This window comes from Channa argus, chromosome 18, assembly GCF_033026475.1.
Source record: "Channa argus isolate prfri chromosome 18, Channa argus male v1.0, whole genome shotgun sequence".
NCBI lineage: Eukaryota > Metazoa > Chordata > Actinopteri > Anabantiformes > Channidae > Channa > Channa argus.
In genome coordinates, this window is record NC_090214.1 from 11,540,060 (window position 1) to 11,681,076 (window position 141,017).

General features: G+C 37.9%; 13 protein-coding genes across 21 annotated transcripts; 8 read left to right on the plus strand and 5 right to left on the minus strand.

The window, feature by feature from the left end:
- The first annotated feature begins 3,419 nt into the window (after nt 1-3,419).
- Nucleotides 3,420-11,365, plus strand: loxa (lysyl oxidase a). Its single transcript, XM_067484794.1, has 7 exons — nt 3,420-4,244; nt 4,520-4,628; nt 5,056-5,193; nt 6,260-6,416; nt 9,697-9,792; nt 9,968-10,083; nt 10,825-11,365. Exons 1-7 carry the CDS (start codon nt 3,629-3,631, stop codon nt 10,829-10,831), a joined length of 1,239 nt encoding a protein of 412 aa, XP_067340895.1. The 5' UTR covers nt 3,420-3,628; the 3' UTR covers nt 10,832-11,365.
- A 1,524-nt stretch (nt 11,366-12,889) lies between these two features.
- snx24 (sorting nexin 24) lies at nt 12,890-19,005 on the plus strand. Its single transcript, XM_067484022.1, has 7 exons — nt 12,890-13,101; nt 14,939-15,022; nt 15,969-16,073; nt 16,353-16,447; nt 16,568-16,597; nt 16,788-16,852; nt 16,989-19,005. Exons 1-7 carry the CDS (start codon nt 13,033-13,035, stop codon nt 17,057-17,059), a joined length of 519 nt encoding a protein of 172 aa, XP_067340123.1. The 5' UTR covers nt 12,890-13,032; the 3' UTR covers nt 17,060-19,005.
- Nucleotides 19,006-25,179, minus strand: ggcx (gamma-glutamyl carboxylase). Of its 2 annotated transcripts, none has more exons than XM_067484017.1 (15): nt 24,983-25,179; nt 24,520-24,720; nt 24,258-24,416; nt 22,843-23,008; nt 22,655-22,733; nt 22,431-22,537; nt 22,175-22,338; nt 21,786-22,087; nt 21,458-21,589; nt 20,952-21,103; nt 20,642-20,811; nt 20,430-20,560; nt 20,198-20,345; nt 19,790-19,994; nt 19,006-19,695 (listed from the first exon to the last, which is right to left on the minus strand). In XM_067484017.1, exons 1-15 carry the CDS (start codon nt 25,020-25,022, stop codon nt 19,536-19,538), a joined length of 2,316 nt encoding a protein of 771 aa, XP_067340118.1. In that variant the 5' UTR covers nt 25,023-25,179; the 3' UTR covers nt 19,006-19,535. The 2 variants fall into 2 exon arrangements, with proteins under 2 accessions (XP_067340118.1, XP_067340119.1); XM_067484018.1 differs by having other exon boundaries at nt 24,998-25,178.
- A 1,043-nt stretch (nt 25,180-26,222) lies between these two features.
- Nucleotides 26,223-32,543, plus strand: gmcl1 (germ cell-less, spermatogenesis associated). Of its 2 annotated transcripts, XR_010911537.1 has the most exons (16): nt 26,223-26,708; nt 27,189-27,370; nt 27,497-27,616; nt 27,745-27,841; nt 27,935-28,032; nt 28,134-28,246; nt 28,364-28,429; nt 28,515-28,599; nt 28,687-28,777; nt 28,880-29,020; nt 29,586-29,655; nt 29,774-29,849; nt 29,937-30,082; nt 30,559-30,646; nt 30,750-30,942; nt 31,144-32,543. XR_010911537.1 is itself a non-coding variant. In XM_067484021.1 (15 exons), exons 2-15 carry the CDS (start codon nt 27,191-27,193, stop codon nt 30,888-30,890), a joined length of 1,512 nt encoding a protein of 503 aa, XP_067340122.1. In that variant the 5' UTR covers nt 26,224-26,708; nt 27,189-27,190; the 3' UTR covers nt 30,891-32,543. The 2 variants fall into 2 exon arrangements, 1 of the variants encoding a protein (XP_067340122.1); XM_067484021.1 differs by having other exon boundaries at nt 26,224-26,708; nt 30,750-32,543.
- Nucleotides 32,544-33,704: 1,161 nt separating this feature from the next.
- On the minus strand, nt 33,705-35,942 carry fam136a (family with sequence similarity 136 member A). Its single transcript, XM_067484025.1, has 3 exons — nt 35,663-35,942; nt 35,437-35,577; nt 33,705-34,517 (listed from the first exon to the last, which is right to left on the minus strand). The coding sequence occupies exons 1-3, from the start codon at nt 35,747-35,749 to the stop codon at nt 34,335-34,337; spliced, it is 411 nt and encodes a 136-aa protein (XP_067340126.1). The 5' UTR covers nt 35,750-35,942; the 3' UTR covers nt 33,705-34,334.
- Nucleotides 35,943-36,900: 958 nt separating this feature from the next.
- pcyox1 (prenylcysteine oxidase 1) lies at nt 36,901-43,499 on the plus strand. The gene is made up of 7 exons (XM_067484020.1): nt 36,901-37,114; nt 37,340-37,488; nt 39,005-39,211; nt 39,292-39,466; nt 39,856-40,067; nt 41,231-41,383; nt 41,459-43,499. The coding sequence occupies exons 2-7, from the start codon at nt 37,368-37,370 to the stop codon at nt 42,127-42,129; spliced, it is 1,539 nt and encodes a 512-aa protein (XP_067340121.1). The 5' UTR covers nt 36,901-37,114; nt 37,340-37,367; the 3' UTR covers nt 42,130-43,499.
- A 603-nt stretch (nt 43,500-44,102) lies between these two features.
- Nucleotides 44,103-48,561, plus strand: si:dkey-200l5.4 (uncharacterized protein LOC795026 homolog). Of its 2 annotated transcripts, none has more exons than XM_067484023.1 (13): nt 44,103-44,262; nt 44,480-44,533; nt 44,619-44,645; nt 44,893-44,943; nt 45,059-45,094; nt 45,182-45,202; nt 45,291-45,325; nt 45,429-45,468; nt 45,624-45,650; nt 45,753-45,767; nt 46,004-46,042; nt 46,133-46,165; nt 48,453-48,561. In XM_067484023.1, exons 1-13 carry the CDS (start codon nt 44,208-44,210, stop codon nt 48,464-48,466), a joined length of 447 nt encoding a protein of 148 aa, XP_067340124.1. In that variant the 5' UTR covers nt 44,103-44,207; the 3' UTR covers nt 48,467-48,561. The 2 variants fall into 2 exon arrangements, with proteins under 2 accessions (XP_067340124.1, XP_067340125.1); XM_067484024.1 differs by having other exon boundaries at nt 44,104-44,262; nt 45,291-45,326; nt 45,433-45,468.
- A 109-nt stretch (nt 48,562-48,670) lies between these two features.
- slc20a1b (solute carrier family 20 member 1b) lies at nt 48,671-60,060 on the minus strand. The gene is made up of 11 exons (XM_067484019.1): nt 59,771-60,060; nt 57,876-58,589; nt 57,468-57,608; nt 56,724-56,809; nt 56,385-56,481; nt 53,239-53,358; nt 51,832-52,113; nt 51,012-51,648; nt 50,585-50,770; nt 50,373-50,457; nt 48,671-50,154 (listed from the first exon to the last, which is right to left on the minus strand). Exons 2-11 carry the CDS (start codon nt 58,222-58,224, stop codon nt 49,999-50,001), a joined length of 2,139 nt encoding a protein of 712 aa, XP_067340120.1. The 5' UTR covers nt 58,225-58,589; nt 59,771-60,060; the 3' UTR covers nt 48,671-49,998.
- A 2,046-nt stretch (nt 60,061-62,106) lies between these two features.
- stard7 (StAR related lipid transfer domain containing 7) lies at nt 62,107-68,406 on the plus strand. 2 transcript variants are annotated; one of them, XM_067484603.1, is made up of 9 exons: nt 62,107-62,548; nt 64,233-64,643; nt 64,930-65,093; nt 65,262-65,311; nt 65,741-65,851; nt 66,150-66,232; nt 66,328-66,427; nt 66,532-66,616; nt 66,834-68,406. In XM_067484603.1, the coding sequence occupies exons 2-9, from the start codon at nt 64,243-64,245 to the stop codon at nt 67,010-67,012; spliced, it is 1,173 nt and encodes a 390-aa protein (XP_067340704.1). In that variant the 5' UTR covers nt 62,107-62,548; nt 64,233-64,242; the 3' UTR covers nt 67,013-68,406. The 2 variants fall into 2 exon arrangements, with proteins under 2 accessions (XP_067340704.1, XP_067340703.1); XM_067484602.1 differs by lacking the exon at nt 62,107-62,548 and adding an exon at nt 62,601-63,797.
- Nucleotides 68,407-75,134: 6,728 nt separating this feature from the next.
- Nucleotides 75,135-81,900, minus strand: drg1 (developmentally regulated GTP binding protein 1). Its single transcript, XM_067484910.1, has 9 exons — nt 81,716-81,900; nt 80,286-80,409; nt 80,007-80,182; nt 79,839-79,908; nt 78,866-79,035; nt 78,025-78,155; nt 76,771-76,938; nt 76,369-76,491; nt 75,135-75,495 (listed from the first exon to the last, which is right to left on the minus strand). Exons 1-9 carry the CDS (start codon nt 81,752-81,754, stop codon nt 75,396-75,398), a joined length of 1,101 nt encoding a protein of 366 aa, XP_067341011.1. The 5' UTR covers nt 81,755-81,900; the 3' UTR covers nt 75,135-75,395.
- A 721-nt stretch (nt 81,901-82,621) lies between these two features.
- Nucleotides 82,622-105,146, minus strand: kcnn2 (potassium calcium-activated channel subfamily N member 2). Of its 4 annotated transcripts, XM_067484922.1 has the most exons (9): nt 104,301-105,146; nt 103,843-103,938; nt 92,639-93,057; nt 92,230-92,371; nt 91,903-92,013; nt 91,701-91,828; nt 89,848-89,856; nt 86,911-86,980; nt 82,622-84,594 (listed from the first exon to the last, which is right to left on the minus strand). In XM_067484922.1, the coding sequence occupies exons 1-9, from the start codon at nt 105,072-105,074 to the stop codon at nt 84,319-84,321; spliced, it is 2,025 nt and encodes a 674-aa protein (XP_067341023.1). In that variant the 5' UTR covers nt 105,075-105,146; the 3' UTR covers nt 82,622-84,318. The 4 variants fall into 4 exon arrangements, 2 of the variants coding, with proteins under 2 accessions (XP_067341023.1, XP_067341022.1); XR_010911635.1 differs by having other exon boundaries at nt 84,458-84,594; nt 86,911-91,204; nt 103,843-103,935; XR_010911634.1 differs by having other exon boundaries at nt 84,458-84,594; nt 86,911-91,204.
- Nucleotides 105,147-116,664: 11,518 nt separating this feature from the next.
- slc2a11l (solute carrier family 2 member 11, like) lies at nt 116,665-122,645 on the plus strand. The gene is made up of 12 exons (XM_067483168.1): nt 116,665-116,746; nt 117,044-117,142; nt 117,311-117,471; nt 117,558-117,682; nt 117,763-117,892; nt 119,325-119,473; nt 119,563-119,750; nt 120,507-120,617; nt 120,833-120,934; nt 121,053-121,128; nt 121,224-121,351; nt 121,808-122,645. The coding sequence occupies exons 1-12, from the start codon at nt 116,723-116,725 to the stop codon at nt 122,021-122,023; spliced, it is 1,509 nt and encodes a 502-aa protein (XP_067339269.1). The 5' UTR covers nt 116,665-116,722; the 3' UTR covers nt 122,024-122,645.
- A 1,828-nt stretch (nt 122,646-124,473) lies between these two features.
- nt5c2l1 (5'-nucleotidase, cytosolic II, like 1) lies at nt 124,474-132,322 on the plus strand. Of its 2 annotated transcripts, XM_067484684.1 has the most exons (18): nt 124,474-124,762; nt 125,402-125,475; nt 125,578-125,695; nt 126,012-126,107; nt 126,831-126,922; nt 127,150-127,207; nt 127,322-127,415; nt 127,516-127,569; nt 127,647-127,730; nt 127,857-127,892; nt 127,978-128,085; nt 128,172-128,238; nt 128,999-129,169; nt 129,257-129,308; nt 129,708-129,768; nt 129,973-130,149; nt 130,251-130,323; nt 130,400-132,322. In XM_067484684.1, exons 1-17 carry the CDS (start codon nt 124,704-124,706, stop codon nt 130,320-130,322), a joined length of 1,473 nt encoding a protein of 490 aa, XP_067340785.1. In that variant the 5' UTR covers nt 124,474-124,703; the 3' UTR covers nt 130,323; nt 130,400-132,322. The 2 variants fall into 2 exon arrangements, with proteins under 2 accessions (XP_067340785.1, XP_067340786.1); XM_067484685.1 differs by lacking the exons at nt 127,516-127,569; nt 127,647-127,730; nt 127,857-127,892; nt 127,978-128,085 and having other exon boundaries at nt 124,476-124,762.
- The last annotated feature ends 8,695 nt before the right edge of the window (nt 132,323-141,017 follow it).

Below are 141,017 nucleotides of genomic sequence, written 5' to 3' on the forward strand. Positions count from 1 at the left end.
GAAGTGCTCCTCCTCCTGGTTAGAAAGGCTACAGTGCATGTGCAGATTGCCACGTAGTCCACTAGACTGCGCGCGTGTGTGTGTGTGTGTGTGTGTGTGTGTGTCAGTGTGTGGTAAGTGAAAGTTTGTGTGTGTGTGTGTGTGTGTGTGTGTGTGTGTGTGTGTGTGTGTGTGTGTGTGTGTGTGTGTGTGTGTGTGGTGCAAGCCCCAACTTGGTGCTAAAAGAGTAATGGAAACCCAGTATTTATGAAAGTGGAGAAAATATCTAAATTGTCTGTTTCTGTCATTGAGCTTTGAGCTGAACTTGAGCTTATTTGAATAGCCTGAGATTTGTGGACTGAAAGTCTAGTACCAAGCAAAATGTTAAGAGTGCTAATCTAAGAGTGTAAAAGCCTTAAAGGACATTAACAGAAGCAGAGATGTTATGGATTCAGAGTTATGTAATATAAGAATAGTAGATTAGAAGATGTAGACCATGGTTGTTTTCAGAGACGTGTGTGGTCCTGCTTCACTCTGGTGAAATGTCATAATAATGAAATGAAACATATTAGTTATTGGGAAACAAATGGAAACAAAAATGAAAAGTGGAGAAATTAGTATTCACTTATGTTCACAATATTTACTTCAAAAGTGATATAAAGCTGTATTTTCAAAAGGATTTTTTAAGAACTTTAGGAAAAGGAAGGAGCAGAATTGCAGCAAAGTGGATTGTATTGTGATCACTATTGCTTTAATGATAATGATACACGTAGACATTGGCAGCTGTAATTATAGGCTTTACATCCCAAGCAAAATTTTGTGTTGGATTTAGGGTAAATTTAGCATCATGTAATGATGGAGTTCTTTTTTCTTCTCTCTTTACTTAATAATGTGTCTTATGCAGGACGCCTTGTCACTGTTTTCTTTCCCCTCGTGCAACTCAGACATAGATTTATTCAAATTCTTTTAGCTCATTTGAGTGCCCAGAAAATCAGGAATGAAGGTGAGTTCCAGCAACGTGGATAAAAGCCCTCAACTAATTCCTTGCAGATGTGCCTATGAGTTGTGCTGCCCTAACTGGAGAAAAGCATTGTGCACGGAAAATGTTCAGTGACTTATGAGCCGAAAACAGTGACCAGTACAGCTGGTTCTCACTGTCTGTCTGGTGTTCCAGAGAAGAGAAAGGAGGCAACCGGGAAACACATGCACATAGTTTTCGCTCTCTGGAGTAACTGTTGGTATGCATCCTCTAAGCAAAAAACTCACATATTGGCCATGAAAACAAAGGATCCATAGCAGTTATATTTATTTTGATTAGAAACAAATTATACTAAGTTGAAAAAAAATAAAACTACTAGAGGGTTTCTCTGAGGCAAAACAGGAAACACTGCAGAGCAGAAAGATCTGGTGTTTTTTTAGCTTGGAAAACGTTTTGTGGAGTTGGGAATTTTATTTTTAAAACCGATTATTGCTTTTAAGTCTTGGTTGCACAAATGCAGCTACTTGTATGTTGAGGTTAATGAGCCAAAGGCATCGTCATTAGCTTGTGTCTGCATTTAACATTTTATCTTCATCGTTTTATCTTTGACACATTTTTGGGAACTCCCATAACTCCACTTGGTACTGAATCACTCCCACAGCTTACACAACTGAAATGTAAGCTCAGGTGAATGTGAGAGTATACTGTATGTTGCTATTCATTGTGGCAGAACAAAACATCTAGCTTAACTTTGATTTACAGTGGGATTTGATTAGTTTATGCTCCCATTAAAAAGAACCCTTGCTCAGATGTTTAAGTGTTTTAGTCTGCTTTTGTCTTGATTTCTTTCTTAGCTACTGTTTGAGCAGAATGGAACTGCCCATAAATATCCATATTCATTCATAAATTATCCTCACATTGTGATTTCTTTTCCAAAGTTAAATATTCAGTCAGACTAATCTAAGCTGATATAGCTGACTGTAGTCTTATAGTATATTTTTTTCTCATTCAGCTCTCTGCCAGAAGGTGTAAGGACAGTCCATTAAAGGGGCAGAAGCAGACTTTTGATTTATCACCAGTTCAGCCACAGGACTAACAGGGTCAATATGTGGTGCAGGAAAAGTTGAAGAGCCAAACAGATCAGAGCATAGTTAGCAGCTGGATTTAAATGTGTTGTAAAAAAACTCTTCCAAATGTTGCTATTATCATTTTTCATGTTCACAGACAATGGGAAACATCAACTCTTTGTGCTTTTCCAGTATCTGGTTCTTGACACATTTTTTTTTTTTTATCACAGAAAAAAAAAAACTCTGAAAAAAATTAGTAAGATAACGATAATCTGCCACGTCCTAACAACTCCCTCAGATACCGATAAGAAAATGAGACACATCCTTGTGATTTTATTTGCAGTCATCTGCCTCCTAGTGTCAGGATTCTGGAAACTAAAACTTGATAAATTTTTAGTTTTGTTCAGTGCTGTATCTATTAGGAATCTGTAAAGTTGAGATCTTTTTGACTTTAGTAACAGTTTTTGGCACCTTGGTTTTTTGCCTTGAAACTTTGTGATTAGAAAAACAGTAAAAATCTGTCTGACTATTTGCTGTGGTTCAGCAACATCCATCGTGTGGTCAGTTGTGCAGATGTTAGAACTTTATGGTTTCCCAGACGAAGGAAAATGAAAAACGTTGGGTATAGTCTCCCAAGCTTTGCATTATACCCCTGGTGTTAACAGCAGGGCAGTGATTTGATTGGGCAGCAGCAAATGACTTAGATTTATCGGGAGAGGAGCTTGGGGTCAGCAGCCTGCCACCAGACACAGTAATGCAGATATCAGGTATCACCACAGCCTGATTTAGTTTACAGTTCAGAACAGACTAATTATGACTCTATAGAAGGTTGCTGTGAGATGCATGTGATGAGCCTTTCACGTTTTCAGCACAGCTCCAGCAGACAGGATTGAGGCGTGGCTAGGGTGTTGCAGGAGATGGTTTCCCAGGAAAAACTAAAAATGTTACAGGGCCATCAAAGAGTCATGTTTAGGTTTGTGAGATAAATGGATGAGTGTAGACACTTCTGGCATTGTGTGCTGCAATTTAGCTGGGAGTTAATCCATCAGTCAGAAGAAAAGCTATCACGGTGTATTATTAATTTGGCAGAGAAAGAAACAATAAAGTGAATATACTGTACAAAGACTTTCAGAAAGTAGGTCATATTCTTAATGTGCTGTTATAATTGTATCTGTTACTGTGTCTGATTGTTCTTCATAAACTCCCAGAGTGGAAATGTGTTCTTTGTTGTGAAGAAAATAAGCTGCGCTGCATGTCCGAACATCAACCATCTCCCAGACAGCATGCTAATGTTAAGACATCACGTACTCAGTGATTATATGAGAAGCAACAGCAGCTACAGCAGCAGCAAACTTGTATAACGGATACAGAACCTCCAAGAGCTGAACTCCTCCTCCTCATCAACGTCGCGCTGGGCGCATCTGCAAGCTGCAGGATCAGAGCGATATGAGTTTACACGAATACTCTGAAACGTAGCGTTTCTTCTCCGCTCACTGGAAATCCTTCAAAGAGAGGTGAATGATTTCTAAGTGAGAAACAAGTAGTGACAGCAGCTTATTTGAAATAATTGCTTTGTCACCTTAAATCTCATTTAACTGGATTGATGATGGCATTACGCATACTTGGCACGCCATTTTACGCGTATGCGTGCGTCTTTTTATTTGTTTTTATCCTGCAAGCTGCCCAGTCTCAGACAAACCCGGGGACACAACAACGACATAACCCAAGAGCGGCTCTCCGCCAGACTCTACAGTGGTCACACAACGGCAAGGTTTTTAGCATTTTAAGTCAGGGCTCGGAATATCAGCCACCGAGGCGGAGAGGTGCATCTCAGGAGCAAGTGCAGGCGCGACCTGTCACCATCATCCGCGATGGGAACGTGAGACATCCGGACACCCAGAGTCAGCCGGCATCCAACCCGCAGAGCCCTGGCGCATTCCCGCCTCCACTTCAGCGGCTCGTAAGAGGGCAGCAGCATCACCAAGGCCGACCCGATGAGCGCACGGGAACGCAGAGGAGCAACAGAGTCAACGAGACCCAGGAGAGGGTCGCCGTCGATCCGTCTCTGCCAAGGACAGATGACGTGATGGTAGGCGACGATCCCTATGACCCCTACAAGTCCACTGATAGTGATAACCCATACTACAATTATTATGACGTATACGAGAGACCCAGTCCTAGATCGAGACCCGGATATGGCACAAGGTATCATCAGTACGGTAAGAGTGAGGAAAGTGTTCTCAAAATAAAATTCAAATCACTAAAGTGATGTTTATGATGGGGATGTGCTTTAAATCGGTTAATCTCTTTAACTATCTGCATGTGTGTCTTCCATCTGTTACAGGGTTTGCATTTATTTTTTCGTAATTGATGACATATTTTTTCAATTATTTAATGTATATTGTTTGACTTATGTTTACTGTAACACTTTTACTTTATGTCTTATTTAGCTAATTGCACTCTGTGCCCTCTGTGATTTTGTGTGTTACTGTAGGTCTTCCTGACCTAGTACCAGACCCATACTACATTCAAGCCTCTGCTTATGCCCAGAGAGTCCCCATGTACAACCTCAGATGTGCAGCTGAGGAAAACTGTTTGTCAAGGTACAGACTGCTGTCAGGACAAATCCACAGGGAGGAAAAAAAGAAAAGTTTACAGGCGAGTCTGAGAGAGAGCTTTAAGCCATAACAACCACCTAAAGTGTTTGTGGGTGAGGGCAGTGGAAGCATAAGATGAGGTAAAATTAACCGAATCCTGCCACTGATGGTGGTGAGAGGAGGAGTAGTGGATTTTTGTAAAGGTTTAATCATAGTTTGTCTGAGGAGAGAAAGCCCAAATGGTAAACACATTATCAAAAACTAACCCAAACAACCACGTGCCCCCAAACTATTTTCCACCCTCCATTTACACACACGCTGCCTTCACTCAGCTCCAATAAGAGGAGGGGATTTAGCAGGAAAACAATCTTAGTGATGCCATTGTGTCCATATAAGAGTTGTACTTTTTTCTGCACACATATTCTTTCTGCAGCTCAGCCTACAGATCCAGTATTAGAGACTATGACACACGTATGCTGCTAAGGTTCCCTCAGCGAGTCAAGAACCAGGGGACAGCCGACTTCCTCCCCAACAGGCCACGTTACTCCTGGGAGTGGCACAGCTGTCACCAGTGAGTATAATGTCATGTCAGTGCTGCCCACATCACCATCACACAACTTGATGCCCTTAACCCTCTGGAGTCTGATTGATTATAGTTCATTGTACCGAAGTTGTTGTTTTTTTTGTTTGACAGCTTTTAAAATGTTCTTACCCGACATGGGTGGTATAGTTTTTTCAGCACAGTACTTAATAACTAGTATTTAGTAAAGAACAAACCTGTCAGGAACCAAAAAATACTTCAGAGAAGATCACAGGGACCTATAAAATGTTCACATCACTCAGTTCACATTTTACATGCACAAATATAGACAACATTTTCAAGAAATACAACTATAACAGTCTATTTATGTGTAAAGTCATATTTTTTTATATCAGTATTTCCGCAACCATCATTACTTGTATTTAGTAAGTAGTTGTAGTATGGCAACCCCTGTAGAACCACTGCTGTGTTACTTTTGGCCATTTTAGTTCTTTGATATCATCTGAAATATTAGTGCAAGATTAGTTTGTATCATTACTCTTTCAATGATTTCTTTTGCTATTTTTTTAGCCTCAGAACAAATGCAGTAAACCCACTTTGAGTTTTTACAAAATGATGTGAATGAACTTCACATGACCCTTGAATTTAGTTTACTTACAACTGCAAAGCCAGACAGTGTAAAATAAAGTTGTGTGATGGAGGTAACAAGCCAAAGAGGAAAACTGCTGGTAAGTCTGTTGCTTTTATTGAGCTTATGGGAAAGTGCCTAGTTTTTCCTTGGCTCCACATAAACTACCTCAGCCCATAGTTATGTTGTGAAACAAGCAGCCCACTGAGCTACTTCCCAATATGGAGCACATTTGGCAGGAGTCTAATAAACTGCTGAGGTTTACTGTATAGATTTTTTGTCACTGTTTTGAAAGTCAACCGATGAAGAGAACTGTTAAAATCCAGACTGTTTTTGTCTCACTAAGCAAACACTTTTAGAGAGAGGAGTGAAACCAGATTCAGATGACTAACACTACCGGGTTGTTTTCAAAAAGACCCAGATTGATGTGGATCTGGAGCTGTTAAACACTCTGCTGCTGGTCCACAGGCACTACCACAGTATGGATGAGTTCAGCCACTATGACCTGCTGGATGCCACCACTCATCGTTCCGTGGCTGAGGGCCACAAGGCCAGCTTCTGCTTGGAGGACACTTCCTGTGACTATGGATATTACAGACGCTATGCCTGCACTGCACATACCCAGGTGTCAACTCCTAAAAACTTACCTGCAAATGTTTTTACTGGCTTTAAATATTTGTAAACACATAAGTATATTTGAATGGGATAAATCAGAGTGATAACAACACAGAGATTTATTATTCAGTCCAACAGTTCCTCTCAGCTATGTGGGACATTTTCGTGTCTTTCAGTTCATTGTGTTTGTTTTACAGCTTCACTGTTTTGGTTCACAGTTGCTACTTTCATCAGTATCACTTTCAGCTTAACACTAACTGCCCAGCAATACAGACTAAGTAAGCAACTTTACCTGGTAAATAGTGAATTTACTACAGTAGTATTTAATAGCTAAACAGTCTGGTATTTGTAGAGTTGGAGGAGAACAAAAACAGAGGTAAAGGGAGTGTTGGTATTATTGGTATAGAACTCTAAGGGTCTGGAGGTGTTAATTATACTTAATAAATCTCTTTTGTAAGGGACTACATGCAATATTAAACATGTTAAATAATTTTAAATGATAAATGTTGAATTTTATTGCATTGTCCCAAAATAATTTTAAAAGTTAATTTTTACCTGAAGTTAGTGACAGAGCAATATAGTTGGAGGGGAACAAAAACAGACACACAACAACAATTAAAATGACTTATCAATAAAAAAAGACATAATATATGGTAAATAATTACAACCCCAATTAAAAAAAGATGTAAAAAAAATAAATAAAAACAGAATGGAATGATTTGCAAATCTCATCTACCCATATTTTATTCACTGTAGAACTTAAACAACATATCAGATATTGAAACTGAGATATTTTACCATTTCATGCAAATTAGATTATTTTAACTTTGTGGGCAGAAACACATCTCAAAGAAGTTGGAAAAGGGACAACAAAACGCTGGAAAAGTAATACAAAAAAATCAAAAACAAATGGAGGAGCATTTGACGACTAATTAGGTTAACTGGCAACAGGTCAGTAACATGACTGGGTATAAAAGGTGCATAAGGTGCATAAAAGGAGGCAGAGCCTCTCAAATGTAAAGATGGGCAGAAGTTCAACAATCTGTAACAAACTGCTACAAAAAATGTGGAACAATTTCAGAAAAATGTTCCTCAACATAAAATTATGTACAGTATATAATATCATCAAAAGATTCAGAGAATCAAGAGGAATCTCCGTGGTCAAGGGACAAGGCTGGATGTGCATGATCTTTGGGCCCTCAGGTGGCACTGCACTAAAAACAGACATAATTCTCTACTGGACATCACTGCATGGGCTCAGGATCACTTCCAGAAATCACTGTCTGTAAACACAGTTCATTGTGCAATCCACACATGTTAAAACTGTATCATGCAAAGAAAATGTATATGTGAACTTGATCCATATGTGAATATGATTCAGAAATGCCACCGTGTTCTCTGGGCCGAAGCTCATTTAAAATTGTCTGAAACAAAATGGAAAACTGTTCTGTCGTCAAATTAATCAAAATGTGGAAACAATGGACGCTGTGCCCTGCAGTCTAAAGACGAGAGGGACCATCCAGTTTGTTATTAGCGGACAGTTCAAAAGCCTGCTTCTCTGATAGTATGGGGGTGCATTAGTGCCTATGGTGTGGGCAGCCTACACATCTGGAAAGACACAATCAATGCTAAAAAGTACATAGAGGATTTAGAGCAACATATGCTCCCATCCAGACAACATCTCTTTCAGGGAAGGCCTTGCATATTTCAGCAAGAGAATGCTAAACAACATACTGCATCCATCACAACAGCATGGCTTTGCAGGAGAAGAGTCTGGGTGAACTGGTCTGTCTGCAGTCCAGACCTTTCACCAATAGAAAACATTTGGCGCATCATACAACAAAAAATGCTTAGGACTGTTAACCAGCTAGAATCCTGCATCAGAGAAGAATGGGACAATATTCCCCTCCTAAAGCTCTAGAAACTGGTCTCCTCACTTCCCAGACCTTTACAGACAGCTGTTAAAATAAGAGGGGATCCTACACAATGGTTAACATCAACCTCTTCCAACTTTTTTGAGATGTGTTGCTGCCATTAAATTCAAAATGAGCTAATATTTTCCATGAAATTGTAAAATTTCTCATTTTCAACAACTGATATGTTGTGTATGTTCTATTGTGAATAAAAATATAGGTTGATTAGATTTGCAAATCATTGCATCCAGTTTTTACTTATGTTTGACATATTTTCACAATTTTCTAAAATTGGGATTGTAGCATCAGAAACAACAGTGATCAAAACCAACACTAAACACAATCAGTGGTTTCAAAATAAAGAATCTTATAATGAGTTTTCCAATTTGGCTTTAAATATATTAAAAGAATTGCAACTCTTTATGTCATCTAGTTGGGCATTGAACTGGGTTGTAGCTTTCTCAGGGAGCCCTGACTGCCCAAATGCAATGTGATAGAAAAGTACATTACAGTCTCATACAGAAGATGTTTTCAAGGATTTTACAGAGTGCTCTGAATGAAAGTTAACAAAGTCGCATTAGGGAGGATGAGCATGTGAACAATTTTCTAATGTGTTTGTCATATTAACTCTTAAAAGTTGTAATATGTGAGTGTTAATTTCTATACGTGGTCAAACAAATGCAGCAACAACGATAACACAAAATAATTCAAAATCGACCAACTATCTGCTCATGTAAATAAACTTTTTTTTGTTTATTTACAAATGTTTCATTATGCACAATACCAGGACTCAAAATTCATCATTAGTTTTATGTTTTACGCCTGTGCTTTTCTTTGTATCTCATTATATACTCTACGAAAAAAAAAAATGGTTCCTAAATTTCTGAAAGGGACAGAGGAGCTAAGATAAACAAGTGCTCTTTTACTAACACAGATGTCTTTTAGAGAACAGCTGGTTCATTTCTGCTGCCAGGATGATGGTGTTTAAATGATTTCCTGTTTTTCCTGTAAGATGATCCCACCTGTCTCAGTTTCTGATATCGGTTGTTTTGCACATTATTTCTCCTTCCATGTCGCTCCATTTCTCTCTCTTAATTATTAATTTTATTTTGATGGCTGATGTTTTCTTTTTTTCATTTACATTTTGTTGACATCCAAAAAACAATTCTGAGACTGAGCCAGAAATGTAGTTGCAATTATTATTCTTTTAATGTCCTAAATATATGGTCCTTTTCTAATCAATTAGTGTTAGACTGTAATCAGTAACAGTCATGCATACTCAGTTATAATCAGTTATGTAACTAATCAGTTATGCATAAAATATCCTTATCGGTCAAGAAGTTAATATCGTTTTTTATGATGCTGTCCAATGTGCAGGGCCTGAGCCCAGGATGTTATGATACCTACAACGCAGACATCGACTGCCAGTGGATTGACATCACAGATGTGAAACCTGGAAACTATATTCTCAAGGTTTGTTAAAAATACCAGATGTGATTTGAGTTCCTGATGATATATTAAAAACCCCTTTAACAGAGTTAAACTACTTCGAAATCAAATCAACACCTGATTAAAACCTGTGCTGTTACAAATGTATCCTTGCTGCTGTTATTCTTATACTTTAATATATTTTTGATTTTCACCACAGATCAGTGTAAATCCATACTACCAGGTCCCAGAATCAGACTACAGCAACAACAATGTGCGTTGTGAGGTTCAGTATACTGGCAACTACGCCTACGTGTCAGGTTGTCACATGTCAACGTAAGTATTGTGTCTTAGATACCAATTTTTCATTAATGGTGCGCTTGAGCAAAAAAGAATCAAGCCATGCAGTGGGTCATTTTCAGCTCTTATCAGGCCATAATTATAGTTTAGAAGGCAACCTTTGACCTCCTAGTAGGTTTAATACGTTTCTATTTGGCTATACAACTGCAAAATATACTAAGAAGGTTCAGTATGTTTTTATTACAAATTATGATGTGCCCTTACCAACAGAAGTTCACGAATTTTGTCATCTTTCCAGTTTTTGTTATCATCTTCTTACAAATGAGTGTTTTTCACCGTCAGGTATTTGTTTGCAGGATATAGACATCATCAACACACCCACTCCCTCTCTACTCTGTTCACACATGGTTAGTTGGATATTATGCAGGCTTTGTACTAGGGAGCTGGCTGGTATAAATCCACATAATGTCCGTGCCAGCTGACTCGGACGTTTGCTTTCTCACTTAGAGCCCCTTTGGATAAGATCTGGATAAACTCACGATTCCAGTGCATGTCTGAAAATGGCTTAGGTCATTCCTATTTCTGTAATACGTACTGCAGCATCTAGATGTCACCTCAATATCGTATGTCTGGAAGGTGGAAGTTCTACCTACTTAACCATAAGCTGATGAGTATTCGATGCCCCACTGAATGGTGTTATAACAGTTAGATTATCTGAATAATTACAGTATCCTATGTTAATCCTTTTAGTGTTTATATAATGTTTTTTTCCCTTAGATATTAAGAAACATTCACAACAACTCTGTAGAGACGATGAAGAATGGCAATGAAGAGGACTGCATAATAAAGCATAAAAAAATACAATGATTAAGACATACATTATTTTATTATTTTATATATTCCAAATTTTTTTAAAAATCACTCTTAAATGCAAGATAGTTTTAATTTTTCCTTTGCTTGTGTGGAAAAGTGCTTTTTCTCCTTACAAGCATATTTTTTATCTTAACTTTTCCTTGAGATTTTTCATTTTTCTTATTTCTATTGTAATTATACTGTATGTATTTTACTCCACAGTAAATTACTGAGAGACAATACTCAGAGAGTATTTTACAGTGATGTAAAATTATTACTTTTTGGGATTTAAAATAGCTAAATATAAACATAAACCAGCTTGTCCTCATAAATAAGTCAATATAAAATATATCACAATTTTAAAATGAACCAGTAAAATGAACCAAAAAATGTTTTCGTTAAAATTGTATGCAACGGAAGAAATTCTGTTTGATGAAACTTACTTGAATAAACCATTTGTAGTATTGTATCATCTTTTGTCTTGAGTGACTTCTGTGTGCCTGTTCAAACACATACAGCCACCATGCAAAAGTCTAAACAGATGGCAGATTTTTTTTTTTTTCTGTGTCAACATCATAGTAGCATAGTGTTTTTACCGTTCCATATTGGTGAGCATTGCATCTATATCCTCCACACCTGTGGTGTGTAACTGTTATAGATGTGTCATCTAAATACTGAATGACAAATATTTCAAATACTAATATGCCACCCACAGTATTTGAAATATTTGTCATTCAGTATTTAGATGACACATCTATAACAGTTACACACCACAACATAAAATAAGTATTTTTGGAGAAGAAGTGATGATTGTTGAAAACTTTTGTGCATGAATGCCTGTAAACAATAAAAAAAAAAAAATACTACCAGTTTCTGTGGATTGAGCAATCGTGGAACGGTTTCAGCACTAATTATTGGTCTATGGCACTCACTTCACTGGTTATGAAATCTTTTGAAAAACTGCATCAGTCTGCACTCGTGGAGAGTGCAGACCTTGCGTGGCTACTTTTTATCGACTTCTCTGGTTTTAACTGCATCCAGCCTCATGTTTTAGCAGACAGACTGAAAAACATTCATAACATTGAGGCTGGCCTAATTTGCTGGCTGATGTACTTTTTAACTGAAATGTTATAGCGTGTGAGGGTGAATGATATTTTATCAAACACCCTTTTTTTCTCCACTGGATCCCCTCAGGGTTGTGTCCTTTTCCCTCTTTTATTTGTTCTCTACACAAATAAATGCCAAAGCCACGATCCTGGCCTCCACATCATTAAATTTTGTGATGATACTGTTATTGTATCTCTTCTCCGCAGTGATGATTCTGATCATAATTCTCTGTGGCGAAACCAAAAGAGATGTGCATTGATTTTATGAAAACGTCAACTGACATCTCTCCTGTTGAACTGGTACAGCAGTACAGGTATCTGGGGTCTGTGGTTGACAGTAAACTGTAATTTGAGTCCCAGGTGGATGCTGTGTGTAAAAATCTGCTGGCATGGCTTATTGTCTTTTAAACAGAAAAACCGGTTACAGGGTATTGTGAAAGTGTGCAGAAAAATTGCTGGTATACCCATGAATGACCTTCTTATCCTGTATAAGGTCAGGTCCCTGAAGAAAGCCCATTAACCTTGGCTGATTTGACCCATCCCCTATGGGAAGAATTTATCATGTTACCATCCGTGCATAGATACACTTTGCATCGGTGTAAAGGGTCTTTTATTTTTGTAGCTATTAGTTTGATCAATGACAATTAAATAATTATTTGTTGTGTCCTTGTTGTTATGTTCATTTGTGTATTGTTTGATATTATTTGAGCTGCTCAAAGCTACCCTGAACCCTGAACCTTGAACTTAAGTAATATATGTTGAAACAAACCGTTCTTCGTAATACAGACAATGTGTGGACACGTATTTTCCCTATTTTCTCAACAGAAATAAACTCTTCCTCCTCCGCTCCACAAGGGCGCACCACTTAAACGCCGCTCGCCTTCTTTTTATCCACAGATTTTTATCAGGCTGCCAAAGAAACTGGAGTAACCCACCAGCAGTCAGTGTGTGTGAGCGTGTCTATGTGTGTTTGCGTGTGCCATAGTGTAAAATATCAGGTGTAAAACTGTGCGTCTGTGGAGTAAACATGCATCCGGTGAGAGTGTGCATCCCGTCGTTTCGTTCAGAAAACAACTCGGCTGAGAAAGGATACACGGTACGTAGTAAACTGCTCACAAATAACAACTGTACGTCATCTGATCTGCAGCTGTCATCAGTTTTTAATTTCAGGCCGGATTTTTGCTCCTGCAATAGTAATATATCCAGTAATATAATGTTTAACGGAGCAAGCAGCGCAAATGTCACTCTGGACGTGGTTTATGATGCCTCTGATCAGCCGATCACTTAGTCAAAGATTGATAGCTCAGATAAACCGTTTTACAATCTAACGTCGCGTTTAGACTGACTTTTGAATCTGGACCTAATTAAAGAAACACTGGAACTATAAACCAGTCCACCCAGGTCATAACGTTAAATAAGGATCCTTAGCCACCTGACATAGATAGACTGGTAAACGTTCAAGTTTGTCTTCAAACACTAGCCTGGACCCCATATGAACATTAGTAAATATTTTCTTTGCTGTAATTAGTACTCCACTCCATGCTTGCCTTTTACAATCTATTCTTATTATTTAAAAGTTCATCTGGACCTAATATGAAGCTACTAGAAACACATAGAGAGAAATGCATTTATTAAAAACGCTGATTTGTCAAACATCTCCTGTCAGCTTCATAGGAACTGTTACACAAGGACTGGCTATCATGAGGAAGACATGCTTTAAAGACCAGCATTAACAGGAAAAGTGGTTACAGCAAGAAAAATCAGTTTCGATTCAAATAAGCACTTAACTATTTAAGGCAAAACTGAAAAGTCATAAACTTGTCCTTTAAGTCTTTATATAGTAAAATCCTCCCTTAAACATTTCCTAAAAGTTTAACATCAGCAGATTTTACATCAACATTTACATTTAGTCATTTGTCAGACGTTTTTATCGATCTCAAGGGTCTCGAAAATAAATGAATTGTTTATTATACTGCTTCACAGTATTGAATATATATACACTGTTGCTAGTTTATTTTGTACACCATGATAAAACTAATACATTAACCGTCCTGAAAGAAATCTCTCCTTCATTAAAGTTAGAACAATCGGTTTTAGCTTTGCCTCACTAATATAAATGTTCAGGGCAAAAAATTAGGAAAACCTTTCAGTATATCAATCCATTACCACTGTATAAGTTTTCACACCGAGAAAGCTGTTTGTTTTCCAAAAAGTCCTCCTTTTAAAGTGAAAAAGCTTCCTTTTAACAGTGTATACCTCACTGTATGCTATTCATTTCATAGCTAGGATTTCCATTGCATTAAAAGCTCCGCTCTATTTTACAAGAAAAAAGCAACAAATGAGAGAAAAGTCAGAGGAAATGAACAGATTATTGCTTTTTTTTTTTTATTCCTTTCATCTTGCAACGTCTCAGATGAATCATGAAGCGTCTTGCTTGATAGCCAGTGTTGTAGGCTAATGTTTGTGTTTGGTGGCAATAATTTGAAGAAGGCACTTATAAGTTTTTTAAAGAGAATATCTCAGCGAGCAAAACGGGAATGACTGAAAAGGAGCAAATCCTCACAGCCAGGATTTAAACTCATGTTGCTCTGTTGGGAGATGTAGCAGCATGTGTTACATTACCTATCCAGAGTTTCATTAATAACGTTGCCGTCATCCAAGAGTGGATTTCCTACTTTACACAATGTGGATGACAGCAGTGACGTGCTGGCTGTGATTTCAGCATTTTGCGGGAAGTAGAAGACTGTCTGGTTACACTCTATTCTACAACAGCCAGATGTTTCCTGTGAGTAACTAGCACATGTCAACAATAGGTGACACCTCAACAGACTGCGGTTCACTTAGTCACTGTCCGAATGCACTTTTAGCTGATCGACACTGTTGATAAATCATAATTTCTCCAACCAAAAAACTTGTTTCTTTCTTTCTTTTAGGTATTTAAAATTGATGTGGTGGTGAATGGCAGACAACACACTGTAGAGAAGCGCTACAGAGAATTCCATGCTTTGCATAAAATGGTGAGATCAGCTGCATTCCCACAGTTTATGATAATTTTTTATGATCAATTAATGGTGTAGATTATTCAAAAAAGTCTTGTATGGATTTTCCCATATTTTATTTAAACAATGGCAATGGCAACCATTTGAGGAATTTTCTTCTTTTGCAAGGAATTGAACTGTGGAGATACTAAATATTATATAACTAGTCTGACTAGACCGTCGTTAATGCCTTTTCATGTCAGTCTTGTCAATTAATAAACTTGAATTAACACCCTTTTTAATAATATATTAGCATTATAAGTAATTTATCAAATAAAATGTAAACAACTTCCACTAACTTTTTTAGTGCGCAGATTTTCCTACATCATTTCAAACCATTTTGGCTTTTTTGTCTGGACTGGAGGTGAAATTTAGATAATTATTAAAAACCTCAATAGTTACTGCCCTAAAATAATTTATAAACATATCACAACTTCACATATCCCAAGAAATAGGAAGACTATTTTAATCAAATATTTTATTGCATCTTAGTTTTGCATGTAAGTTCATACAAAGTGTTTTACAAATGACAGTTCAAATGACAGAAAAAAAACAATAACTACAAAATGGTTTGTCAATGTCTAAATTGACTGAACAGTGTAAATTACTGAGAGAGTGTAAATTGTATTCACATTATTGTACATCCATCCATTGTGAATTGTGTAATTTGTAATATCTTTGTTTTTCCAATTGAAATGTCTGCATTTAAATATGCATATTATGGTTAACAGATGAGATACAGTTTGTTTTGTTTTTGTTTTGCCATCATAACCTGCTGCTCATTCAGTTTACAACATTCAGGTCATTACTGTACCTAAATCGACTTGCAAACAGCTGTTATTAAGGCTGTAGAATATTTAGGTCTATTTCCTTGTGTCTGTGTCTTCCATGTAAATTCTTTAACAATGTTTCCAAATACTTACAGATGAAAAAGATGATAAAGCCTCCTGAGATCCCTTCAAAACATGTTAGGAACTGGGTTCCCAAAGTCCTAGAGCAGAGGAGGCAAGGTCTGGAGCTCTACTTGCAGGTACCTTATCTTCCTTCACTCCACCTGCTGGGGCCATGTGGCCCACGTACAGCCCAGAGACAATTCTAGACAAAGTCAGAATCATGCAGTCAAAAAGACTTTCTGCCTTTACCAAATAAACATTTTGTCAAACCCAAAGTAAACACATAAACTACAGTACAAATGTAGAACAGTTAAACAAATCCTGGTGCCAAAAACAAGTCATCCAGGCCACTTCAGTTCTGTCCCACCGCTTCATGCACACGTTGCAATTTGCTTTTGTTTTTTCTCTTTTGTCAGACTATAATTATGGAAAATGAGGTTCTTCCAAAGATATTCCTGGATTTCCTGAATATCCGCCATTTTCCTTCAGTGCCAAAAACAGAAAGCTGTGGGTGAGTTTATAATACTGCAGGTTTTCTATACAATTTGTAATATTGTTTTGTATATGTGAGCGTTTGTTCCCAGGCTACAGAAAGGCTGTGTGGCTTAAACTTTTATTTTTGCTTTTTAAGGTCCTTTGATACAGAATCGGAGGAATCAACGTGAGTAGTTTTGACTCCTTTTTCACTGAATTCTATACTGTAAAACATCAAGTCAGTTTCTCATTTTGCACTTTAAACATTCAAACGTCCACCAATATTTGCTCTGCACTTGAACTTTACTCACATACTGCTAAGTCATAAACAGCAGGACCTACAGACCTTCTAACTTCCCTTTTTTTGGACTCTTCAGTAAACTTTCACATCAGCCGGTCATGCTCTTTCTGAGAGACCCCTACCTGCTGCCATCAGCACACGGTGAGTTCAGGCTGCTTTTATCCATTGAACATTATATTCCAATTTTTATGCTAAATTAACTGTAGCAGCAAATATTTGGTTAGATGAATGTCGGCATTACCCATCTTAAAAGCTCCATCTTGTCCTTCGCTTTCAGATGAATTTTCTAATGTTGTGATTGAAGGTGTGATACATGGAGTTTTCTGCCCCGATCTGCAACCAAGGTAGAGCTGCAGAGCTGAATCTCGGGAAGTTTCACTACAAACAAATGCTTCATATTTTCACACAATTTTAGGTGTACATCAGCAACTAATCACCTAACCTCATTTTTTAAAAGCTGATAACAAAACTTCACAATCTTTTTTTATGAAGACGTGCCTACTCAATACATCACTGGCACCACCATTGAAAAAATACAGACGTAATATTGTATTGACCTCACACCCATGGACTTTTACAAATTACTATAGATTGTAATAAGACGAACTTGTAAACAGTTGGTGTCAGCTATTATATGAAGCAAGTTAACTTAAGTGCTTTTATACACGATAGCACTCAGTACCTTGTAATAAATCCAATAGCAGAGGCTTCAACTTCTTCTCTAAGAGACTTTTGCCAGGACAGATTAGTGTTTTTTTGCCTGTAAGGAGAAAGCAGTGGCAGGACCGTAGAGTATGGTCTACAAACAGGGAGGTGCCACTCCCTTTGTAGCACCACCTGTGTGTGTGTGTGTGTGTGTGTGTGTGTGTGTGTGTGTGTGTGTGTGTGTGTGTGTGTGTGTGTGTGTGTGTGTGTGTGTGTGTGTGTGTGTGTGTGTGTGTGTGTGTGTGTGTGTGTGTGTGTGTGTGTGTGTGTGTGTGTGTGTGTGTGTGTGTGTGTGTGTGTGTGTGTGTGTGTGTGTGTGTGTGTCTTTTAATTTGCTTTGAGCTTCCAAATAGTGCCATTAGAGGGAGTACAGTGGGATGACGTGGATGAGTTTTGAAGAGGGTTTTTGCACAATTTTCGTGGAGTTGTCAGCTTGGTGCCACATCATAGGATTTGAGCTTCGTGAGTAGGCTGTGGCGGTGACATCAGCCTCATTTATTGAGCGTCAGCTGTTTGAGAAGGACCATTGAGGTGTTAGTGAGCTGCTAAGAGAGCAGCTGAGTGTGACCAGGTGATGTTCTGGGCACAAAGTCAATTTGAAATGTAACCACAATAGACAGAAATATGTGGCATAACCTTAGAGTGAGCAAAGACATATTGAGCAAAACATGGGTGTCTCAGAAAACATGTTGATGACAATTATAAAAGTGTTATGGGGATTTGTCTGTTGTCCTAGTGTAAATAATGGCAGTTTATATTAATTTACACACGTTCTCTTGTACTTAGACCGCAAAGAAAGAAGTAAGTGCAGCATTTGGAATATAGTATAAGTCTATGCAAAATAATGTTAACTCAAGAAAAACAATTATTCTAATTGTATGTATTTACAAAACCTAAATAATTCTTGTTACTAACCACAGCAGATATGAGCCAGTTAAACTGTCTTCACACCCTGCAATCATACAAGCAGATTTTCACAGCAAGGTTTCAGTTTAAATGTGAATGTACAGGAGTAGTAGAGACTGAGCACTTGCTAAAGGCCAAATATAACACTAATAGCAGTTTTGCATTTAATGTAGAATTTACACATATTAAAGGCCAGTTTTAGTTTTGTTCCTGTTACTCAATGGGATGAAAGTGTTTTGTATCCCAAAGCAAAAAAAGTTAAATACTGTGCAATACGAACTTAAATACAAACAGTGATTCTGTTGTTCCCTGTAAATTGATGGCTGTAAAGCTACAAACCTTCCCCTGTTTGGAACTTTAAATGACTTGTAGTGTATTGTCTGTCACTGATAGTACATGATATCATATGACATGTCCTTTACTACAGCAGTTATAACTACACAATAAATGACTCAGCTAAGCACATTGTTTTTATGTTTTAACAAAGTGAATCGATTCCTAAAGCTCAATACAATAGATTATAGGTATTTATATTGTGTAACATTGTATGTGCTCTGATTATGTGAAAAACATCTATGTGCCGTAATGTCAACCTACACTGAACACTGGAATTCTACTGCAACACTTTAGAGTTTGCGATATTTAAAATACTCATACTAATAAAATTCATTTTTTCCACTAACTTGCCAATCTAATTGATTTTTATTTGAAATATACATGTTTGACATCATACGCTGTTTATTAGAAAAGTTTTGGTTTGAAAACATTTTAAATTAGAGCTGGGCAATAAAATGAAAATGTAACAGAAGTAGTACTAATTGACCAATCTGATCCCATTCACGTCAGTATTCATAAAAACTGTCCCCTCAAAAACACAGAACCGTTCATGAATCAGTCACACTTAGCTTACCATAAATGAACTATGATCTAGTACATCACACAATGCAGACTGTTTAACACAGCAGTGACTTTTAAACAATAGCAAATATGACAGAATCTTGTTGTCAGCAAACATTTAGATTATTAACATAATGCTGTAACAAAATACAGAAAATAATCTGAAATGTCAATATTTCAGAAATATAGAAAATTTAAAACCTTTGATTTCCGGGTAATAGTGTGCCAGAATAGTAACAGTCAAGTAGTGATCACACAAACATCTGCCTGAGACTGTGTGAAATTTGAAACAGTATTTTTGGCCACAGTGATTGCTTTAAAGTTCTCCATGACCAAGTTCATCCTTTAGCCGTTCGTCTTGACTGGTTTCTGCCTGAGGTTCTTTCATGTTGGCGAAGGCAACTTCTCTTGTGAGTTGTTCCAGCGGAGGAAGACCCACCACCAAGTTTCTCAAAGCAATAACTGTCATCAAGAATCTGAAAATAAAAGGACAAATTAGTGGTTGGTTGTGCATTTTCTGTATACGTATATACAGTTCATATCAAAACATGGCAAATTCAAAATACTGACCCCCTCCGTATCGCATAGTACTTCTTCACAGCAAAGCGCTCCAGTCGCTCCAGTGCACCGGCCTCCCTGCGTTTCTTTACTTCCCTCATGCGGCGCTGCCTCTTCAGGAAAAGCTTCACGACTGGATCAGTAGCGTTGACCTCTGACCCTTCGTCATCGTCTGCAGCAATAAGTGGCTGCAGCTCAGGAGGAAGAGGCTCCGTTTCTGTAAAATAAAGTTGTCTACTGAGCATGTGATGAAATGTTTGCATCTGCATTTTATGTAGTTAAAACAGTTTACACTGAAACATGTGCCTTGATATGATAAGGCACATTACCCACACATTTTTTACTATATTTGTATAGAAGCCTTTTACTTCTTTATGCAACTCCTCATGATGTTAGCTGCCTGATGTTAACTTTTTTCACCTGTCCCATTGCGAATGCGCTCCTGGAGCTCAAACAGCTTGGTGAAATTCTCCTGTAGTGCCGCCTCTGTTGTGTTGACGTAGATGTACATGTAGCAAGATGGGGTTTCAGACAATGTGTACACCTTATGGTAGGCCCCAGCAGGTACCTACACATTTATATTCACATTATTGTAAACACCTTAATGGTTAAATAGTACAATGTTAATATTAATTCTGGCATGTAGCTGTACCTTTATCTGCTCACCAAGCTGCAGAGTATAGTTCTTTTTCTCCTCCACTATCTCAACATTCACCTTGCCCTGCAACACTTGGATGCTGGTGTTTCCCAGATCTTCACTCACAAAGTTTTCTAAATGGAGACCTAATGGGTAACATAGGTCAGTTAGCACAGTAAGCATATAAAAAACATCATGACTAGAAAAGACAAGGAGGCATTTGTTACCTGGAAAGTCAGCGATGAAGACAATCTCAGTCTGATTGTCCAAAGTGCCCTCAATTTCCTGGAATTTGGTCCTCCATGGTGAGAGGTCCACCAATAGAGGCATCAGCCATGGGTTTGGTCGGAAAGGTGACCAATCAGCCTTCACAATGTCCACACGGGGATCAAAGATCCTTAGAGAAGAGCCCACAGCAAATTTAAAACTCGCCAGTCCACAATTACTTTATAACGATACTTTACAATATTTGTCTTTTGACAAGTCAGCAGTAATTTTATGAATAGATTTTTTTTGTTCAACAAAAGAATCTCCTACCTTTGCTGGAAACGTTCATTAATGGACACCCAGATGTCAAAGTAAATTTCAGGATCTGAGATATTATAGCGAGGCAGAAGCTGACTGAGGCATGTGGCATACTGCTTCAGCATGTCTCCATGGTCTTTCCATCGACGACTTTGTGTGAAAACCTACAGTAAACACCTAGTAAATACTTCATTGTATATAGGCAAAGCTAAGCTTAAGTCAATGTTATAATTTCTAAAGTAATCAAGAAAGTGTGAATGCAAGTGAAAATGAATAAGTGAGGAAGAATGAAGAAATCATTTTCAAAGTTACAAAGCACTTTTTCCCTAATACAAAAGTAAATGGTGATATCATAATTTGCAATATAAAGGCATTTAACCACGACACTACTTGTCAAATTTACATTAGATGTTTTGCTATGTTACCATGACATATAATTATATAACAAGATAATTAAATAGTGATTTATTGTGACACTCACATACTCTGTGTCTATCAGTGTTTTCCTTGTAACTCACCCCTGGGTTCAAATATCCAATCTCACCAGTTTTCCCATCTTTGTAGGTAATCTTAACATGCTGGTGGCTGCGTGAATGAACCATCATGTCCCATGAGTAGCCATACAAGCCATTGGTCCAATTGTTGTAACCCTGGACAAATACAAAACATGAGGATGAGTCCAAATTAAAAGGAGTAACCTTTCCTTCATGCCTTTCACTCAGCTGATAACATTTATGTTCTATGGACGGTGTAATGTTGTAAAGTACCAACAGAAATGTATGTAACAATTTACTAATGGGTTTATTAATTATGTTTAGATGTAACAAAAATGGAATCCAGATATACCTGTGTGATGAAGTGGGAGTAAGGCAGGAAAAACTGTTCAATTATGTAGAGAATGGTAAATATGGCTCCCAGCTTCTGCCTTAGTCTGAGTTTGGAAGGTTTGGTGACAGGTGGGACCCCTTGGCGTTCAATGCTAGTGGTATGGACCTCGGGGTAAACACAGGAGGTGCTGGACTCAATGTTATGTTTGGTGATTGGCAGGGCTACCCTGAGACATTCTGGGAAATGGGAGAAGAATCTTCTTGGCCAGTCAGGGTAGCAGAAGAGAGGACTGGTGGCCAGCATTGTGTATGGAAACATCCCTGTGGAAGATGAGAAACTCATTGGCAGTGAAATGCAGGGTGAACAGCAACAGGAAATATGTTTTTAAAGCAAAGTGACAGACTAACCAATGCTGAAGAGCTGAGAGTTCATACAGTGGAAGTAGGAGACAAAGAAAAATGCGTAAGGTCGTGTGATGTCAAAAAACAGGAGATAACCAGCAGTCAGATCTAGAACAAGGCCGCCTCCATGCACGACCACCAGACTAACAAACTCAACAGGAAGAATCACTCTGAAAAATTATGTGTTAAAGGATTAGAAAAGTTAACAGTCAGTGATTAAAAGCCAAAATATATGTGGACTGTGCTGGTGGAAAGTACGTACTTGAAAGGATCAAAAAGCCAATGGTGTGCCAAATATGACATGGAGTATCCCTCCACCCAGTCAGCATCCAACTTTTTGATTCCAGCGATGAAGTATACAATAAGTATCTTTGAGGTGGAACAAACAAGCATTTTAGATTAGATGTACCCATGTCATGTTAAATATGTCATGAAATAATGTCTTACGTTTGACCAAAAAACAAGAGAAGTTACTGATGCACAAACCTGAACCCTCAACACAGTATAATTCCACAGCGGCACATGGGCATTTCTTATAGAAGGCCTACGTAATCCATCAATTGACCTACAAATAGACACAATCTTAAATGTCTCTCTCTGTAATGGTCACACATATCAGAGGACAGAAATCCATAATCACGCACACTGACACAGAACAACAAACATTATCTCACCAATATCTGTTCCCATCCATGAGTGTGAGCTGAAATCCAATGAGGCCATACAGGTAGGAGTGATTGTTCCAGGCCGTTTTGTCCAGAAAAAAGATGTACCAGTACGTTGAGATGAACATAAGGCAGGAGAGACGGTAACAACAGCCAAGCATGATGCCCAAGGCCCCTTTAATTAAACACATAATCGCAAATTAGTTACGATAAAATAAATTCAGTTGTTGTTACTACCTATTCATTATTTTTACATAGAAATATCTGTTAACTAGTCACTGCTGAGCCATACATATTTTGGCAAAACAATATTAAAATGTCCTCTGCGGCTCAGGCCGGCAATATAAAGGGGGTGGCAAAGAATGCCTTATGAAACTCGTTATGGAGTTTGACCTGTACTTGGGTTCTAAGGGTCGGCATATCTCAGTCTCTACTGGTTGGACTTTGACCAATAAGTCTCTGATATCTCCGGCATTATGGAAGTAAGGGCTTCTTTAAAGCTGAGCAAAAGTAACAAAGTTGCACAAAATTCTATACAACCACATAATAGAAAGTCACTGAACATCATGTATATGCATATGGAAAAGAGCAGCAGCACGCTAAGGTTCCGGGTTTAAACCAGTGGAGTTTGCATGATCTCCCTATGCCTACATGGGTTACTCCAGTTCTGCAGGTTAACTTGTAACTTGGTGACTTCAAATTGCCTCTGCTTTTTCTCTGTGAGCGTAATTGGTATCTGTCTCAGTCTGTCAGCCCTGTGATAAGCTGATGACCTCTCCAGGGTATGCCCCACCTCTTACTCAATCTCCAACTGGACTGGCTCCAACAAACCCCATGAAAGGATAAGATAAGCTAATGCATGTCTGGATGTATATGAATATTCAGTGTCTGTTGCTATGTCTGGGATTCTTATGGCCACTTTTTGTATAAGTTTGATGCACTGTAATGAACATTACAATATGTATGTTAGTATTATGTTGCATGTGACAAATACAATGTACAAAGAGGGTGGTAAACTAGAATTGTCATTTATGAACTAAAAAAACATTTGATTTTTTTGTGTAAACATATGCAATAATTTGCATTTACTAGTCTTTCGTAATAGTAAAATGTATATTCTGAGACCTTGACCTGATGGTCAAACAATCACACGAAACAAACTTTTCTGACTGTGATGTTTTGTAAATAAAATTACAAAATTGGTTGTTTCATTGTTTTCTTACATGGTATTTGTCACATGCAACATGATACTAATCATCACAGAAAATCACCCACAGACAGTTTTAAATATACTGCATTAGCTTAAACTCAAGAAAAAGTGAGGGCCACTTTCTTCTTCAAGCCTTTGGGATGTGAAATGTTCAACCTCAAATCTGTTGGAAATGAGCATTAAACATAAATAAAGGAGTCCTACCGAGACCTACCGAGAAACATTACCACATACACCAAGTACATCCAATCCAGTGGCAGTGGCTGTAAGAAATTGAAAAGGGGAAAGCGGCACACAGGGGCCCCATCTAGGTATTTGTAGTCCAAGTGACTGAGGCCACGTTCCTGTGTTATGTCGATAGCCATCAGTAAACCTGCATGAAAGGCACATGATTGAGAATAAATTTACTATTGTCCAACCTATACACTGAGCAAACACTGTAAATACACTGAGCAAATTACTACTAGCTAGATTACCAAACAAGCAGCGGAAGATGCCCAGAGATGCCGGGTCAGTGGGACGGTTCAGGAGGATCACAACACTTTGCCAGGAGGTCAGATCCTCTCTCTTGAACCCAAAGATCTGCTCCATCTTGGTTTGGGTGTTTGGTTTCTCTTTTTTAGGAGATGCCTCTTTCTTTGCAGTTTGTTCCTCTCCAGTACTGCTCACATGAGCACCTTTAGGTTTGACAACACCACGAATATAATACAATATAGTTTTATTTTATTAATGAGAGCAAGCGAATTGTGCATTAAACAAAATACAAATATATATCGTGCTTGATATAGAACACATGAAATTCCCAGAAAGATTTACGAAACATTCATATTTAACCCTCCCACCAAAACACTGCTATAGTTTACGATTACAGCTTATCCGTGGTTAAATTGTGGCACGAACTGCTTATTACAACGGCCAAACAAACAGCGCCACACTCACTTATAACAGCCTCACCTGCTGTTGCGTCTCTGGCCTCCATGTTATGAACTATTCAGATTTAAACGGGTTTTCTGTATAGGGGTGTCTCTGTGCTCTCCCTGCCCCAGGTGGAGCTGGTCAATGAAACGGACAAAGTTACGTGTCACAGCTACACAGAAACACACACAAACTGTTCCGGGAACAGCCAGCAGGAGGTGGATGGCTGCGAAGGGATTGGAATGTTGTGAAAGAGGTCCTTGTTTTTCATTGGTTGATTAATCTATTACCACGCCCACCAGCGTATGCGCGTTTAACGTCATATCCGGCTGACGGAACGTTCTGCACGGTGCCTTTTGTTTTGTTACTTAGATGTGTCAACAATTTCAGTAAACAAACAAAAAAAACTTTTCAGCAGTCATAAACGAGGGCATAACAGTCAGACCGAAAGTATTTTTTTTGTAATACAAGAAAAGTGTTATTCAGGCAAAACAAGCAAATGTAGTAAAGTTACTTTTTGTGATTATGTGTGAGAAAACTGCAATACTACAAGATATGGGATACAGGAATGCTGTACAGTGATCACGCATGACATGGGGGAATTACTCAGGATTTTATTTTATTTTCTAATTTTATTACATTTTATTACTGAAGACACATGGCAGCATCTAATTTTTTAAATTTAAATGTTATTTATTTCCATAGATTCTATTCATTGAGGTTTTATGTGGGCAAGGTGCTCAGGCTGTTGTGGGCGTATGAGAAAGGTGATAATGTGGAGAAACATGAAATACCTGTGTAGAATGATTGAAGGCAGTGGCATTGTCTCATTCAGTCAGGCAGGCATATGCAACATGAGGGGAGCATGTTGTCTACAGTCTATCAAGAGAGTTGCCATTGTACAGAATGTGCAGAAAAGACATCTCTGACCTAATTTAGGATATAGTTTAGTTTAGTCCAATCACATTTAAACTCAAAGAAAATGTACTTTTTAGGAACCAAAATAAACCATTTGTACGCAATGGTTACATTATCATTTTTTGGTTTAAATCTCAGACGTTTAAATATAATTTTGATTAAAGTGTGTATTAGGCTAAGGTTCCACAGTTATCTAAAACCATAACCATTATTGATTTGGCATTGATCTTTGGACTCAGAAAGAACCAGACTGGTCACTATGGGGGTAGCTACTGTTTATCAGAGCCCGTTGTGTAGTACTGTCACCTACTTTCGTGTTTGTTTGTTTTTTTATGTAGTGAATGAAGGCTTATGGTAAATCTGTTGTATGGTTCTAGAGTGAAGGAATTATTAAACTAGATCAGGCAGGCTGCCGTTTTTTCAGGTTTGTGTAATCTGCTTTTCTCACAGTAGATGGCGCCGGTGAGCAGAGCGGAGCTGCTGCTAAACGCCGAGAGAAGAAGAAAAACAATAGCAACCACAGATATCCAGAATACTCCACATCATCTCTTAACTCTGGCTTTATAATTGCTCTAAATTAGAAAAATGTAACTGAAAATGAGGGCAGATTTGCGGTGCGGAAGAGCAGCTTGTGAGAAGAAACGCTGTTACTGTTTTTAGACGTGTTTCTGTGTGTGAATCCGGCAGCTAACTTAGCTATCTTTGCGGTTAGCTCCTCTCCAACTGGCTCGTCAGCGTCTGTCAGACTTTCCGAGCGGAGATAATCAGCCGGTGTTTACCGTCCAAATCAACCTTGCACATTTCCTTCATCCTGCTCACAGCTAACCACCAGGTTAGGCTTAGTTCAATCGTTGTTTTTGGTAAAAGTACTATGCACTTGGATCGTTGATAAGCGGGTGATAACAGCTTCTCATTAAACGTTGTTCATAACAGTAGTTGCTGTTTTTCTTCAACATTTAACTTGATAGTTTCATTTTTGATGACGAACACCTTTTATTGATTAACAAAACAGTATCAACTATATGTGATTATGTTTTGGAACATAAGTGGTTCTTTTAAAATACCATTAATCAAAATTAAATGAAATGAATCAGTCCTTGGGGTGTATTGATGTTGACGGGATGGTTTGATCCAGGCTTATGGTGAAACCATTTGGGAAAACATCAGTGCTAACACTGCGTGGCTGCAATATGTGTGTCACTATCTATGGCTTGGAATAAGGCCCCCAATAATGCAATTACAAAAGCACAGCATAGCTGACTTCTTATTTCTGAATTCTCATTTGTTTGTTTTTTTTATCTTTGAAACACAGCGATGGGAAGTTTGGGCAGCAGGTTCCAGTCCCCCACTCAGGGACATGAGGAGGTTGCAGAGGGCACAAGTTTGAGCCACAAACACAGCTGTGAGTGTAAGAAGAGAAAGCGAAATGCTCAGTGTGATTGTGACAGTGAACAAGAGGAGGACGAAGCCATACTGGATACACCTCATAGGCAAGTCTAGCCACATCACCAACGATCCATTACATGTCAAATATATTTTAGTCACCAGTCTTTCTCCTTGGCCTTGCTTTTATCTTTCCTTATTTTGGTTGTTTTGTGATTTCCCAACTTGAGCAGGAAGAAATTGAAAAGCACATCAAGATATATTTATCAAACATTGTTCCTGAATGGGGAGAACAGTGACATCTGCATCTCTGCCCTGGGACAGGAGTGGAACCTCCACAAAGTGTACCTTTGCCAGGTGAAACAAAGACAAGACAAAACCTGTAAAACTGTCATTGATATGCTCTTACATACTGTTGGCGTTGTCCTCATAGTTTAACGCTTATTCTCTGTCTTTTTGTCTTTTCGCTTTCTTGCATTTTGCAGTCAGGGTATTTCTCCAGTATGTTTAGCGGCTCATGGAAGGAGTCTAACATGATGGAAATTAACTTGGAGATCCCAGACCAGAACATCGACACTGAAGGTAAGAAACCCTCATTTACAGAAAAAAAAAGATTTATGGAACTTTGTCACCTCTTTGTGTAATTAAAATCTGTGTACTGTTTTATGTGTCCAGCCCTACAGGTTGTATTTGGATCCTTGTACAGAGACGATGTTCTGATCAAACCTAGTAGAGTTGTCAGTATACTTGCTGCTGCTTGTATGCTACAGCTGGTCAGTACATTCAAATAAGTCAGCTATTGTATCAAGGATGTATAATTGCAGTCACGTGATATTAATTTTAATAAATCCTTTTGGTGTATTGATGTTGACAGGATGGTTTGATCCAGCAGTGTGGTGAAACTATGAAGGAAAACACCAGTGCGAAGACTGTGTGTGGTTACTATAATTGTGCCACTATCTATGGCCTGGATTCAGTCATGAAAAAGTCAGATTTAACTTCACTTCGGTTAAAAACACAAGGGTATTATTAGAGGGTAAATCTGACTTGTATCCTGTGTACTTACAATATATTGTATATCTGTTTATGAATCTTATTCTGCAGGTGTCTTGAGTGGCTTTTGAACAACATAATGACACACCAAAATGTGGAGCTAATGAAAGAACTTGGGTATGTCTGCCTGGCTCTTAATTTAGTCAAATATCTTCTGTGTGATTATACTCATATACGGTATGTCTCTGCACTGCATTTACAGAGTAGACGTGATGGAGCAGCTCATACAGTCCTCTGACCTGTTTGTCATGCAGGTCGAGATGGACGTATACACAGCTCTGAAAAAGGTACACAAAAAAGTTATCTACCTCATATCTTCCAGAAGTAGTATCAGATCTGTTTCTATGAGATATGTTATTTTTTTCTCTGTGTAGTGGATGTTTCTGCAGCTCAATCCCTCTTGGGATGGCCCCATCAAGCAGCTTCTGGCTGATGCTGATGCCTGGCTTTGCAAACGTAGGACAGGTACAGAAAGGCTACATTTTGTGAAATAGTATCTTAATGCCAAACATATTTGTAGCCACAGACCAGTGTTTGAGTGTAATTCCATTTAATTCTGGTCTATAGACCTGTGCGAGAAGGAGCCCTTTTTGAACACAGAGGAGGGTGCACCTTATTGTTCAGTGTTCAAACACGTCCGTCTCCAGTACATTATCAATGATCTGGCATCCGCACGTATCCTGGAGAGAGATAATATTTTACCCCCTGGTAAGATTTTTGTCTGACATAATACCATTGGCTGTTGTTTTGTGGTCTGTTAAAAAAAATGTTTATTGCTTTGATTTTGGACAAGAGAATTGACGCTCAATTTATTAATCGAATTTAAAGGGCAACTTCACCAATTTTCAACTTGCATGGCTTAACTGTAGGGTGTAAATATACTAAAATGCTTTTAAACTTCTCTCTGACTTCCTTATTTTAAAATATTTATCTTTTTCTGACTGAATAATGCCTCCAGACGGCATCACTTGGAGGACTTTTACATGATTAGTAGTTCAGATAATATCATCTGGGGGGAGCCCTGGCAAGGCAGGTTGACCATGACCACACTGTCATCTGGAGGCATTTATCAGGCAGAAGAAGAGAGATATTTTAATATAAGAGGTCAGAGAGAAGTTTGTTTCAGTTTGTTGAGTGATATAAAGAATTTTATACACTAGCTTATTGAACTCAAAAGCACTAAACAATTTAATTGTTAACATTATCCAGTCTATGTTTTACATCTTTCGGAACATTCTCTTCTTTGTGTTCATGTGGATACTTTATATTTTAGATTGGTTAACATCAGTGTACAAAAACCAGTGGTTTGCTATGCTCCGAACAGAATTCGACAATGATAACGGGTAAGAACCTGCAAAAATTTAAGACATTTTTATTTCAATATTGTGGCATGTAGATGTAATAAGGAAATGAAATGCAGTTATTTTAAAGTTGTGATGACAGTGGTGGGTCTATCATCAGTCCCCAGGAAGCTAACAAAGAGGAGTTTGAGCAGAACAGTATGAGATGTGGCAGGAAACTGACTAAAGATGGAGATGTGAGTTGGACAATAACTTTTGCTCCCATGCAATTAATATATTTAGAAATTTGCTACAAAAAAACAATTTCATATTTTTTGTCTAAGTACTGCTGGCGGTGGACAGGCTTTAACTTTGGGTTTGACTTGTTGGTGACCTACACAAACCGCTTCATAGTCTTCAAAAGGAATACTCTTAGTCAGCCATGTGGGGGCGCCGTGAGTCTGCAGCCTCGGAGGCATCTGGCGTACAGGTCTGTACTGCCGTCAGTTTAAAATAAGAGCCTTGGAAATTTTGCAGAATAGAGATTTCATCTGATAAGTACATATTTTACTCATCTTTAATTGGTATTTTAAAATGTACATAATATAGTATTTTATTATTATTATTGTTATTATGTATTACTGTGTCTTTTTTGGTTGGTATAAATTATTAAGCTTATGTGTTCACCTATGTGTTTAACCTTTAGTGTGACTTTAAGAAATATATTTTGTCACTTTCTTCTGACAGTTAAATCTTAGCCTTGGACAGATACACTTTAGCTACTTTCTATCTTTATGCTAAGTGAGCAAGCTGCTGGTGGTAGTTTCATATTTACATTTTTCTTTAAGTATAACTCTTGGTAAGAAAACGAACAAACATATTCTGTGATATGTAGTGTGTATTTATCTCCACCTTTCGTCTTTGGAAAAGCTTTACCTACCTGTGTCCACTTTTTCTTTTTTCCAGGTTACGTCTTGCCTCATTTGATAATCGTGGGAAGCCGGTCTGCAGTCGCTCAACAGGTTACCAGCTTCTCACCCTTGAGAAAGACCAGGTCAGTGTTAATGGGCAGATGGCTCAGTTATTACTCCTTGTCTATCATAAATAAAAAAACTGTTCTAGAATTAAAATTCATCTTTATCCTTTCAATTACTTAGGAGTATGTGGTGATGAACCTGGACAGTCGGTTGCTATCATTCCCGCTCTATGTCTGCTGCAACTTCTTGTATACTTCACCCCAGTCAGACAACCGACCAGATTCCTCAGAACAAGAATGCACTGCTCGCACTGGGTCTTGATGCCTGTTCAACTGCTACAGTTCTTGTGACATCGAGACACTGACATAAGCTTGTATGTACAATCACTGTCACACTATTTTGACATTGGACATATTTTCTGCATGCTCTGTAACTCAGCACGATGTATAGGGAAATGTTTTGTATCTGTATAATGATCAATTTGGAAGCTTCTGAGTTGGTATACATGCAGTTTAAAGTATGACAGAGACAACCTACAGTGGCTGGGAAGTATTAAACCTCCCTTTGCATTTAGAGCAACTTCACTACTCCTGGGATCTCTGTCAGGAACTGTTTGCACTGAAATTATGGAACATTCATCATGATGGAAATGCTCCAGTCAAGAAACTTGATTTCAACTTTGCACTTCAGAACACGACCTAATGACTCCATGAAATTTTGACCTGGTGATTGTGAGCATCATGGAAGAATTCAACCTTACACTTATTCATGAAACCACACTAGTATTTGGTTTGTCTCATGTATAGGGGTATGGTCATCCCGGAATTTAGAATAAGGGATCAGCACCAGAAGGTCCATCACAATCTGCAGTAATCCTTACTCCCACTCACATTTGTGAGATTGACTGAAGTACAGATCTATCGAGATCTACAGAGCATCATAATTTGTCCATTGCTCAGTTTTTAGTCTGTCAGTAAAATAACTGAACATCTGGGGTGATAAAACTCAGTTGTTGCACTGACCTGTATGACAAGTTTCAGGGCTGTTGTTTTTTTGGCCTCTGTTTTGGCCAGAGGGGTGTGTCTGATGGCTTCACTCAAAAACTTGACCAGAACAGCGCTTTTTGGAATCAGATGAACATGTTTTCCGTGTTAATTGGAAACAACGGCACCCATTATTTGTACTCGCATAAATCAACAGCTCTGTGCATAAAACAAACAAAACACCGTGTGCACCAACAGCATCATAAAGGCATCTAATATTTACATCAGGTGGCTCAATGTGGAATGTAAACATCACCAGTCCTTGAGAATTACTTGGACTTTGTAAAATATCATTTACTACAAATGTAAATGTAAACTTTACAATATGAACCTTTATAATGAACCAGCATCCTAACTACAAAGCTCTACCACTAGAATCTATGAGACATGAGTCTCCAGGCATCCAGGTTCCTCATTTATACAGTTTACAGTTAGACCTGTCACGGACACCAGCTCTCTGATGCTCTTTACTCACTGTGAAAACACAGAAATGTTCATTTCAGACGTTCTGCAGTATTTACCAGCCACACTGTCAGATATGAAATACTGCTAAGATAAGTTACCTGCTTTTCTGTGTTTCACATGTCACCATGTTAAGTACTTTTGCAGTCAGGTTGTTGTACATGTTTATACTGTTATTTTGGTCAATATTTCTTTGGCAGTTTTGGAAATTTGGTTTGTGTTTTTCTTGAAAACTAGTAAATTTGGGGATTATTAGATGTGGGAATCAGACACAGACTGGTAACTCAGTCTAGTCAGTATGACTTGCCTGTATTGCTACCAAATCTTTAAACAAGATAAACATTGTTTTTATTTGGCATTTATTTATTTTTTACATAAATTGTATTGATTTATTCTTGCAAAAGAAAATATGTATACCATTTTTGACTGCCAATAAAACTGCCCAGTGTCTTGGGCTGTGGTGCTATCACAGGATCTCTTTTCCTGAAGTAGCTCTCTACTGTAACTGGATGGTTATTGGCTGTAGCTGGTTAGTTACTGTATTTGCGTTTCAGTAGCTATTCCCCTGAATGAGTATTGCACCTTTTAACTGACCAAATTGTCTCCTGAAATTTCATGTCCTTTTAGTGCTTAGCCTAATATGTCTCCTTGGTTCAAGTCCGAATTCCTCTGGTGTTATTATAGAGACTTGTATTTTAATTGCTTATATTCATATTTCTTTATCCTGTGATCACTAACGATCAACAGTGGCTTCTTCTTAAAATCTTCGTTGTCATTCTAATCTCAGTGGAAAACATCTTTGTTAGGAAGGAAAAACTAAGAAAATAGTGTTTTTTAAACCTATTAGAAGTCCTACTTTCTAACAGTTAAGCATTGTTTCGATGATATGTAACTATCACGTAAGAAGGGTAGAGACAATTTGTATCTTGAGGAAACTTTATGAAGTCATATCAAATGTGATTTCATACATCCTGTGAGGTGCAGCGTGTAAGTGGCACAACTTTTTTATTGCCTCTGTCCGTAGTAAGTCTCTGCTGTAAAGTCCATATATGGTTGCTCAACTTATTTGGGTAAATCCTAGTTATAAGACCCTTTTTTTTCAAGCATCAAGCCTCAAAGTGCTTTGCTTATTATACAGTTAGATGATGTAAAGGATCTTAAAGAAGAATTTAGGTATATTAACTTAGAGTTGCTTCACATCTTGGTTATTACTGTTGATAGTGCTGTAGCTGTCCCTTATCAGAAAAACACGATCTTCTATCACTTATGGATGTGATTTCAGTAGATCAACTTTGTATCATCTATTGACTCTCCGATTCTCAGGCTTGTTGTAATATTTTCGGGGTTTCTCCTAATTATACATGAATTTATTTTCAATAAATAATTAAAAGTTTCACCAGCTGTAAACTGATAGCTTTCTAAATTAACATTTTGATTGTATCAGTTAAATAACTGTGTTCACTGCTTCCTGACTTTACTTTTGTGCAGTTTTTTCCTGCAGTCAAACCAACTACAACCTTACAATGTTGCCTTTGTTGTACTATTACTTGTACATATTTGAGAGTATTGCTTTGCACTTATAAAATACATAGCATAACTGGAGCCCATTTGTTTGAAATAATGGAAGAACTTGGGTCCAAATGGCAGTCTTTACTTAATTCACACACAAACACACAACCACAGTGAAAGTAAACAAGTCTGAGGGAGGTGGAAAAACTATATGGAGGGATGAGAGGGCTCCTACTGCAACTTAAATTATTAAATACAGCTGAGCAGAGCTGAATATAAAGAATATTTATAAATTCATGCATTAATAAATGCACATCTAAATTATGTTGTTAGCACTGATCTAATGTACATTTTGAAATGTGACAATTATGCTCTATGCTGAGTGAGTTTACCAGCATTTTTAGCTGCGATCCTGTCCACACACAATGATGTGACACCAGAAGCATCATTGGACAGCTTGGTCATTGCAGATGATCAAAGGAGCAAAACAACCTTTCACTCCCAGTGTCCAGGGAGGTTAATGTAGCAAGATTACACAGAGTACAATAACAAATCTTCACGTAACCTAAAATTGAGAGTCAATATAATTTTAACCATCATTCACACTGCCCTTTCACTATGATTCCAATTCCATTCCATTCTTTTGTTATTCGTTGTTTTTTGGTCAAATTGGCCGAGTTGATTAAATTTGTGTGTGTGTAATGATCCAGAGTTGTCCCAACAACTGACCACAGCCATCCACTCCTCACTATTATATAGCGTCCAAATTCTCTTTCAGTCGATGGGTCATGCTGGGGATCAGGTTAACATGGTCGTCCACACAACTGCCTACACACTGGTCCATCAGAGAGCGAACAGCTGGCTCTTTGGCACCAGAATCAAACAGATCTTTTGCCTTATCATTGCAGTGCATTGTGCATCTGGTCAGACGGTCCTGAGAGGAGAAAATATGAGAGAAAACATGGTTTAGATTTATTGGGGAAAAATCATTACCAATGGGCATATTTGAGGCATTTGCAGGTAAAAGGATCACTAGGCACTAATGTAAAAAGTAGGCTAGTAAATAAGTTGTTTTTTGTTGCAAATGCATATGGTTGTCAATGTGAGTGCTACGCTTTTGTAATGTCCATAGAACCGCAGTTGGTTGACATCTTGTTTCTTTGTTCATGTTAGTAATGTAAAACTATACCTTTATTTTACATCACTATTTAATTAGTTTGCAGTTAAAATAAAATAAAAAAATTAAAGTTATGTTAAAAAAAAAATACATATTTGGGAAAAGACTCCTTTTAAACTAAGGACCAATTTTGGCCTCAATAAGTAATACTGCAACAATAGATTTTTTCAGGAGCATCAGCATTTAAACTTTAGCCATGCTGTGCTTTGCGGGCAGCACACCTAAAGTGTATTTATTTTCAGGAAAAAGGGTCAGCATAGCCTAAACTATTCTACAGCTTGTATAGCTTAAAATACATCTTAAAAACAGCATTTTATACTTTGCCACTTTGACACTCTAATGAGCATCATTAGTATCAAGAGCTTCTGAATTCTAAAATGATATTGAAGTCTGTCTTATCCTAGAGTAGTTTTCATTTTATCCTTAACGTTTAACCTTAAAAGGTGTGTCTATTCCTAAACAAACCTATTAAATTGAGATATCTGAGTGCGGCAGGTTTCATTTTTACACAATTTTGAGATAATCTGACCATAAACCACAGCAAATTTGATAAACAGGACTATGCCACCAGTTAATACACTAAAATTAAACATTTCCATTGAAATAATCAGATGTTCTGAGAGATGTGACCAAGAAAAGACAACAGAAAACACTCAGTAGGCTTCATGTCTCTCACCTGAAACTTCTCCAGCTCTAAAGTGACCATTCCCTGAGCTCTTGACAGAGGAGTGTGACACCTGTCGATACACTGATGCACCTGGGACATGGAGTCTGCTTGGCGATCACAGCAGTCCGCACTGCACCTGAACATGCGGCCCTGCAGCAGGAAACCGCACACAAGTACAACATGTGATGCACAGAGCTGACTGGGGAACAGGAAGAGAGACGGACAGGGCCCATACCTGCATTTTACGGATATGGTCTCTCTCCAGGCTTTGGACCATTTCTTCCACCAGATTCTGCACGCGTGCCTGATGAGCCTCTGCCATCTCTGCTTGTCCGTTTCGCTCCGCAAGTCTTTAGAAATATTTAAATTTAAATTCAAGTTGTGTACCTAAACCCGAACAGGCTGCTGTTTCCACTGCAAGGCGCTTTATATTACTGACTTATGAAATCTAAGGTCACCGCCATTGAAGCATGGTTTAACTTAAGGAGACGATTTCCGTTTTTCTTCCGCGATAAGATTTAGAAAAAAAACGCCTCTTCCGTTTTTTGAGACTTCAAAATTAACTGCCAGGTTAAATTAATTATTAATATTTTGTGTCACTGGTCTGTTATATTTTATTCTCTGACATTAAGTATTCTGAATATGTGTTCCTAAATTATCATAAAACGCAGAACAGACATCACAACGTCAGCCTAGAACCAGGTCAATTTAACTTTCAAAATAAAAGATTATTTAGACGTATGCCCAAAGGCTCCCAAGGCTGGCCTAAATAAAAAAAACAACATTAGAACCACATATTCATTTTTAAAAATCTAGAAATCAGTACTAACCACAGTCTTAACTTCACATATGTAAATGTTTCAATTACTTGCATTTTGAAATTTCAGTGACATTGCTTTCACAAAAAGTGATATAGAAGCTAGGGTGCTCATCTGACCTTTTCTTAAGTAAAAGTGGAAATATTATAGTGTATAAATACTCTAATTCAAAAATTGTACTTTAGCAGGAGTCCCAATTATCAGCAAAACGTGCTTCAATTAGCTTAATGACATTAAATTTATTCCCCTATGGAAAAAACATGTAATTGCCATTGGGGTAGTAATACACTAAAATATATGTTATTTAATACATAGTTCAAAGTTGTAATAGTATTTTGTAGCAACCAGTAGGTATTTTATACATTACGAGTTGTTGGAAAGCATTGCATCAAATGTATAAGCTCCACTTATTTTGCATAGGATGGGGTTGCGTAAAAACGTTGTTGGGATCCTGAACTCACAGGATAATCCGAAAGGACAACAAAAGTTAATGGCAAGTAACAAATAGTTTAATTGTAATAATTATTTTAATTAGTAATATTTCATTAGCCAGTGTGTGTGGCACATTTGTTCTTTGTAGACTCCACCAACATTTTTCTCAGAGGGCCATTAAATGAACTTCATACACACCGCAGAGTCCATGACCTTTGTGAGGCTTTTATTGTGAAGCGCAAGTGCGGGTCAGTAGAGACGTTTACTCTGCTCCGACCTGATTTAATTATTAAACAGGTTTTGTGAGTTGTTTTCCATTTGTGATTGTTTTATAGTGGTGTGTCAGTAGACAAGACAAGAGTAGGTTGTATCGAGGTTTACTGGAGTTAATTCTGTGAAGGCTACTTCCGGATCAAACGCAGCTCTAACTACTCATTGTAAGTCTACACTGTGCACGATCACCAGACGCTTTCAAATGTGTGTTTCATGTATTAAAGATTCACATAAGATAGCGCCGGCGTCAGCTTAGTGTTCATACATGTTCACTTGTTTATTGTGTGCTTGAGGCTGAAGTCTTCTGTCGTTAACCTTTAACCCAAACTTGACTAGCTAACCTACATTAGCTGAACTGATCATGGCTCATGTTTGTTTCTCATGTGCAGATGCTCCTTAGTTAGTGCACGACTTTAAATGCCCACAATGACTCTACAAACTATGTCACTGAGAACTCTGCTGTTACTGGGGCTTTGGCACACTGGGAAGAGGAGTCTAGCCTCAGCTCCAGAGCTGCAAGATCCGCCCAAAAAGATTGGTAAGCATATCTCGTGCTGCACCGATGAATAAATAAAATTATGCTTTTATTTCTTCTATCTCAGCAATAGATGACCTTCTGGCCAACTGTTTCACGTAGCTTTTTCAGAATTGCAATATGCATCAAACTGACAGATCAGAAGAGCGATTCCTCATTACATAAGGGACATGGGACACTAATTTCCATGCATACTCTGAGTCACAAACACAAAAGAAGCTAGCACAAACATTAGCAATGAGTTCAAGGTTTTTTAATATTTCTTCTCCACATCCTCATATACTTCCCTCCAAAAGTATTGGAACAGTGGCTTCAAACAAAAGGTGCGATCTTCCAAGTTGTGTACCAGATCCAGATGTAAACACCTGGAGATAAAAGCTGAAATGTTGATCTCTTGTCTCATATTCATCTTTTGATGTCAAACCCAAATGTTTTCAGTCTAAAGCAAAAATAAAGGAAGTGGCCTCACTGTCCTAATATGTTTGGAGGGGATTGTACAAGGAACTCTTTTTATATTTCTGTTATGACAAAACTGGGTAGGTTTTTTTTTTTTAAAGATTTCCTATGTAAAACTTTATTGTCAGACCTCTCATTTTGCATACATTGCATTAGCTCTGCAACAATTAGCTGATTAAGAGATTATGTAATTTAAAAAATAGAGCAGGTAATCTAGTTTAATAATCACTGTCACTCTCAAAAAGATTTTATGCTTTTCTCATTTTCTTTACTTCTCAATTTTAAACTCAACATTTTTGGTTTCTGACTTGGAACACAAAAACATTTTTAGCACATCAACTTTTTTGAGTTTGAGTTTGAGAAGGAGAATGCATATTTTTGATTATTTTCTGGTATGTTATAAACTAAACATTAAACAAAAACAATAACAGCAGATCAATCAATGAAGTGATTGTTATCTGCAGCCCTAAATTACATAATTGTATACTTATTAAAAAATACTGTACTCAATAATGTGTGGGTTAGTGCTGGCAGATTTAGTTTGGGTGAATAATTTTGATTGTGAATATAATTTGAATATCCCTTTGGTTGTGAACTGTTGCTCACACCTTTAAAGACAGATTGAAAACGACACATTGAATTTTTAATATTTTGTAGACACAATTTAAAAAAATCATTTACCAGTTTATTCAAAATGTGAATTGGCAGAATATTAAACAATAAAAAAAATTATCAGTTATAACTATAGTACAGATATATAAAAAAGAAGGCTAAGTGGAATTCATTATGCACTTGCAAGTGTCAAATCAGCTCCAACAATATACAATACAGTATAATCAGTGTGATCAATAAGAAACATTTATTTTACACTGGACACATTAAAATTGAATTTTTTTTTGTCATGACAAAAACCACTGTTTCCATTATATATGTCCAGAACCTTAAACCTCTATATGGGCTTTAGTCACCATTCTAAGACATGGAACATGATGTATTGGATGTGAACATGATGTATTGGATGTATTGAGTAGTTGACTTATACTCTGTCATTGCTCCTTTAAAGCGGTGGTTGGTGCAGGCATTGGTGGCACAGCAGCAGCATACTACCTGAGGCAGGAATTTGGCACTGGGGTGAAAATTGACGTATTTGAACCTGGCATTGTTGGTGGGAGACTAGCTACAGTAAAGATCGCAGACCATGAGTATGAGATGGGAGGCACAGTGATTCATCCCCTGAACCTACACATGAAGCACTTTGTTGAAAGATTAGGTGATATCAGCATTTCAAAAATTAAACAGACTCATGACAAATGAATTGAGTCCATTTAAAAATAGTTTCTGTGTTTTTAGGTCTTCTTCCAAAGAAAGACGTCCCCTCAAAAATGGCAATATTTGATGGAAAGGAGCTCACATTTGAAGAGAGTGACTGGTTTATAATTAATTTTTTTCGCATGCTGTGGCGATATGGGTTCAGCTTCCTTCGATTGCAGTTGTGGGTGGAGAGTGTTTTGGACAAATTTATGAGGTAAAGAGAAAAAGCTGTTAAATGGTCTGCACTTATATAGCGCTTTTCTACCTATTGGCAATCAAAGTGCTTTACACTGCTTCTCATTCACCCATTCACACTCACAATCACACACACCGATTGGGGAGCTGCTATGCAGCTGGCAAGCACTCACCGGGAGCAACTAAGTTGGGGTACAGTGTCTTGCTCAAGGACACTTCGACATGTGATTGAACCAACCAGGGATTGAACCAACAACTGTGAGATTGGTTGACAACTGCCCTACCTTCCTGCGCCACAGTCGCACAGTTACCATTGCCTCTTAAATCCAAGAACATTAATGACAATTTACTTTTCCTTGTTATGTTTTAATTGTATTTTAATCTTCTTGTAAACATTATCATTTACAGGATCTACCAATATCAGCAGTACGGTTACTCCTTCTCCAGCGTAGATAGGCTCTTGCACGCCATGGGTGGTGATAATTTTCTTACCCTGATGAATCAAACTCTGGAGGAAACTATGATGGGAGAAGGATTTTCACAGATCTTCATCAATGATATTGTTGCACCTATCACTCGCGTCAACTATGGGCAAAGTGTCCGCATCAACGGCTTTGTGGGTATGTTTTAGAATGTGCTTTAAGAGTTTGTCACATGTGGTATGAAATTACAGTTCAGCTAAAAAAAAAATCTTCATCCCCTTAAATCAAGTGGCAAAAAGAGAGAAACTATCTATTTAAATGAATTAATTTAATAAAACAACTACATAGTACAAAAATTCCTTCATCAGAAGAAAAAGGCTGTGTTGAAATCACCCTCTACTGACTCACTTACTACTTGTTGTATAATGTACACTAAGTACTTCACTCAATAGTGACATTTCAGACACTTACTAACCTGACTAATATTTTCTTCATCTCTGAAATGTGGAGCGTAGCATTGTGGAATTATTAACAAAAGTGTAGATGCCATATACACTACTTTTAGTGGTGCATCGTGGGATAATTTGTGTGCACTACATATTGGATAGATTTCCACATTTAGCATTCAGACACACCTACAAAATGGCAAACATACTATATAGTGCACTACATAGTGAGTAGGGGGGATTTCAGACACAGCCTAAGACCTAAGAGATGAAGTGGAAGAGCAAAACAAATAACTGAAGGAGGGGCTAAGAACCTAAGTATAAGGAAACATTTCATAAAGGAGGCTTTTGCAATGTTTCATTTTATATATAATGACATAATTTTCATTATTTTACTTTCTTTTATACACTCTTGGCCAGTTTTGTTACTGAATTTGTAATTAAATATTATGAGAAAAAATTCTTCTTTTTGCTATTTCAAAGTAATGCAGAAGGGATGCAGAGTCGTGCACTCAACAGTGAATACAGCAGCACTAACCACTCCACCAGCATGCTGCAGCCTCACAGCTAGAAGGTCTCGGGTTGTAAGCTACCTATCGGCTCTGGCCTTTCTCTGTTGAGTTTGCATATTCTCCCTGTTTTGCATGTGTCTCCTCAGGGTACTCCAGTTTCCTCCCACAGTCCCAAGACATGTATGTTAGGATAACTTGTTAGTCTAAATGCCCATAGGTGTGAATATGAGTGTGAATGGTTGTCCATGTGTGTCTCTCTGACCCTGAGATAGGCTGGTGACCTGTCCAGGGCTCCACCCTATCTGTGAGCCTTACCAGGATATGCTAGTTGGGATGATGGATACAAGGTTTTTGTTGAAAGTTGTGAACTTCTAAAATTTAAGTTGACGTTTATGTGCTCTAGGAGCTGTGTCAGTGGCAGGAGCGGATTCAGGACTGTGGTCAGTGGATGGAGGCAATAAGAGAGTTTGCTCAGGACTATTGTACTACAGTAAAAGCGAGCTCATCCCTGCCAAGGTGACTTCCATTTCAGTCAAGGTTCGACCTTCCAAGACAGGTAGACCATTTTTCTCTCAGCAGTAAATTTATCTTACAGATGTTGCCAACTTAAAATATTTCATCTGTTTTTCAGGCACCACAAACAGTTTCTATGAAGTCAGTTATGTTGGAGAATCAGGCTCGGCTTATTCTCTGTATGATATTGTGATAATAGCAACACCACTTCACCAGGGAAAGTCTGACATAACCTTTTCAGGGTTCTCTCCTCCAATCCCATCCCACTACCCTGGGCACTACCACCTAACTGTGTCCACACTGGTCCATGGGTTGCTGAACATGTCTTACCTTGGGACAGCAGAACCAGCCTCTAAATTCACGGTGTCTGACATCCTCACCACAGACTCAAATGGTTCTGTCATCAATAGCCTCTCCTCTATTGATCCCATACACATCCCAGAGGGTTACAAACGACCCCCTGCCAGCAAGACCAAAGTTTGGAAGGTGTTCTCTCCAAAGGCCCTGTCTCAGGAGCAGCTGCAGAACATATTTATTTCCTGGGATTCAGTGTCTGAGACTCGCTGGCTAGCATATCCCTTGTATGGCCTGTCACATCGTAAGACCCCTCCCTTCATCCTGCACAACAGGCTGTATTACCTCAATAGTCTTGAGTGGGCAGCTAGTGCCATGGAGATGAGTGCCATCTCTGCCAGGAATGTGGCCCTGCTGGCACACCACCGCTGGCACGGACAGGTTGGGAAGATCGACCAGGAAGACCTGCAGACTCGACTAAGAGGAGAACTCTGAAAAGTGAAAAAGATGTGATAATGTGGAATGTTCACCATGCTCGTGTAGTCATTCATATTTTAGTTTCAGCTGCCCACATGGGTTCCATTTAATACTTAGTCTAGATTATAGTAAATTAGGCTTTAATATGTTGGTTGGAGAAAAGACATAAATCATCTACATCTCTAGAAAATTGTTATAACAGTGATTATGCTACATTTATTCATTTTTATAGATCATTTTAATTTGTCAACAAAAATCTGATTAAACAATAATGAATTAGTTGAAAGCTCAGGTGACATATAACGTGTGACAGTTGTTGGTCTTGTCTTCCAGATTACTTTGGCTAAGGCAGGAGCTTGTTTAAACCTGTCTGCTTGTCTGGTTCCTTGTGTTTCTTGTCCCGTCTAACTTCTTATTAGTAAAGTGTCTGCATTCCCAGATCTCAGCAGTTCACAAAGTCAGGGCAGTATTACTATTACAGAGAGTGGTATTTGATCACAGCTAAGAAAAAAATAGCAGTATAATAAACTAGAATAATCTCTAAATGGCTTTAACAACAGCCACATAATTTTGGAATGACTGTGAACCATCCTGTGCTGCCAGGTTTACACATAAGGGCTCCTCTTTCCACGTGATGTCTGTAACGATTTCAGATATTTAGATATGTTTTGCTTTCATACAAGGCTGCTGTTATGAATACAACACAACCAGCGTCTGATAAATAAGCTTGTTGATGCCATGCAAACTAGCCATCACTACCGTCATCAGTTTTTGCAGATTTCCATTTTTTGCTGGCTTCACATTATGTCACAGGTTTTCTCAGTTTTTCTACCACTTTAGAAGACTACTGCAAATGGTAGTGAGTACACGCCATTATGACATTTTCCTGGTCAATTGTACTGAAATTTATGTAAAATTATTAGCAAATTAATATATTTTCTTTCTATTTTAGTAGACTGATAATTCTTTTGTAATGTAATTAGTGAGTCCAAACACACTGACTGGCTTTTTAAAAATATTGTGCCTTATCAAACAACTTACCTAATCAGTTTTCACTTAATTTTAGAAATAATTTGCCTTCTGGACTCTTGTATCACATAATGATGTGGACAGTTCCACCAGCGACAAATGGGTAAATGTACTTCTATATTTTGTTGTAATGAATAGAGATTCTGTATCTGCTATTAATACTGATGTGTTTCTTAAAGATCGTGCACCCACGTAGACCACTCTCATGTATAGTTTGTGAACCATTTTATAAACAGAAATAGAGATGTATTTTTCTAGATTTTCGTGTCCTCTGGTTGTAAGCTTTTGTAAAAATATAAGGCTGCAAAAATATTGATAGTGCTCTTTATTAAAATAAAATGTTTCTTTATACACTGAAATCATTTTGCAAATGCCAAAAAACTATAAAGTATTTAGAATCTGGCTGAAATTCTCAAATAAATTCTTCCCCCTTCTTTTACAGATTTTAAAATCAAAAACACAGCTAAATCTTCTTAGAACATAGTATATTTTCTAACTGTCACAGTAAAAATGATAAGACTATATCTGCTTTTTGCTGATATTTGGTTTCTTGCTTCAAAACCTTCAGTTACAAAGTAAAAGTCTAATTAAATATTTTTGGAATGTGTATGGGTATATGTAAATCAAACATGCAGGTCTCACTTTCTGTGTGACAATTTGCAAACTTCATTTATACATAAAGGTTGCATTTTATATAACAGCATGTCTTGCCACGGGTGCACAATGAAATCACCATTACAAGTGCAAAAAGGAAATGTATATTGTTTTCAGCTCAGATGCAAGGACTCCCTTTTTTAAACGGACACAATAACATCCAAAATAAAGGCCCATGTGACTGAGAAGCCAACAATAGGTGGCATTGATGGCCTAAATAATGATGCATCTGTGTAGTGACGTTCCAAACAGATGTTCTCTCAGGTAGGGAGGGACAATGGTCCCAGAGCCGCCTGTCCATGGAGAACATGTGATGACAACGAAGATATAAGAGGCTGTGCGGTGACAATGAGAAAAGATACTATTTAGAGTGAAACCCATAATCTTCCAAGACCAAGAGATCAGCAGCCAAAATGAAATTTCATGTGCCTGTGTTTGTCTTCATTGCTGTGGCATCATTTCACACTGGTAAGAAGAATAAATACATTCATGATTTAAAGTAAATTAGTACACCACTAGAGTTTAAACCATGTTGATCTCCATTGTGATGGGAACATCATTTATTGTTTTGGTTACAATTTTACAGCTGCAGTTAACAAATGTGTTGATTTTCTATGAATTACATTAGATTTCAACAGTGCATATGTATTTGCAGTGTAACTAATGGGTTTGTTATGGCTTCTAGCCATTTCAGCATCTCTGGAATCTGCAGAGAAAGAAGAAAGTGTTGTGCATTATGGTGAGGAATATTATCAGTGAAAATCGTGAAGGTGCTGATACTTGCATGAAGTAACTCAAACCAAATGTCTTGTATTTTCATGCAGATGGACTAAGTGAACTACAGAAGATAGGTACAGTACAGCAGTCTAACTAAAAGACAGCTGAATTTAAAACTGACTTTCAATATGCTACATATGCTTTTTCTTCTATGATTTTTTTTGTTCAAGAACATTTGTTTCAATGCACATCATTTAATGTTATAACACCAAAGGGAGGATGATTAAGTCCAGACTGACTGACACTGGTTGTGTGTTATATTTGTATTAATATAACTTTCTATAAAAACTCTTCACGATCATCATGCCTTTGTCTTTCTAGACCAGATGGAGTTTGAAGCAGCTCAAAAGGCTGAGGCTGCTCAGATGAATGGTAGGTTTAAATCAAATTGTGGTGACTTCATGAGCAAATATTGATTCAGTAGGGTTAGTTAAGTACACTATGTAAAATAGCAATAAGTTATAATTTTCTACATTTTCCTGTCAAGTTACAGAGCAACAGAATGAGGACATCCGCTACCTTGGTGAGAGACACACCATAGGATCTTTGACTAAGAATGACAGATCCAGGTTCAGTTGGTAAAACAGTCTTTCAAACCCTTAATTCACAGAGGCTGGTCAGAATGAATCTGGTAAGTTAGATCTAATCACATGATGAACATCCAAACACACAGATCATGGGTTAAACGTAACCATCACTTGTTAAAATGTTTCTAACAGGGGAGTTGCATGATGTAGCTTATGATGACATCTCAGGTGTGTAAAAAAAAATCTATATATATCTTCCTTGGTTTGGCAAAAACACGCAATGTTACCATGTTTGTTTACTTAAGGATGAATAACTGTAATCCTTCTCCGGTAGAGGGAGTTGTCGCCTCTCAGCCTACAACCCAAGAGGGTAAGAAAGGTTTTACTGTTCAGATATCTGCCTGTAGGTGGCAATAAGCTTAAAGGTCTGGAAAGAACTGGATTGCACAGGTTCTCACAGTACATTGACATACAGTATAAAGTGACACACTGTTGTGAATGGTTTTCTTCCTCTTTTAACCACAGAGTCTGAGTCCTCAGAGGAAGCAAATGGTGAGATTTTGAATTAAAAAAAAAAATAAAACAAATATTGTGACTATATTTGAGCTTTATTGAAAATTAAGCCATTTATAATTTATGTTTTGTTTTTAACAGGGAGACAGAGACTCGGTAAGTGTAGTATATCTTCCATTACTATCTTAATTAAAGCACTACAATAATTATCCTGAGTAAAAACAACAAATAAATGACTACACCTTGAACTTGGAATTAGACAATAGTATGTGAATTTACTGAAAAATATTATATAAAATAAATTAAGTAAACTGCATGTTCTAGGATTTAAGCTGTTTTAACTGTAAACTGTTTAGAAAAACATTGAGACATTTTTCTTAATGTCCTCTCAGACGACCCTGAGGCAGTGACAGAAACTGTGAGCACCTTGGGTAAGATCAATAAGAAAAGCTACTGAAAGCTCACTGACACCCACACTGTGAACTGCTGTAATTCCCCATTGACTAATGTCTCTTTTGCAGATGAAGTCAAACAGGATTCAACCAAGGAACAAGGTGAAAACCTCTAAATGCTACACACACACACATATCAGTGATATTTACCATATAGTAAGAATCCACATAAACAGTGCCTATAAAATGTACAGTATTTAGCTCCTTTGGAAGTTTCATCTCTTATTTTAACACTGAATTCTAATTGATTTATTTTATTTATTTATTTTAATGGTCATCATTTAACAGCTCAGTAATAGCAGGGCAATAGTGGGGTGTGATTTTGGAAATAATAAGGTAATATGCAGCAATATCTAGGGAATAGCATAGTAAAAATTGGGGTAATATCTCAGTAAGAAGGTAAAAGGGTCGTAATATTTTTGTAAGTTGCTTTGGATAAAAGCATCTGCCGAATGACTAAATGTAATATTTTTGAAAAAAGACTGTAACAGTGTTATAATATTACAAATAAATATAGTTATGTTATCATAATAATTACTAAAGAAAAACCAGGTAAAATTTTAGTATGAGCAATAGATGCATCTAAGAAATAGGAGGCCTCAGACACTTTGGTGATTATGTGCAAACTAAACACAAAGAGGCACAGAAATCACCTGATTACACACCTGGTAGTTACTGTGTAATAACTATAAATCAAAGCTGCAAAATGCGTAACACCCTATGGCTACTTAATTTTATGGAAATATCTGTAGTGATAAGTATGGACCACATGACAGCCCCCTAGAAGTGAAGCTATCTTAGGCCAAAGCTTTGGTATAGTTCACAAATCAACAGATATATCTATCCGTCATCTCAAGCTCTGACTTGGTTATTACTTTTTAATTACAGTTACAATTTTAATTCTCAATTACCGTGTTATAGCAATTTTACAGGAATATTATCTCTTTCACTGAGATATTAGAGAAATGATGCCCCTATAACCTTGTTTTTACCAACATATAGTTACCTAGAGATTACCCCTATTGTACTTCATTTCTTGAATATAACCGCACTATTACCATTGATATAACAGAGTTATATAGTCTCAATAAAATAATCAATTAGAAATTGTAATTAGGAATTTAGAAATTATAGCCATAATAACATGTCAGAAGGCCTGTGGGAGACTGAAGTCAGATAAAAGAAGTTTCTCTATTTTGATGAAACCAAAAATTAGCCTTTTGGTCATCAGATAGGTGCAATATTTAATGGAAAACAACCACTATCGCTACTGTGCAGCACAAGGTTAATCTATGAATTGAACTGGCCGAAGCAGAACAAATGGACTTCAATCCAACTGGGAATTCGTGTCTGACCTTGAAATGGGCTGTTCACTCATTGATCCCCATGCTACCTGACAGAGGTTGGGCAGTCTAGACCAAGAGTGGAGAAACATTGTAGCGTCCTGATATAGACATGTCCAAACAGGTTCAGTGCCATAATTGCTACCAAAGGTCCATCTACTAAATCCTAATTTGAGCGGGGTAAACATCTATGCAATTACTTATTTTAATTTTAAGTTGTTGACAGAAATTTTTTTATTAGGATTCACTGTTGTTTAAAAAAAACTTCCAAATTTGACAGGCCCTAGAATGTTGAGTTATCTCTTTATTGCATTATTTAGATAGCTACTGATCAGAGACAGAGGTTAACATTTTTGAGGCTAATTCCAAAGTACCTTCTGAGACAACATGTGGTAGGCTGTTTTAATAAACTTAGTGAAAGTAAAATAGCAAGTTATGCAAGAAACCAGAGCCTGTCAGATCCAGTCTCAGCTAGATTTAAACAGTGTTGAAACATTTATAGGCTGGCTTCTAACTCAAGTAAACAATAAAATTCAGCAAGACCAATTACAAATTTACAACAGATTGTAAAAAAACTTTTTAATGATGTTTTTTTCCTGTTTTATTTATACAAAAATCATTTTATCTCTTAAGATTATTTATTTAACACAATCCTTGTATATGAGTAAATGTAGGACAAGAATCCAGGGCACTCTAAAATCTGTTCCCAGGTGCTCATTGTGCTTGATTTATACTGTATGATCTGTTCCTGGTTATTTTAGAACCAAGGATGCACTGTCCCTGTCCTTAGATGTTAAAATCTTAAAAGATAAACACATAAATAGTAAATATTTTGGACACCACTTTGTGCTTAATAGCAATGAAGTCACACGGGTGCCGTTATCCTTTATCACATGCAGGGGAAGTGAGGTAGATTAGAAAAAACTAGGAGATGTGATTAATAGAGTTAATAGACTGGCATAGACCGCTCTGGAAAACTACTGGATTGCATTGTATTTAATGTAAAGCTAGCGTAAAGGAATCCTGTGTCTGTCCCTGCATCACAGATGTACTGGAGTGAGAAAGCACAGCAGCACGTGGATCCCAGAGCTCAGTCATCACCCACTGCCTGAGCTACACTAAGCTTACCTTCAATAAAAAGAGGGAACAATCCCACCTATCTGTACAACTTGTGATTTTTATGTGTTTATGCTATGAGAGTATTACACAAGATTGCAGTACTTCAATAGAATTCTCAAGTAAGTAAGTAAGTTCAACACCAGGATTTATTTTTCCATTTTTTTTTTATTTTATGTTGATGTGCATTACAAAAAATTCTTTGGTACCTAAGGGAAAATAAAATAAGGCAACTACAGCATATAGGTCACAAATGCATTTGGAACTTCAGCCAAATGACCACACATACTGGTCGCATGCAACATGTGTTTGCCCTCATTTAAACAAAGACCAGCTTGATTACTTCCAGTTTTTAGGTTCCTGTTCCTCTTTACTTAACCTAAAATAAATTGGATTAAATAAATTCAGAACCAGAAAGCCAGATCAACTTTGTCTAGGTCTCAATTTGAAAATAGAAACTCACCTTAAAGTAGCCATTACAAGATGAATATTAAAAAAATATTGGAGCAGGCCTAAAGCACTCAACCATAAATATTGATGCAATCAAGTTTTAACAGGACACTTCAGGTCTTGTTTGAGAGCAAGTTTTTGCATTAGCTGACATTCTGTTGTAACATTGCTCAAATTCAAGTAACGAAGATATGTCAGGCAGTCATCTGTCCTGATTACAAATGTGGACCCTCAGGTTATGATAAAATAAGTGGATAACAGAATTCACTGACTTTTAGGAATTCAGGCTTTTTCATAATGATACAGCATCCCTCATGCTTCTGCAGTTACAATTACTGCTTCGGCCACAGTCAATTATTCAGATAATTGTGTCAGACAAACTGGAGTACTGTCAATGTGACATGTCTTAGTATGATAGAAAGCTGTTGATGTTTACAAACCTCTGGAAAGTATGTTTTATCCTAAGCCAGAGAGGAAGACCATAACTCCAGTTTACTGATGCACTTAAACATACTTATAGGGAAAAACACATACATACACACCAATAACCTAAAAATACTGCTTTTGCATCTATGTTACTTTCAGCAGGTGTTATGACTGGAGTTATTCTGCAAAAGGCTAATACTGCATTTTAATTGTTCTGTTTTTCTAACATGTAACAATATGAAAACGATGTTTGTATACACAATTGCAAAGTAAAAAAAAATTACGAAAACAATCATTTTATAATTTCAGATTACCTTTTTACAGAATTAGATATGAAAATGCAAGACTGAACAAAGAAATGCAAGCATCCCATTAAAAGTATCATGGCCCAAATGGAACAAATAGCATATTCTAGGTTGAAAATGGTGCAGACAAGAACCTCAGGCCCATATTGCAAATCATTTCAAACAAATCTATTTTTTCCCCACCAAGTTGTTTGAGGTAAGCGATATATTTTGGCCTTCTGATTTCTCTCCTTTTCTCCTGGCGCACACCGGAGCGGTATCTTTCTCATCCCCTGCTTGGGGTTCAGCAAAATGCTCACAGGATGCCATAAATGAAAACAGCCATGACTGCAGCACTGATCAAGCCAGAGATTGGGACCGTCACAAACCAAGCCATGAAGATGTTTCTGAATAGGCGCCAATCTACAGCTTTCTTTGAACGCAGCCATCCTACTGCAACCACAGAGCCCACCTGGGAACACAGCAATTGTCAAATAAAATCCCATCATCTTCTGTAAGTTTGTGACTTTAAATTATCTGTGTATACATAAAATACACATTTTCATAATGAAGAAAGTTGCTCCACATTTGGACCATCTACCATACTGTTTACTAAAACCTCCATCACACTAAATAGTTTCTTCCCACATGTCTCAGTCTAGCTCCCAGACCAGTGTTTGTCCAATTTACCTTGCAGTGGGTGGTGGACACAGGCAGGCCAATGTTGGAGGCTACCACGACAGTTAAGGCTGACGCCAGTTCAATGCTGAAACCACTGTAAGGAAATAAAAAACAACACTAATGGCTTTGAACATTTCTGCTAAAGGAGTGGTCATGTTTGAGCAGGATGCGGTTTTATGACTTAGGAAAAAGAGATTCCGTATTGTCAATGGAATCTGTACCTTGAGGGGGTGATGGGGGTAAGGTCCCTGCCCATAGTCTGGATCACTCTGCGACCCCACACCCAGAGTCCAGCACAGATGCCTACACCACCATAAAGCAGTAGCCAAATAGGTGTATTGGCATTTGAAGAAACGCTGCTGGTTGTGTAAACCAGCCACAGTGCTACCAATGGTCCAATGGCATTGCTGCAGAACAAACAGTGAGACTATTTCAACAAGAGACCAAAGATTTTGAGTTCAACTGTAATAAGTAATGTAGACATAAAGTGCTATCATCACCCTGATTACATGAATTATACCTGCAAATAATTATTAAGGGCAAAAGATGGTATGCTGTACAAACTGTAAATCTCCTTGAGGCTTATTTGTAATGTTGGGCTGTAAATAAAACTCAAATTGACCTTCATGAAGGAGAGTATATGCATACCTAACATCATTTCCTCCATGGGCAAAGGATCCAAAGCAAGCAGTGAGAATTTGCAGGAACTGGAAGAGAGTTGAGACTGCTGGCTTGTCTGCCTCAAGCCCATCATCCTCCAAAGAGCCTTGGCTGCTACCTGCATCTTCCTTTCCCATTGCTAGTGTCACGTTGCCCTCTCCCAGAGACTCAGGAGTTGTATGCTCTGCCACAGCATTGCAATAGCTGGTGTAACTGTCCATACGCACACGTTTTCTTTCCTGACTGCCTGTTCCTGGGCCTTTTTCACCATCCTCACTGGCACGGAAGTCCCCTTCTCTATGCTTGAAGTCTCCATGCATGCCAATGATTGCCATGGTGTAGGAGGTGTAGCTGTTGTTGCGGCGGATAGGACGCTCGCCTGCCTCACCCATGCAGTCACCAACCTTGGCCAGGTGGAGCTTGTGTAGTAGGTCCTTGTAGAGGCCAGAGTCCTTGTGGACTGTGTGGTACTGTGTGTAACCATTACTTGGCATTTGTGCTGGCCTGTTGTTGAACTGAACATGGTCACTGAATTGGACTTGATGGGGAATATTTGTGGAACCATTGCTTTGTGCGAGTTGTTGGTTGTTGGTTCCCTGATTGTTTGTTTGAACCAGTTTGTGAGCTAGATAAAAGTCAAACAAAACTTGTTAAGTTGGATCATTACCCATTAGATCAACTTCACGCGTCATTTTGTGTGCCAGTAGATAGTAAATTATAGTCAAAGAATTAAATGTGTTGCAATGCAAAAAAATTAGTTACACATGTAATTCACTATTTGAAATGCAATGTTTCTTGGAATACTTACCACCATTTGCATTATTGTAGTCAGTGTCATCAGAATCTCCAATGTCAAATGCCACCCTGCGCTCCTTATTATTGTCGACATCATCAGAATCTCCAATATCAAATGCCACCCTGCGCTCTTCAGGGGCGGTCTGGGGTTGAGCAGAGGGGTTTTGATTGACAGCTGGTGTGGTAGATATAGATGACTCCTTGGAAGTCTGTTTAAGGATTGGACAGTGGGCCTCTCTTAGCTCCCTTTTCTCCATCAGGGGGCTCTCAGAGGGGCTGGAAGACTTGATATCACCTAGTAGGGGAGAAGATGGAGAGCAATATTTCTTATGTCAAAACATATAAACCTAACAGCAGAGAAACTTGAACACATCACCTCATTCCCTTTAAGTTATACTATAGGAAACTGAATAAACTGCATAATCAGAGTCACAAAATAAATATGTCTGTGGTTATAAGATCAGATCAATGGATTATGACCTTCCAATAAAACACATTTACACTACCCCAGCAGCTTAAATTATTAAAGATGATGTTGCGCAATAGATTCTGTGGTTCACGTGATATGTTTGAGGTTCTAAAGTGATTATTGGCACTAATTTTCTGAGCAATCATTGTAGGTCCATTGACTCAGTTGGCCACATTGCATCATCCAAACTGTTCAAGGTAAAGCTGAAGCCCTCACCCTCAGTCACATGTCCTGCAAATGCCATACCAACACCTTAAGCCAACCTAGGCTCATTTTAGACAAGGCATTAAAAGACTATTTAGTGGATCACTACGACCCAATTAGGCTTCTTGTGTACTGTATGGAAGCTGACCGAGACAGGTAAGGCCTGGTTATATACCATTGTTACCATGCAACAACATTCAAAGACTATGTAAATTAGTCTTACACCAGGCAGAAACAGATAAAGTTCCCTGACAAACTGGTTTAACAATGTGTATAATTTGGCAAAATTTTGGATTTTTTTTTGTAGTTTTAAGTTTATTTTCTACATATATAATCTGTAATCAGCCTCATTAGGTTAATTATGTATCAAAAATCATGGCAGTAATCCTCTAATGAAAGACCACTTAATATTTACTTAATAAGTTCAGATTAAATGGCGTTCCTCTAAAACAAAGCCAGACTATTGCTGTATAAATGCCAAAGACTCTTGGGATTTAATCCAGGATTATAGGACAAAAAGTAGTGCTATTACCTTCCAGATGATTTTCATTACAGCAAAAACATAATAACAAAATTATCTTGAGCTCCATTTTCTGGAATATGAAGTTCTGAGGATCGGTAAGGCTACCTGTGCAATGCTAGCAATGTAAGGAAAGAAGCATTATTTAAGTGCTTACCTGTTCTTTCTGACCATTGGAATTTGAAAAATGAGTCAGTATATACAGTATGAACGTAAATATAACTTACGTTCAATCTTCTTTTTAAGACGTGGGCAGACAATAAACCAGACCACAATGGCAGTCACCAGAGAGCAGGCCAATGAGATGAGCAGGATGCCCCACCAAGGAATCTCTTCAATTCCTAGCACTGTGGGATCGACAGGTGCCACACAGAAAAAAAAATAAAAAAATAAAAAAAAGACAGTCATACATTTGTGTGTTACGAGTAGACTATTAACAACGTTAAACCATCTTTTGGGTGTAGATGTGAGCGTTACGTGACTGGCTGCACTGCTTTATTGTGCCAGTAACTAGTTAAATATGGAAAGCATGTGAACAGTTATGAAACACCCAATAGGTGAAAGAGCAAAATGTCACCATGACCCTAAATGCCCCGTGAACAACTGCATATGCACAATTAGTTCCTTTAAAAGGCCACATTACTAAGAGAGAAAAAGGAAAAGGGAGTCATTCACTAGAGTGGTTTGCTGTAGCAATAAGGGCGCCCCTCTTGCCAAGCCTGCAGCAAAGCTGGTGTAACAGAGGTGTATATAATGCAGCATATGCAGGTCTTTAATTTTCCCTGGGGACTCAGTCATCTCTGTCATGCAAAGAAGATGCAAGTCAGCAGTGCGGTTAGGAGAAAACAAAAGTTGTTTCTAAGTCCAACACATAGTGAGATAACTTTGGCCAGGTACAGTAAAAACACTTCCTCCAGTTCTAGACCATTATAGAAGTATAGGATAAACAAAAGCAAATCAGGGCCAAGGCCGTTTGGAGAGAATGCACTGTACCTTCAAATGAACGTGGCAACTGAGACTCTCACTGAGTCACACTAAAGAGCACCTAACTGTTTTAGTTTAGTTAGAAGTTTTCTCCCTCCAGGACAGGTGTAAGAGGAAAAACCAGAAGGTGGTTTTGCAACAGTAAATTTCACTGGCATTAGATATACAGAAACCTGCTCCAGTCAGACATTTCTGGGTATTGCTGGAAAGTACATTCCAGGAACTCAACAATGGGACATGCATGCATAGAGCATGCTCATAGATGACTGGCCACACAGTTATTTGCAGAAAAGCAAAAAATTAAAATATAAGATTTCAACTAGCCTGTGTCTACAGGGCTGTTTCACCCATTTCAGTTCATTATACCACAAGCATGCAGTGGGATGAACAGGATTGCACAGGAAATAGAATTTAACCACAGTGGTGTTCCAGACCCCTCCTTGAAACCTCTGTGTCCCATGGCCTACATTACACAACCTGTTTTTTGTTTGTTTTTTAGTCCCTAGTAACTTACATGCAGTTCACAACCAATAGTTATATTTCTGACTTACTTGGCAACAACCCTCTGGTTTTTGTTATTTATTTATTTTTTACATTGTCTTGTCTAGAACCAAGTGCAGCACTCACTATTGTATTAAGATTAAGTGACAGCTAGATTAAGTTTCTAACTCTACAGAATCATCTACTTATACTGCACAACAATTAACAAAAGCAACATCCCAAGACATTTTTGCTTCAGGACCGTGGCTCAGGTTAAAATAAGTTAAAATTGTTGTCCCCAAAGCAAATACCCCAGCAGGTGTTTTTTCTTTTAGATTGTAAACCCCTGTGTATTCAGCTGAACACAGTGAAGTGTATCAATCAGTATGAGCAGATTTAAACAAATAAAAATCCTTAATCAACACATGAAGAATGTTATGTGACATTTTCCTGAAGGCAGCAGTAATGAGTTGTTTATGCCTAGAAGAGTTGACCGGCATCTTATATACATGCAATAAGTCTTCTTATCCACTGAAAGATTTCAAGGGGGCCGGAATTAGATCATGTTTCTGGATACATTTTCATTTTACAATGAATGGGGAGTGAAGTGACAGCAGGTGAGTGATTTATAAGGTGTGAAGAACCGGACACACCAATCCTCAAAAGAAAATGATCAATAGCTGACCCTCAAATTCTTTAACCGGTATTGTGATCATAGCTCCACATGCTGACTTCAAGTCTCCAGCACTGAGCTATAGTCTGAGTATAGGAATGTGCTGTGGGCGACCTTTGTCTGATAGCACCACTATGATAGCCTCCACACCAGGGAAACAACGAGTCCTATCACAAGAAACCCAACATACTGTTCTTAGCTGGCTGCACATACTTTGAGCATTAGAGTGCATATATAAGCAATAATTAGTTGATGTTGTCTTATGTGCCAGAATAGTTGAGTACTACCAGACTGGGCCCCAGATAAACATGACATGTCTGAGAATAAGCAATATACCATTTTACCAGTTTTATGAAAACAACAGATACTGATTGCTGCGAATTAAACAGTAGTGTTAATTCACTAAGAACCAAATTTTGCAGGAATTGATCAATGATAATTAATAATACTGATTAGCAGGTTTGACTGCAGTCTTGAAACTTTGACAGAGGCTGAGAATGTGACAATTTGTCCTTCTCTAAATGTTACCTAATATTTGGGTGTCATGGTATCCACATGAATGCAGATACATGTAAACTAAGATCTACACAGTTGAAAAAAAAAAGAAAAAAAAAAAGGGCAATGGTTTTAATCATATGTCCGAAATGAAATTTACGCCCTTTACTCAACACAACTGTACAACATGTGACTAAATAGGGTTATGGACCATGCTGGAACTGCAAGTGATCTCCTCTCTGAGTGTGCTGATGTGTATGCACACATCAATGCTCCATATCTGTTCAAACTGGCCTGTAGCAACAATTACTAGCTCAGGCCAGCTAACATCTTGAACTGTTAAGCCCTGTAGAGAGAAAAAGAAAAAGAAAGGAGGAGTATTCCATTTACTATACTAATTCTGAGCAGCAGTACAGATACTGGAAGCAGACAACTATGACAACTTTCAACACCTTTTTACTTCTCTTTTCCCCTTCTGTGTCTGAAGGGCAAAGAGTGACATCGAAAGAAATCTAATTTCCATCTCCCTGTTGTGCTCCACTCAAAAACTAAATTCCAGCTATGACCCACATACAACCACAAGCAAGACAGCCAAAAAAACATGTTAAAATAAACACTGCTCCTGTGTCTGGTTCAGTCTGGAATATGTGTGGGCATCCAGCTGTCTGAAAGAGCAGTTTATTTTAAGCTGTGGCTGCAGCCAGGCATGCAAAGCGAAATGACTAAAACAATGATACTCACCCGGTGCTCCGGTAAACAAGATGGAGAACAGGTTGATACCCATGGTTATTGCATAGAACACAGGGAGGGCCCTCAGTCCATTTGGTACAGGGTCTTTCTACGTGGACAAAAAGCACCATTTTAGAGAGAGCATATCAAGACTACCCCAGTTTGCCATGGGATTATAGTTAATGACAATAAGGGCATGGTGATAATTTGGAACTCGTGATAAAATAAAATTGAGGAAATGTTAGTTAAATGTTTAATAGTAGTACGGCGTTAAAACTGGTTAGCCTGTCACACAGAAGGTTCTTGTTTTAGACTCACAAACATTATACAAGTAGACATCAGCCAGCTTACCTTGCGTAAGATGAACACGCTCACAAAGTAGAAAACAACACCTGACATTATTCCAGACAATAGAGGACTCAGGAACCAAGAACCAACTGCAAAAAACAAAACAGATATTTCATTTTCATGAAACTACAGCCAAATCAATCATGAAAATAAAAAAAATATCCTAATAATTAGACTGAAAGCTCTAAACAAAGATTTATTAGTAATAATAAACTCTATTAAGGCTATGTGATCAGGTTTCCTACAGCCGCAGATAGAATTTGAATCTTAGGTACATATTTTTTTTAGGAAGTGCAATACTTGTTAGCAAGAAATCCTGTCAGGTCTGGTCTAAACAGGAAACTGCAACTCAGTTTGTGACAGTGGCAATACTAGTTGAAACTTTATCGAAGTAATTTCTCTTGTAGACCTTCTTTGCCTATTTTGGCAACATAGTTACAAGTCATGTTGACAGTCAAAATTGAGCATTTACACTTCATGGAACTGTTGAATCAATAAGGGCTCTTACCATGAGCTCAAGATAAAGTTTTGATTCCTAGATGATGTCCACAATTTAATAGTAAATCTACAACTGGCATTTATATTTTTTATATTAGGGTCTACAGTCCAGTGTTTAATAAATAGGTCATCAAAATAGAAATGAAGGGCATTAGCCTGTAATTTATAATGATAACACTTTGCTTCTTTTAGTTGTTATGCGATTTAGCCATTCACTGCTCTGTCAGCCAAATAGGCTGTCTGACTTACCAATACGGAGGAGTTCAAGCCACTTGACTCCCTGCTGTCCTTTAGCAACCAGCGAGAAGCCAATAGTAGCACCAACAATGCAGTGTGTTCCAGAAATTGGGAGCTTAAGAAAAGAGGCAGCCAGCTGCCACACAGCAGAACCTAATGAGAATTAGAACATTAAAAGTCAAACTGACAATAATCCAGGTTTTCCACAACACTTTTCAGACAAAGAACCTCATCAAAAGCTACACACAAAAGCTCCCAGGACTCTTAAGGGGTTTCTTCTACTAAAGGCAGAGCATGTTAGAAACTGAAATTGTAGTTTATATTTTAATTTTAAAAAATTTTTTTTTTAGAACAGCCCTACAACCAGGAGTTTTTCTAGTTTTCATGTTGAATTTCATGAGAGAATCTGCAGGTACTCACCAACCATGGCACTGACAGATCCAGCCATTAACACGTGCTCAGAACCATTGTACATGCCCACATCGATGATGCCTTTGCGGATAGTTTCGCTCACTCTGGCCCCAAGGAGCACAGAGCCCAGAGTCTCAAACACTGTTGCCAGAATGCATGCCTGTCGCAAGGTGACCACTCCAGAGCCGACAGCTGTGCCAAATGAGTTGGCGACATCGTTGGCACCGACAGAAAAAGCTAAGATGAAGGCAATGATGAAGCCGACTATCAAAAGCCACATGTAATCTGTTAAAGCAACCTGGGTTGTTGCCGCTACTGTGCTGGCCAGTAGTATTGCCGTTGCAGTTGTAGAAACCATGATTGTAGTCTATAAGAAACTGCTTCACAATCTTAAAGGGAATCAATGTCTATCAAAGTTGCTAATTATATAATGCTATTTCTAAACACAGCAAATAAAATAAAAAGGTACAAAGTAAAATAAATAATGAGCTTTTCTTTAGGCCCACCTGACTTAAAAGGATTTCTTAAATTTAGCAGTGCAAATTGTAAAAAGGTTTATCTGGTACTAACCAGAAAACAAGTAAGGTAAATAGAGGTACAGAGGGCTTACTGCTATCCTGTAATTATACTAGATCTGTTGGTGTTCTGTGAGTGCAGCGCTATCAAGCAGTTTGAGCAGACAGCCATTGTGCAACTGTAACTGCAGATGAGCAGGGGTACATCCTGAAAAGACAAAACAAAGAGTTTTTTAATAACAGTCCCTACTCATCTCCACGTCCTTATAAAAGGCTCATGTGAAACATGACAGCAAAGACAAGCAGCAGAAACGGTAAGTAGGTTTACATAGTCAAGTAGAGTTCTTGGAAAACAGAATACAGATAAAGTAACATAAAAAGCGTGAGCCAAAAAAAAAAAAAAAAAAAAACCATTGGAAATGTATGAACCGGAAGGGGGGGGGGGGACTCTAGTAGCGCCCTCTTCTGAAAACGTTTTTGGAAGCCATGTTTGTAACTGCCGCAGGAAAGAACGGGCAATTACGTTGACACCGACGTTCTCCGTTTGACACTGACACTTAACGTTTGTATTGGTCATTGCTCTTTTGGTAATAATCTGCGATCACAAAGGCCGATACAAGTTAAGTTTAACACACATTTTAGTTTTGGCTTAAGAGTGCAACTGTCGTCATCCATTCATTGGGAAACACGAGCCCAATCGTAACCGCGTTTTTGTACAGCTCTACGCGCCTGTAGCCACAGCTCGACCAATCTGGACTTGACTGTAAGCCTCAAATTTGTCGTTACAGTTTGTATAACAGCTGCCTTGCCCATTTCCTACAGTTTTTACTACGTCTGACGTGTTTTTTTTTTTCCCTCGAGAAGGGGGACGCAACCGGATATGACTCACTTTGTGGAACACAAGGCACCGATGCGGTAACCCTAAATTGTCCCAAACTGAGCGGGTCGGCCGTTATATTTGAGCACTTTCATTGACCCGCAAAGTGTGCTCGAGAGATTGTTGTACTGTTAGCGTTAGCTTAACATTAACGTAAATGACCATTTTCAATGCGCTCTTGACATTACTTTGAGCTACGCATGAACTTACAGTCAAGATGTTACTGGCAACTGAAACAAAAATGGTCGATTCTGTGTCTAAAAAATGTTTACTCCGAGTAAACTATACATGAAGTTTCTCTTTTAGTTTTTACCAACTAGCAGAGAGACCACTCATAGCATTTGGGTTGGCAAACATAACGTTAGGACAATGGTTTCTTACTCTGGCTAATATTAGCATTAGCTTTAAGTTCACATTGAACGATGATGTTTAGCGGTCGGTGAATAATGTTAAGCCACAAATAGCTATTTATGCTAATGAACAGTCCAAAGCAATTATTAAAAAAAACATACCACACGTTGCAGTTGTCAATCCTGTGAAGAACAGCGCTTGCTAGCCAGTAAGCTAATTAGCGCGGCCACTGACCGTAACGATAGCGCGCGCGGGATAATAAAAAAAACTGATATGTAATTTAACCTCTTAAAAAAGCTGCCTTAAGTGTACAATAAATAAGATATATACGAGTAACAAATTCGTCAAATTAACCCGTCTCGTTAAATCCAGACAGGTCTCAATTAGAATGAGAGCTCCGCTACCGCATGTGTTATGTTAGAACTTGCTCGTGCCGGTATAGGGAACAGGACGTTTCTTTTTTTATTGGCTACACCCATCAGAAGGGTCCGCCCCACCACCGCCCAGCTGGAGAGACATTCCCCCCCGCCCTCTTTTGTTAACTCGCCATGTGTTCAGGTCATGGGGCTTGTTGCTAAATCCCACTTTGAGGAGAAGTCTTATACAGCACGAATTTCCGCCACATTACTTCACTCATTGTCACACACAGTACTATCACTGACAAACGAGTACGTTCAGTACGTGCACACGCATTACGTACCTGTTTATAGACAGTAGTGGCATAAGTACTTTTAATCAAGTATTACCTAGGCGAAGTTTTGAGGCACTGGAAAACTATAAAAATCATCAATTACATTTACTGCAAGTTAGAAGTAGCAACAAAATGTTGTTAAAGTATCAAAGGTAAAGGTACCTGTAATGCAGAATGGCCCTGCTTCTTAATGTTGGGATACCTATATACTAATGTGTAATGATGCAACGTATTTTACAAACTGATTATTTGCTTACATCTTGTAAGGAGTAGCATAAATATAGGCTATTCGTTAATTAAATGTCTTTCAGTGTAAACATTGATACTTTATTAATACTTACCTCTGCAGTGTATGAGAGTAGAGGTAGTCTATAAAGTGCCAGGGAAGTAAAGACTAGAAGTGCTTTAAAGCCTAGCCTACTTAGGAACACCTATAAGCTATTGTCTTATATAAAACCTAAGCAAAACAATACATTGCGTTAGCCCAATACCCAACACTATTTAACAATCACTCAGAGTGTCATATGTGGGATTTATAAAGGCTAATGGCTTTATAATGGCCAAGTTGTCGTGTTTCCACAAATAAACATATTGACACAAACCACTGCTTACAGGAGGAACACTGTCACTTTAATACAATGGAGCAAAACAGCCGGTGGCGGCCGTGTTGATGGCACTACAGAAGACTTGTTATTCATTCAAGTCCACTCGACCGGAAATTATACCATCATTCACCCTGAACAAAAGCGGTTATCTTTGGTTATTGTGTTTTCACTCTGTTGATCGAGTGAAAGGTGATATGCTGAATGGAATAAATGCTCAATACGCATGTTTGGCGGTTATTAATAGTTTTGCCAAAAAAGTGTTTTGTAATTTAATGAAAGCAACGAGGAAAACAGTGAGAATGTATTTAAAGCGCTGCAATTTACATTACATAATGCTGCAAGCATATATAATTATTATATTATAAGCTCACTCTGTTGTCTCCCTACCTGTATCATTATCATTTGAAGACTGTGGAAACGTCCTGGGGACTAATTGATTTTATTTAGTGTTGGAAGTGGTCAGTTATATTGCTGGAGCATTCACAGTAATGATATCCTAATCTTTACTATTATTCTGACTAACGTAGGTTTGGCGCCTCTCTCTCTCTCTCTCTCTCTCTCTCTCTCTCTCTCTCTCTCTCTCTCTCTCTCTCTCTCTATATATATATATATATATATATATATATATATATATATATATATATTTTTATTATTTTATTTTTATTTTTTTTTTTTCTGTCCTTTTTTTTTTTTGTCCTTTTGGCTTATCCCGTGAGTTCAGGGTCGCCACAGCGGTCACTGTCCGCATGTTGATTTGGCACAGTTTTCGATATGTTCAAAAAACGTCATCAATGACATAACATAATCGCCCTTAAAACGCTAACTGGCTTTGAAGTATATAAGCAAGCGACATTTCGTTTCAGCTATTGCAGCAAAAACAGTTCAGCTTTTGTCAGCTTTGCTTGGAAAAATCCTTTCAGATCCAAAGCAGTCACTGTGCATTTTCCCTTTTGGAAACCCATTTTTGTGTTTATTATTTAATTTTCACAAACAAATGAGTGAGCTGTTGACGTCTGCTCCAAAACTACTCAATCAGGGAGCGGCAAATTTACAGAACTGCGTGTGTAACTCCCAAAATGATCATCTGCCTTTTGCTTAACTCCTACCTTGCGGTTACTCCTACTGATATGACTATTTGATTTTTCCCTTACCAGTAACCAGAGGTCACTTACAGAAAAGTGACCTACATTTACATATTAGATGTTAGCTTGTCGTGGAACTTCGTTTTCACCCCAAAAGGCATGAGCATGTAATGACATCTGATACTAAGATTCCTCAATTTTTAACTTTATGCTCAATGGTAAGAACCCATTTCCTCATTATAACACAACAGACCGCACGGAACCATGCAGACACAGAGTAGTTGCAGAAACGTCGCAGGGACGTTGCATATTACTTTAACCTACAAAGTGAACACAGGTGTCGTCACCGTCACGTTACTGTAAACGTCGCTGCTACACTGTCTCAGCCTGCTTTTTAAAGAGGTTGTGACAACGCCAAACATGTAATGTTGTAGCAACGTAATATATGAAACGCTAGGTATGGTCTTAATTTATCACTTTTATCTCCGTGCAGCATCACTGCAATACAAGGCTTTTGACTTCCTGTGACGTCTTGGACATCAAACCAAAATGAAAAATAAAGTAAGCACGATTCAAATATACAAACATACTATAATTTAATAGAATCTCAGTGTGTGAAAAACATGCCAGTGCACGAGCGAAAAAAAGAGTGGACAGTTTGATAGGTTGACTCATCATTTAATTATAGGTTGTAACATCCGACGTTCCAGCGATGTATATATGCGTTACCCCAACTACTCCTTGTTTGTAGGGTTTCATTCTACTACTCTGTTTGTAGGCTATTATTCTAGCTCCCCAAAGCAGTCAGAAAACTAATGTGCAACTGTTTACTTTAGAGATAAGTAAACTAACTCTTTCTAAGTCTTTCAAATCTTGTGTCATAGTCCTATGATACTGAAAATCTTCACAGCTTTCATGGGCAACACATATGACTTCTAAATACAATTTGATGGATGAAAACATCCATCCATCAATTAAATTTCACTTTTTCAGATTCGGGTCACAATGGCAGCAGGTCTAGTTACGATTAAGCATAAACTAGACATATTTATATAATTGTGATACTGAATTTAGCTTTTATCACATATGCAGTCTTCTAGTATGATCTATATCAACATTTCTCATGGTTGAACGGCGCCACCTGGCGTCCAATCCAGTGGCTTTTTTCTCTTAGCTTTCAGCTAGTCTATACCCTCACACTGAGGATACGCGTTTCATTAGTCTTCTTTCTCGTATAAAAAAAAATACAAGTAATATGAACAACTTTTTGAAACAAAAGATTCGTCAGGACCGTCGAATGATTTATTTAGACCAATCAGCAATGTCGTTGCTGAGTTTTCAAAGGCGGAAAAACGTTTATTTTAACACAGCAATGTAAGCGACACCCTTCACGCATGCACTCACGTTGTCACTCCGACCACGTGGTGACTTTGAACAACATCGACAGTCGACTCCGAATTCCTCTTTCCAGTAAGGGTTCAGCTTTAAGTGTGCACTGACCCTGGACCAGTGTCTTCCTAAACTATAGCGACTAAACTGAGCAGATGACACGCAAAATCTGATCTGAGTTCATCGAAGACACTGGAAAGGGGCGCTCATGACAGCCGTACATGCTGGTCTCAGGGGTTCTGCATCTAAGACAGTCTCCCGTATGGACCAATCAAACCTATCCTACCACAGCGAATATCCAATTATAAAGTGCTTCAGAGTCTGGAAGGCGGGGTTTACGAATGACTGCGGGAGTAGGAAGAGGAGGTCAAATGTACAAGAGTTTGCAAAACGTGAGGCTGTCTCCAGAAAAGATACACAGGTAGACAATTGTGCAGGAGTTGCCAATAGTAATGCTGTAGTAGTTTGTCTACAGTGCAAATGTTAGAGTTTCAGAGGTTCAGGAATAAGTGCCACCTATGTATTGGGGCGTAATGCACTAGGAGGTAGCTAACGGATAACGTTAATGCTAACACGATATGTCGCATATTTGTAGAAAGCTCGATAACTAACTAACGTTAATGCTGACTTACTGGGAGAGGAATAGTGTGACTTTTGCTAACCAAAAGGCCGTATTATTGTCGTTACGGGTGGTAATGCATTGAAAATTTCTACAGAGCTTTAGATTTAGCAACGAAGTGCGTTTTTAGCTGCTGCACTTTGCTGACCCTGGCATTGGTTTGTCTTTGAGAACTTGTGTCACGGTCATAGCTGTCATGTTTCAATCTGTGCCCCGTCGTCCGATCTGCGAGATCAGTGCATATACAATGAGGCTTCAGAGCTGCAGGTCATTCAGGACTGTCCAGGAGGGCAGAGGAAAGCTTGAGGGTGTCCCATGGCTGTGCAGGAGAATGGGCCTACTCTTGTCCTGGCTTAAGAGGGCAGGTGTCAACGACAGGGAGACTGCGGGATCTGGTCAGAGGAGGAAGGGCTTGCTCTCCATATTCGCAGACCACTGCAGCTTTGTGACCGGGCAGAAGGTCAGGCGTGCTTGCCAGATAGGCGAGCTTTACTCCAACCTGTACTCCGAGCGCACCAGGTGGACCTTGGTTGGAAGCTTATGGCGCAGGTTTCAGAGCAAGCACGCCCCCACTGGGAGGCTATTCGCGGCCCTGGCTGGTGTCTTTTTGTGGGAAAATGAGAAGATTCAAGATGAGGAAATTCGCAGGTTGGAAGTTTTTCTTTAAACTCTCATATACATGTAGGTGTGCTCAGGCATACTGTAGCATAAGCCATTTAATTAAACAAATCACCCTCACAACTATTGGGACTTTTCAGTTGCAATCTATGCAGAGTTGCACTGAAGCTCTTCCTCAGATTAACACTTCATACACTTTTTCCCCCCTTTGTCACAGATCTTTATTTGCAGTGCTGTATTTCATGTTGACTTCACTGTCATTATCAACTGTGCCAGATGCTAAACATTCTGTCTTGATACTTGCATCCCATTGAAGGTGTGGACTAGAGCTACAGGGCTTAGAGGCAGTAAAACGGCTAACCAGGTCCTCGGTGACCGTGAGTGGACAACAGGATCCAGGCTGGGAAATTGTGATGGAGAAGAAGGATTTCAGAGTGTGGAGGCGACCTATTCCTAACAGTCACCTTTATGAGTACAGGGGTCAGTTAATTCACAGTATAATATGGGACACAGATGAAGAACAAATTTCATTTTTATTTATTTAAAATAAATAATTTCATTTTTATTTAGTGCTTTGAGTTTTTCCTTTGGTCATGTTGATATTGGTATGATTTGTTTGAAAAGTCAGCATAGTTTTTTTTCTTGCAGTGTTGGGCTCCTACAGCGATGTTACACCAAGACAGTTCTTCAATGTACAGGTGAAGCCTTTTCAAATTGAAATATCATTCTCATTTTCTTTGACTAGGTAAGGCTTTGCAATAAGAAATAATCAGGAGGTAGGGGAGAGCTACACTTATTCTTTTTCATGGTTTAGTGTGCAGCCCCTCTTTTCTGATGACTCAACTAATAAACATTGAAAATGTTTGTATTAATTTACTACAAGTACAACTGGACAGTTTTGTTAGATCTGGAGGTAATTTGGTTGTAGATTATAATATTTATAGCGGTGATACAAAAGAAAATGATAAATTTTATGATAAATTTAAATTGAAGCTTGACTTTCATATGTGATTTAATGTATTCATGGATTTCCATTGCATCTAGCACAGTCTACATGTTTGTGTTTTATTGTGTGCAGTGTACTAGGCACTTTAGTCTTGACTTATTCTTTTTACTCTTCTTCCCAGCTGGACACAGAGTACAGGAAGAAGTGGGATTCTCTGGTTATCAAGCTTGAAGTGGTGGACCGAGATGTCAGCACAGGCTCTGAAGTTGTGCACTGGGCTACACACTTTCCTGTGAGTTTCTCTTTATTATTCTCAAATTAGTCCCTCCAAGAATTGGCGATGTTGCAGTCTCAACAATTAAAACCTTTGCAACATTGTGATTTGAAACAGCATAAAAACGCGGCAACGTTCATCACAACTTTATAGAAAACTGTAATGAAATCACAAAAATGTCTGAATACCTGCAGGGACTGCTAAATAGTTGAGTGAAGGACACTAGGTCTGATGTTTGGCTAGTAAACAACTTAGCAGGTTACATTCATCCGTATGTGTCTTTGACTGACAGCTCAACTTTAATCTCCCCTCACAGTATCCCATGTACTCAAGGGACTATGTGTATGTACGCCGGTATGATGTGGATGTCAACAATAACCTGATGATCTTGATATCCAGGTAGGACTGTAAAACCTACAGCTTTTCTTTTTTGATACATTACTAAACAATTTACTTCTGTCACTTCATTCAGCATATGTCATTCTGTTGTACAGAGCTGTGCAGCATCCTAAAGTCCCTGAAACACAGGAATTTGTGAGAGTACATTCATACCAATCAAAGATGGTCATTCGTCCTCACAAGTCCTTTGATGAGGTTGGTGGTGAATGTTCTGCTACACAAATTATGTAGTTAAAATAGCATTCAGCATCCTGTTGTCCTGAAAGTCCGACTTTCTTTCTTTTCTTTTTTTTTCACAGAATGGATTTGATTACCTGCTGACTTACAGCGATGACCCTCAGACTGTCTTTCCACGTTACTGTGTGAGCTGGATGGTGTCAAGTGGTGAGCTAAACTGGTTATGATCGCGGATTATTACTAATTAAATTGTTTATTATTTTCAATTTAATCATGAATTTAATTCAATCAAATGTACTTGCTGTTGGTCGTTGATGTGGATTTTTATATTCTGTTAATGTATTTTGCTTGTTAGATGCTTTTTATGTTTTGCGTGTGGGTGTGTTACATCATACTAAGAAGGTTTTCCCTTTGTACTTGGCAGGTATGCCTGATTTTCTAGAGAAACTGCATACTGCTGCCTTGAGAGCCAAGAACTTGGAAGTGGGTATCCATGACTATACAGGTGTCATAAAATCCAATGACACAAATCGCCAGCCAAGCCAGGAACTCCTCAGCGGCGAAAACCAACACACAAGTGGTCCAGGCCAGATATATGCTTGAGATGGATATTTTGTAGATCGTGGTTGGGTGTTTTCACTTGCACTTGAATCTGAATCAAACCTTCCAACCTTCCAAACCTTGGATTGCAAATGGAAGCTGCAACTTACAGTAAATGATATACTGGACGTCCATCCAAAAACGGTTATGTCTGTTGTAGATGAGATGAGCAATGTGCTGGGTTGGTGAAAACATGACTGCCCTTTGAAGAAAATGTTGCCATGGAAATTCCCATCCATACTGCTGGCCTTGTCACAGGTTTTGCTAAGCCAAGGCAACGTGGCTTAATTTTTTATTTTGTTGTTGGCTTTGGTAATTATGTGTCATTCAACTGTTGGAAAGAGTAAGACAAATATCTAATTGTACAGATGCTTTTGCCAAAGCACTGTTTTGCTTATTTTAACGTTGTATGTCTGTGTCTTTTGTTGTTTGACAAAGCTGAAGTTTAAAGGCTGTTCAAAATGTCAGCACTAACTTAACTGTTTTAGTGGCGAATGTGTTATTTCAGCGAAATGGTTGTCAGTATTGTACATAGAATGGTAACTATCAATGAATTTGTGGTCGACATTATCAGTAAAAAACAATTATGGGCGTTATTTCTGCACTGAATGTTGAAGAACCGATGCCTCTGGGAAGATGATGTTTCTTCACATGATTTTATAGAAACTGGCTTCTTTATTTTTGCTTGCAGCATCAGTGACTGATTTTCATATGACTGAATGGGATGATTAAAAATAACAAATAAAATTTAAACAACCAAATTTGGTTCCAGTTGGAAAAATTGCCCACGTAATTAAAAATGAAAACTCCCTGTGTTTTTGTAGTGGCATTAGTTTACTGTCAACATAGTTCAGGTTTTACACTGTCTGTCTTTATAGTGTTCGTGTGACTGGTCTTGACTACCAGCACTGACAAAACAGCCTTCTAACGATAAACCAGTCCTTCAGCATTAGGGGCATAGTGTCTTAAAGCAACCACAGAAATCCTCAGATACCTTTGTAGTAACGTGCTTCTAGCAAATCAATACCACAGAGATACATTTTAATAAACCCTGTGCCCTTTTTTTTAAATTTTTTTTTTTAAGAAACATAAAGCACTTCTGCCCACCTAACCCCTTGTTTTCAGCTCAGAAATGTATTTTGAATCCTAGCGATGACAGCTGTCATTTTAGTTTGCAGTACTTGAATGATAGGTATGCCTCCCTCTCCTTATCCCAAAGCTTTTGTTATTAATTTGGGTTTGGAAACTTATAGAATTCATCTCTCCAAAACATTATTTTTGCCTTTGTAATTAACTCATTGCAGAGGGTGTGTTAATGTACTAAGAGACCCGGGTGCTGTGGAATTACACGTCTCCTAATAAAAATTGTTTACAGCCTGAAAATGTGGCCCTAAATATATTGAAATCATTTGTATTGATTCATTCATTCAATCATTTGTGGGGCGGCTGTAGCTCAGTTGGTAAGGCAGTCATCCACGGACGACTGGGTTAGTGTTTCGATCCCTGGTCCTGGCTATATGTCGAAGTGTCTCTGGGCAAGGCACTAAACCCCCAAAAGCCCATTCCCATCCCCAGCTGTGCAGTGCTGGTCCAAGCCCGGCAGAAATTGGGGAAGGTTGCGTCAAGAAGGGCATCTGGCTTAAAAACTGTGCCAAATCAACATGGGGGCAATGATCCCCTGTGGCGACCCTGAACTCACAGGATAAACCCAAAGGATAAAAAATTAATAAATTTGATACCAATGGCATCTTGTCCAAACATTTAATTCCCTATTTGTAAGTTGCACATCAATGTAAATCACCATTTGAAATACTGTAAATCAGTACATCAGGTTTGATTTAGTGAAGGAAATCCCACGTGTAGATTTAAATATCCTCGTGTACAAAAAAAAAGTCTGTATTCTATAGTTCTACAATGCAGTGAAATATGCCCTGCTTTTGAGGAATAGCAGTTAAATGAATGTGAAGCAGGATTTTCTTTCTCTTTTGTGGTCAGACAAAACACCTGTGAGACTAAAAAGACACCATGAGAATCCATATGAATATTATGCAAAATTTACCAACTTGAGAATGTCATATAGCTTGAGAATGTCATATTTTTATGTTCTGCCATTTGTAGATGCTGGTGTGCCACCTGCAGTAGTCCAAAAGGAGTTCTCACATCCTTTTTTGGTGTGAGTATGAGCTGGTGCACTTGTAACCCTGTAATTTCAAGACTTTTTGAAATGGAAAAGTGACTAATCAAATTAAATAAAAATATCTCACTGTGCACTTTGGTTTGGTAGATAAAATGTTGATTAGCCTTGTGTGGGTGCAAGGCAGCTAGCACAGCCCAGTCTAATGGATATTCTGCAAACTGGTGTATAAGCATGAGGTCAGTGACGAACTTCACGAAGAGACTTTAAGGTTTACTGGGAGCAGTGTCTGATCAACTGATCAGCTTGGAAAATAACTCAGCTATACACACACACACACACACACAGAGAAAAATCTTGTTGAAAAACTTGTTGCATTTAGTAGTCGTAGTACTATATAGTAATTGCCACAGTATGCTCATCAGTTACACTCTAAACAATGTGAGCATTATTTACCTAAAAATGTGGCAACAAAATGTCACCTAATGTAATTAAGATTTCAAGTAATAAAAGTCTGACTAAAATGTATTAAATTATTGAGGGAAATTCTCTTAAAAGCCATATGCCATACTAAATAAAGCAATAACTAAAATGAATATGTTATTAAAGGTATAGAAAATAAGTTGGTATAATCAGTATATTTAGTAAATTTCTATAACAAAATCTCTACATATTTTATATCCAGACTACAATTAAACTGTGTTTACTAAATATGTCAGTAAAATACATCTAATTCTAGTCTAATGTTTATTTAGATTTAGTCTAATCTAAATCTAAATATACATTTTTAAATTATTTTAATTTACCGTGTCAAGTAATATTACAAGCCCTGAGTTGGTCGCTGTGTGGTGTAGTCACTTTTAGTAGCAATCACATTATTTACAGGTTAGTCAGTATGTAATGTCATTTTGATGAAACTAACATGTGACAATGAGCCAAAAAAATCATGAACACATATACATTAGCTATACTGCAATATACAATGCAATAAAAATTAAGGAAAATGTTACAAAACAAGAGCTCAAACATTTACATTTAATCATTTAGCAGAAGCTAAATGGATACGGTCCAAAGCGGCTCACAATTGAGTACAAGGCAAGCAAAAATCGAAAAAAGTCGAAAAAACATCAAAAAGAAAAGTTTAAGGTTCATGAGACTCAACTGCAAGAAAGAGTAGGATAAAAGTTTTTTTTTGTTTTTTGTAGCTAACCAGTTTTGCTGCAATACAGCTGGTAATATACAATATATTTTAATAAAATCTTAAATTATTTAAAATAATTATTCTGTATTTCCATGAGGTTGGCTTTACAGAAATTATTCATACTCTGCTTATAGGTTTGGTTTTGACAGGTATACTAAATATTACTGTGCTTGAAATGTGTGGTAATCAATAAATTTCGCCCCATGTTTGCTTAATTGGGTGCCTCAGTTTTAGGGTCGTGGAGTTGTCTATGTTGGCAAACTGTCACAATGTCATGACCCACTGGAAACCATTGGTAATATTTTCATCAGGTCCTCTGCTTTTCCTACCATGTCCACCACATGCACGTTGACAAACAGTGCAAGCCCATAAAATAAAAAAGAACCAAAAACAACATTTATCATCTTAAGGCACATAGTGCTGGGATGATTACATTTTCCAAACAAATGCAGGTGTATTTTGTCTGAAAATAATGTGATTGGGAAATATGCATGTGCATGAAAAAAACTTTAACAGGTTTAAGCAATTTGACACAATGCATCCTAACAATCATAGCTACACAGGGTGCTTGGTGAACTTCATCAATGTAACGATCTTTATGACAGTGATTAAAAAGCAATTATTTATAGTGTACATCATCATTTAATACATGTATAGCGCAAGTGTTATCAAAGACTAAATTCATTAAAAGAGTGGAGTCATAAAGAAAGGAGGAGTCTTATTGTCTTTTCACATTTATTAGTTCAATGCACTAGTTAGCATTTCATTTATGGAAGGACTTAGACTGAAATAAAACTAGCTGAGCACTGAAACTAGAGAGAATTTTAATATAATTTCCCCAACATAAGCTGTGACTCAAACACATTGGCTTGTATGTCTCAGACATTGGGCAGTGTCTTATCATCTGATTTACAGAAGTGTGATGTGTCCGCAGTCTTGTGCACATTGTTTTAATATATGACCTCACCTAGCGAAAAATAGTACCCATAGTTAAAAGCCATAGAGCACTTACTGTAATTGATTGTTACCACAAATCTTCCATATGGAACAAAGCAGCTTGTTGGAAATAACTGTTTTAGCTATAAACCCTTCAAGATCCACACATACTCTCACTCTAATTCCTTTTTTTAAAGGGGGAAATAAAAATGTTGGTGTGAGTAAAACACACAATATGTTTAAAAGATATTTATTGATCATATTTTTACATTTTACAGCGCATTATTAGATGGCGAATAAATAAAAAAATTGATAATATGCATGTTTAAATTATTAACTTTTCTCTATTGTTTCTTCGGATTCTTAACCAAGTGTAAAATACCTTAACAATTAAAATCTGAGTTTTCTAGATTTTTGGAAGCTCACAGCAGAAGGTAGATAGTGCTCACAAGGCTCCAAGGTGCTTGGCACAACCATGGACAGAAGAAGCACTGCATGGTTAGATCAAGCACAATGGGGTCCTGGGCAAAAGACATTTAATACAAGATCCAGCTCAGTCTAAGGCACCTGATAGACTCTGTTGACTATGTGGATATAACGTCCAAATACAATATATTATTTTGCTACTGTCAAATGTATTCTTGGTGATTATTCAAACTCCTTAAAGAAAAACATTGTATTAATATTTTCTGGATTCTTTGAGCTGAAGGACATTCCCAGGCTTTTGTGGCATCAGCGGTCCAAGAGACAAAAAGTCCCAAAGGTGTTAGGGCGGGAATCTGGATTCCTTGACTGATTATCAAAAAACACACAAACAAACAAACAAATAAAAAAAAAACATTGGTTTACAAAATGATTAGGAAAAAAATGTAACACGGCTTCAGTTAAGAATATCTGCAGAATAAAATGAAACGATTAGTCATAGGTCACGGTCACTGCGGAAAAAAGGGCTACACCCTTCCTGCGCCCAAACTGCGTCATGCCCCACCCTCTTGTCTTTCGCATCCACTCTACCAGACACGACAAATAAATCTAAAATTCCTTAATGTTTTTTGTACATTTTGTAAAACATTAGAAAATTCATTATTAAAGAAACAGAGTTTTAGAGGGCCTGAGGAATGTAGGCTGAATCAAATAAGTTGTCCATCAGTCTGTTTAGTGTCCTTCAACTGATCAATGGAAACACAGTTTGGATAATTTTTTAGTGATCTCGTTAAGAACTGTAGTATCTCATAGTGTCCTCCCTCTGAAATTGTACTTGAAATGGACAAAAACAACTTTATGATGCCAGTGACACCAGTGAAGTTAGTCTAGTTCATCTGAAGGCATTGGTGGTCTCCTCGGAGTAAAGACACAACCACTTTTGACATTTTAGCCATGACTGTGTTAACGGCCACTGAACTCAATGTCAAGAGTCACAATACCATCAAGCCAAGACATCTGTTCTCCTAGAGGTTTGACAATCTCGTTACCTTTTCTTGTCTCTTTCAGCTCCCCAGGGACGTCTTACTAATGAGAAGTCATGGTGGGATAATCAACTTAGAGCTCAGGCAACTGAACCACTTTGTGTGATGTAATTACACCATAATGCATTTTTATGCGCAATGGAGAAACCCTGGATTTGTAGTGACCAAATGGCTCAAAAAGGGGAGTACTTTGGGTGAAACTGGTGAGTGGTAGCAGTGAAACAGACCTGTCTGAACAATGAAGATGTTTCAAATGGATGTGGCGTGGCTGATGGGATGGGATGATGGTTTTTATGCACGGGATGATTGTGATACATAAAGATGCTTTCTTACCTTGTTTTTGGTGTTTTGTCTTTCTTCAAAAATTGACATGGTCTTTAGGGAGTTCAAACTTGTGTAGAAATCTCAGAATTAAATTGTAACATTTGACCAAAGTGTCTTTCAATTTTCTCAGTTGTCAGTGAAAGAATATGATTTAAAAATTAAAAAAAGGCATGGAATATTTCTCAAAATATGTGTCACAAGTAACCAACACAACAAATTTTCAATCAGCTACAAATGCTACAAATTTGAGACTTAACCCCATTAAAACTTACTCTAAATTTTGCCAACTATTTCCAATTGCTGTCTTTGGAAAGTCACTTCTACACATCTGGTCTTTCCAGGAAACCCACCTTTCTATCCGTTGGCTTCAAAGTCGGTGTGCAGCCAGTGGAGGGGTGATGAAGGAGACTGGGTTCTCTGAGCTGTGTCTTGGGGTCTTCCAGCTTCCTCCACTGGAGACAGACTGTACTGAGTGTGTCCTCAGCACCCTTCAAGTCCCCATCTCCTGCCCCTCCTTCAAGCTAGGAGGGGTTGGCGATGTTCTCTTGGGATAGGTGCATGGGCAAGGAGAACTTGGTCAGGCTGGGATTGGACGTGGGTTGGGGAATTTGGGGGGGCCACTGGTTCCGCATTTCATAAATATTAATACAGAGTCCTCCCTCTCTAAATGGGTAGATTCTTTAATTTTGTTAGAGGGGGAAGTGCTTTATTCACTTAATGGCTTTTATTAGTGCCCAGTCTTCAACTCTTTCATTAGCTAAAGTGCTGCTATAATTTACAGGGTAAAAGGGGGTGGGGAAGAAGCGGTGTCTGAGGAGGGCAGATCCTACTGTTGCTGGACAGGCAGGCACCCTCAACCGCTACAGTTATTTCTAGAAATAGCTATCCTATAAGTAGGAACCGTAGACTACAACAAGAAATACACTTAATCGCATCCTTAGTGAACCAGTATAGTGTTGCGTGAGTATGTTGTCTAACCGTAGGTTTTTATATATCTATTAACATGAATCCTGTTGTATATTGAAATTTTAATCATTAAAGATTGTTCTGGATCAAACATGGTTTAACCAGTAAGTAATGGACAATATTGATAGCACTGTGACAGTTAAATGGCTTCTTACATACGTATGAGCATAATGACATTTTATGGTTATGCACAACTATTTTTCTGTAGGATTCTAGTGGATTCAATTAATTAAGGACCCAAAATTGAGATCATATATATATATCTTGTGTTTTCATTTTCCTCTAGTAAATAAAGGGAAACAAATATTAAAACTGCAGCTGTATATCCTGGATACTCTCTGTTGCTCCAAAGATGCCTGACTACTTCCATTTGATACATTTCATATGTATTAGGAGAAATGCATGAATTAGAACATGACAAAGACCAAAACTAAAATGCATAAGCATACTGAAATAACTGCTAATTCACATATACCATATACATTGTATGAAGCAAGTTTTCAATTTTAATATCACTTCTGCATTTACTTGTGGTCGCATTGGTGCCATCCACTGCAATCACCGTTAGGTATCAGGACAACATGGCCACTATGCTTCATGCCAGTTTAAACATATCGACATTAGGTAATGCTATCCTTATGAAGTTCTCCTGACTCTGATAAAATTTTCTCCATTTTCTTTGGAGTCTTGTTAGCTGTTAACAGCTGGTGCATGTTGTCCCCAGACTGCATCTGAGTGAATGAACTGATTAACCTGAGTGGCTGTCCCTACTAAAGAGAGGGGGGTGGGCCACCAGTCTGAACAACTGCCTTCATCATCAATGTCACATAAATCACTTAGCTAGACAGAGCTTTCAAATGAGACATTTTTTTTTCCTGAGCCCGACTAGCGGAGGAAATAAAGCTGTTCGTTGGTGCAGCTGTGTTTGAGGCAGACCATGTAGCTATGACAGAGCATGAGATTTAACAATACATTTCTATGATGCTTCAGTAGCAGACCACAAATAAAAGAATGTGCCTAAGTATACTAACTGAATACATGTCAAGATATATATGGACAAAGAAAATACAATCGTTCCTCAAGAATGAAACGGCAACATTTGTTTTTCTTTCATGTTTTTATTTTACAGATTTTTTTAGGTTTAAATGCAAGCCTTAACCAATATTCAATATGAACTATTCATGGTATTAAGTACTGTAGGTCCTGATAAATGAGACACTTAAATTCATGTCCTTGTTAAATTAGAGAGAAACTGGGAACCACGTGAATAAGATGCTCTGATGACATGTATGGTGATTTACTGAGCAACTGTACAGAACACTTTGTGATACACAGGCCAACCATGAATTAAGACCCTGTTTACTTTTTCACCAGCTGGATAACGTCTTCATCTTCCATCACATGGTCCTTGCCCACCTTTTGGGGATTGTGTTTCACAGATGATCCCCATACAAGAGCACTGAAAAGGGAAGAGATTAAAATGACTGCAATTAATTTAAGGATCAATTATATCTACAAAGCAATTAACAGGATTTTATGCTATTTTATGGGGAAAAAAAGGAGATTGCTCTATCATGCTTTAACCCACAGTTTTAAGGGCCCCTTTACTGATTTTGCTTTATGTTCTAGTTTGGTAGTACATGTACATAAATTAAACTTTCCTATATCAAAATATTTCTCTACTTCTTCTAGCTGAAACATGCCTCCAGATGACATCACTTAGAGAAACCTTTAGTTCACATTTACACCCTAAACTTATGCCATAGAAAGCAAGTTGAAAATTGGTGAAGTCACCCTTTAATTTCCCCCCAAAAAAGTTAGATCAATCTTTTTTTTGGGCCATAAAAGAGCCTACAAGGTACAATGACCCTTTAGTTACAGAGACTCATATGTGTTACTGTTTGACCGGTTTATTCCCTAAAGGATTGGTAATCCTCACATATCGATTGATTAATGAGCTTAGCTCTACCATTTGGAGATGGTGGTGCATCATCGCTCTCACATTCTAATCCAGACTCTCCAATTTGCTCCCTCCATTTGGCTTATCTCAACAAGGGTAATGGCCATGATTAAAGTGACTGTTGTTTTAAACCATTCATTGACCACTTGTCCGTTATTTTATAAAGATGCATTATATTCGTGTAATAAACCATTAACCAAACCAAAAGTGTGACGTAAACCTTCTGCTGAATAATCTAAAATCAGCTGTTCTGATGTAATAAAAAAAGATGTAAAGACAAGAAAATCATAAAGAAATACATCTGGTCGTGTAGAAAAGAAACTAAGAGGCACTTTAAAAGTTAAATACTAAGAACTAGTTGTCACTACTCACTACTTCAATTCTTTGATGAGGTTTTTATGAATCTTTAGGCAGAAATCTTCAACTGAAGTTCGTCCATCAGGGAGTACGACAGGAGATGTGTAATCAGGAAGCTGGCCTTTGGGTTTAGTGTAGCTGCAAACCAATACATCACTTCAGTTAAATCTTTTCAAAATTTTCCAAGTGACTTAGATGTAATTATTACAAAAAGTGTAAACACACAAGATCTTTTTTTTTTTTTTTAAACCAGACCTATGAGCCTTTTATGGAAGCATCCTTCCATAACAGATGCGATTCCTATCTGATACCTGGCTATAGAACATGCTGGATTGAGCAGAATATGAACATAGTCTCACATCCCTAGCTGCTCTTCACCTCTATTCACACCCCACGTCCTGTATTAACAACTCTTACATGCGCACAAGCTGAAGGTAGTCCCACATCCTCTCCAGCAGGTCATCGAAGTTCCAGCGGTGGTGGGCTGAAATTGGTACACAGTGGGGCACCTTGTAGATGATGTCAAGCTCCTCAATGGAGATCTGATCGATTTTGTTGAGCACATAAATGCATGGGATGTAGACACTGTAGAGACATGAGTGTATTAAGTGGAAACTGTCAGGCTGCGTTAAAAATGAGGCAGCATTTCCCCTTTAATGATCTCTTCTTTTATTCACACTTTCACTCAACTGCCTGTTCCTGTCTGCAGCCTTTTGTTACACATATGCACAAGTGAAGAAAGCCTTTCAGAAACCTGGCTACGTGCATACATGTAAAAGAAATAGGTGTTCAACAGAACTGTACCTGAAGAAACCGGGTTTACTAAAGCTTTACGCTTTACATGACAGTTAAGAAAGCACATTTCCTGAGAAAGCCTACTGTAACCTGCTTAATCCATGTAAATGGTGTGTGTAAAATTAAAAAAAATGAAAGAAAAGAGCCAAACAAAAGATAAAAACGAAAAATAATCAACAAAACCTTTGATTGATTTAAACCTCTGACTGCATTAAATATTAGCCTCAGTCATATTAAAAAGAAATATGGTGTTTCACAGAGCAAACTGTGTTTTACATCCAGTAGGCTAGCTTTACTTCCTCTTTTCTGTTGGAAATGTTCTAATGTTCAATCCTTTGTTTCACTGTTTTTGCTACAATGTAAGTTTTACAGTACTTCACCAAATGTAGGTGAAATTAAGTAATATTTTAAACATGTTTTTTATTTTTGTACAACTGGAATTATAACTGCTGATGCATGGATACTTTTCATTGAATCATATTCTTTCTTTACATTTTTAAGAGTGCTATTTTTAAGTGTACATTAAGCTCCCTCATTTTATTGAGGACCTTTACTAGGTAAGGAGTCCGGAACAGGAGCTTTTATGCAAGACAGGGACCCTGCTAATGCTCTGTATTTGTACAACTGCAGAGAGCTCCTGCTGTTGTGCCATGCCAGTAAGAGTTTAAGTATGTGAGAAATTGTTTAGACAAAGCTTACACATTATACACTACAATAAAATCGAAAATGGTTGTGTGGACTGTATAGCATGTAAACTGCATTTTCAAATTTATCTGCATTAGTGTGGTAGGAATTGAAATGGGTTTTCAGACTACAACATGCCCCACCCACTGGGGATGACTAAGGACGACCCATTCTGGCACTTCAGCAGCTTACCGATTTCCCTCCACCACATCAATGAGGTCATCAGCCGTGGAGTCACTGCGCAGAGTGATGTCGGCATTGTGAATCTTGTACTCTGCCAGGATACTCTTAACGGTTTCAGCATCAAGCTCACTTTGTGCACACTAAGGAGAAAGAGAGGGGGGATGGGTGAGGACAGAAATAATGTCAATCAACACAAGAAAGCAAGAAAATAAAAAACAAAAACATACATAATAAACACATGTAATATTAGATAGGGCTTACACTGTACAATTTACATCACGCTCCAAATATAGTACACTATAAATTTACCAGTAAAATATTATAGTCTTTGGTAAGAATGGCATTTGTCAAATGCAGATATTTAGCAGAAATGAATTGTAATCCTAGGCACATCCAAAAGAAGGCAGCATCAGTCAGTCAGTGTTGTCAGGGTAAAAACATGTTTGCCACACTAGATTCTGGAGATCGGTCAACTGGTGATCAAATGGTTTTGCAAGCTTTTTAAATTAAATGAGATACCCAAAAAAGGCCCATCATCAAAAATGACCTGACAATCAAATACAGATTCATCTGACAACTAAAATCCTGAATGTCATAATATTGACATTATCACAGTACAGCCCTTGCTTAACTATCAACAGTGTGATTGTTCTCATTTTGATAATCTCCCATTGCCATCTAATGAGATGGCAGAATGACAAATGGACAACCAGGATCCCTCAAAACTGTCAAACAAACCACTAAATCCACTAACAAATCCTATCATTATTACATCATTCAATATATCATTCAGAGGTGAAAATTGCAAACAGTTGTCATCTCTGCATTTAAGTTCCTGTGTGTTGCATACTGTAGCTGTGAAGTTAATGCCTCCTTTGTCTTTCCTCTTGAAGCCGATGTTGGGTGGTTGCTTGTTAAGTCGAATACCAAAGCCTTCAAGTTCATGTTCTATTAGCTTCTTATGGACAAGAGGCTTCAATACATCAAGTACTATCAGAATTAGGTTGCAGGTCCGAGCCACTGAAACAAAACAGCATTGATACAGTATGTAACTGCAAACATAATTATAAATAAATAAATCTAAATGCCACTGTTTTGAGACACAGTGGTACACTGGTTGTACACTAGTTGTTAATACATTAGCTCAAAGCTTTCTTAATGCAAGTTAATTTGTCTATCTTTCTGCCCTTACAGTGATTTTAAAAAATGTATTGGACAGAAACATATTTGAAAAAAGGGCAACTTCATAAATTTTCAACTTGCACCCCATGGCTTAAGTTTATGGTGTAAATATACAATAATGCTTTGAAACTTCTCTCTGACTTGCCTATATAAAAATATCTCTATTCTTCTGCCTGAAAAATGCCTCTAGATGACATCACTTGGAGGAACATTCGGTTTAGATTATGTCATCTCTTTGCTCACACTATGGAGGTTGTGATCGTGATCCACCTGCTTTTCCAAAAACTCCTTCAGATGATGTCGCCTGGAGGCATTTTTCAGCCAGAAGCAGAGAATTTTTTTAAAATACGAAAGTCAGACAGGCTTAAAAGCACTATTGTATATTTACACCCTAATAAAAGCCCTATGCAGCAAGTTGAAAGTGTGTGAAGTTGGCTTTTAAATCACAGCCTTTAAACATCACATATTGATTTTTATGAAGTTTAATAACAAGTAATTTTTAAAGTTAGTGTTTTAATAAATGGAACAACATAAAATACTTTCCACTTCTACTTTAATTAAAAAATTAATTTTACACTGTTTAATTTGCCAATGAAGACCTGTTTGAGTCTGAGCAAAAATTTAACAGATCACATATTTACCTGCAATGACCTGCCTCCCTCTGCCTTTTCCATCCTTGGCCCCCTCAATAATTCCTGGGAGATCCAGGAGCTTAGAATAAAAGAATGTAAGAAAATAAGCAAACAACCGAATCCATACCAGAGTGAAAATATGTGTACAAATACTGAACAAAGAAGAAATTCTTGTACCTGAATTTTTGCACCTTTGTAGCGAATGACTCCTGGTACCGTTGTAAGAGTGGTGAATTCATAGGCGGCAACCTCTGAGTATACACCTGCAAGATTACTCAGAAGTGTAGACTTTCCTACAGAAGGAAAACCAACGAAGCCAACACGAGCATCACCAGTTTTCGCAACGTCAAAACCTAAAACACATACACACAAAGAAGAAACATTTTTCCTTATTTTACGACGCTTACACAATAGGCTTAAAGACAAGGTTATAATAGTAAAAACTATGATTTTTACCTTCTCCTGTTCCACCACCACTGCCTCCTTTTGGTGTGATAAGTTCCCTCCTCAGCTTGGCTAGACGTGCTTTGAGCAGACCCAAGTGGTGAGCTGTGGCTTTGTTTCTCTGTGTCCTGGCCATCTAGGATTATCAGTAACAACATCAGCATAGGGTGTAAAACCTGTTCTTATCATGATGAATTTCTAATAACCACTAAGCAGCACAGAGAAAAGAGTCCATAATTAATTGATATTCAGTTTACTATAATATATAATAAGTAGCAAGATACTTTTGAGAGGCTTGCAGTAGCAACAGTTTGATTGACCAATTACTTGACAGGTTATAACTCAAATAATAGTTGGTATTCTTTTTCTTTCGGCTACGAATCATCTGCCTCCATCTAACCCTATCCTCTGCATCCTGTTCCCTCACACTAACTAACTTTATGTCCTCTCTCACTACATCCACTCTTGATCACCTGCCTGACAGCTCCAACCTCAGCATCCTTCTACCCATATATTCACAGTCTCTGCTCTGAACATGTCCAAACCACCTCAATCTGGCCTCTCTGACTTTATCTTCAAAACATCTAACATGAGCTGTCCCTCTGATGTTCTCATTCCTGATCCTGTCCATCCTCGTCACTCTTAAACAGAACCTCAAAATCTTACTCTCTGCTACCTCCAGCTCTGCCTCCTGTCTCTTCTTCAGTGCAACTGTCTCTGCTGTCGTCGCCGTATGACATCGCTAGTCTGTCTACTGTCTTGAACACCTTTCCTTTCATTCTCACTGATACTCTTTTATCACACAACACACCTGACACCTTTCTCCACCCATATCAACATTAGTAAATGTACTGATTATGTTTCGGTATGAAATTAACCAGGTAGAAGTCAGTAAGAAGTCATATACACAATGTTCTATAACACTAAAGACTGACACAAGCACTGGGGCAAACTCAAATTAACTAGACAGCTGGTACCATGGAGTTTTATACTACTGCCGAAACTTAATGGGAGTTTTACTGTTTTCATTTACCCAGCCTATCTGTACAAATTTCATGATAACACTACAATCTTGTTCGTGAAGACAGTAAAAATAGTTTCATGCACTGGGATAAGGTTACTTCGTAGTCCATAGGAAGGAGACCAAAACATTAAAGCCTTGTACGTGGTTGCCAGCCAGTCAAACCGCATCTGCGCTTTTACCCGCAATAACGATAACGTTTCACTTTTAACACTTGGATCAAAATACATCTATATGTTGAATTAACACGTGAAGCATAATTCATACACACGGTGTAACTTGTCCAAAACTGTACATCTGTTTTAATGTCAGGCCCAGCTGTGGCAGCTAGGCTAACTACCTACTAGCGTCAACAGCTAGCTAGCTGTTAGCTAAAACGTGACTGATTCATTGCTTAGCCTGCTACCTACTTTTACCTTACCTCATTTTCGATCTCTGCTATTTTGGCGAGTATACTCATGGTGACGGCAACTTCTCTGTATAACCAACGCTTACTGAATAAAGGTGAAAATATTGTATGTAGAAGTTGCCAAAGTTAGATCTTATTTTTAGGCACCGAACAGATCTTGCTACACCACGCAAGTGCCGCTTTGCACTTCTTGTGGAATCTCGCGATGACAGACTTTCACGAGAGCACTGTTGCCGGTGTGTTGACGACCGTACAAAAAAATCAGTCCCTAACACTTAGAATATCTAAACTAAAAACTGAATTTATTGTTTTAGCTAATTTGCTGATTAATTTGCATTTATCCTTATATTTATTAATGAGGCTCAGTTGTGGAAATCTAGGTACTTGTAATTAAATTGAATACTTACATTTTTTCATCTGCTACTTTATACTTCTTCTCCACTACATTTCTTAGGCATTTTGTTATCCATTACATTTGTATAATAGTTGGACTTGCTATGGTTTTCCAAATGAGGATTTTAAGACCTCATACTTACTTGTGCATTGCTGCTATTCATGTTGTAATGTAAACACATTACATACTAAAGTCCCTACACTATGACTAAACATAGATGCACAGATTTTGTTTCTAACAACACAATTGGTCTACAGTATACAAGCACCACAGTTACAGTTTCCTAATAGTAAATAATTGAAGAAATGTGCTAAAATAAACACTGATGATTATAAATTGGATTAATTAAGAAAATTGTAGTAATGTTTTACAAAAAAAATTCCAAACTGAATGGCCACCAAGAGTGTGAATGCCGACAAGTTACTAAGGCAAAATTTACCCCTATTGATTCAAGCCTATTCACATTGCTGTTCATACAATTCTCACAATAAATAAATAAACATAGACTTATTAGATTTGCATTTTCATTTTTTATTGTTTAAGTCGCATACAGTATAATCTGTCATTGGTTTCTATGTTATTGAAGTTTGTGGACTTAACACTTGTCATCTATTATCTGGGTGGACTGTTTAAACAAGATCAGTGCTGCTGATTTGATGATTAAGCACTGATCCATGCTATGGTTTGGGAACCTGAAAAAGTTGCAATAACAACTATGTTCATCTGGTTAATATCATTATCTCTACTTTATATTGGCCACATTACACTGTTACTATGGGGAAAGAGTGCATGGAAGGGCAACGACGATGACTAAAATATTAAAATTTGTTTTCTGAAACAAAAATTTTGAAACCTAGTATATTTCAGCCACTATAGATAAATTTATCATTTATGCTCTTGAATACTTCACTACTAGCTGTCAAACAATAAGATTTAAATGAAGAATAATGCAGTTCAAAAATCTGTCCATAATTAAGTTCAGTAAAGGCCTTATTAGACTAAATGAATGCATCTTAACTCTAGTCCAACATATATGAAACCATATGCTAGATATGCTGAATCCGTCATTCCTTACATCCTTTTTGTTGTTTGTGTTGTTGTTTGAGGTGTGCTTGTCCTCTTCTAAATATATAAAAATAGGCATTTTATGTTCAAAAGGTAGAAGCGGTTTCAGCAAATTGTTGTTTAGCATTTGTTGTTGCCCAGCTGGGGTGACAGCAAGCATAAATAGCACAGGAAGAAAGGACAGGAGGTGAGACACAGCAAGACAAGGAGTAATTACTGAGTTCGTGATCCTCATTAAGTTTCTGTAGACCTCTACGGGTTTAAGTTAATGCTTCTCTGTGAAAAACAGAAATGGGCTTTGAGTTGATTAATCATCGTTAATCACAACTTGAGAACTGACAATAACAAACCCATGCCCAAACATCTCAAAAGTTCTTCTTTTAATGAGCAACACATCTTTATATCATATGTCAGTCAGCATTGAAGTGCATTGATTAAAAAGTAAGTGCAAGTACAGATTCTGATGCATTCATTTGGACTATTATTTGAAAAGTCGCCCCCAAAATAGTCATTCTACAGGGGCACTCTGCAAAAAGAAAACTGCTATATTTGATGCTGTTTCTAACCTAAAAGATATATGCTTTATTCCTCATTTCAAGCTTTATAAGTTATCTCTGAGTGACAGTGTGTAGGAGTGATTTTCATCTGCCTTCTGCTGTCGGTTTGCTCCAGTCCATCAAACACAAAACTTTTCTTTAATATCACTGTCATGCTCCCTGCCTGATTTCTCAGTGATTTCTCAGTTTGCTTTGAGGAACGCAGCAACTCAATCAAGCCAGCAAAAGCAGACAGTCTGTGATTAGCACTATTTTAGTGCAATAGTTTCACACATGGTAACCTTGCCATCTAAAACTGGCTACCTCTGCATAGAGATGGAGAAGAGTTCTTATCATATCTCCATCGATAGGTCTTTAAGTTTTTACTGAGGAAAACTCCATTATTTGTGGTCATCACCAGAGCAAGGATAACAACATCTTTTGAGGTAATAAAAAACAAATAACAGCATGAAGTTATCCATTAAAATGCTTTGTCCCCAGTATCTTGGATTCTGTCATCAGAATTTGGATAATATTTATAGAAACCATAAGGCTTTACGATAAATGCAACTCGGCCATATGATGGCAAAAGTCTTCAGTGGAGGCATTCCCCTCAGACCTTAGCTGCTCTCTGAGGAGGTGGGCGGTGCGGTGGAGGACGACCTCCGCCGGGACACTGACTGGGAGCGCTCAGGGCTGTGTTTGTCATAAGGCTGGAGCTGCACCTCAAGGAAGTCCCTGTGCTGCTGGCTGATGACCTGGCTGATGAGTCCTGGCAGGGCCTGCAAGTTACTCAGAAGAGTCTCCAGCTTTGTCTCCAGCAGAGCAATCCTCTTCTCCATGTCCTCTCCTCTCTCATTCAAGTCTGATATCATGTCATACATGATGTTCTGAGTCTGAAACAGGGGAGAAAAAGTACACTTAACATGATAGGTTTCCAATTTTGTGGTATGACGCATGCTTCTTCACTACTTCAGTAAATGTAGAGTTGTAAGTGTAGTGAGGTATGAGATCATTCTGAAAAGGAAAGTCAAACACTTCACATTTAAAGATTCCTTTTATCAATACATCATAATAAGACTGCAGAATATTTTACATTAAAAAAGAAATCAGCCAATTGTCAAAATGATTAAAACATGCTTTCCTCTTTTTTCAGCTCTGTTTTACAAATATCTTTAGAAAGGTCAATTTCAAAGCAATTTCTCTGTCAGTGAAAGGGGTCAAAAACCACAATCAGTAAAAAATTATTCTGATGAACAAAAATGAGTTTTGTACTAATAACTCCATACAGTTAATAACCACAAAGTCTGACTACCATAGCCACATAGGTTTTTAATTGTGCTGTACACTGCAGCACTGTGGATTTTGTCTACACTGAACATTTAAACAAATGCAACTTTGAGTACTTGCTAATTTCCTATAAAAGACTGCCCTAGTAGGGAAAACCTTATGTGGGAGCTCATGTGTTCATGCTGGCCAGCAGATATCAATCTGTGACCTTAAGGAAACGGGAAAGGTGCCTGCTGACTTTGCATGATGCTTTGCTCTTTTGATGTATCAACCTTTGGAAAACAAATCTTTACCATTACACTGTAGCTGCTGATCTTTAGCTCCTGGCATATGGTCTTCGAAAATAGTCAACAACACTGAGAAATCTGTGTCACATTTTCCATGAGAATTGGGAGTGATGCTGCTGGAGGGCAGTTTCAGAGGTATTTTTCAGCAGAGGTCTAATAATCCCTGGCAACTTAAAGTCGATGTCATCCATCACCTAGCTTGTCCTCTTCTGATTTGAGGTGGGAATAATGGAATAGGTTGTTTATGTGAATGAAAAAAGAACTAAAGTGCAAGTGACAAGCCGACAGCCAGCCAAGAGTTTTACTCAGTTATATTCCTTACAACATATGCAATAACAGTTCACCTATGATGGCCAGTTATTTAATTGTATGGATAATTCTATCTTAGACACATGCAATTCTTACTTAAACTAAGAAATTAATTGCCGGCTTAGACCTACATGTAGAGCTGAACAAAATTAAGTCTGAATCTCACCTGTAAATCTTAAAATGTAACAAGAAAGATTGCATAAAATGCAAGAGAGAAAAAAAACTGTGAGTTAACATACTATATCATAAATACAGGCTGAAAGTGATAGAGCATGAAAATATGTGGCTATTAGAGCCACTTCTACCCCATACTAAAACCAGTAACTGACAGTCTCCACTATATTTCTGCAAACTAGAACAAGAGAAGAAGAGAGAGGAGAGTGCTAGAGCTCGTTTTAAACTGCTCGAGTGAGCAGTTTTGCAATTTGAGGACATGTAATTCAGCCCATATGGAAAAGAAGAAGAACATAGTTTGTGGCAAAACAATATTAAACCAAATGACATTATAACACACAGATGTACAAACATCAGCGATAATGAGTTAAGGCTATTTAACTTGATATTTCCATTGACAAACTGCAGTGAGTGAAGCAACACTGCCCTCGTATGGCTACAGACCCCTGAAACAAAGAGCCAGATGAGTGGCACTAGCTGAAAAAAAACATCTCCAATGTCACATCCCAGTGCTCGCTGCTGTTTTAGAGCATAAGGAGACTAGGCATTATTAACCAATACCACTCATGACACGTTGGCACCAATCTATGTCGACTGGTGCACTACTGAATGTTGCTGCTTAGCCTTTCCGTTCTCTTTTTCTCTACCTTTGCTTTTGGCTGAATCATCAAATCACAATGTGTCTCCCCTCCCAGGTTGCTCTTTCTGCTGTGTCAGGCTGGTGCACTGCCTGGTCTTTCCCTAAGGTGTGTCAACTTCTGTTTAGTGCATTTGGAGACAAACATCAGAATACACATAAAGTGAAAAAAATGTGACTGTTTTTTTGCATACGCGAGTGTTTTTTGTTACTCTGATTCAGTAATTTCCAGGATGTGTCCCGGGGACTGTAATTTACACTGCAAAATAAAATCAAGTTATTATCATACCCCAAAGCATATGGTGTAGTCAACTGGAATCATCACACAGATTAATTTTTAACAACCTTGTGAAAAGACTGTCTGTTTATTTGACACCTGTAGACTTTGAATATATTAGAAAACACAACTAATCCAGCAAATGAGCTAGCATGCACTGTTTTCAGTCACAAAAAACAAAGAAACTTGTCAGTTTCTATCCTAATGGTCAGTGCAGCATGAAAACCATCTAGCTTACCTTAGCAAGGTCCACTAGTGAGTTTGCTTGGTCATTCAGCTTGCGTTGCTCCATTTTAACACTTCTCAATCTGAACACAAGACCATTCAGAACCCAATAAATTAAAGCTATCAGAATTTTATCAGTTAAAATTTTGTGCACACACAAAGGCATACACACGGAAAACACTCCTAGGACATGCACAGGATGTGTGTAGAGAATGCAAGGATTGCACGGGTCAGTCTGTTTGGTTGAGCTGCATGCAAGTGAAACGGAAACCATGGGCGCGAGGGGGTACTGCCAGGGGTAGTGTGAGACCACCTCTATGTCCTACTCAACCAGTAAATACAACCATACTAAGGGATAAGGAAGGGCCATATAGTATAAACATTTATCAAGTTCTATAGGTTCCTGGCAGGTAAGATAAAAAAATGCTAAAATGACCCATTGTATGTCTTTACAGTTCATCTGTTCAAACCAACTATTTATTTAATCAGATGTTAATGTAAATCTACAGAGTATATAGACATGTTAACTGTTTTGAGACCTCTCAGCATAAATATAGTTTGTGACTTCAAACTTATGAAACATCAAAACGTCTTAACAATTTCTAGCCTAAAATAATCCTAATTAATTAATATAATATGGCATCATAAATAGAAACATATACATTACCTGTGTAAAAAAAGCCATATTTTAGGTTGCAAAAATCTTAAACTGTAAAGTCTGCAAAACTATAACTCACCTATTCCACACAACATGTTTAAATAATCCTCATCTCTTGTTTATTCTGACTTCTAAAGCCTCAGGAGGGCTCTTAAACTGCAATTAAACTCTATTGCAGAGTGTCAAGTTTTTTTTTAGGCAAAATACCCACACATACTAAATTATACTGGGCACAATAACAAAATAAATTTATGATAGCAAGTGTGGTAGTGTTTCAGATTTTTATAAATCCTTTAATAATACTAATACTACTATTAAGATTAATCCCTCTAAATAAGTAAGATTTAAACTGAGTTTAAGTGTGAGGTGCTCATTTGGTTGTGTGTATGAATCGACAGCAAACAGTGAAGGGCAAGAAGGGTTTTTGGGGCCCCTCTGGGAGTCTGCTAATCTGCTGAGATACACCCATTCTCATGCAATGCAGGATCATTTCTCTAAATCCTGTGGACAGGCAGATGTGGAGCGAAGATGACAGGTTAGACCAACAGAGGGTGCCACAGGAGTCTCTAAAAGAAATCTACAAGGAGGGGAAGACGTTCTATTAACTGAAGACCGAAATGCTTCATAAAGAGCAGACACTAAAGACAAGTTATAAATAATGTGGCAAAATAGCAGTTTTATCAGGCAGATAAATGAAAGAAAAGAAATCAAGGAGGTGGTCTATTGAAACTGACAAAAGATAATAAATATTCAGTGTTAAATGACTGGAGTTTATGTAAAACCTGTTAGAAGTATAACATTTCACAGCTGGATGACCAATAGCTGTCAAATAAGGTTAAAGCATACGACAGCATGAGGACAGGGTGGGAAGCTTGTCTTTTGTGTTCTATGTGTCCTTTTCCTTCAGTCAGTCACTCCTCATTGGCATTTGTGCTTTTCAATGGACACTCTAAACCTACTTGCTATTCATCAGAGGAAAACAGCCACTCAATAACCCACTAAATCTGTTAATGCAATTTAAGGTAGTGCTGCACCATATTTTTTATCCTCTTGACTTGCTTTCCTTGCAATGGCCACCACTAAATCACTGAGGAAAGAAAAAGGTAATTTTTCTACAGTTTAATGGACAGGTTATAATCTGGAGCCTGTTTTTTTGCTCGCGGTTGCAGTCTCTCAGGATTGTTCGATAGCTTTACCCTGACCTTCCTTTTAGGTTGCTTTCCTGATTCAACAATCCACTGATCACAGAGTTAACAAGGTCTTACCGCCCTGCTTGTCACTATGATTCCTACTTCAACATTGGATGGAGGTGGACAGGATTCCCAGGGGGGAAAGTGTAGTGAGAAACTTGACTTAACAGCTGCTAGGACCTACAGAATACTGTAAGACATTGGATTGCATTCAGTACAAGCAACACAGTGACTGTGGTTGTAAAACTCACGCTCCCAATAAGCTCTGAATGTTTCAACTGTGTCTATCATAACTCTGGTAATTCCTCTAAGTGCAGAGGCATGACAGCTGTAGATTCTTGTTATTAGTGGGTGCTGTTTACCAACCACGATAACATTATATTGGTATCTCTGCTACTGTGTCATCCAGCAGAGAAATGGCGGAAATGTGGCTGCAAATATAGGCGTTAACAGTGGTTCCACATGCCGAAAGATGACCCCTAAGCCCTGATTTATGTGAGCATGACTGCAAAGTTGTAAAACATGACCCAAGGGACATATTATAAACGATATACTTGTGCTACAGCAGGTATGCCTTGTGTAGAGCTCTAGTTGTCATCCTTCGGCACATGAAGGCACAGTTAATTGGAGTTTAATCAGAGGCTCCCTGATTAAAGATCAAATTCTCATCACATCCATGCAGAAATGGAAAGAAAAACACCCTCCATCACTGATAATTGAAATTCACTTGATTTGAATCTGTGGGTGTGTACACAATGTGCAGTAAATGTCTAATGAATAATAAGGCATAAACGGTTTTTGTGTTGGTTGTTTAACGCTGTTTGTTGAAGAAAGAATGTAAAATGTGGAAAGGCAGTGTATTTTGTCAAATTGACATGGTACTAGTTGAACATCTAGTAAAAAAACTTCTGGCATCTGGCATTTTACGATTGTGTCATTTGAAGCAAATCGATCCTTGCAAACATTGCAACATTGTCACGGCATGAATTTCACTTATCAAATGAGGGAGTGTACGTTTTTTGTCACATTATTGGAATCAAGGACAAGCTCTCGTTAGCATGCACACAACAGGTCTGTATCTGCGTGTGAGGCGAAGACTTACTTTCGAGCTCTATTGCATTGTGTCGACACAAACAGGAAAAAAAGGAAACATGAAGTAGACAAATGAATTATTACAACATCAGATAAACATATTCAGATGACAAACTCTGCTTGCTCAAGTCTGCCTGCTGTAACCCTCATCTCTACACTGGCACCTCACCTCTGATCTGCAGCCATGACTTTGCTTGACTTATTATGTCTGTGTATTTGAACTGTTTCTGATACAGTAACTGCAGCTCTACTGGCTCTCTGAGTCTAATCCTTTTTCCCACATATCAGCCCTGGGTTTCAAAAATACAGTAAATCAAAGCAGCACTCCTGTTAATCTCAGTAAACATTCACCAACACAGACAGTGCCTCAAGGCATCTATGGTCCCATTTAACAGCTGTTCACACCTTGCATCCTTCGCCATGACAGATGAGGATGTGTGAGTGAGTTTTTCCCACACAGTCTCGCAGCTTTTAGCAGAGGAAGCAGGCACAGTGATATCTGATTTGATGTTTGCTATTGCCTAACCGCAGGTCAAGGACAACTGTCAGCTTTTTTCCAGCCCGTCATGTGTCTACATTCATCTCAGTTTGTGTATCACACCCTGCACACAAGCCACAAGCAACACTTAAAACTCTCCAAGATAAGGCCTGGGAAAATACTACCTCATGAACTACGCAACTCTTTTTAAGATAAAGGTGTGATGGAAAGATGACACTATGCTAAGTAGTTGTTCTTTTCCACAGAACTCAATGTGACTTTTTCCAACTAAATCAGGCTCTTTAAGGATTCAGCTTTAGCTCCAAGGGATTTCCATTATTAGAGTGGAGAGGAAGTGGACATGAGAAGTTGTCGTTGCTACTGCAATTTGCCTGAATAAGACAGCAAGGACATAATGATTCAACAAAGCAACTGTGACAAAAGGCTTTTAAATAGCACAAATCTGGATGCAGGTTGCAGCAGCAGCAGACAGATTGTGTATTTCTTTGCCTTGTAATTACATTTCCCTACATGTCTTTAAAACCTATGTTCAAAAGATTCATGAGAAAATCAAAGTTGTACACAGGAGGCCACAAAGGCTCATATGCATACATAAAACCACAGAAAACAAACAAACATACAAACAGGACATTTTACTTCTGCACAAAGCTAAATGACCAGTAAAGTCACAGACTAGATGTACCTGAAAGCACTGTAGGTTGTAGAAAAACAAGAGCGAGGTGAGGCTAAAATCAATACCATTTTAGACTTTGGTAGCACTAGTGGAGTCCTTGGGGACTCAGCACAAGACTAGCTGACAGGTAAGCCTCTGACCAGCTGCTCGAAAAGTAGAAAACCAGATGTGTCATCCCTGAGGTTAACCTGACATCTGACTCACAGTGAAAAAGACACAAGAGCAAAAGGCGAGACAGAGTGAGATCAATATCATACCGCATTGAATTCTGTAAGATATTTGATGAAATCAGTTTTTTTCAGGAATACCATTGTAAAACCCAGACTGTTGAAAGACTATTACCACAGTCCAAGAATTGCCATTTTCCACAGATAATTACCGACAACTGCGATCTTGTTTTTAATATAAAGGAATTACAAAACCCTCCAGTGTAATGGTTAAAAAACATTTTTTAGATTTTAACACTCTTTTTAATGCTGAATCAACAGGCCACATCTGCAAATTAGAAGTTTGTCACATCAGGTGAAACATGGTGGTGAAAAATGAGATCCAATAATATGAGCACGTTTTTGCTACAGGTGTCAAACAATTCAGATTACAGGTTTGAATAAAAAAAAAAATACAACCCACAGCTGGATAAACAAGGTATTAAACCAACATGAGGGGCGAGGTCAGGGCTAGGAGTACATACTGGTGAATGGCTTGGAGAAATTTCCTCTGGTGCTTCCTGACTCTGGCATGGTCCATCTTCCTCACCAGTTTGGTGTTCTTGTAGATGAGCCATGTCTCCCTGAGAACATTCGCAGCTGTGTTTTTTACCTAAAAGAATGAAAACAAATAGGTGAAATACCTACTGTGACATTCTAACAGCTGAATGTGGGGCGTTCACTTACTCTTTTTGTTAGCTGGGTGTCCATCATAAAATTGTGTACGTGTTTTTCAGCTTTGGTTAATTCCAGTTTTTTGGCCACCACAGCCACCACTAAGGCAGTGCAGCCAGCACCCTGTGAAATAACAAGAACAGACAGGCTTAAATACACCATGTGGATTTTTGCTTTTTGGTTTGTTTGTCTTTTTGCTTGTCAACTGCTTTTTCCATCATGAATTATTAGCAGCACATTCGCCACATAAATAATAAGGCTTCCTGTCAGTCTTTTAACACTTTTTCAAAAGGGCAAAGGAGAACATGCAAGCACTCTTCTTTTCTCTGCTTTTCTCACCATAATGCCCGTCAGTAGGCACACTCCTTTCCCACAGTATGTATTTGGGACCATGTCCCCATATCCAATGGTAAGAAACGTGATTGAGATCAACCACATGGCTCCTAGAAAGTTGCTGGTTATATCTTGGTTGTCATGGTACCTGTAATAAATAAAACATGCAATCGGTTGGCTCACCTTAATGCACCTATAGAAACTCCAGTTTCTTCTAATGGCTAAAACACAATTTAATCCAATGTAGAACAAAAGATTAACTGTCAGCTGGCCTATAATCTTTTCTTACAACATGTGTAAAATGTTCTATCCTTATGCTCAGACACAGTCTGAACTGAGAACTTATCTATTTTTATGACTTATCTATGTTTTATGCTGAGGAGTGCAGGATAGCATGAGAAACTGATCCAGGCACCTCTCGCAAGCTCTCACAGTCCATGCAGCGATGATCCACAGTGAGATGGTGAAAACCAGCAGCACAGTGCCAGGACAAATGGTCATGAGAGTCTTCATCACAAAGCGTGTGTTAAAGTTAATCTTGTTGAGTGCACCGATGCTGCGGGACGACGCGTCCGTAAAGAGCTTGCTGTGCAGCAGCATAACACGAGCAATGAGGTACAGCCTCAGGAACATGGGAATGGACAGGATGATGTCCACATCCGCATCTGTTTTCGACGGCACATAGGAGTAGGCCAGGCGTGCCGTCCAGGTGAAGGTGTAGTTTCCTGGGATGGGGTGGATGGCACACACCAGGATCTCCAGGCAAATGAAGAAGATGCGCTCATAAGTCATGGCTATCCTCCAGTCATCAGCTGCATTGTCCACCATAAATAACTGCAATGAAAGTGCACAGTGAGAATAAGAATCTTAGCGAAAGAACAAGCTACAGGAAATCATTAAACCCATTAAACAATATGCCACAAATAGCCCTCAGTTAATAAATCACAATTTTGAGACACAGTTTTTGAAGGCTCTGGCATTTAGTTTTTTTTTTTGTTGTTGTTGAACATTTAAGACAAATCATCTACATAACTATAACACTTTCCAAAGAATAAAATCTCCCCTGGCAGATTGATTAATGAAATTAATTAATTAGGCCTCTTCCGAAATAAAAAATTCAACTTTAAGAAATTACAACAAATTGCGGGAATTTATTTAAAATATGTGGCTAAATATTAAATTGTATAGCTGTATAACTAGATTATGTCACATATTTCCCCTTTAACCTGTCTCTCTCACTGGTATCAGTCTCTGTGAGGGAAAAACTAAAACATTTGCAGTGTGCAGTCAGCGTTTTCAACTTCCAAGGCCTATACTGATAGGAACATCTGCCACCTCTACATTAGCATTATGTTCTGATCGCCCAGCCACCCTGACCAGAAGGCAGGCGGCTTCACTGGGGACCACAATGTGGGTGGATCTCAACACTGCTCATTAGTCTTCCCACCCTGTCCTCTGTCATATAAGCTTCTTCACATGGTCACCTCTGCTACTGCTACTCCCTGCTCCTGTTCATCCTCTCCCTCCTCTTCATCATCTTCAATTCAGGCCATAGATATTTTGGATCAGGAGGTTCACTGCTGAGTGTATTCACCCTGAAGTAATGGCTGAGCCCCTGCCTTACCTTGCCAGCTTGCTCACAGTGATCCCTGATTGTGCTCATGTTTGTAGGTGCACTCAAAGAGTTTAATACGTGCTGGTCGTAGGTTACAGATTAAAAACTATCGAGCAGAATTAGCATTCCCTGCATTTGTTACGGTACATAATTCCTTTCTCTGACACGACACACTGATATTCCTCCACAGATGCTCCTGCTCTCTCCAATCAATCACTTCAAGGCCCTCCGTCAGTGTACAGGCCGTCACAACTGGCAGTAGATATTTCACAAAATGTTGTTGTCAGCACATTTAAGCTAAGTTTCCTGGCGGCTGTTTTCTCCATGAGAGCAGAAGATTTTTTTAAAGAAAAAAAAACTGCATATGATTTTATTTTGTCACGAACATCCCTAATGTGCTTGGTAATAAATTACATGATGTCCAATGACTTCTCAGCATTCATAATAAAAATATGCACATGCAATCGAATGTTTTTTCTTACAGATTGGCATCAGTGGAAACAGAATTTGACACAGATTAATTCATTTGTCAGCTCAGCTCATCTTTAATGTATGTGGTTTCTATTTCGACTTTTGTCCTCTCCACAAATACCTGCCAGCCTTACTCATGCAGAAATGATTGGGTTGGGTCAGAAAGACAAACACAACATCATGACTTGGTGGTTTGCCAACTAGTCTCCACTTAGTTTAATTTGGAATTTCTCATTAGAGAAGTAAAAACTGTCCCAGTCCTGAACAGTTAATGGGATCAGTGACCTACACTGCAAATTTACTACCAAAATGTTATTGTCTATAAAATTGAATTTCTGAAATAGTGATATTTCTTATACTGAAAACAACGCTGTGAATTTACTAAACGACAAAGGTAGTACACAGACGAAAGAACAATACTGTCTGCTGCCACTTTTCTTTCAGAAATACATGAATGCTCCACAAACAAACACCATCTCCAGACGCTCTATAGAAAATAAAGAAAATCAGAATGCAATGATTCGCAAACCATTAGAACCTACTTTTGCTTTTAAATAATAGCCTACAAAGACAACATGTCAATGTTGAAACTAGAAATATATTGGTTTTTAGAAAATTATATGTTTTCAATTTGATTTTCATTTTTAATTTGATGCTAGCAATACATCTTAAAAAGTTGTCACAGGGGTCTGTTTGTCACTGTGTTGCATCACCTCTTCTTTTAACAACACTCTATAAATGTTTGAGACCTGAGTTGGCCAGTTGCTTTAATTTTAAAATCATGTTTGAGCCCATTCTTGGTTATATTTCAGTGGCTCAACAGTTCAGGGCCTCTTTATATTTTTTGTGTTTTGGGCCACACAGTCCACCAAATGTTTGTGATAGGTTTGAACATCAGGCAGAACAGTTCAACACCTGGATCCTTTTACTACAAAGCTGTATGTAAATATAGGAGAAAGTATTTTGCCATTGTGTTGCTGAAACGAGCAAGGGCTTAATTACAGATCACAGATTATGGTTTTCTTAATGGTGCAGTGATGACAAGACTGATTGTTCCTCTACTCTTTAGCCTGGAGGACACAGCATTTATGATTTCCAAAAAGAATTTTACATATTTACACATCCCAGACCACAGGACAGTTTTCTACTTAGCCTCACTCCATTTTAAATGAGCTTCGTCTCAGAAAAGGGTTCAGAGTTCCTGGCTTTTGTTTGTACTGTATAGTTATTTCTTTGCATAGCATAGTTTTACCTATGTTTCTGGATGCAGTGATAAACTGTGTTCACTGACAATAATTTTAGAGGTGTTCCCGAGCTCATGCAGTTATTTCTACTATAAATTCAGTTTTTAATGCAGTGGCACCTGAAGATCTGAAGATCACCCTCATAGGTGTTCAGCCTTGACATCTTGACTTCACATCCCGGAATCTCTCAATTTTTATATGATTTTATAAACTTTAGATAATGATCTACATAAAGGGAAAATGTTACCCATCCTTACTTCTGAAATACTCGGTTTGCTTCTCTGTTTGTTTGGTTTTTAGATACTGACCTGTTATTAATTAACCTCATTAGTTGTGGCGTGTTTCATTTCAAAACTTTTTAGTTTTTTTAAAAAAGCCACATATTTTAGTTTTATCATCTAACATGCTGAGTTTGTACTATTTACAATTAGCATCAAATCATTTGTAAATCATTGCATACTCTTTTTATATGCATTTCAGACAGTTTCCTGACTTCCCATCTGGAAATAGGGTTTGTACTACAGTTTGACATGTAAAGACACTACAGCTGCCCACTTCACTTCAACACACAAACACTGTATCTTTCTCATTATAGCATCTGGACCAATTATATGTCCACAGCTACTGTACAAGAAATATCAGCTGTCAGCAAGCTGGTACATAACAACAAAAACAGAACAAGCTACAACAAATACTCCCTGAACAATTGGTACAACAGTCCCACAAAGCCTCGGCAGCTCATTTCATTTAAAGGCTGCAATCAAAGTTTCCCCAAACACAAAAAGCACATGAATTAAATTTTCAGAGGCAGTTGTTCATATCAAATGAGACTGAGCTCCTTTAACAAACTGACATCTGTCAGAGAAGTGTGTAACTCAAACCACGGCTTGTCTTGTTCAGCTTTCCAAGTGAGTGTAACATAGACATGGCAACACAAGCTGCACCTCCACTGTGCTGCAGTCTCTTACTTACAGAATTAGGGCTCTGAAAGCCACTAAATCTATTGTTTGCACACAACACAAGATGCGTTTTATTTTACATTTTAAACAACAAAACCACCCTGTCAAAAGCAGTTACAAAGTTTGTTACCTCAAAACGCTGTAATTAAACATTTAAACACAGGTCGCATAAGAAAAGACTACTTGGTAGGTAAAAGCAATTATGGTAATGGTTGACCTGAAATACGATACTGAAGAGCCCTTTACCTTGGAGCATCAAATATTCCAAGCTAGCAGCAGAACCAGCAGTTATGACAGAGGTAATGAAAACTACATCACAGTGGAGAAACACAACTTTGTTTTCTAAATCATCCTAGAATATGCTACATATACATACAAAGACATGAAATTAAAATGGAAACTTGAAGATCCAGGGCATTTTAATAACGCTTACACAAGCCTGACAATTTAAACAGTGGAAGTTAAAGGATTCTAAAAAAATGCTGAAAACATGCCAACAAAGGTTAAGTAACTAAAGAATCTGAAATTTGGCAATCAATACTTTTATGTGTGACTTTTTAAAACAACATGAAGCACCTACAGTTACAAAGCTAAAACATTTATCATATGACAAAATTATTAGTAATGGTTAAAAACATTGTTTTTTTTGCAAATTTTCTTTATTATAATTTGGTAAAGACAGAAATTATGTAAGTAACAATTATTTTCCAAAAGAGGCCAAATACCCTAATCCAAAGCAGTTGAGTTTAAGCAGTTGGTTCACTGTAAAATGTAAATTGTTGACTTAAAATTTATGTCATCAACTATTGCAGTTTGTTCTTCTAACAGTTAAATGCTATCTTGGTAAAATATTGCTTTTTGTTTAAACTATTGTTTTTGCTGGTCCTGAGCCTAGGTAAAATGGGAGGGTTGCGAAAGAAAGGGCATCCGGCATAAAAAACCATGCCAAATCATGAGTGTTTGGCATGAAGGGACAAGCCAAAAGTCACTGATTACTCTTTAAACTGAGAAGCCAAGTTTTAGTTCTGCATTTAACATAATTAACTTGCCCGTATTGGAACCACATTGTACCAGAGTCAGTATAAAAACACAAGTGACTGAAAATTCAAAGTGTACATGGGTAGGGACTGCATTCAACACCATCCCTTGTATGGCTCAATGTTTTTGGTTATTGTGAAAATAAGCAATCATGACCCAATTCAACATATCTTAAAAACAGACACAACTTTTTTAGTTTAAACTACAAAAAATAGAAAAAAATGATATTTGGGGGGTGATGCTTCTCCAATAATGTATGTTGGAAAGTCTACCAATATGCATTTTGTAATTATATTAATTTAATCAGTTGAATATGATCCCAGAAATTTAATAATGTAACTCATCTTTTTAAGTTAAAAGTCTTCAAGTCAAAACAACCTTTGCTTCTAATTTTTGCCAAAAAAAGAGAAAATTTAAGTTGCATTAACTTGAAAATATAAAACTTTGATATCTAAGTTAATTAAAAATGATAAATTAATTTAAAAAATGGTAGCTGATTCCAAACATTTCTGAATGAGAATTTACAGTGTGGTTTATTTTTGTTTGCATGTATAGTACCTGGTCAAAATCAAAATACTAGTAAAAAACAGATTTACCTGATGATGTTGCTAAAAGAAAAGTTAAAGGATCACTAAGTTAAAGTTCATTGTAAGGCAGACATACGCATGTCTCATTGTATTCCAACCAATAACTTGAGACATTTTACGGAAATCCACAAGTGTCAATCTAATGGTGGCACTAAAGGGAAAGTCATAAAACATCTTGTTGTGGGGAACAATAATGTCTGTACAACTCATACAATAGCTGGTAGTTATATTGCGGCCAAAGAGGTGAGCTGACCAATGGTTCTAGTCCTAAGGAGAAAAGGTATTTTGTATTGTATATATTTGAACTTCTTGTAAACTGACCCTTTAAGGTCCTTTCTTCATTTGTTATTGTGCCCTAGGTGACCCTATTTTATTATATGGACATGCACGGCCTCCGGACACATGAGGGCGTGTAAACCTAACCCTGAAGTGTTGACTTGCAAATGGCCCATTGGAGAAGTAAGAACTGAACAAAATGTCCTCACTTTCCGAGAAATGTTATCTTCACTGTGACAAGTATGGTATAGGATCACACACACTGTATAACAGATCACAGGGATCAAAACAGACAATACAGTGTGGTGAACATTTCAAAATAAGACTTGTCTTAGACGTTCAGCTTCTTTTGTGATGGATAAAAAATACTGTCTATTTACTAAGAGTGCACAGTCCTTGTTTATCAAGGGGAAAGTTTCACAGCTGAATATGTCCTGAGATCATTCCTCTCATGCCACTGTGCTGCATCCACAGTCTCCGAGGAGCTCACCGGCGATGCTAGCTGGTTTGGTTACTGGTTTCACTACATTCAATATAACTAATGGAGTCCAGCTCAATATTTAATCTGTGTAATGTGGAGATGGGAACATATATCTTGTCACTAAGGATGAAATCGCTCAATCTCATTAATGAATTAGGTTGAGAGGTTCAGCTCAATTAGACATTAATGCAATGCTTTATTTATGATATCAAAGCGAGCCACTAAGAGGCCACTTTACGGAGTAAATCTGAAGCTAGTGCAGATTCAGTTTGCCTTTGTTTCTGAAATTAAGTCTCCCATTTGCATTAACATTCTTCTATTCAAGCAAAGTCAAACCTCTCTGATCCAAAGTAAAAGCCTGTATAAATCTTTCTTTCTTTGGAGTGTTGGAGCCAAGTTGCCCACATTATTCATCTGAAACCATTTGCATGCTTTAAAGCATATGCAGAGCACAATTTAGTATATGCCAACAATAAATACTACAGGGAGGTTGAGTGTCTCTGTCCTTGAAAGCCCATGTGTTCAGTGAAAACACTCAGGTCACCAGCCAGTGGTGGTTATCTGAGCCAAGTCTGGAGTCTCAGGTAGAGGACAAATTTCACTGTAAGAAATGAAGAACATCTCCTGCAGTTACACCATATCTCTGACACATACACACCACCCAGGGGCACTCTGACAAGCACAGCCAAGCTTGGCTTTGGCAGGAATCGCTGGCACAGTTTGGAGGGAAGTGTTGTTATTTTATCTTTTCTGCAGATTGTAAAATGTAATAATGTGCGACTGTTACAAATCAGCACTGACTTTTATCACAAAAGCACACATCAAAGACAGAACAGCCCCCAAAGCAGTTTGCATTAGTTTAGGAAATCTCAGCAGAATCCTCATCACAAGGTACACCGACATACCAATGGCCTTAACACAAATGCCCATTAGCAAAAGCGGCTTTGATGTGTCAAAAAATAGAATTATTTTGTCAGTTTCTGTGTGTTTGAGAATAAGATGAACTCATCAACCATCTTCGCAAAGCAAGCAGGAAGATGATTCCAGTTTGTAGCTTTGACATTGACAAATCAAAGTGAGTAGGAGCTCTAACTTCTCCATTTCTATTTGTATTTTACAGTAAGTTGACTGACTACCAACTGAGCAAACTCTACTAAACTAAAGAGTATAAAAATTCCTTCGGCAGATCAGCAGCAACATTTTAAGGTCAAAGAAAAAAAAACCTAGATGCTTTACATTCCTGAATGCACTGGTTCTGTAACTGTACATGCTCGGACAAACTGCCTGTCTCTGTTAATGCACTCAACAATGTATCACTAAACAATTCAAATGACAGCTGATGTCCGACTTGCACCCTGTCTGACCTGACCTTTTGAGTTTTCAGTCACTCTGCGGAGAAAAATGTCCCTTTTTTATACCGTATAAAAATGAAAGGGCGCAGACTTCACTGAGTTTGGCAGTGAATCAGTTTTAAGGGAAAATATTGGTGGGAAAATATTTCATCATCTTGATTTATGCCTCTGCATCTGACAGGCATCTGTGAGTATACATGGATGTGCATGCATAATCTTTTTACTGCAAGAGCAACATTTCCCACTTGGAAAAGTGCACTTTAGAAATAGCACTCTACTCATGTAGCCTCGAGAAAAATTAAGTGGGGTTTACACGCTAGGGATTTTCCACTGAATAAGACAACAGAAGATAGATTGATAAAAGAGTGTTTGGTTCAGCATTTCACCCAGGGGACAACATTAAATATAGTTAATAAACAGCAGCAGTATTATCCTCTGTGATAGTGTTTATCGCTCTATTTCTTTAGACCATAGTACACCCCTGCTCTGATAGATGTACTTGTACTGTTGTTGTTGTTTAATTGTTTTGGGTCTTTTACTGTGACTAGCTGACTCTTTGAAATTTGTTGTATTTTAGTTTCCTGATTCCTGACAGCTGATTTGGCTCTGCTGTACAAAATACTGCTTTTTACTCTCACGTGGCATTTTTGTGAATGAAAATTTTTAACAAATCAAGCAGAGCAGGCAGCTTCCTATGGCGATTCTAAGGGAGTTGATATCAGATCCCCACCAGGGTGCACTAACTAGTCTGAAATGAGTGAGTTTCAAGAAGTTTGAGTAGCTCTGAAAATCTACAGAGAACAGTAGGAAATGTTTAGAGGAAGAATATGAAAATGATCTTGCATAAGGCCCATTGTGCTTTGTTAAGTGAAATTAAATAATGATTTAGGGGCTTTCCACCTTCTTTTTTTTTCTAGCTAAACGGAGAATTTCTTATTGGTCATTTCTTCTTGACTAATAACATCTGTACCTTATTATTTATTGTAATTTTACCATAATAACACCTGAAGGCTTTGGAACTGTTACAGTACGATACAGTACAAATACAGATTTGATGTACTTGTACTTTAGTGACACAAATTAGTTCTACTCTGCAACACTCTGAATAAAAATATTATACATTGCAAAAGATTAAACTGTCCAATAGTATAGAAATGTGATCTCAAATGATAAGTCAATTGTCAGTTTTGAGAAAATTATAGCAACTGAAGTGCTGGGAAATTGAGAAAAGCATGCATACCTTTTATTTGCCTCTGTGTCTGCATGTATGTGTGATTAGCAAGATTGATTTAGAATTAATTTATGTGCGTGTGTGTGTGTGCATAGGCAGGAATGCAACATGCAGGAACCAAGTAATGACACTTGCTACAACAGGCATAAAAGCCCCTCAGGCAGGGAAAGAAAGGAGCAGCTGGTGTTGTTGAAGTATTAACACTAGGATCTGGATTTAAATAGTGGGCCAGTCTCTGTTCCCAGGAACTGACGTCTACTTTTTCTAAGGGAGACTTGATGAATAAGAAGACGAGCCACATAATCAACTTGTACATTTAGAATGAAGCAGTAGGGAGCAAGTACGACTGCAGTGGAGTGATGGTGTCTACTTCATTATAGTGTTGGGGCTTTTACATCTGAATAAACTGGATATAAATCACTGTGGATATGTGGTGAAAAGTGCATTGCAGCAATCGACTCTGAGGGAAACAATTGCCTCAATAAAGTTTTCTAGGTCAGCAAAGGAGCAAATGTCTCAGTCTTGAAAAGAGAGCAATCTAAGATAAAAAATGTTTTGGATATTGACAAGGCTGCAAGAGGAGTCTGGATCAAAGGGATTTGAACAGGTTTCCTAAGGGGTAAAATTGCAGCTACTGATGATTAAAGGACTGGAAAGAAAAGCTTGTGTGAGAGCTTAAATTACCTTTTCAGCTGTAATGAAGAAAAAAATGTTGGATTACAGCCATTTTTACGTGTAAAACTGCCATAATTACCAATAAATCTGTGATGCTGAATTCTTATACACAATGAACAGGGACCAAAATACTGCACAGTTTAGTGCTTAAGCATTTAAATACTTTATTGTATTGTATACAAACGTATTGCTGAGGACACTTCTGCCAATTTAACCCAAAAACTGATTTTTTTTTTTTTTTTTTTGTCCTTTCTGCTTATCCTGTGAGTTCAGGGGCGCTACAGCACATCGTTTGTCTGCATGTTGATTTGGCACGGTTGGATGGCCTTCCTGACACAACCCTCCCCAATTTCAACCGCCCCACCAACACAATCTGTTATAAAAAAGTAACTAAATGGAAACCTGCTGTGATGAGAAATGAACCTTTGCAATATATTACAACTAAGTCTTTACATTATTTAACATGAAAGAAAGTTTCTACAAGAAAAAGGTAAAAGTTTATGAACTGAATAATTTACACAGAATTAAAGATGCATAGGCCAAGGCAAAGACAAAGCAATACGGTGAGCCTCGTGCAAACTTACAGTATACTTTCTATTTTACAAACAGCTACTAGAAACTATCTGCAGAAGGAATAAAAATGCTTCTGTTATGTGCTGAAATATGATAATATCTGTGTGTTTCTATCATCCCTCATAAAGAAAGGTATACAATGAGACATCTGAAGGGGGCGACAGATTGTATTGTTAAGCTGTGTCAGTGAGCAATACTCCCCTGGGAATAGTTAAATCCTAAAATATACCAACAAGGCTGATGAATATGTAGCTAATGCAATATTTAGTACAAAAGATATTTTTTATCCTAATATGAAAATGTTCTGTTTCACAACCACCTACAGCATGCTACATCTTCAGTCTTACATTTACCGGAGTAAAGAAATAAGATAAGAACAGCTGGGTCAGCTTGTTTAAAAGCAAGAAAATCCATTAACATGATTAAATGTGGAGCTATTCAATAGTCAGGGAAATGCTTGAACTGTGTTTCTTTTCAAGTTTTCTTTCTAAGCTGATTTAATTAAAAAAGAATGAAAAGAAGGTCTCAGTCACGCAACGCTTTCTGGCAACATACATCCCTCCCTGTAGAAAGTGGTGCTATTAATTTTGTGGCTGTTCAACAAAGACACAAGTGCTGAAGTGCAGGAAGAACTGTAAGTAATGTAACAGTGCTCCAAGGCAAGGTCATAAAACTGTCTAAATGCTGGGACATCTCAGAAAAGCTGACTAGTCATCCACTGAACACTGTGAAGAGTTCCTAAATCTTATCAAAATCTATAATGAACCAATAATGATGGTGATCAGTCTGCTACAGTCCACAGTGCAACCAGTGCTGTTTAAGACATTTTAGTAAAACATGAACATAAGTTGACCTAGGAATAGTCTTTCTTTGAATAATTACACTGCCCACTGAATGTTACTACTTCCCTTACTTTAACACAAAGTTTCTTTTTTTTTTTTTGTATTTCTGGTGAGTTCAACTCAGCAGTTTATTGTTTATGACATGACTGTTATTACACACTACTCCTGTTTTATAGCTGTAGAAATATCAATGGCTGATACAATCTTACTATTATAGTGAACTCAACATCAACATCAAAGTATAGACAGAGTATTTCAAAGTGTTTCAACATTACCTGGATCTCTCTTGCATGGTATATGATAATCAGCCCCAGGAGAATGATTGTAGAAAGGCTTATCAGGCATTTTAGAGCTAATGAATACAGGGACTCCTGGAAAAGAGCAACAACACTAAAGCCAAACAAAACACAACAGCATGAAATAAATTGACATTCTTACATGATGATCCAGCAGTTACTTGTGTGAAACAATCTGTAAGAAATCTTAAAGTTTACTCAAACAAATGCTGGCATGATATCTTCTTGCACAGGGGGATCCCCTGGACATCAGCGGGCCTTTTGGCCTGCATGGCACAGTATGGGACACTTTACAGTGAGCCCCGACTGCTGTTGCTAAAGTAACACTTTTATCAAAAGTTGTTTCATTTACCAGGCTTGCTCCGTCAGTCACGTGACACCAAATTAACTCTGGTCTAGATAGAACTGCACGGCATGAGCTCGGAGTTAATACGCACCTTTCCATATGCTCCCCACGAGAGTTCAGTCTCTATAACCATAACAACGATCCCAAACATCCCAAAGATTAAAGCATAGTCGCTGAGTCGCTTCCTCTTTTCAAACAAGGCCCTCCTGTGCCCGAGCTTTTCCCCAATGTTCTGGTTCTTTTTTTTACCCGATTTACCCCCGCTGTGGCTGCAGCCTCCCCCACCGTCTCCCGATGCGTAAGGCATCAGAGTGGTGGAATTATTCTCCGGCTTCGATATTAAAGTGTCCGACGCATCTGCGGCTGAGATGGGCTGCAAAGGCTGGGACTCGGAATCAAACTCGTGTACGTTTCTGCGGGACGAGCTCAAGTTGCTCAACGGCCGCATTACGCCGCCGTTGTATCTGCAGCTGCTCATGGCTATTTCATTGTAGGAGTTACTGTCTTTGTGGCTGCTGCCCAGGCTGCCCCGCTGCCGATCGCGGCAATGCTGCTGCTGCTGATGGTGAGGATGATGATGTCTGGTTGAACTACCATGACTAGAGGGTGTGAACTCGCAGACGCTGTACTGGCAACCTTGCCTCGAAGACGTTTCCGAAGGTGTCCTTAAAGTTCCCACAGTGGTCGGCGACGTCCCGCGAAAGACGAGGCTTTTTCTCGCATCACAAGTGCAGTTATTGCAGGTGCAGCATTGGTCGTGCTGCTTGCTCAGTCTATCCTCCCGCCCGCAGTAGTGCTGGTACTTACAGTGCTGGAGCTGCTGCTCAGGAAACAAATCGTTCTGCAGCTGCAATGGGGTTTCCATGTCAGTGCTGCCGTTTAAAGCAGCAGTCGGGTACCACAGACCACCCGACGAAGGGCGTTCTGGTGCTGACGGCAGGACAGAGCCGCTGCATGAATAGACCCATTTCGGCTCCGGTAGAATGTGAGAAGAGCCTCCGATTGGATAGAGGGGACCAAAACAACTGGTTGGACGTCATGAAAAGGTTGCAACCATGGGCTGTCAAGCCCTGCCTCATTTCATCAGGATCATCAGAAAGTAAAGATTTATTGCGTGTTATTGTTGTGGAGATCTATCTGCACTTTTACATATTTACAAACAGCCGAGCTTTGAATAAAACCACTTTTTAGGGGAAAAGGCAAAAAAAGGGTATTGTCTCCATCATCACTCGACTGTTAGGATCCTGTCATTCTCACACACATAATTCAGCCACCAGCCACCAGCCTATTCATAAATTCCTCACTGATTTCCCATTTACTGACTTAATAGGTAACACACGTAGCTCCCTGCCACCGCTGATTTACAAGCGGCTGATTTCATTCAGCTTATTGGCCACTGACCATGTGACGGTACAGGCCCTTAGCACCTACATGACCAGTGACTGTGTGCAGCCACAGATTGATGTGACCGCTGGTGGCTGCGTTATTAATGGGGTCGAAGAATTATATCCCCCTGAGGAAATACAACCACCTGCCCGGGATTGAGCAGCAGTGGAGGCATAAACCAAAGCCTGAAACCCAATCACCCACACGTCCCAGAGTTGCAGCAGCAACAAATTTAATCTTATGGCTGTTAGGCGATATTGGAGTTATGTTTTTGTATTTGTAGGGTTTTAGTCAGAGCTGCTCACAAGAGCTGCTTCTGTTGCATTGGAATCGTAAAGTTTTCTCCATATATACATCACCTCATACACGGAACCAGCAATCGGAAAATAAAGAAATGTAAAGTTGCGTTGAGTGAGTTTAAAATGTAAAAATGTCGTATTATACACTTACAGTATCATATTAAGATCGATAAAAGTCGGAACTGTCCATGGTGTTGAAAGTAAAACAGTGACGAGCTAACTTTCAGCACCTCGGACAGCTTCATTCATTGATCCCTCATTCACCAACTGTTTGTTAATACAAGAGTCCTGCGCAGGATCGCAATGCGCACTTACTCCTGATTGGCTGGATCCATATTCTACACGACACCTCCCGCCCTCATGAAGCGGAAGCATCCTTTCTCTGTGTGTGTGTGTATGTGTGTGTGTGTGTGTGTGTTTGAGTGCGCGTGTGGAGTCTAGTGAATGACAACAGTCCTCCTAAAGTCAAACCCATATTACAGTCTGCGGTCAAGCTACATAACGTGAACATGTATCCTCGTGTTGTTGTTCTGCAGGACGCAGTCAGAGGAGACAGCGCTGATGCTGGAAAGATGTTCAAGGTGAATTGTGATTTATTTTTTTTTATTTTTTTAGGATGGCATCACCTAGAAGCTTTTATCCCTGTCCTGTAATTATCATTGACCATGCTCATTTAAAAATTATGTTACTGTGTAAAGTGTGTTAATTAACATTATTCTTTCAAATAAAAGAACAGAGCTTAAAACGTAATACTGTTACTGTGACCATGGTTTTGCGCGTAAGTATGTCAGTAGATGGACATGGGACCCTCAACCATGGAAACAGGTTTAGGATTAATGTATTGTTTCTAACCTAATTGAATGCTTGTTTTTTAATTTTATACTTATTGACATCAGATGGAGTTGAAAATATTTCTTTGTCACTAAACATCATGTATAGTGTATGTGGAGTGTACTGTAAGAAGGACTCACTCTGAATTTAGCCAGTGATCAATTTTTTTCATTTTCCCTCATTCAAAATAAGTAACAGACATCCAGCTTAAATACTGTTGTTCTTTGATTGCTTTGTACCTCACGTCTAAGTTACTATGGATACATTTGTCTGCTAAGTGTAAAACATTTTTGGCTTTAAAAAATGTTTTCCATAGTCAAGCTTCCCGTATAAATCCTGTTGGGCTTCTCATATAATTTTTTTGAGGAACAACAGAATATGCTACACGCACAAACATAACATTTAGGAAACATTTTAAGGTATAAAAAGCACATTTAAAACAGAACACACTATACAACGATGAAATTGTTTTAAAATGAGAATTGCTGATAGCCCACAAAAATATAGCTCCTCCTAAATTTCTTTATGATATAAATTTTTGATCAGGCCACTACAATTAGAAGTGCATTCAAGTTAGTCATAGACACTTTATTTTCTCATGCTTCTTGAAATGGGTTATTTCTCCTCCTAGTGGTTCTCTGTCCTTCTCCTCTATAACTGCTTGCTTTCTAAATAACCCTGCAATACTTGCTGATTACCTAGTTTAAGTGTGTTCAGCCAATCAGAAGCTGCAAGATACCAATGCATTTTGTCTTCCCCTACTCCACCCTCATCGTAGAGGGTATCTTCCAGCTTCTGATTAACTGAACACATCTGATCCAGACAAGCAGCAGTGGGTAGTGACCCCTGCACTGCTTAGCAGGAAACCAATCAGAGCAGGCGTCACTAAGGACCAGGTTTTAATTTCATTAAAGGGCGACTTCACCTATTTTCAGCTTGCTTTTTATGGCTTTAGTTTAGGGTGTAAATGTACATTAAAGCTTTTAAAATTCCCTCTGACTTCCCTATATTAAAACATTTCTGTGTTTCTTACTGAAAAACTACTCCAGCTGACATCACCTGGTTTTCATCATTAGAAGTTCAGATGATTTCGTCTGGAGGAGCTCTGGAAAAGCAGGCTGACCATGATTACAAATGCTGTAGTGTGAGCAACAAGATAACATAATCCGAATTGAAGATTCCTCCAAGTGATGTAATCTGGAGGCATTTTTCAGCTAAAAGTAGAGAGATATTTTAATGTAGGCAAGTCAGAGGGAAGTTTAATGGCATTCATTTACATGTACTACTTAGACTAGACCCAAAAGAAGCAAGTTCAATATAGGTAAAGACATTCTTTAACTGCAGACATATGTTATAGGTACATGTACTACTTAGACTAGACCCAAAAGAAGCAAGTTCAATATAGGTAAAGACATTCTTTAACTGCAGACATATGTTATAGGAACAAGCACAAAGTCATGGAACACAACGACATTTGGATTAGTAATGTGTCATTCACAAACGAGCTCTCTAGGAGAGCTGAATATGCCCAGTTCTGCTGAGAATTCATGCAGAGAGGACTTTATCATGAGGGGAACACCTACTGCAAATCACAGATTAGGATCATACCATTATGTTAAAGAAGGACGGGGGGCAGATGTGTCATAATGCTAAGACTTTGGCCTTTATTTATTTGATTTGTTTGTTGTGGTTCTGTGTCCCGTATTTAATTTTAATGTTTGATTAAAATGTTAAACAATTGTAACTGTGTATTTTTTTGTAACAAAAGAAAATTCATGAAAATAAGGCTTTTTACGTAAACAATCAATAAAAAAATTGCTTACAACACACAAACAATTCATAATTGCCAAACTAGGCTAAACTATAAGGCTAAAAATGATACTAAATGAAGAGCCATTTGGGAGCCGTAAGAGCCAGCTCTTTCAAGGGAGCTGAGCCTCTTTGAAAAGAGCCAGAGCTCCCATCACTAATTTAAATACACATTTAAGCAGCAGCAGAGTTTAAAAATGCAGCACAATCAGATACAAAAGTAAATGTCACAATATGTACAGTATATTTTCACTCTGTTGTCTGTTTGCTGATAAGAATGTCGTATTGCATGTTATATCAAGTACACGTCTCCTCCAATTAATCCCATAGAATATAAAAGGATTTTAGATCAAGTGTGGTTTTCAACCATGCAGAAGATAATTTGTTCTGAGCTGCTAATTTTGTACATTCATGAATAGTTTGCATCAATGTTGGGAGCATGCAGCTCCCCTGTGCTTTTTCCTGTCTACTTCTGATGTACCCTGAAAAAGAAAGTTACAGAGTCAGCACCACTTTACTCCCTAACTCCCCGTGTTTACCAAATGGACTGTGTTTTGATCACACTGACAGGCTGGTAGAAGATTTTGGAGCATGGTGAAAAGTAGAGTGAGCCGCCTGCTTACTATGGCAGAAAATCATTTCCCTGCTTCCTTTGGGTAAAGGCATTGGTGCATTGTAGAACATCAAGTACATGCTAGCCCTCAAAAGTATACTTCCTAAGAGTTGGTCCAGTCTTCTGTATTAAAAGGACTCAGATGGCTTTTCACTTTATCTATAGATTATCTTTCTCTAGTGTTTGCACTTTCATGTATACTGTGAGAATGCATGAACACAACACACTTAGCACCACATGACAATAAGCTAAATCCTTTCAGAGCATCTCATTAAGTGCATCCTTCACAATAGTCACTCACCAAAGCTCTATAGTATCTAAACTGAGCATCACATTGCTGGAATGTACAAACCATATGATGTTTGCTCCATCTATTTGCAGCATACAGGCAGCCTTGTACCTACATATTACTGTAGTTCTGAAAGTTATCACTATGTCTTTGGACCAATTTTACTCTGACAAATTACTGTACATGTTATGAGGTTTCATTTTGCTTTAGGACTTATTTTTAACAACTCTTCACCTTAGACAACATTGACAGCACAGATGAGACCGAGATGAGATGAGAAAATCAAAGTAATTGTATCAAGAACCTAAATGATGTGAAATGCTAAGTGCTGCTATTGCAGGACTGGGAATGCTTCATCTTATTCATAAAATTTTAGCAGTTTGTACAATATGCACTTGTTGGAATCAGTATTTCCTTAGGTAATCACATAATCTGTGTAAATTTAACACAACCCACTCATCCATTGCTGTATAGTTATGGTTTAATTATACTCAACATACATTTAATTTAACTGTATCTGTTTTTATTCTGGTGAAAGTAAAATATGTCCTGACAGGAAAAGAAAGAAGAAACAAAACAAAGCAACAAATGTAAGTCCTGAATGACTTCACATTAAACTCTGTGCCTAATTCTACATACGGAATTACTTGGTTTCAAAACTAGTCAGTAAAGATAAAAAAAATAGAAAATACAATTGTTGCAGAAACAGTGCTTATGGTGATCTCCAGACTAAGATTATTACCTTTATTTTGGCACAGACCTTTCTAGAGTTTGGCCTACAAGTCAAATTAAGACACAACTTTCAAGGCTTGTGAAAGCAAATTCAGAAAATTCAATGCCCAGTCTCCAACACTTGCAGCAAGTCTGAATTAAATCTGAATAATTTTGCTTTCTGGGCTCACATTGGAGACCACCTCACCAATCATGCAAACAACATCATTCATAATCTATCAGCATTTTTTATGACTAATTATATTATAAAAATGGAAGCTGTTTGTGAAACACGATGTAAAACACAATCACATCAAGAACAATACACATTCACGCATATAATGGGAGTTGTGTCCATAAATTCGAACTCTATTGTTTTTACTAATGATGGAAATAATTGAATTTTATGTATGTATAAAATGTATAAAGTTAGAAGTGAATTTAGTTCTATGAGCTTCAGCAGAACATTTACTAGAAGGCTACATTGATAAACAGTGACCGGCCGTAATTAACACCTGATGGATTTAGTTTTGTGGTAGATAGTTGTCAGCTGGGGACAAATTTAATATTAGTCATAATTAACAGGTGTCAGAATACAAAGTGCATCGCTGGTTGCTGCATATTTGGCTGGTGTACATCATCACTAATGCTGTGATGAGTGGTTGTCAAAGTATCACTGCAATCTGTGAACAATCCACAAAAAAAGAGATTAAAACACTGAAACAGAAATTTATTCACCAAGAAAAAGTATAAATTCAACATTTTAAAACACAGACCATTTGAAAGAGAAAAACTATTTAAAAATGTAATATAAAAATTTTAAGGTCCATCGTTTCACCAAAAAAATCCAATGTCACCTGCCTTTATTTTGCTGGAAATGTGAGTAACTGAGCATGATTTATTTAGCTGTGACTCATATGGACACTGGACACTTAGTGAGAAACCTGTCCTCCAGCAGCATTTTGCACCTGTTTTCACTTTAATGTCACTGATACCTTAATCCAGAGGACTTTTAGGCATGTCATGTCTGACATTAGAGCCATTTGTGTTGAGCTGGAGACTTACTGGCAATCTTGTTTAAGTGGCACATAAAAAATATGTAGCTTACATGCATGAGAAGAATTTGCCAACTTTATTGTACTTATTGAACTTTTGACATGTCGCCTGATACACGTGTGTTTATAGCCAGATGTCTGAGCATTATTATGTTACATGTGCCAAGATGCAAAAATGTCTGGTTACCTCACAAAACATAAAGTATTAGTATTAACTGATCCATTGTAACTGGCACTTTGACAGGCTCTGTATGTTCTATTGAACTTGTTTGGGTGCTTGACATTTTGGATAAGTATTAATTCTGAGAACAAAGATGAAGCATTGATCTAGCTCTGTAAATTGGCTTGGTGTTATAACCACAGCTACAGTGACTGTCAGTCTGACACCAGCCTCGTCTTTCACCTTTGCTGCTCTTTGATCACATTAAGTCTGTAACCCATTAGCCCGTCTAATCATCAATCTACACGCGACAAAATGGCAGTTAAACAGGCTCTGCTAACTCAAATGCTCAACTCTGAAGCATTGTGTGGAAGTTCAAACAATAGAAAGGTGGCGGAGGTAAAGCAGATAAAAAGGAATGGTGAGGGGCAGATCAGAAGATGTGGCAGTATTTGTACTTTTGAGCTAATAAGAGAATGGATAACAGGTGAGCAGGTGGTCGGGGGAAATCCAGTAACTGGGAAGGTGGGAGTAGAAGGAGTTAGGAGAAAAGGCAAATTCAGTTTAGATGAATATAAATGAAGTATTTGTCAACATTCAGGTAAGATATTGTGCCCAAATGTACAACAACAGATTTATGAGTCTTTATGCAAAAATGTGTTAATTATGACTAAAACACCAAGCAGAGCAGAGACTGGTGAGAGCACCACTGAAAAGAAACCCACGGTGGTTTATTAGCAGGTTATGTGCAAAACTATTTGGACAAATATATGTTCCACTGTCCATGCAGCACATGTTAATTGGTTTTGTGAGTGACTGTAGGAGACTGCTTCATGTACACAATAAATGACCAAGATGAAACATATTAGTTAGTGACCTTTACAGGCAAACTACCCCCACCCCATCCAGCCTCCAGTCTGCTAAGCTGAGCTAATTATGCCCCAGGTCCACCCACATGAACTGATCTTCATTATTACTCTAATATTGAAAATGATGAACTATTCTTTGAAAACATACATTTCTATGGCTACAAAGAGATTCAAAGTAGATCTTTTTGTGTATAACTGTCGTTGTTGATAAAGCTGGGTTTGAGCTTTCATTCACAAAAGTAGTCAATCATGGTGAGTTTTCCTTGTGCAAAAGTGAAAGACACACAGTTTAATTTTTTCTCAGAGAGTTAAAAAAGAACATCTTTGTTGCCCTGTGTAGGTGTAATGTAGGAGTTGTTACGCTTTATTGCTTTCACGTCTCTTTACATTCATAATGAAACAAATTTCAAGGTCTTGATTTCTGCTGAGCCGGTCACACTACTGTTTCTGGAAATATTCAGCACATATAAAGACATTTTAAAAGTATCGCTCAGTATAAGTTGTCCTTGCCCAGACTTCAGTTCAGACTCCGATAAAGCGGATATAAGTGTCTGAACCTGAAAAGCTCCTTGTAAAGTGAACCGGAGAGCCTTTCATTATTCATGGTGATCAAGCGTTGCCATGACTCTCTGTCTACTTGGGAGGACCTTACAAGTTTGGCACAACTCTTTGAGTGTCTGTTTCTGCTGGCAAGCGTTTCCCTGATGGCCTGAAACAAATGCATACAGTGTTTCTTAAGAAGACATGCAAACTACGGTCACTTCATGGCAGATGTAAAGAAAATGCTCGAGACTCTTTAATTTAAAGCTTCACTGATAATGTGCTTGTTCATGCAGAACTTTGTGAGACCAAACATTTAAAGGTTTTGACTACAAGAAAGACATCACATCAGATGCTGAAGAAATGACCAATTTCACTTTTTTCTTTTTTGAAAGGTTTGAAACAGTGAGCTGACTGAATTCATTAGAGGCGTGATTGATGTTTAACTTTCATTAAGCTCATAAAGAAGTTTATATTGTCTGCACAGCATGGCTGCGAATATGGCTAACAAAATGAAAATCTACAGCAATGCTAGGAGCTCTTTGCGCCTGTACTTTGGCGCAGCTGTCCTTAAAGTTAAAATTCTAACATTAGTATGCTAACATGCTCACAGCTGATGTTTAGTAGGAAGGTTACTCTGATCACAATCAAAGATTAGCACAGCCGCATGCTTATAATTGATGAACCAATTAGAAAAAAACCTTAAGTTGCTCACAGATCACCTTGGCATGTCGCCATGACTACTGAAAAAAGGCAGTCAATGTGTAACAGCTTGGAAAATTATAATGTCAATACATGACTTGGAAACATCAGTTAAAGTGCAACAGCACACCTTATCTAATATTAACTACTATACTCAAAGGTGGTACTAGTACACAACACTCAAGTAAAAGTACTTGCATAAAAACTAATTCTAGATCTTATTTACTCAATTTAAAAATTTTTTTTTTTTATGTTGTGCTACTTGAACTAAAACTGTATTCTGTAAAGGTGGAGCTGAAAGGTGGTTAATGTATAAAAATCCATTATTATTATATCATCTATATATTTAGAATTTGTATCGTAGCTTGACAGTTAATATCTTCCCACTTCTCAGACAGTGTGTTGTCCACACATTGGAGTGTTATCACGGGCAGATGGCAGGAGCTGCAGTCCCTGCTTCACAGAAAACTCAAAAGCAATCAGTTCTCACATCTTTGTGCTCTTTGCTCACAGTGGGTGGTCTGACAAACAGAATCACAGCTGCTCAAAATAACTTCCGTCCAACAATAAAGTTGGCAATGTTCAGCTAGTTTGCAGTTGAACAGCTGGTCTTGCCTACGTAGCTCCAAAAATGTCCAGACTTTAGCAAAATATGCTGTGTAATGAGTTTGATATCAGTGGTTTAATTTTGTCCTGTGTTAGCAGATGGTTAAAAACATACTGTGCCTTATCTAGGAACGGTTTTGTTTTTCAAAAGCAGGATAGACTAGCTCATGATGTTTTTACATGTTGGTGCAGTTTTACAACTGAGTATTTAGGTCGGCTTATTTGTGATGCAGTACCAGACGTTTCTGTATCCACTCATCTTTGTCCTCTGCCATCATCAGGTGATGCACAGCCATCATCTTACGTAGTGTCAATTTTCCTTCAGACACCCTGAAGTGCATCTCTATCTGTCCCCTGCAGTTTTCCGTCACCTCACATCTTCTGTCTAAAAAAAAAAAACTTTTTACCGTGTTTACTGGGATGTTTTCCATATTCTTTATCAGATCCCTGGTGAAATTCAACCATTCTAGCACTTTAAATGCAATTTACACAGTACAAAAAACAGTCTAGAGTTAAATTAAATGAAAACACGTCTGTGGGTCCTCAAAATAAAATAAAATATGCACTGGGTGTGCCTGTGACTGTCAAGAATGCATACGCCTTATGGATTGTATTTGTAAGTCAGGACTGATGCATTTAACTCAGGTATGATTAATTTACATTTATTAATTTCAGACAAATCTTTAATTTATTTTTATTAGTTCTTGGAGTGAACTTCATACCAGAAGTGTCACTTCACAATATGTTCTATGTTTAGACTTTTTATCAGAACAGGTGGTATGTTGCAGATGTAGTTATTATGTATGTTATTTAAATCAATATTTGCATTGAACTTGCATGTGTGAAGCATCACCTATTTTTATTTCAGTTTGGGTTACTTTTGTGTATAAACGGCTACAGATGACACTTGAAATGGCTCACAGTGCTGCTACTTTTACACAGTGTCAGCCATTAATGCTTTTTGTTGAGCTGTAAATATATTCTCTCTGGCAGCAGGCAGGCCTTTCATCTTATGCGGGAAGCTGTCCTCCTGACAGCTTTTTGTATCTTAGTGTGTGTTTGTGTGTGTGTGTTTATAGTCATCTGAAGCCACCGCCTCCCGGAGACAATTCAAGACAGCCATCACCAGCTTTTTCCTAAAGGTCAGCTATAGACTGGTTAGTGCTACTTTGCCCATACATGCAGCAGAAGAATAAATTGATTTCTCCTCCCCCTCTGATTTATTGTGCAAGGATGACTAACACGGTTTAACTGTATAGTGACAGGAAAAGATGCTTTCTGACTTTTTGTGTTGCAGCAGAGTGACAGAGCAGGGGGAGAGAAAGGAAAGAAGAGAAACACTCACAGCTCCACAACAGGATCTGTCTTTAGAAAATGCAGAAGTATTTATGTGTCTCAAAGTAAGGGTTTAATATTTTGACAAATAAACCTAATTACTCCTAAACTAGGGATCAAATGAGAAGCTCAATGTCACTCTGCTGCAAGCAGCCCGTTGGCGTAGCACAAAGAATGGAAATGAGGGGAACCAACTATCCTGGCTCTGTCCAAATGTAAAAACAACCTATACGTGTATTTTTTGTCGAACACGTATGACCAAAATGAAAAAGAATAGACCCCAACTTTTTACAGTCTTGATGCTAAGAGTTAACCATCTGCTAGAGGTACTTTTTTTTGTAAAGACATGGCAGTGGTATTCATCTTCATTCTCATTGTAAAACATTCTGAACATTCTGAACAGAAAGTTTTCGAAGGTGGTGTGTGGAATCGATTTATGTCAGACTGAAAAGACCCTCGGTCCAAAAACGACATTGACCACCACTTATCAAACACTTACAATGCAGTTCTATCTTCTCTGCTGAGGTGATTCCGAAGTCATTCATACTCTAACACGTGTCTCAAACAACAAGCATGAAAGTGGGGCAGAACAACAGGCCCCCCGGTGATCATCGAGGGTCAATGACCTACCAACTCCACAGAGTTTATATGCCTGTCTCTGTGAACCAGTTGGTCGGAACTGAAGAAGCCTTTCAGATGAGAGGTGATATGTCTTCAAAAACGACAGCAGAAGCAGATGAATAAGCAGTTGAAGCTTTGGGATAACCATGACCTGGATGACAATCTTTAAACATGATTTTATTTCTGATTCTAAGCTGTAAGCCAAAGACATTAACAAGTTAAAGGCTGTTAAAGTGAGGGATGAAGGGAATTTTTTTACATTTATGGTGACTATTTTTTTTTTGTGCTCAATGGGCCTATCATTATAAATGTTGTACAAAAAGTTTTCCACAAAGTTGAAGTCACAAGGTTGGTGGTTCAATGGACATTTCCCAAGGTTTTAGACTACAAGACAATAAATAACTTTCTGTGTGCCTAAACCCTTCTCTCATTAATAGGACAAATCCTTAAGCAAACAGAAATAGCATGCACGCTGCTCATCTACTGTTTTTGGATAACAGACACTGACTGACACACAAGCTGTAATTTGCCAAATATGGTGGTTGCTTTGTCACCTTACATTCTTTTTCTCCTTTGGCCTGAATAAAAAGTTAATCATCTCAGCAAAGTTTTAAATGTCTTCTGCACCAGCTTAATGTATGAATGATTTGAAGAGACTCCTGATATGACAACAGTCAGACTCCAGCTATGTCTCGATACTTATCTCTCCTGGTAGGTACTTTAAACTATTTTTCCAACATTTGTTTTTTCCTTCTGGATACTTGTGTGAATGCCGATGTTAGAAACGGGTTCGCATAAATGAGCAATAACCCAAACACTAAGTTTAATTACATGCTCTGACTGATTGCTGTAGCTTGCAGTACTAAGATGAATAATTTAAAATAGACATTGACAGATGTAAGCTTTGGGAAATATGTTAATGAAAAACTACAATTTATTGTTTGATATCAAAGGAGATGTACTTACATTTGCTGAATTTCAAACCATGCACATTTTGGATTTCTGCAGCTTGACTGCCCTGTTGTAATTGCCACCATATTTATCTGTGGCATCGGTGGGACATTTCAATATGGATTCAGTATTTCTGTGATGAACTCTCCCTCTGCTGTAAGTAGCAATACTTCGAGAAATTATCTATTGATATTTTGTAAGATTTGTTAACAATCTTTGCATCAGCAATAAAGACACTTTTCTGTGCAAAGACAAAAACAAAACATGACATAATGTACATTACGCTGGATGAACTAAAAGTAAGTATATGTGTGATGATTGCAGTTTATACAGGAGCTAGTGAACACCACATGTCTGCACAGATATGGTGTCTCCTTGGAGCAGTGGCAGGTCTCTCTCATCTGGTCCTTCACTTTATCTATTTTCTGCATCGGGGGGTTACTCGGTTCCCTTGTGGCTGGTCCACTGCTCTCAAAATGTGGCAGGTCGGTGTACTGTAGCAACATCAAAGAAATACAAAAAAGGCGCTTTAACAGAAGTCTTATGCAGTCTGTGTCTCCTTCTCCCACAGAAAACAATGCCTTTTGATGAACAATTTTGTGGCTATATTTGGATCTCTTTTAATGGTCCTCAGTCAAACAGCCGTGTCCTTTGAGATGATCATGGCTGGACGATTTCTCTATGGACTCAATGCAGGTACATTTTCTGTATGAAGAAAGACAATAGCTGTTTTTTCTTTTGTTCCTTCTGAAAATGTATGTTGCCTATGCCTCCAGGAGTGGGTCTCTCAGCTCACACCATGTACCTCATTGAATGCGCCCCCAAGAGGCTGCGAGGGATGGTGGGTGTGACTGTTGCTACCTTTGTCTCCTTGGGGAAGTTCTGTGGTCAGCTGCTGGGGATCAGGTAAGGATAGTGTGGAGAGTCAGATAAGGGGTCAGGTGGTGGTTGGTTCAAATGGCTAATCACATATGAACAGAACAGTCCTAAACACCCATGGTCTCTTCGCTGTAAGGAGGGCAGTACAGAGAAAAAGTATTTCCTACTTTAAACCAAAAGAATTGTGAATAAAAGGACATTATGGACAGTATACAGTATAGGATCATATATTTTAAAATGTTCTGCAAACTCAGTTCGGAAACTTTTTGAACATACACAATTGCTGCTTCTGGCCAGTCCAGTGAATTATACACTTGAAAATTCACAGCATTCTGCATTGATGCAAAAATCCGGAAAATCCAATACTGGCATAAAGCCCCTGCTCAGTGACTTGCAAGACTGCTTGGATTGGTCTGTAACACCCGCCTCGGTCTAAACAAGGTGACAAATGTCTGATAAATTAAAACAATGAAATATCTGGTGGTTGACAAATACCTTCAAGCAGTGTAAATCATTTTATACAAACCCCATTTCCAGATATGAAGTGTAAATTGTCAATTCAAAAGAGTGCAAAGATTTTTAAAAGTACTTGAAACCTAATTTTAATAATACAAAGACTAAAAATCAAACGTTTAAAACCAAGAAATATGATTGCTTTTAGAAAATATATGTTCATTTCACATTTTGATCTGAGCAAAATGTTAAACTTCCACAATTAATAGCATTGATTGTCAACAGGTCAGTATCATCCCATAGTCTGGTTATTCAGCAATAATCATGTGAAAAAATGCATGTTTAGAGTAAAAATGTTTTATGTAACATGCCAAATTTTGAGGATTTCGTCATCTTTGTCACAGTAAAAAAACAGTAATGAATGGTCATGACCATTGGAGCCATCTACTGCTGAACGATATATAGAGGTATTAGAGCAATACAGTGCCGTGTCGGGATGCTAAGCTGGCCTGCCAGCAGTCCAGATCGGCCACCTTTTGAAAACATTTGCTGAATTATAAGGGGTAAAATAAAGACAAAGACAAAGGGGGGCTTGCGTTGTCCAGCAGCATAAAATCCTAAAGCAAATATTTAGAAAAGCTTTCAAAATTAAAGCAATCAGCCACACTTTTAGAGTGAACGAAGAGGCAAAGGAACACTGTGGTTAAATATAGCTCTGTCCCAAATTGTTTGAAATGTGTTGTGTGTATCTCCACATGATAAAGAACTCTTGCACAGACACAAGCCAAGTTTGTATGTTAATTACTTAAAAAAGGAAACCCATCAAATTTCATAAGAATGTCATAAGAATTTCAATCAAACATTCACGTGTTTTAGAGTGGTGGCTGTAGCTCAGTTGGTAAGCACTACGTTAATAACTATACTCCTTACTGTATAAAGATTGTGTTTGCCAGCATGCCATCGCTGTGATAGATCCCTTATTGCTTTAAAAATGTTGTCCTTGTAGTGAGTTACTTGGTACAGAAAATGGTTGGCCCTGGCTGCTAGGCTTCAACGGGTTCACTGCATTACTTCAGCTTCTTACCCTGCCCTTCCTACCAGAGTCTCCCAGCTTTCTGCTTCTGGACAGAGCTGACCAACCGGCCTGTGATAAAGGTGCGGAAAGCATTTTCATCTTTAAATCGATTCCTTATAAATCTTAATTTCACTGTGATGTTATGGGCTGTATTGTTATCCTCCCTCAGCTTTAAAGAAGCTATGGGGCAACAAGAACTACAGCAGGGAGATAGAGGAGATGTTGGAGGAGAAGGCTGCCCTGCAGGGCGTTCGCAACTTCTCAGCGATTGAGCTGATTCAAAACAAATCATTGCACTGGCAGCTGCTCACCATCACTGTTACTTTCTTCACACTGCAACTCTGTGGGATCAATGCAGTGAGTTATATTTAATACCCTGAAAACTCATTTGCAGGATAAATGTTGACTGTTAATGTTAAATATTAGGTAAAATCTTAACTACAGTTGGGATAGAAGACAACCACGTATATTATTTGTCAGTTCACTTCTTAATATGCAGAATAAATGATCAGATTTTGACCCGTGTGTCCAGAAATTAGGATTATTCATTGTTTCTCACTTAGTTCAGCTGCTGAACAGGGATGAAAATAGTACTTCTTGGGCCCCAGGCAAATCCAGAAATCACCCCCCCCCATGCTCCACTCTCACCAGTTTGCTAGCTGAGGATGTTATTGGTATTAAGTAGATTGCTGCTAGGATCTGTGTTTTGTTTTGTTTTTTATTTTAACTTTATTTATGTGAGCAGTATAGAAAAGACTGTTTTGCATTTGTCTTGAAATGAATATGCCAAAATTTTATTGTGAAACAGAAATGGGAAATATAAGAAGAGATGCAAACAGTGAATCTCACATGGATCCTGTGAGATATAAGATGTTAGTAACATTTCTAAGCCTGATTGGCTGTGACCATCTAGGAATAGTCTATTATCTTATAATGTGTCAGGTACATTTTGTTACTTTAGAAACAGAGTCAAATTTATTTAGAAAAATATAAAAGGGTAAAATAAATCCCGAAAGTTAGTGCCCCTGCATCAGAGATGGCCCTGCATATTAAACTTGAAACTAAGAATTTCATTGTGATTTTAAGAAGTGTATTTTGGGCTTTACTCTCCAGGTGTACTTTTATTCTTTTGATGTATTTGGGGCGGCAGGAATCCAAGAAAACCAGTTACGTTATGTCGCCTTGGGAACAGGCTTGTGTGAGTTTTGCACCTCTTTAACCTGTGTAAGTCTCACTCATATCCATGTCATGTTTACCTGTTATATAGCATCTGACATTATTATTTTCTTTTCTTTGTACTTTGTGATTTAAGAAAATGATTAGAGATAAAAAGTTGAATGTTAAAAACAGTTTTCTCTGGATGTTCTTGTGAATGATGACTTTCTCATAATTTGTAGTTATAGCTTCCCCATGAGGTTTAATGAAAATGGGTTTTTCAGTTCATGATTATTGAGAGTACAGGGAAAAAAGTCCTGATGTATAAAGGATACATGGCAATGTCTGCAGCACTGGTTCTCCTCATCATCACTCTGTATCTACAAGTAGGTCACCACAAAACCTGATACTGTTTGCCTCATGTTTTGATGCTTACAACATAAAAGAAATTACTGACAGCAACTGATATAATGCATAAAAATGAGCAATCCAACTTTTCCTCAGACTTACATCTCTTGGATGCCATACTGCAGCATGGTCCTCATTTTTCTATTCATATTCTTTTTTTCTGCTGGACCAGGTAGGTTGATCGCTCAGTATCTGAGCTATTTCTTGTTTTCACACTTTGTTTTTTCAGTGTATGATTTTACATTGCCTTGTGTTGTTTCTCCTCAGCTGGAGTAACAGCTCCTCTTCCGGGGGAAATCTTCACTCAGCCATTTAAATCAGCTGCATACATGATCGCCTCCTTCACGAACTGGGTAGGACTGTTTATGTTGGGGATGCTCTTCCCTGTCATAGTGGTAAGACCTTCATTGTCTTTTTAAAAAATCACGCATATTTTACAAGTGGTGCGTTTGAACTGACTGAATGTAAAAAAATAGGGGTCACATCCAGGGGTTTGCTAAGTGTATTCACAAATGTACAAACATTACATCGATGCTTATTTTCTCAGGTTGTGCTTGCAATATATAATAAAATATATATGTATGTAGATGGGACTATGAAAATGATGTTTTATTAGGTATTACTATATATTAGTATGAAGAAAATGGAAATTTAAACTCGTTTCACTGTGAAATTGTGTTTATGTGGTTATAGTGTGTTTAAATTTGACAAAATTGGTACTGGTGCTAATGAGTATCCTAGCAAACAAACAAACAAACCCTACAGGAGAGAATATTCAGAGGAGATTAGATTAAATGCATCACTCTGCATCAATGACCCACAAATGCTTCTCCAAATACTTCCGTTTCCAGGACAATCTGGATTACTTTTGCTTTCTCATATTCCTGTTTTTCTGCATCTTGTGTGGGCTATTTGTGAAGTTCAACGTTCCTGAGACTAAGAACCGGACAGTGCTGGAGATCACTGCAGAGTTTGAGAAGATGCACTGCAAATCTGGAAATTCATTAAGGCTAAAAGCCACTGAACAGAAAGTCAATGACATAAATATATGTGAGACCAAATTTTGATTATGTTCACTATTTTTGAACAAGAAAAAAACTGTTTTGCAAGTGTTTTGTTTGCCTTTAACGACCTAATGATGGTTATCTCACCTGTTGCCATTTCAAAGACCTCTGTGGCGATGATCTGTTAAGTGTAGTTTAGTTTTTCCCCCTAAACAACTGGTCCTTCTTTGTAATTTGTCATCAGCAAACAAACCTGTTATGTTCAAGTCTGTGTTGTCGCCATCATTTTTCATGTTTTGATGTTTTTTCAGTACAGGTCAACAGTTATATCTTGCAATCACGCATCATCACGCATTATTTCAGTGGGTATTTACATTGTGTTCGCATTTGTGCAGCATCAGTCATTTTTATTTGTGTAACTATTTGGTAACATTTGTGTTTAAATGATGTGCTTCTACTTTTACACATTGTCAGTAACTTGCATTTTCCAGCTGTAAATAAAGTCCATCCAGTAGCAGCAAGGACTTTCATTTCCTGAAGAAAATTATCTTGGTTTCTGTGTGATTGAGTCATTTTTGGGGTATGTGTTGCCACGTAACGTCACTGTTTCCCCAAGCCAATGCAAGACAACCATCAGCAGCTCCTTCCTAAAGGTCTGCTCTGTGACATCTAGCAGGATATCGTCCCTGATGAAGATCCACACTGCAAAATAATTATTATTTTATGATTAAATCAAAAAAGATTTCCAGTGAATTTTAAAGGAGTTTGTCTTAAAGAAATAGTTAGACATTTTGGGTCATCCAGGGCACCACCCCTTACCGGTATTTCTGTTATGTTGACCAAATACTGTTTTTCCTTTGTATATTACCAGACACACTTCTTGCCTTTTTGCCAACTTGAGAAGATGACCAACAACCACATGACTGTATACAAACTCACCCATGTACATTCCAATTGGTTAATCTTACTTTAAAAATAGAATGCAAACCAATTGCCATTAAGGTAATCCAGTCAACACATTTAATTAAATAGGGTCATCTGAAAATAGGGTCATGTGACACTTGCCACTGTACCACTGACTATTTAAGGTACAGTTACTTTAACAGCAATCAGATTTACTTAATAGTACTATGAAAATGCATTGCCTGAATAAGAGCAAGTTACTTGTATAACTATCTCTCATACTTTCTATTCTCCTTTAAGGTGAGCCATCTGTGACACTTGTCCTAATGTGTAGTTCTAGCGCCTCCAAGTGGTATAATACTGAAATTGTGTTTTTATGTTGCAGTTTATAATTACAGAGAGTATGGGGGAAAGCTATTCAAAGGAGACGTGTAGTGTCTGTCACTGGTTCAACTCATCACCGCTCTGATCTGCAATGAAGTAACCACAAAATCAGACAATGTTTGCCTCATATTTTCATGGTTATAACATGACAAACTCTAAACTATTATAGTGTTTTTGTGAAATTGAACATATTTGTATGACAAGCCACAGAATATAGACAGCGAAGCAACATACTTCACTGTCTGTGGGCAGTATTTGAGGTTCAATGTCCCCAAGACTAGTAGCTGGACAGTGCTAGAGTTTGTGAGGACACACCACTAGATTAAAAATATGTCATAGCTGCCTCTATTATTGCCGTTGTTTTTTATCAGTGGGGTCTGCATGCTTGAACTCATGCTAAACTGATTAGTATCTGACCATTCAGAGTCTAATTCATTCAACATACAGGACAAAGTGCTTTATCACCAACAAGAAATGTGTGTTTACTGTTGGAACAGCTGTGAAAGAAAGCACATTCACTCAGTTTTGAGGCACTTGCTATAATACAGTAAAATATAGGTAAACCCATCTGGCAATGTCAGTATTTGCAGTAAAGGTGTTAAAATCACTGGTCACATATTGCAGCTATTATATTACTGTAATATTTAGTAATTCAGCAATGGTGTTTTTCTCTTGACAGAAAATATAAAACTCAGTTATCCAGTCAAATTATTGAGAATAAAAATTGAACAAAAGGCACTTTTTCATTGTAGCTCTCAAATGACCTCTTAAAAACTAAAAGGAAATAAACTACTCATTGTTTTATCATTATCTGATAAGAACTCATCAGAGTTATTGATTTTGTACTAAAAGGTGAATTACTTCAATCAGTGTCCAATGAGCATTAGGATAATATTCAATCACCTAAAGCATGTTTTATCTGTAGTGGATGTAATGAGTGTCCCTTCTGGTGAGGGTCAGCTTCGCACAGCACTGACGTGTCGGTAACTGTTCTTGCATATGTTGCTGATAAAACGTATACGAACTTCGTGGTCGTAGCTGCAGCGCAGCTTCTGCTGAAACTAGAGCCAAATGAATCATTTAGATGTCCAGACTTTTGACAGAGATAGCTGTAGAAACTCCTACCAGTTACGCAGGCGTGCAGGCCCGGCACATGTGTGCGCCACTGATAACACAATCTACATGTTCAAAGTTAAATGTTTTGTCGGACGTATGTTTGTCAGAAGCAAAAGACGTGAGGCTGGGTACGCAATCTTGAGATTACCATCAGGCAAAAAGTCGGGGGGAGTCTTCAGCCTGCATACGAAAACTGACAGAAACACACAGGTCCACGCCTACAGCATTTGGACGTTTTGGTCATTTAAATGCATCTACGATGATTGACGGGTAAAAGGGCCGAGCAGCAGTTTCGTGTGAACTCACTCAGAGTTTGCAGCTGCGCCAACACTTGGACGCAATGGAAACAATGGACATCTCCTCTGATGAGCCCCTTGTGAAGAGAGGCATTGACCAAAAGTGAGTTCATTTCATTTAGCGTAATGTCACATATTCTCTGGGGGGAGCAATAGGAACAACGCTAAATTGAACTGGTATTATGCAAAACAAAAATAAGCATTTTTTTAAAACAAAGAAAAAAAATTAAAAGAAAAAATTAGTAGTTTCTCAAAATAGTATATATATATATATATATATATATATTAGCAGTCTCACCTGTCTCTGTCCTCTGTCAGGGTGGGTTGAGGCGGAGGCAGATGGGCCTCTCTTCTCCTGTCAGGGTGTCACTGATAAAAAGCAGTGTATGACACAGGAAACCCTGTTCACAAGTTAACCCAGTTGTTTGAAGAAAATACATGCTTTTTAAGAATAACCAGCTGGTAATTGGCAGGCATTTGAAAATGTTGAGGATATAGTTAAGGGAAATAATTATACAATAATATAACCACAGCACAGATTTGGAGGACAGGAAATATGGAGCAGGCCCAGAGGTAAAAATTTAAATAAAGTTACTTAATTTTCGTCATTTAAAAGCAGCCACAGGGATGGTGTCATTAATAGCTAATAGGAAATAGGTAAGATGTGAGAACACGTCACTGAACATCTTTTCTTGGTCATATATGACGGTCTGACAGATGTTTTTGTTGTGTTTGAATGCAGGGTGTTTGTCAACCGATGTCTCACACTGGAAAACATCAAATGTTATGGCTTTGACATGGACTACACACTCGCAAGTATGTACAACAGCCACCACGACACAAAGATCTGTGTGAACAATTGTCAATTATCACTGATCACTGTATGATAATGGTTTTGGTGTGTGCGGTTGTTTGTAGTATATAAGTCTCCTGAATACGAGAGCTTGGGCTTTGAGCTGATCAGAGACAGAATGGTATCCGTTGGATACCCTCACGAGCTTCTAGGCTACACATATGACCCCAGCTTCCCCACACGGTTAGTCACCAGCTTTTCTAACGCACAGTGAAAACAAAAGACACAACTCAAGCTAAAGTTTATACAGTACCTCTAGTGTTTCTAATGGAAAAGACATAAGTATGGTTAGTGGAATTATCATTGACTGAAGATTTTATTTTAAAGAAAAATAAATATGAAAATCAAATCAAGAAAAAACAATAGATTTTGGAAAATGAACTTCCCAGTAGTTTTTATATAAGAAACATTAAAACAAGCCTTATTTCTCCTGAATTCTGACTTCATATGATTGATAGTCTTGTCGACCTTTTCCCTGTATTTCTTCTCCCACCTTCAGTGGTTTAGTGATTGACACCATGTATGGGAACCTCCTAAAGGTGGATTCAAACGGGAACCTTTTAGTCTGCAGTCATGGTTTCCACTTCCTCAAAGGGTAAGGACAAACTTTACAGGAAATGCAGCTCAAAGTCATTGGCCTAATACTCTGTTGTATCATTATTTTATAACGAATGTTTCTAGCTGTAAACTCTGCAGACAAAGTGTAAATTCTCTGCACTTATATAACGATTTTCTACCTGTTGGTACTCAAAGAACTTTACACTGCTTCTTATTCACCCATTCACACTTACTGGGAGCAACTAAGTTGGGGTTCAGTGTCTTGCTCAAGGACACTTCGACATGTGACCAGGGGACCCGGGATTGAACCACCAACTGCGAGATTGGTGGACAACCGCTCTATCTTCCTGTGTGACAGTCGCCCACAAAGATAATAATGAATCAGTAATAATACCAATCCAATACTCAGCGGGAATGTTTTACCTGTCACATGTTAGGTACATTTTCTGACAAAATGTACATACCTTTAATGCAGTATTCTTACACTTTTGTATTATTGGTACAGACTGTCCTGGTGTGTCACTATAAATGAAGTGTCTATAAATACTTTGTTTAAATACATTATAAAACTATAATGTAGAGTTAAACAATGTCATACACATAGTATGCATTTGGGGTTATGGAAAGTAAATGTACTTAATTGTTTGTGTATTTCAGTGTAAAATGTTGCATCCCTACACTTATCTGACAGCTGCTCTGTTTAAATGTTGAGATTTTAATTTCAAAACAAATGAACATAAATTATATTATTTTTCAACAGGGAGGAAATCCACAACTACTACCCCAACAAATTCATTCAAAGAGACGACACTGACCGCTTTTACATCCTTAACACTCTTTTCAATTTGTCAGGTATAAAATGTAACTTTCCTATTATTTTCAGTTTTATAACATTAAAATGACTAGAAAGGGGAAAATTGACAACCATTCAAAAACCTTTTTGTTTTCTATAGTTTGTCACTTGTGGTATCTCACTAGAAACAGTCTTGTGGTAATAAATTAATTCTTTATGTCAGATTTTAAACAAAGAAGCATGAAAGTAACGTTAAAAGTGACTTGTGTGTTTATGCTGTATGCAGAGACTTATTTCTACGCCTGCCTTGTGGACTTCTTTACCAGATGCAGCAGATACACAAAGTGAGTGGACACATTTTATTAGCTTATAGGTTTGATCATTCCTCTCTGCTGCTTTTTCCTCTCAGGCCTAAAGGAAATTAACAGATGAAAAAAAAAAAAATTAATTTCTTCCAGCCTCCTGAAAGGTTACCAGCACGGTGACTTGTTCATGTCCTACAGAAGCATGTTCCAAGATGTCCGAGATGCCATGGACTTCATTCACAATACGGTGATTCATGAAAATATACAGTGACACTTTGAATGACAAATCCTGCAGATGTCTCTCAGTTATATAATAATAGTATGTGTCAAATCTGTGTGAGGTACAGGGAACCCTGAAAGAGCAAACTATCAAGAATTTGGAGAAATATGTCATTAAAGATGTGAGTAAAGCAGCAACAGTCAGCAAGATATATGTCAGCTTTTGGACAAAAATGAATAAGCAAATGTTTTCTTAAAGCCAAAACTCCCTCTACTCTTGACCCGGATTAAAGAGGTTGCCAAGGTTTTTCTTGCCACCAACAGTGAATATAACTACACAGAGGTGAGCTACTTAGCTTATATTGTATCATCCAAAAACAGCTTGAATAACAAATTATATGAAAAGTCAAAAATGAGACATTGAAAATTGCCATTTAATCTGACAATTGTTTTTTCCTTCTTCATCGAGGTCATTATGAAATATCTTCTTGAAAGCTACCCAAATGTAAGACCATTTTAATTTTGGTTGAAATTTTCTAAAACATCCATTTAAGAGATTTGTCTGAGATTATAAATCGACTTCATCTTAGAACGGAAGTCAGAAAAAGTCCTGGCGCTCCTTCTTTGACCTTATCGTTGTGGACACCAGGAAGCCGCTGTTCTTTGCAGAGGGGACCGTGCTAAGACAAGTGGACACTGTATGGAGGACTTTTCATACTGTACATGCACATTGCAATTTTGAACAACCTCAGTCTTTAATACTGTGTTTTTATTTTGGACACAGAACACAGGAAAGCTACGTATTGGGACGTACACAGGTGATCTTCAGCATGGGACGGTGTACTCTGGAGGTGAGATCAGAATATTTAATTATGTGTTTTCATGTTGCTTTTTAGAGATTTAGAGGTGGCTGACCATTGAAATGGGAGCTAGAATAAATATAATATGTTATAATATGGTAATATACTTACCCTACTAGAGTTTCGGTATGTTAGGGGTTTATTGGTATCTTCAGTTTATTTGGTTTACTTCATAGCAAATCAATGGGACTATAAATATTTAGGCCTACAGATCTAATATTATTTTTGGTACTTTATTTGGAGAAAGTAAATTAAGATTCTTGAAAAGGAAAGACATTAAATCTCTAAGGCCATAAGAATTTCCATTTTAACCACCACCTAGTACATAATTGTACTTCCTGTGTCAAACTCATATTTGGGTTTGTGTTGAGCTTGTCACTCTAACCTTGTTAACATATTTCATCTTTAATTTTGTTGTCTGTCTATAAAAAACAAAATTTAATTTAAATTATTTAACTTTTTTTAAGCAAATGTAAATTAATTTGGGGAAACTTAATAAGGTTTAATAAAAACTGGCAGTTTTAATTGTGCTTTTTGAACCCACAAAAGAAAATAATCCAAATCCAAATTTGTCTGAGTGCAAACCACATCTCTCAAGGTATTTTTTAAAGTAAGCACATTTCAAACCTCCGTAGGCAGAAGCATTTAATGTGGTATGTGTGCATATGATACAGGTGTATTTTTACAGTGTTGGGATTCAAATTCTCCACTGTGCTCTCTCTCTTTCTCATTGTATGTTTTCTGACTGCAGGCTCCTCAGACATTGTCTGCGATCTGCTGGGTGTCAAAGGTAAGGATATCCTCTACGTTGGAGACCACATCTTTGGCGACATCCTCAAATCCAAGAAACGTCAGGGCTGGAAGACTTTTCTGGTTGTACCAGAGCTTACCAAGGAGCTTCAAGTGTGGGAAGAGAAGAAAGGTAAGAAGTCAGCCGTGTCATTATTTTTACACATTTCTCATTATTGAGTTGGTTCCTAAGATTTGATGACTTTCCTGGTTTTGGCAGATTTGTTTGAGGAGATGAAACGTCTTGACAGCTTTTTAGCTGAACTTTACAAGTGAGTTTGTGTCACTCTGTTTGTTTTCAGACTTAATTGACATTTACAATTGACTAGTATTTATAAGCCCAGAGTTCATAGTTAAAATATGATTTTAACTTTATTTAACTTTATTCTTTTCTTTTACAACAATATTGTACCCTCAGTTAATTAGTAAAAGAGATTTATGTCCGAATTCTTTAAGAAATTTATATTTTCTAACCTAGTCTTTATTGTAGTATTTGATATAAACGGTGTGTTTCATATGTACCACATTTTATATTCACAATATGTGACTACTGCAATAATGTTTGATTAAATGTTTAAAAAAGTGTGTGTGTATTTTCTTTATGTACTATAATGCTGTTACATAAACCTTTGTATCAGCTGTTAATTGTCTTCTGTGTTTGTTGTTTGAAGGCACCTGGACAGTGCCAGTCAGAACTGTCCTGACGTCAGTGCCATTCAGACCCGTATAAAGGTGAGCAACAATCAAATCAAAATTATGCTCATCACTTGGAGATATGAGACATTTTACACAGGAAATATTTAATCCAAAGATAAATGTCAAATCTACCACCATTAAAATACTTTGCGAATGTAAAGTTGCAGAAGAAGCCAAAAACAGGCTTAATGCCATGATGCTGGGCAGTTACACTCTGTCCGTGCTTGTTTGTGTTTGCAGGTGCTGACCTACAGGATGGACATGTCCTACGGCCAGATGGGAAGCCTCCTGCGCAGCGGGTCCAGACAGACACTGTTTGCCAGCCAGCTGGTGCGTTACGCGGACCTTTATTCCTCCACCTGCATCAACTTGCTGCACTACCCCTTCAGTTACCTCTTCATGGCTCCTCCAGTCCTGGTCAGCCCTCGTCCTCTCCCACACAGAACAGAAATATGCTAAATAAGTCTCGGTATTTTCATAGTTAGCAATGGTGGTCTTTCTTCATCTCCTTCTTGCAGATGCCTCACGAGTCAGTGTCTGACTTTGATTCACCAGATCTCACCAACCATACCATAATAAACAGATACTAAGGTTCTTATCATTTTGATGCATTTTACTTCAACTTTCAGAAGTCCCTTTTTAATATTTTCCGTTCTTCTTGTTCTAGACTTGTTCAGAAGAAGAGCATATGAAGTGCGACAGAAATCCTCGATTGTGCTTCTGCTTGTCATGGACAGTTCTAACCGATGAAGGTTACACTTTGCAGAAGAGTTTGTAGCAGCCACCTCTTTACCAAAAACGTATTGCTCCACCTGCTGGATATAAATTGCTATGCCATGTAACGTTTACAGATATTCCTACAGAAGAAGAATGATAAGAGTTTAATGTTTAAAGCACAAACATACTCAGGGTTATTGTATTGTGAGTGCAAATTTGTCTTAACTTGCATTTTATTTAAAATATAGCAGTGCATAGGCACTTTTAATCTCAGGTTTGTGTAATGGTTTTTATGAACTAACTTTATTTATTTGTTGTACTTCTAATATATTAATGCAACTATTATTATTATTATGTTTTATTGCTTTCATAAAGGTCCTCAGCTAATATGAGAGGACACACTCACATGCTCATTCTACATTGTGTAAGTGGCTTTTTGGATATTTGCATACAATTTTTGTTGGGACTTTTTATTTTCTAGAAAATAGTTCTAAAGAAATTATACACATTGAGTTCTGTGATTATACATGCAGTGGTACATTTTAAATGTAGTTTTCAATGCGGCAGTACAATGTGAGCAGCACAAACAACCCACTGACCTCTGTTTTCCTGTTAAAGAAGATGTCTCAGAGACAAATACTGTAAAAAAAAATACAAATAAAAAGAACTAAAAACACAAGAAGTTACTAAAAGCAAGTTAGTTTTTTTTTTTTTACTTTTTTCTGATAAACATTGTCCAATTGATGGCAGTAAATCTTCTCTGCAACACACCTTGGTTGCGATCCTTCTGTGTGAACTGACCAAATGAATCTTTGTTTTTTGGTCTTTGCAAATTAGTTCAGACTTTTATGTGATACATTTTTTTCTCAACGTTTCCACAAGCATTAATCAATGTTATAAAACCTGCAGTGACGCTAAGCTCGTGCTTTCATATGAAATAAAACAATTCACATTTTGCATGTTATAAGAGCATCAAAAAATTAACCAAAGTTTAGAAATTATAAAATTGGGATTCTTGTGTCCCCTAATATGCAGTGACACACACGTTGTCATACATCTCTTGTGCTCTCAGACAGTCCTGCTCCCATTAGAGCTGAACCTTTATCAAGAGGGAAAGGCAAGGAATTTGTTGTCTCTCGCTTTCTTACACACAAACACACACCCACACACTCCTCCTTGCTGTATATTAGATGTAACTGTGCCTATGTTTTTTTCTCTCTTAAGAAATGACCACACAGCATGTTTCCGGGCTGAAATGTGCAGAGTATCACAGTTTTCCTGCTGCGCTTCTTGCTTATGAGCATCACGCACGTTTCACCCTGCAGAAAAACTTTATCTGTCCACTTCATTGCAATTGTTCACTGCTCGTATGGTGTTTGTCTCATCTCTGATATTGATATTGGTGTGGAAGTGATGCTGATGAAGCCTTCCCTTCAGCTAAAACAAAAACACACACAGCTGCAGGTGTGAGGTAACTTTGAAATGGAGATGCTTGCTGTTGCATTGTGTCGTTAATTGTGTCCACATTAAGATACTGCCACTGCCTTGCACACAGACACAAACACACACACACACACACACACACACACGTTAGATGATTTCATTTCCTGCATCAGAGTTATTTTGGTTTATTTGGATTTCCCTTGTCATTGTCTGCTTTTCACCTGGATTTATTGTTGTTTCTTTTTTTTGCCTTTTATTCAGTCAGTTGTGATGTATTTTCTCACCTACATAAATCCCCTTTGTGTCACTTCCAAAGCTACAAGTGTATGTTTTTCTCTGACATTGACATTTAATGAAACATGAAAAGCTGCTTGTTTTGAATTTGATGCATTGTTCCTCATGTAAACTTTCATTTAATCTTTTGTTTTAACTGGTTGTTCTCTGAGTGATTATACAAAATGCATCTGAATGTAGTCAGAGTTTTGATTCTGCACTACAGCTCCTCTCCTTTGGATGGCATTAAACTGCCACTTTGCTGCAGACAGAAGGATGAGCCTGACACCATACTCACTGCTGCCTATATATAATAAGATAGTTAGACAATAGTAACAATACTTGGTGACATAAAGGATTTATAGGAGACTAAAAACCTGAGGGAAGCTATATTATAATTGGTAATATTTTGCCTGCAAAAAAGTGTAGCTTTGCTTTACTGTGTTGTATTTAAAAAATCTTCAACCTTACTTAAAATAATACAGATGGTCAAGATTACATTTTTGTCTTTCTGTCTTTCCTTCCAATGGGAGCTAAACATTTTATTTTACAGAGGTAAAATTAACCCTAAGCATACATGCCCTGAAACACACCCAGACACACACCATTTTTAGTCGATGTCACCCCCTTCTTCCCCACTAAACAAAAAAACACCATGTCGCATCACTGTGGCATAAGAGCTGTTTTCTCACATAGAGCAAAGCTGCACAGCAGAGGTGTGAAAAGTATCAGTTTCTCTGTACTCCTGTTTGTAGTTTCACCCACATGTCACTCTACAGAAATATCTGTTTTGCCTAAAATAATACCCGATCACATATTCAATCACAAGTTCAACATGGATGAATGAAAGGGGAGGTTGGCCATTTGCTCTGGGTTTGGAAATGTGCATGAAGATCATTTTTGATTTTAAGTGCAAATATTAAAAAAAGGAATTGACAGTGTGTATTTGGAGAAACTGGGTGATCCACTTGAAAAATCATCAAAATGACATTATTGCTGAAATGACTCTTCCAGCGGCCTTCCTTACTAAGTTTTGGTCCTCATGATTTGTATTGTATAGCTTAGTTATTCACAGAGCAAAATGTTGCTCTAAGCTGAAATTTCTTTATTTTCACAGAAGACACCAAATATTAGACTTCAACATTTTCAGCTTTTTTAAAACAAAAATTTGTTTTGTGATTCTACTTTCTGAAAATTGTACCTTTTGCTCACTATATGAGAGTACTACAAGTTCTATTTCTTTTTCCAATGGATGAAATATTTACCCCTAATACACCATGGTTTTTTATGACTTCAAACAGACGCATACGTATTCAACACATTTCTCTACACATTTTCCCTAAAATCAATAGTTGAAAACTTTTTTTAATCATTACACAAAATGTGGGTTGAAAATCTTGTACATTTAGACATCATAGATTAGAAGTTGGTTATGAGTCTAAGTTACATCAGTTTGAATGAAAACTTGTCTGCAAAAACAAAGTCTTCATTTATTTAACCCCCTTTTCATGTTTAATATGAAACAAGGTTTATACGGATTTTTATGATGTAAAAACTTGTGATTATAAGTCTTTGCTATGCCGGATCACTGGACATTTATGGTGTCAAACGGGCTAACAGACAATTATTTTTATGTCGATAATCTCTCCTATAATTTTTTTAAACATAAAATTTTGATGTTTGTTTTTCTTTCAAGAAAATAACTGAAGAACAACTAAATTAATTTATTTAATCATTTTTATTCAGAAAAGTGACAATGAACAATAACATTAGTTCTTTGGATCAAAAACATTTCATAAACCACTTAAAATAATTATAAACAAATATGTATTTACACCTATTATACTTTGATGTAAAATCTTTAAATCACAACTTTTACTTTCTTTCCAACATTTTTTTCCAACAATTTCTCTTAAAGTGATTTTATTCATGTTTGTTCAACTTTCATTGGCAACATTCTAATGAAACAGCAGGCCCTAAAAGACATCACATAAAAGGAAAAACACTTTTTGTTTTTTAAAAAGCTGTTTGAATATGTTGTGTTTTATGCATTTAATGAAACACACATGTCAATATCTCATTTTTTAGTTGAATCTGCACTTTGGCTTCTCTATTTTACATTTAAATCTGCTCAAAAAGCACCGCTGACATGTTGTGTTTCATTGCAAGATACTTGCTGCTCTTTGCAGTCAGATAGCTGCAGAAGCACCACCGTCCCCCATTCCACACATTCCAGGATTTCCCAGCAAGCATTGCAAGCAAGCCTAAACAAGTCACGTTCTTTACCCAGGGAGAATTTCACACAGTCAAGTGACCGAGGCTTTCCCTTCAATGTGCAGCCACGTTAATATTCTTGTCTTCAAAAATTCAAGACTATTTTCACATCACAACCCTTTAAAAAGTGGACTTAACACCAACTGACAACAATCATGCTTTCACCTGAAACACTGCACTATGCTGCAATGAGGTAGTTGTGCCAACAAAATACAGATATTATTCTGTTTTTAATAATTACTTGTGTCCATCTGTCGTAGCTGGTGACAGGAACTGGACTATTGTGGTTAATCCTTTCCTTTTTAACAGTCATCAAAACAAACAAGCCTCTTCACTGTCTTAGTTAAGGGTTCAGACATGAGGCACACACAGAAGCAGCGACACCTAATCTCAATGCAGAAAGAAAGAACAAGAGAAAGAAAGAAAGACAGAAACTTGAGGGAGAGAGAGGGCCTTGCTCCCTACATTCCTACCAAATGTCCCCTCCCCCCATCGACCTGCTACCACTGAGGATGCTCAAAAACACACACACACCACTACCATCACACCACCTTTAAAAAAATCCACACTGATACACACAGTCACTGTGTTTGATATAATGACTGAACAACACACAGTTGAAAATGAAATGGCAGACTTCACTGAAAAAACAAGAACTCATTTCCCATAAATCCTGTTCAAACAAAGAAGATGTTCAGGTATTAACATCGGCCAGGATGGTATTTTTATTTTGACTATTGTTGCTGCTACTTAAGTTTGTCTTCGCCAACTGATTTCTTCCTGTCTATTCAGTTTTTTGTTGACTTTACATAATTAACCCCGTTCTTCATGAGCTGTGGTGTAAAATAGAATTTGGATAAATGATCAATGACCCATCACATGAGATGAAGAAAAAATATTATAGCTGTGGAAAAAGTATTATGTGTGTATATGTTAGATTTCTTTCTTCAGTGAGTTCACCAGCTTGACTTTACTTACTTTAGATTTAGGTCACAAATACTTATGCTCACACGTGTGTAAATGCAATTCTGTTCTGAGGGCTTTTGCTCTGTGCCACCACCTGCAATCACTCATCAGTCCCACTTCTGCTCAAACTCATTTGAAACAAAGCCTTTAGCATCTGTTTAGTGTGAGCTGAGGCCAAATGCTATGACAATACTATTGCACTGCTAGAATGGATGTTACAGTAGTGCAACATTGTCAAAGCAGCTGACCTCAGCATGTGTCAGCACGTGGACGTGGGGACAGCTATTCTTCACTGCCAAACTCAAATTACATTTAAAGACGCAGCAATGCTGTTTGTCTGGATGGACATTAAAAAAGGAATCAGAAGCTAGTGAAATGTTAAAATGCAGGCATTTTAATTATAAGCTGATTTCTTTGGTGTGATGGTGATAACAGTTGTTAAATGTGGTTTACATTGTTTATTTCTGATGATTCAATGGCATCATTACATCTACAAAATAAAAGACACTAAGAAAAGGAAGGTCAGTTGTTTTTTATATTGTGATGCTCATAAATGCAGACATTATTAACTGATGTATTTCTTCAAAGACACATGCACAACCAAGATTACATTTAGGTTAAGGGTTAAGGCAGTAAAGAGAGGTGTGGGTCTGTTTCATCAGCCAATGCCCTTTTAATATTGCACTGCTCATCTCAATGTCCAGTAGTGCAACAGAAAAAGGGCAATGGACAACAACATGGACACCATCAGCCTCCACTGCACATACTGACCCAACTGCCAAACTATTCTTTTATCCAAAGGAAGGAAAAAAAAAACATTATGTCACTTATAAATATAGTATAAACTTGTGTACTTTTAAAATAATAATTAAAATGCAGAAAAGTTCTTTTCAAAACTACTGATGGATCAAAAAAAAAAAAAATCAAACCCAGAAAAAGTCAAAAGTTTGGATAAAATCAGCCCAGAACCAGGACATAGTTTAACTCTAAATATTATAGTCTCTGAGGGAAAAAAAGTTAAGATATTACAATGTAACTCTTAAATGGTGGCGTTAAATGAACTTCCTAAATTAAACAGCATTGGTTACTCTCACCCTGGGAGAAGGGGAATTTCCCAGCATGTGGGCCCATACTATTCTCTCTTGTGAATGACATGCATTCTAATTTTGGGGGGGAGAAACGGGAGGTTGGAGACGGGAGGGGAGGGAGGGCACACTCCCAAAGCTTTCAAAGAGCTACAGGCTGCCACCCTCCATACCTAAACTATCAAATCCTTTTTTTGTTTGTTTTTTTTTTTGTTTTTGTTTTTATCACTTCCCTCTGCGTTTTATCTTTACTGCGTTTACAAATATCGCTGAAAATAACCAGAATCTGGCGAAATAAATGAGGTGACTCCTTCAGCAAAACGAGAAAAATAAACTTTATAAAGTTGCTTTGCTCCATTGCATTGGACCAAACCACAAACTGTATCAGTTCATTCAATCAAAGCAAAGCAGGCCCTGCAACTTTGCACAAATAGTGGGTTGTTACACAACATACAGAATCTATACCATTACAGGCAAAAGGGCGCTGGAAGTCTCTGGAACACCGTGTACCTTTCTCATGCCCGATCCGTCTGATTGTCCCTGTAAAACACATCCAGGTGCTCTTATTTGTTTGTTTTACGTTTACCTGTTCTCGGAAGCTTTTCTCCGCCATGCATTTGTGTGAGCGGCCTATAAGCCTCCAGGAGCACTGGATCTGCTCTGCAAGCCGTCCCTGCCAGCTCACAAGCCCTCAGTACAATACTGACGACTTGTTAGATTGCACAACAGTCTATAGGCTGCACACACACGCCAACAGCGTGAAAATACCACCCCTCGGAGACACATTACACTGCGATAACAGCCCACTAAGGTGCAGGACGCGTTTATTTGTCCACAAGGCGTTAAATCGTGTCCTGATCAAGTTTTGAAGCGAGCTTCCAGATGCGCAGCGCACGGGATTTGACTGAACTCTGACTGCTTTTTTCCTCCCTCAAGTTGCACGAATAAACACTGACTCTTCCCATTTCGACCTTTGCAACTTCCAAGTTTCCAATGAGCTCCTGACAATTTACGCAAAGATAAATAAATAAATAAATAAACAAATCGGCTACAACTCAGAGTGGACAACCCTCCCCCCTCCTCCTCTCTCTCCACAACCACCTCCTCCTTTAAAATCATGAATAGTATCTAGCCAAGGGAGGGACGATCCGTTATAGGGAAAAAGAGAAGGAAAAAAGTTGTCCATAAAACAAAGAAAAGCAACCCTCTCCACAAACCACACTTGACGGTCCGCTGCTTTGGGGATTCACGCCGTCATCCCCAGCCGGCTGGGAGCGAAGAGATATCAAATCTGCGGAGCTTGTAGAGTCAGAAAAATCGCAAGACTTCCATGCACAAGCACACGGCCTCGCAGATCCGGACTCCATCTTTGCCTACTTGACATTCAGAGCCTGCCGGAGAAAATTCCTCGTTTGCATGCCTCCCGCTGATTGGCCTCTTCTTGCGCTAGTCTTTGCTATATGATGAGCCATTGGTTTGGTTTCGGCGTGTTCAACATTTCCAGCTGGCACGGGATTGGCTGCGCGCGGGGAAGCGTCACACCGCACAACGAATACCTGATCTCGTCTGTCCCATTCACAAATTTCTCATCATAATCCACTCACTGTATCTCCAAACTTGACCGCTAATTATTTTATGTACTTTTTGATGCAGAGGCATTATGCGCTGTTCCAATGGGATTATTATTAGCGTCTAATTGGCCTGTGTAGTGACCCTAATGCCGTTCATTTGCTCAAGCATGGAGTAATCCGGGTTTGTCTGCTCACACACGCAGCGGGAAACTGGCCTGCAATACTGATCGATTTAAAATAATCAATTTTTTAGATATATATACGCATGTAGACATAGATTATGCTTTTCATTCGATGCAATTTGTTTATGATGTTTTACTATGACGCAACTACTAAAATATCAAATAAACACTTAGAATTAAAGGCCATATCAAAGTTGCACATGGTTCAGGGTGTGAGTGGGAAAATGCAGGATGGACATACAGTTTGTGAGGGATCAGTGGTTGGATCAGACTCACACGGTGCTGGAGGCGGACCCAATGGGCGCCTCGGCCCCTTGCGAAGCTTTGATTGACGCACAGAGAAGAGTAGCCGGCTGTGAAATTTGGCATTCCTGGCCAGAGGAGCTGAAATAATGGCATTATCCAGTGGGAGAGGGCCCACTTTTTACTCCCCACACACCCAGCCGACTCCAGCCCACTCAGAAGGGATCTGATTGTGCAGCCAGTCGGCAAAAATGTTTTAAGTAAGGCGGAGCATGATGGATCCGGTGAAGGTCTGGAGGAGTGACTCTGCTCAAACTGGACTGAAAGTGTCCTGTCAAAGTTTAGGACACTACAGTAAAGGTCACCTCTGAAAATCAACATAAGATATTTTCTTATTCACCTGATCTTCTGGCTTCATAACCGATGCGGAAACTGTATTTGCACATTTTTTCTAAACCACAATCTAACAAAAACATACAAAAAGGAAATTTATCATCAAAGTTATGAAGCTATTAAATGGACCTGAAATACACATCATGAGCCTTCCCAGAAACAGATCATTATTATGTCTTCATACAGTGTCAGAAGGATGTGTTCACACTAGAAATAAGTTAGTTCATATTATTAAAAAATAATCTCTCTCTCTCTCTCTCTCTCTCTCTCTCTCTATATATATATATATATATATATATATATATATATATATATATATATATATATATATATATATTGCACATTGCATTAGGTTCTTTTCTAAAAAGCAACAATTTAAAAAAGAATTTCAATAGCTAAAATGATTTCGTTTTGATTGATTAAAATGTGAAATTTTTTAATAGAGGATAGATTCATTCTACTTCAACATCATACCTAATCCTTCCAGAAACCTTCAAAATGTTTTAAACAGCATAAAAAAATGTTTCAAAAACTACAGAACATAAATACTTAAGTTGGTTTTCCCTTCACCAACATTTATTTGTTAAAAGTATTCCAACGTGAAATGGACACTTCAGGCAATGTAATTAATAAATGACTGATTTGTTGTAATGATTTGTTGGTTTTGTGGCTTTAAAACAGAACAAAGTCAATTAAACTGCGTTCACACATGTTTGTCTATCAAAAAGAAGTTCCAGATGCAAAGAAACATTTTCCCCCATTTTTGTGTTATTTGAATTAAATTACGTGTTCTAAAATAAAACACCACCTAATCATAGGAGATTTAAAACTTCATTGATTGATTAGACATATTTTCATTCATCTCATTTATGTCTGTAAATCAGATTCCATTGCTGATATTATCCAGTGGTTTACACGTATTTAAGGTTTTGTTAAACCTTGGTGTTCGGGATGTGTATATTTCAAATATTAATTTTTCATTCCTTAAATTTAAAAACTCTCCCTGCCACTGAATAACAACAAATTAACCAAAAGAAAAACATTAAGAAGGATTTCTGATTTATTTTTAAATCTAATGGTTCTCATTCAAACCTGAAATGGAAAAACATGAACACAATTTCATATTATTACTTCAAATGTGTTCTTTTTATTTAAACATCTCATTGGGCTTTTTATTGTAGAATTTCCCAAATTAAAACATAAAATACAACTGGAAGATTTAAAGAATTTAATGATAAATTTATTGAGTAATTTCAAAGCGGTGGCAATAAAAGCATTTTACCATTGTGGAAGAAAAAAACTTCTTCTGAAAACAGGCCTAAAATCTGAATATAATTAACATATGTATGAATAAAATGTCTGTGAAATAACTGCTCTCTTACACACTATACATATGTTTGTTCCTTTCGCACGAAGAACAAACATGATCCCTCCAAATGCACATTTTAACAGAGCCATTTCTTTAAAATTGCACAAAGAGATTTAAAAATTATATTTTCTTTCATTTTCTTTCAATGTATCTTACTTATCCACGTATCTTGTTTTATTTTTTAAAAGCTCTTTGAAATAGATTTTTTTTTTAAACAGAGACACCAGACACTCAAAGGTACTTAACTAGGACGATAAAAGGTATAGAGATGTGGGGAACGTATTTGGAATAGAAGCAGGTATGCAGGGAAAGAAAAAAGTTTTATGTTTTGGATAAGGTTTCTTTCTCTCTACACTAAGCCTGAGAGGAAAGTGCCACACAAACGACCACTCCCTGCTCAACGGCCTGACTTAAAACTGCTGCCTGTGTGAGGTGTCATGGGGGCTGAGAAAAACCTTTTAAACATGGGAGTTATTGTTCTCTCCTTTTTTCCCAACCTCCCATCCTCCGAAAATGTACCTCCTTTCTTCCTCTGCCCTTTAACCTCTCCCAACCCCCATCCCTCCATCTCACGTCTCTCTCCACATTTCCCCCCTCCTCTCATGGGTTGAAGACCAAACAGCCGTGATGGATCGTCATTGATAATTTCCCACCAAAAAAAAAAAAATGTTAATGGAGAAGTGTTTGGTGGGTGGGAAGCGGGCTTTCGGCTTCATGTTTTTCATGAAGTGGTAGTCATAGTAGTAGTAGTAGGAGACCCCACCTTGGG

Bases quoted from the DNA above. Each gene is read 5' to 3' on its own strand.
- loxa (XM_067484794.1), top strand. From the start codon at position 3,629: ATGATGGCATTACGCATACTTGGCACGCCATTTTACGCGTATGCGTGC. The intron at 4,245-4,519 runs GTAAGAGTGAGG...GTGTTACTGTAG, and splicing joins CACAAGGTATCATCAGTACG to GTCTTCCTGACCTAGTACCA. The intron at 5,194-6,259 runs GTGAGTATAATG...GCTGGTCCACAG, and splicing joins GAGTGGCACAGCTGTCACCA to GCACTACCACAGTATGGATG.
- slc2a11l (XM_067483168.1), top strand. From the start codon at position 116,723: ATGTCTCGATACTTATCTCTCCTG. The intron at 117,472-117,557 runs GTCGGTGTACTG...CTTCTCCCACAG, and splicing joins CTGCTCTCAAAATGTGGCAG to AAAACAATGCCTTTTGATGA. The intron at 121,129-121,223 runs GTAGGTTGATCG...GTTTCTCCTCAG, and splicing joins CTTTTTTTCTGCTGGACCAG to CTGGAGTAACAGCTCCTCTT.
- snx24 (XM_067484022.1), top strand. From the start codon at position 13,033: ATGCATCCGGTGAGAGTGTGCATCCCGTCGTTTCGTTCAGAAAACAAC. The intron at 15,023-15,968 runs GTGAGATCAGCT...AAATACTTACAG, and splicing joins TCCATGCTTTGCATAAAATG to ATGAAAAAGATGATAAAGCC. The intron at 16,853-16,988 runs GTGAGTTCAGGC...CTTCGCTTTCAG, and splicing joins CCTGCTGCCATCAGCACACG to ATGAATTTTCTAATGTTGTG.
- pcyox1 (XM_067484020.1), top strand. From the start codon at position 37,368: ATGCCCACAATGACTCTACAAACTATGTCACTGAGAACTCTGCTGTTA. The intron at 39,212-39,291 runs GTGATATCAGCA...CTGTGTTTTTAG, and splicing joins GCACTTTGTTGAAAGATTAG to GTCTTCTTCCAAAGAAAGAC. The intron at 41,384-41,458 runs GTAGACCATTTT...TCTGTTTTTCAG, and splicing joins GGTTCGACCTTCCAAGACAG to GCACCACAAACAGTTTCTAT.
- kcnn2 (XM_067484922.1), bottom strand. From the start codon at position 105,074: ATGGAAACCCCATTGCAGCTGCAGAACGATTTGTTTCCTGAGCAGCAG. The intron at 103,939-104,300 runs GTGCGTATTAAC...GCTCTTTTCCAG, and splicing joins CGTGGGGAGCATATGGAAAG to GAGTCCCTGTATTCATTAGC. The intron at 84,595-86,910 runs GTAAGCTAGATG...CCCCTGTTTCAG, and splicing joins CACTAGTGGACCTTGCTAAG to ACTCAGAACATCATGTATGA.
- slc20a1b (XM_067484019.1), bottom strand. From the start codon at position 58,224: ATGGTTTCTACAACTGCAACGGCAATACTACTGGCCAGCACAGTAGCG. The intron at 50,458-50,584 runs GTACAGATTCCA...ATTTCCTTACAG, and splicing joins ACCCCCATCACCCCCTCAAG to TGGTTTCAGCATTGAACTGG. The intron at 50,155-50,372 runs GTAAATTGGACA...CTGTGTTCCCAG, and splicing joins TGTCCACCACCCACTGCAAG to GTGGGCTCTGTGGTTGCAGT.
- drg1 (XM_067484910.1), bottom strand. From the start codon at position 81,754: ATGAGTATACTCGCCAAAATAGCAGAGATCGAAAATGAG. The intron at 78,156-78,865 runs GTATGCAACACA...CTTTCTCCTTAG, and splicing joins GCATTAACTTCACAGCTACA to TGTGCACAAAGTGAGCTTGA. The intron at 76,492-76,770 runs GTAAGAGTTGTT...ATTGGTTTGCAG, and splicing joins TACCTTCAGCTTGTGCGCAT to CTACACTAAACCCAAAGGCC.
- ggcx (XM_067484017.1), bottom strand. From the start codon at position 25,022: ATGGAGGCCAGAGACGCAACAGCAGGTGAGGCTGTTATAA. The intron at 24,417-24,519 runs GTAATCTAGCTA...CCTTTCATGCAG, and splicing joins CATCTTCCGCTGCTTGTTTG to GTTTACTGATGGCTATCGAC. The intron at 19,995-20,197 runs GTGAAAAAAGTT...TTTATTTTACAG, and splicing joins GCGCATTCGCAATGGGACAG to AAACGGAGCCTCTTCCTCCT.
- nt5c2l1 (XM_067484684.1), top strand. From the start codon at position 124,704: ATGGAAACAATGGACATCTCCTCTGATGAGCCCCTTGTGAAGAGAGGC. The intron at 129,170-129,256 runs GTAAGAAGTCAG...TGGTTTTGGCAG, and splicing joins AGTGTGGGAAGAGAAGAAAG to ATTTGTTTGAGGAGATGAAA. The intron at 129,309-129,707 runs GTGAGTTTGTGT...TGTTGTTTGAAG, and splicing joins TTTTTAGCTGAACTTTACAA to GCACCTGGACAGTGCCAGTC.
- si:dkey-200l5.4 (XM_067484023.1), top strand. From the start codon at position 44,208: ATGAAATTTCATGTGCCTGTGTTTGTCTTCATTGCTGTGGCATCATTT. The intron at 44,646-44,892 runs GTACAGTACAGC...TTGTCTTTCTAG, and splicing joins AAGTGAACTACAGAAGATAG to ACCAGATGGAGTTTGAAGCA. The intron at 45,203-45,290 runs GTAAGTTAGATC...TGTTTCTAACAG, and splicing joins GGCTGGTCAGAATGAATCTG to GGGAGTTGCATGATGTAGCT.
- fam136a (XM_067484025.1), bottom strand. From the start codon at position 35,749: ATGGCAGAGGCTCATCAGGCACGCGTGCAGAATCTGGTGGAAGAAATG. The intron at 35,578-35,662 runs GTATGGGCCCTG...TTCCTGCTGCAG, and splicing joins ACCATATCCGTAAAATGCAG to GGCCGCATGTTCAGGTGCAG. The intron at 34,518-35,436 runs GTGAGAGACATG...TTCTCCTCTCAG, and splicing joins TAGAGCTGGAGAAGTTTCAG to GACCGTCTGACCAGATGCAC.
- gmcl1 (XM_067484021.1), top strand. From the start codon at position 27,191: ATGGGAAGTTTGGGCAGCAGGTTCCAGTCCCCCACTCAGGGACATGAG. The intron at 27,371-27,496 runs GTCTAGCCACAT...TTGAGCAGGAAG, and splicing joins TGGATACACCTCATAGGCAA to AAATTGAAAAGCACATCAAG. The intron at 29,656-29,773 runs GTAAGAACCTGC...GTCTATCATCAG, and splicing joins GAATTCGACAATGATAACGG to TCCCCAGGAAGCTAACAAAG.
- stard7 (XM_067484602.1), top strand. From the start codon at position 63,718: ATGACTGCGGGAGTAGGAAGAGGAGGTCAAATGTACAAGAGTTTGCAA. The intron at 63,798-64,232 runs GTAGACAATTGT...CTGCGAGATCAG, and splicing joins TCTCCAGAAAAGATACACAG to TGCATATACAATGAGGCTTC. The intron at 65,312-65,740 runs GTGAAGCCTTTT...TCTTCTTCCCAG, and splicing joins GACAGTTCTTCAATGTACAG to CTGGACACAGAGTACAGGAA.